At 45.7% G+C, this 133,212-nt stretch overlaps 1 protein-coding gene across 4 annotated transcripts; it reads left to right on the forward strand.

Annotated features, from left to right (window-relative positions):
* The first annotated feature begins 6,324 nt into the window (after positions 1-6,324).
* On the forward strand, positions 6,325-81,324 carry Map3k9 (mitogen-activated protein kinase kinase kinase 9). 4 transcript variants are annotated; one of them, XM_085697425.2, is made up of 12 exons: positions 6,325-7,068; positions 13,947-14,360; positions 50,285-50,465; positions 60,838-60,986; positions 61,615-61,790; positions 63,785-64,025; positions 65,520-65,651; positions 66,356-66,509; positions 68,905-68,973; positions 70,257-70,369; positions 71,246-72,058; positions 73,435-81,324. In XM_085697425.2, exons 1-12 carry the CDS (start codon positions 6,681-6,683, stop codon positions 73,917-73,919), a joined length of 3,315 nt encoding a protein of 1,104 aa, XP_085553551.1. In that variant the 5' UTR covers positions 6,325-6,680; the 3' UTR covers positions 73,920-81,324. The 4 variants fall into 4 exon arrangements, with proteins under 4 accessions (XP_085553551.1, XP_048305033.1, XP_048305031.1 ...); XM_048449076.3 differs by having other exon boundaries at positions 6,327-7,068; positions 65,520-65,642; XM_048449074.3 differs by lacking the exon at positions 68,905-68,973 and having other exon boundaries at positions 6,327-7,068.
* The last annotated feature ends 51,888 nt before the right edge of the window (positions 81,325-133,212 follow it).

Raw genomic sequence — 133,212 nt, forward strand, 5'->3', positions numbered from 1 at the left:
ATAAAGCTTACATATTTATGATGAACAATATGTTTGTAGAATTTGTGACAGGCTAAATCAGATTAGTAAATGTATGTTCCACCACATGTAAGGTGAAGACAGTTAACATATTCAATGATTTTCAAGTTTAAAATATATCGTTATTAATAGTCACCCTGCTTTACATTAGATTGCTTGTTTTTTTTCTAACAGAAATCTTCCATGCTTTGACCACTATCTCCCTGATTTTCCCAGTCCGGATCCTCCCAGCTCCCAGCTGATCCTCCCAGCCCCTAGCCTCTTATCATTTTACTGTCTCATGAATCGAACTATTTCAGGGTCCACATGTAATTGAGATCATATAGGTATGTGTCTTTCAGAATCTAACACTTTTATACTTAGAAAATCTGTACATTTTAATGTAGAAACTACTAAACAGATCAGGATGAGGAAAATAATTACTCCTAACCCGTTATCTAGATGAAGGTGGCTACCATTCACATTTGGGGGTGTTCCTTTCAATAACATCGATGAACATTATTTCCCATAAAACTAGGAATATATTTCTTCCAGATTTATTGAATTTAAAATTATGATAGTGTGATCATGTTTTCACTTTGTGTGATTATTTCCCCAGGCATTATATCTTCTTTATGATTTATTATAAGGGTGATTCCTTTACTGGTCTCTCCCTCCACTTCACTGAACCTATTTGACTGGAAGGCTGACATGAAGGTCTTCTAAGCCTAGTGTGTCATTTCACAGAGAGCTGGCTCTGTCGTGAGTCTGTTTTGATGAAAGGCTCTGATGACTGCTAAGATGGGACTCTCCAGGGAATGAACAAATGAGACAGCTCTTGTCACCTGTTCCTGTCCTGAACCCAGGTCTTCAAGGGAGAGAGAGAAGAAAGGAGGGGACACTTGCTATCATGCTGACGGCTGGAGCAGCATTAATCCTCGGCAGACAAGGATGAACACACTACCCACTGCAGTGAGATCTATAAGTACTGTCCAGAGAGCACTCACTCCATCTACAGCTGTGGTTCTCAGCCTTCCTAATGCTGCGACACTTTAATACGGTTCCTCATGTTGTGGTGCTGTAATTGTGCTGCGGCTATGATTCACAATGTAAATATCTGAAATACAGGATATCCGATAGGTAACCCCTGTGAAAGGATTGTTTAACTCCAAGGGGTCACAACCCATAGTTTGAGAACCACTGATCTACAGAAACCCAATTGTCCACACCTGCCTTTTGTGAATAGTGGAAAAAGTGGGGAAGTACCTCACTGGACTCGTCCCTCCTCAGCCAGGAATCTGAGCCAGGGGTGTCCGTGTGTCCCCAAACTTGTTTCATCGCCCTGCCGCACACTCTCCCAAAACATTTGCTTCGGGTTGCATTCCATACCAGTAGAGTTTCTGAATTCAGAGCTAGGCGCTCCTTCCCTGGGGTGACGACGTGTGGGGAGGGACATGCTGTTGAGTGTGTTAGAAATGATCAGTGTCTGCTTGAGGGATTTAAGAACCAAAGGACTCATTCAAGAAGTTCCCCCAGCACACACTGTGAGTGGGAATGTAAATTAGCTCAGAGCCTGTGAAAATCAGCTTGCAGCTTCCTTAGGAAACTGAAAGTAGAGCTAAGGCACGGCCCAGGCAGCTTGCACATCACGTTTATGGCAGCGTTATTCACTGGAGCCGATTATAAGTCAGCTACCTGTCCATCAACAGGGGGACGGACAAAGTGTGGACTACGCACACAACAGAGTTAAATTTGACCATAAACAAAATTAGGTCATTTTCAGGGCTGGTGAGATGGTTCAGTAGGCAAAGGCATTTGTTATGCAAATCTAAACCCACATAAAGGTGGAAGAGAAAACAGGTTTCATGAAATTGTCCTCTGACCTCCACATGTACACACACACACACACACAACACACACACACACACACACACACACACACACGTAAATACCTCTAAAAAATTTACATCATTTGCTGGAAAGCTTAGGCAAATATAGACATGTAGTGTTTTTTTTTTTAATTTGTGGAGATTACATTTTATATAGCTATGTCATAAAGTTATGTGTGGTAACATATACATTTAAACACACATGACATGAAGGCAGAAGGGTCATGGGGGAGGAAAACTAGAGAGGAGGGAAGACTGAAGAGAAGAGAGGGTGGGGATGGATATGGTTAAAAGTAGACGTTACACTTGAATACAGACGTCTATGAAGCCCATCACTATGAGCAATGAATATATGCCAATATAAATTAAAATAAGATGTTTCCTAAAAGAACTAAGGGGAGGTGGCATTCACTTGCTAAGCTGAATTTTAGGATGAAGGGTGATAATTCACTGGTTCTAGACTCTGTGCAAAGTATAAATGTCCCTTACTCAGTCTGGGAGGCCAGAGGTATCTTGTTACTAGCCTTGATTTTTCACACGAGGGATCTGGGATACAGTGGTTTAACGTGCCAACAAGCATCAATCAGAATTCAAATTCAAGGCCTCATTCTCTTATGGGTCCCCCTTTCCTCCCTCACTCTCTCCATCTCTTTCTTTTTTCCTACCTTCCTTATTCTTTTTAAAGATTTATTTATTTATTGGTACATTGGTGTATGTCTGCCTTCCTTATTTTTTAATTGTAATCTTTTTGAGACTGACTCTAGGTCAGCTCCAGTCAAGACCCACTACATTCTAAGGTGCTGCTAAAGGTGCTTCTGATGGTGGAAACCGAGGAAAAGAAATATGAGCACTGGGTGCTAAATAGCATGCTTTGTGCATCATGTCTTGTTTAACCCTACAACATCCATAAAAAGCATGTTCTGTTACTACATAAATGAGGAAAGAGCTTCAAAAATTTGTCTTGCCATTTCCTTCAGTGAGGTAGCCAGGAGAAAGGTGCCCATGATCCCGTAAGCAATTCTAATGAGGTTCAGTGAGACCCCCTGCGACACACACACTCACAGACATCACACACACACACACATACACACACACACACACAACTCACAAACATGAATGTAGACGAAGACAGGAGTGGTGGGAAGGGGATAAGAGAGAGTAATGGGGGATGGAAGATGAAAAAAATAGACAAGTGTGAAAGTATAATAAAAGACATTATGTATAATTATGTAATTAATAAAAACAACAATAAATCGTGTCTTGTACAAAGTCAGATGCTTTTCAGGATATAGTCAGGATATCCCACGATCCGATCTACCCAGTGCTGAGTGTGTCACTGAGTGACACTTGTCTTCTCCTGCTTGGTTCTATTCTTTCCAGTGTGGTGGAGAAAAGGTTGCTTTTCAATTTCAGGCTGAGGAACCTAAGGGTGCCAATAATCTGTCATTTTACCCCAAAGACTTGCTCTAAACTTCCCAGTGGTTCAGGAAGGTTGGCCAGCCCACGAGCTCCGCCATTTGCCAGTCTGTTCTTCAATGCTGGGGTTTTGGACACACACAGCCAAATCTAGCTTTTTCGTAAGGGATTGTTTGTGGAGCAAGCATTCCTACCCATTGGACCATTTCCTTGACCCTGTGATAACCCTGCTCTGCTAAACAAAACCCAGACTTCCTAGGCTTGTAGCCAAGTCAGCCATCAGGTGTGACTGCCTGCGTTCACTAGCTGTGAACCAGGTATTCTGAGATGCCAGAAAAGCTGTAAGGAACAAGTCAGACCGGTTCCTGTCCCTGATGGCAAACACCTTCGTCATTAAATAATTTCAAATGATCAATTAAATAATTATTAATGTGAATCAAATAATGACAAAGCCCTCTGCAATCCTGTCTCAATAGGTTTCGAGCGTTCTTTCTTATCCTTTCATACCATCACCATGGGCTCCCTGTCCCACGGTTTCCACCTCTCTCCATCCCTTCCCCCTCTCCTGCTCCACCCTACACCTCTCCGGGACCAGTTCTGTTTCTGCTCCTACCATTAATCTCCGCCAGGCAACTCTGGTCAGAAGCATCTCCCCTGGTTTGAATTCCTAGCACTTATCCATTCAACAAATATTTACAGGGTGACTTGTTGGAATGTTTGGTGAGAGGCTCTTCACGGGATCTTAAGCACATGCTGCAGCATTAAATATGTAAATTGTGCAGGGAGCAAGGATTGTTCTCATCTGCTTTCTTGGAAAAGAGCATGCATAATTAGAGGGACAAAATGACAATTAAAAGTCCCAATTACTCACAATCCTACTACTTGAAGACCCACAGCTAACATTTTTCTTTTTTGTGTTTCTTTCTTTTTAAAAATATTCTTTGAAAAAAAAACAAAAAACGACAGGGGTGGAGGTGCATGTCTTTAATCCCAGCACTAAGGAGGCAGCAAAGGTAGACAGACCTCTATGAGTTTGAGGTCAGACTACAAAGTGAGTTCCACGGTGGCCAAAGCTATTACACAAGAAAACACTGTCTTGAAAACCAAAACCAAACAAGAGTTCTATGGGTGTGTGTTGTCCGTAGGTGTGTATGCACATACTCCATGTGCATTCCTGGTGCCCACAGAGACCAGCAGAGTGTGTCAGTTCCCCTGATGCTGGAGTTGCAGATGTTTCTGCGCTGTCATGTGAGTGATGGGGATGCAACCTGGGTCTATGGAAAGAGCAGCCAACGCTCTTGACCACCGAGTCATCTCTCCAGTCCCTCTAAGTCATTCTTTCTGTTCTTTCATCGACTTTGTAAAGCTCCATTTTCACACACATGGGAAAAAAAATTAATATTTTTCTATCCCCCCCCCTTTTTTTTCAGGTGGAGTGGTTTCATCTTAACATTAGAAAATCTACCCAGGCTCATCCACATCTTTTCCAGTTTATTGACCCCCCCTTTAGTATCAACTTCAACATGTTAGGGAATTTCCTTCTGGGACTCCATCTTTGGGACCTCCTGGATGCTGTTTTGAACAGTACCATCTCACCTTTTCCTAAGACCTTAAATGTGCAGTGCGTATATTTACAGTGTAGTCACTAGTCTGGTGGAAGCTTCTCTCCAGTTCCTGTCCCCACCCCCCTACTCAAAGAGTCGGTAATGTTTGGGTGGACCCTCCACCTAAGACCCCTCCCCCATCTCTCTCCAAAACTGCTGCATCTCGAACTGCCCCTAGAAAACAAACACGTGGTTTTCGGTCTTCTCTTTTCTATATTCTCTCTGGGGGGCTGGAAAATCATCCGGGAACGTTTGCATCCTTTAAACCTAAAATTTAGAATTAAATTTTTCTAATTCGGTTTGATTTGGTCTGATTTGGATTGTTGCGTCAGGGGAGAAGCTTATCTGAGTATAGAAACTTCTCACCCACAGTCACCAGCAAAATCACCTGATGACCATCTTAAAACACAGGAGGCCTATCCCTCCGCTCCTCACTTGAGGGGTGAGAACGCAGCAGTGTTTAACAATTGCCCAAGGTCATGTAAGCTGTCTGGCTATTTTTCCAAATTGCTCCAGTTTGCCTAATAATAAACCTCAAACTAACATTAAAACAAAGTAATAGTCTGGCTGGGCATGGTGGCACATGCATGCAATCCCAGTACTCATGCAGATGAGGCAGCAAGATGGTGAGTGTGAGGCCAGCCTGGGCTACATAGTGAGACTTTGTCTCAAAAACACAAACACACACACAGTGAAGAACTAACTCTTGCTAAATAAATCACATCTATTCCTGCCTTGGAAAAGGTAATACGGTTTAGTAGATACCGGGCCGGATTTCTCAGTACTGGCTTGTTTTGAAATAGGGAAGCTTGAAAGCACGTAAGATGAGTAACAAAAGGTCGGCCCTTGCCCAAGACTCTGCTTTGGCCCTTGGTGTGATCTACATAGCCGTCACCAGGGTCCTAGATACAGCCAACTCCACAAGGCAAGCGCATACCAGTTGGTTCCGCACGACTTCCCCAGCCTGCGGTAGCCCCACTAGGTGACCTCCCTTTCGAAATTCTAACAACTTCTCACAGAGCTGTATGCAGTCTTCCGCAAGGCCAGCAACGCGATCCGAAGAGTCCTTCCGTCGCGAGCCATAAGGTTCCGGGGCGTGAGTGTGTGCGTGGAGGCGGGAGAGGACGAAAGCTGGTCCCCAGGGCCGACCAGGGCAGAAGCAGCTCCAAGACTTTGGCCACCTGAACCTGGAACTGGTGCAGCCCGTAGGACCAAGGCGTGCAGACAAAGACAGCAGGCTCCGCAGCCGGCTCCCACAGTCCGAGCGCACGGTCTGCCTCACCTTCGGGAGCCACCCAATGAGGCCTCAGCCTCTCCCAGGAAACGGACAGCAGCGGTGGGCCAATGGGATGACGGACTGGCGAAGGGGGCGGACCTGGCCCGGAGGCCCCGCCCCCGGGTCCGCAGGGTTGGGGCGGAGCCAGGCTCGCGTCAGGTGGTCCCGGGCGTGCGGGGAGGCGGGGCGTGCGGGGCGGGGCGGGGAGGGAGCGGCCAGCGGGCGGCGGGCACGGGCGGCACGAGCAGGTGGGAGCCGCGGAGGGGCGAGGCCGCCCGCGAGGGCGCCAGGCGGCGGGCACTGCGCCGCTCCCCTGTCCGCGGTGCGCGCTCGCGGTGCGCACCGGGCGTCCGCCGCTCTCACACGCCCCGCCTGCCCGGGCCCTACCTGCGGCGGCCGTCGGGGGCGCGGAGCCCCCAGCGCTGCCGAGCCGCATGAACAATAGGCGGCGGCGGCTCCTGCGGGCGGCCGCCCCGCACCCTATGGACCGGCCGCTCTATGGAGTCCTCCAGATCGCTTCTCGGCTGCCTGGCGAGCGCCGCTGCCGCCCCGCCGGGGGAGGATGCCACGGGCACAGGAGCCGAGGAGGAGGAGGACGAGGAGGAGGCGGCGGCCGCCGAGCTGGGCTCCCACGCCGCGCTGCCCTACTGGACGGCGGTATTCGAGTACGAGGCGGCGGGCGAGGACGAGCTGACCCTGCGGCTAGGCGATGTGGTAGAGGTGCTGTCCAAGGACTCGCAGGTGTCCGGGGACGAGGGCTGGTGGACCGGACAGCTGAACCAGCGGGTGGGCATCTTCCCCAGCAACTACGTGACTCCGCGCAGCGCCTTCTCCAGCCGCTGCCAGCCCGGCGCCGAGGACCCCAGTTGCTACCCGCCCATTCAGCGTAAGGAGAAGGCGGCACCGAAGCCCGGTGGGGAGGGGAGGGGTGGGTGAGGCCTGGGATGGGCGAGGAGAGGTCAGAGGTGGGGAGCGATTGGCCGGAGCGCGGGTGGGTGTGCGGGCTGCAGGGGTTTTAGCTGGTGCCATCGAGAAGCTCCAGAGCCGCAGGCCCTGCCTGGAACTTCTTCACCTTCACCTCACTCGTTCTAGTAGCAACTCCTGAAACCCCAATCCCCCCCCCCCCCGCCCTTGTGCCCCTCCAGATCTGGAAGGGTTTCTGGAGAGCAGGTGGTTACTAATGTCACCAGTAACCTTAGTCCCCCAACCAACGACCTGGCGGACCTCATCTGTCGCTTGTCCCCGCCTCTTAAAGGTATTTGTCCTGAGAGCAGTGGAGGTGTCTACCGCCTGCCTGGGCAGGCTCACAAGTCCCGGAAGCATGTAAGAAGGAACTCAAGAGTCAGGTGCCTTTGAAATCTCGTGTTGGTTTCTTGGGTTCTCGTACTGTATCTCAAAGTTGTTCCTTGAGAAGTCTCACCAAATAATATGTTAGAAAAGGTGTGTATGTGTGTGTGTGGGGGGGGGGAGGGCGCAAAGCCATGAGTGGAGAAATAATTAGAGAGAGAAAGTATGTCTCTCTCGTGGGAGTTCAGGATCACCAGGTACAGTGCCCAACTTCCTGTACCTTACAGCCATACCGTTCAACAACACATAATTTTTTCACCCAAGATCCTTGCCTGTATTTGGAATTGGCTAAATCTTGGGGGGCGGGGAGGGCCCAGAGTTCCTTCCCAGGGCCTTTCTCCCTGTGTCCTGGTTTTCATCAGTTTCCCAGGGACCCCCTGTTCCATGCACCTTACGAAATTTCCTTTGCTATTTTTCAAAGGAGTTAAATTGCCATTATAATTCCTTAATCACTTGTTTATACTTGGTTATTTTAGAAGAAGTGAATCTCTCCAAGTGCAATTTATAGTATTTGAAAGTTTCCATAGTTCCAATTAGAAGACGTTCTTACTACACACTTAGTAGTTAGTTCCTTGTTTTATGTACTTTGCAGCCAACTTATTTTTTTGTGTATGTCACTACAAAGGGCTAACGTTGATACTTAGTTTTAAATTTTCACCTGCAATAGTTAACCTTTCTGTTATGTTTACAGGAACAATTGCATTAAGATGAATTTTAAATATAATTGCAACTTTTTTTTTCCCTCTTTTCTTTTTGGCCCTTTGACTGTCAAATTGTTTAGCTCTCTAGTTTTTCCTTAGATCTGTCCCCCTTTCATTCTGAGTTTCTTGTTTTTTGAAATGTACATTGCCCAGAAATGGCAAGTCACTTTAGAATGTTTCTGGTTGCTAGGTATTTCTGGCATATTTGGTAACACTGGTGAGACAAAGGCCAATCAAAGGTGTTTGGAATTAGTGTTGGAGACAAACTTGGCCATACGTTGAAAGAGGTTTTGAGGTTTTGAGGCTCTTTGTGGGTGGAGTTCTGTGACATTGTTTTTAGGGACAGCTAACGTGAGAGTGTACAAGTTATGTGAGGTTCACAGGCAGCCACTCAGGTTCCTCAGCAGCTTGTGCTCCTGGCTGTCACAGCAGTCAGGAGCCAATATGACTTGGGTTAAAAGAACCTTTCCGCTGAGTGTCAGACATGTCAACAGCATGCTGCATTCAGAAACGATTCCCTATAATGTGGCCAGGACTCACCTTATTGGAATAGACGGTACCTTGGATAGAGTGGATTTCTAAGTCTGGAACCCAGATGGGAGGACCCTGTGCTTGGGGAAAGAATTCATTTGAGGAGACTGGCATTGGAAGTTGTGGCAAGTGCTCTAACTTGACCTTGCAGTATTCTTGATAGTTCACAAAGCTCCAGTCGAAAGCAGGTTCTTGAGTGTGTGGTGAGTGGTGGCTACTATGTTAAGAGTCAAGGGATGGAAGGATGAAGGAGGTGCTACTGAGCACACCAGGTAAACTGCAAAGTAAATGTGAAATTTCGGCCAGTGCTTTGAAAAGATAGGAATGTCTCGCCTGGGAGCTCTGTCCACCAGTTGAGTTAGTGTCACTCAGGAAATAAAGATGATTGACAAAACCTGTCCCCCAGGGCTTGAAATAGTAAAGCCACTGATGATTCTTCCCCAGAGTTACCCTTTTAAACCTCCCCTCTGGGGCTTATAGCATGTGATCTATTCAGGACTGCGAATGGAATACCTATGTCTAGTCAAGCAGTGAGAGCCAGGTTTAGTTTTACAGTGTTGTTTTCAAGTGAAACTTTTGCTTCAAACTTTATTCAGTACAGAAGGAGAAATTAATCTTTCACCAAAGGAAAATATGCTAGTGATAGTATAAGCCACTTTATACTCTGCTTTTATCCTGCCACTGTAGGTACCAGGGGTTGGCTCTCCATGGATGACAAATGTGTATAACCCCCGAGATCTCTCATCCTCTGTTTTGTAATAGGTGAAACATGTAAGCTGCAGTTGGTCACCTGGGAGATGCATAACTATTGCAGTGTTTCTTTACGGTAGTGTCAGGCTGTTTGCAGCACAGCCCTGAGAGCACTGCTAAGCGCCAGTTGTTTTCCCTGAATTCACTATTCACTACCATTGTAAGGATAGATTTTTAGATATGTTTAAGGTTTTTTTTTGTGTGTGTGTGTATGTGTGTGTATACATGTGTACATGTGTTTGTGCAGATACATGTACCCATGCACACTTGTACCCATGAATGGAGGATGCTGGGAGTCCTCTAAAGATCTCTGCCTTGAGACTGTCTCTTACTGAACCTGGAGCATTTTCAACTAGACTGGCGGCTATAAGTCCTAGCAAACCTCACATTTCTGTTCCCTGCCCTAGTATATTTTTTTAATTATTTATTTTTTTAACTTTTCTTTTTGAAACAGGATCTCACTATGTAGCCCAAACTACCCTTGAACTTATGATCCTCCTGCATCAACTTCCTGAGTGCTGGGATTACAGCTACGTATTACACACCTGGCTCTGTATAGAAGAATTTAAAATTAACAAAGTATACTATTCCCTCGTCGTCCCCCCCCACCAAGTCCACGAGGTAGTTTGACTGGTTCAGTCAGTCTCCAAGAATACAATTTAGAGGAAATAACATCCTGACTCCAACATGAAATAAGGTTCTGTTAATATTCCTAGAAATAGCCTCCCACAGAAAATTAAAAAAAAAAAAGTGTGCTGAATGCAAGTTGACCTGATTCTTGCTTAAAACCAGGTCTTGACTGGAGCAGAGAAGGAAAGGAGAGCCCGCAAACTCTGCAGGTGAAGGTTTAGTCCCTGGAAGCCCATTGGAGGGGACTTCTCTGCAGGGAAAGAAGAAAGTCCTTTGACTGTTGGGAAACTATCTTCTCTACTTTTCTTACAGGCTGGCTTCCTTATGTCTCTTGACTTAGTAGGGAAAAGCTGAGGTCTTAGCTTCTACCCCGAGAGAGGTCACTGCTTTCCCGTCCAGCCTTTGTCTGCACTGCTGCTGGAGGAGCTGTCCTTTCAGCACCCGAGACCAGAGTCCCATCTTTTGCACCCTCCGGTAAAGGTTGAGCACCTACTGTGTGTTGACAAGTATGCTTCAGAGCCCAGAGACAGGGTGTGCATAAGAGAAATAGTATAGTTCATTAGTTCAAAGACTTGGCTGAAGAAATAAGGCGATCAATACAATTCATTGAAGAGGCATGGAGCTTTTCTCTAGAGTAAGGACTGGTAGAAAAAAAATGAAAAGAATATTCCTTGCTGCCAAAGACCAAGTAGACATGTATCTTTCAAAAGGGTTTCTAATCTCTCTTGAATGTTGGCATGTTTTCTCATTCATGTGAATGACATCAGGCAAAAGTTAGTAATTAGTCAGGATTCATTTTTAGGACTCAGAAACAGAAGCTATTTTAAGCAAGAAATAGATTCAGCACAGGAAATTGGGTGCTTACAGAATTCTTGGGAGGGCTTGGAGAAGCCGCTCTTAAGGGGAACATTCTGGGCACTGCAGAGCTGACCCAGCAAGCAAGTTGGCACTGTTCTCACTGATGAAATTTAGCATCTGGAGCTGCTGTTGGAGATGGCAGCTTCCGGGGTATCCCGTTGTGTTTGCAGCCTGGAGACTAGGCAGCCACTTCACTAGGGAACATTCATTTGCACAGCTGTAGGGCTATTGACTGGACACTGGTATGCTGCTGCAGACAGCCATACCTGCCAGGAGAGGCAGCCAGAAGATGGTCTCCATTTCTAGGCTTTGCCAATCTTGTGTGTCCCTTAATTCACATCCAGAACCTTTGCCATAAGGAATCCTGGGATTTGTAGTTTTTTAGCTTTCTAGACCTGATACTAAGAGACAAGGTGCTAGAAGGATATTGGGATGGGTGTCAATTGCTAGCTTCTGCCGTGTCATTTGTTCTTCAGGGGGACCCTCCGTACCCCAAGACACAATAGCTTTCTCCTCTTTTCTTTATTTCATGGTATCAGGGACTAAACCCAGGACTATACAAATACTAAGAATGGACTTTGCCAGGGAACTGCGCTGCATCCCCAAGGGGTTATGTTAGCCTTATGGAACTTTGAGGGTCAAGACAGACTCTGCTTCTTGTGTACGTAAAGATCATTCACCTGGCTTTTCCTGTGAGTTGCCTTTGCACAGATTGACAGCTGCTTTGTAAACTACAAGTAGAGGAGAAAATGAGAAGAATTACAATTAAGTAAGAGCGAAAATTTGAGCCTCATCAGCTTCCAGATGAGCAGTGGAGTGTGACAGGGCAGGCCACATAAGGAAGAACAACCATTCAGTTTGCTTGCTGAACTCTAGAAATGCATCTTTGTCTTCCTGGGCTTGCTGGTTGGTTGGTTTATCTGTCTGTCTGCTTGTTTATTTTGGTGGAGTGTGGTTTTGCTCCCAAAAACCCTGCCTACCCCTTTTCCACCCCTTTCAAACAGATGTAAATTTGTTTGCTGGTCACCCACTAAATATTTGTCACGACGCACACAGTGGTGGCAGGCAGAACCTCTGCCCTATGGCTGTCATTGTGTCACAGGGATAAGAGTGAGCGAGTAATTAAATAACTCTTGATGAGTCTTGTGGAATGGAGTATGCTGCAAAGGTGATTAGTGGGAGCTTGCCCTCATTTGGTCTTGAGGTTAGAAGTTTCTCTGTGAAATGGATGTTTAAGTTCAAATGTGAGGAATGAATCAAAAGAGAACAGAAAACAGGTTTCAGGAGAGACGTGATACAGCGGTATGCTCAGTTCTTTTATTTTTTGCATTTTTAATTTTTTTTTATTTAAATAACATTTTCTCATTTACTTTACATACCAACCAATCTCCCCTCCCTCCTCTCCTGCTCAGTTAGTTTTTAATATTCTATCTAGCCCAAAATTTATAATCACTGGTGGCCACTGTTATCTGTATAATCAGATTCCTTAGGCTCAGATTCTAGATCTTGGAAGCACAAGGAATGGTTGAAGCGACTGTCGAGGATGGGCCTGAGGCACTGAGGTCCTCAGAAGTGAGATATTTCCCATGAGGCTCCTTTCCTGGACATCTCAGGAACCAGATCCTGATAGAACCCAGTCCTGGAAGTCTTTCACATGGACTCAGTTCTTCCATGTTCAGTTCCTCTGAGGAACAGCAGGTTTGCATCACTCACTGCCAGGGCCTCGTTAGTGGTTCTTCCTTTTTTTCTTTTTCTTTTTCTTAATATTTATTTATTATGTATACAATATTCTGTCTGTGTGTCTGCCTGCAGGCCAGAAGAAGGCATCAGATCTCATTTCAGATGGTTGTGAGCCACCGTGTGGTTGCTGGGAATTGAACTCAGGACCTTTGGAAGAGCGGGCAATGCTCTTAACCGCTGAGCCATCTCTCCAGCCCTGGTTCTTCCTTTTGAGAGAGGGTTTAGGGCAGGCTCACCTCAAACCTGCTAGGAGCTTAGGTTAACCTTGAACTCCTTATCCTCCTGTCTATCTCCTGAGTGTAGGGTTGTTGGCATGCGCCGCCACACTGTTTTATGCAGTGCTGTGGATTAAACCCTGAGCTTCATGCATGTCAGGTTCTACCCACTGAGCAGCATTTGAGTCCCTTAGTGGCTCTTTGCTCCAGACTTCCTTTCCCATTATGTTATCCATGGCTGTCAGAGTTGGTATCCTTTCTAAACCACAGAACTCCCTTTCTTAAGGGTACGTGAGTACCCTTAAGCCCTTCAGAATTGCTCGAAAGTTTATTGCCGCTTGGTTACCCCCAACAAGGCTTAGGTCTTATCTCTTATCCCAGCACAACCGTCCAGCTACTGCAGACTCCCTGATGGTCTCCAGGTGTCACATGTCTTGATGTCACCATGTCCTCCTCTCTGCCTAGATTATCCTTTGCCCCGTCTGTGATGAGAGTCCCTCTCTACTCTTCCTCTAGGCCTCTCTTCACATGTCCCTTTTCTGCTCACCCCTGCCCCCGTCCTGCTGTGGGAGTTAGTGCCCTTCTTTATCCGGTGATCCCGTTTCTCTAGATGTTGTTTACAAACTAAACTGTAGCCGCTGTATGTCTGCTTAGCCGTGGGTTGTGTGCCTCCCACCACCAAGAACAAGTGAACCTAAGCAATTTTCAAAAAAGGTCACCCCAGTATTTCTTTGAGTTAAAATGGGGTGGTCTTGGTACAAGAGTCTCCTGATTCTCCAAGTAGGATTTACGTTATAGTAAACACCTGTCAAATGTCTGCTATTTGGTAGTCACTAAGAATAATGCACATAGTTAACCACAGTCTTCACTGCTTACGTAGTTTACAGTGGGGAGACAGGGAGGTCCTGCCTTCCTACCGTGGCTGTGTTTGCCTATCCCGTGGAAGTATGATTCAAAGGATATGGTTGACTTCCTGTTTTCTTCTTTCTCAGTGTTAGAGATTGATTTTGCGGAGCTAACCCTGGAGGAGATCATCGGCATTGGGGGCTTTGGGAAAGTTTACCGTGCTTTCTGGGTAGGCGACGAGGTCGCCGTGAAAGCAGCTCGCCATGACCCCGATGAGGACATCAGCCAGACCATAGAGAATGTGCGCCAAGAGGCCAAACTCTTTGCCATGCTGAAGCACCCGAACATCATCGCCCTCAGAGGGGTGTGCTTGAAGGAACCCAACCTCTGCTTGGTCATGGAGTTTGCTCGTGGAGGGCCTTTGAACAGAGTGCTGTCTGGGAAGAGGATTCCCCCAGACATCCTGGTGAACTGGGCTGTGCAGATCGCTCGAGGGATGAACTACCTGCACGATGAGGCAATCGTCCCCATCATCCACCGAGACCTTAAGTCCAGCAACAGTGAGTATGGGGAACTGGGCTAGGTTGGGTGTGAAGAGCAGCCACCCCCTCGCTCTGTGGCTTTAGTAAATGTGGGTTCCATCGAGTGGCAGTGTTGGGGAAGAGGAATGGGGGCACCTGAGGGGTTTATGAGCTGATAATTAGCAGGCAGCGTTGTCAGTATTTGAGACTGATATATGCAGAAATAGATTTCTTTTCCTGTTTGTGGGAAATGTGTGTGTAATCCCCGGAAGGAGGATACCCCCTTTCTGGAGCAGCAGAAAAGGCAAACCTATATAGCATGTCTGCATCTCTACCTCCACTTCTCAGCTCACTGGAGAGGGAACCGTCAGAAGAAGAGGTGTGTGTTTAGCTGAGACCCAGTGCAGGTGGCCGTGTCAATTGGAGAGCATGACCTGACTGGTGGTTTTTTAGACCTCCTGTTAGCCCAGGGGTGCTATTAATTAATTCCATAACTAGTGTGTAATTGCAGGGAACTGGGAAGTAACTGTGTATTAAATACACAGACTCTATAAACTGGCTGTAAAGTCAGTGTTAGGTATAATTAAATGATAAGTTGGTGGAGACTTGAGTCTTGCACGTGGGCTGGCAGAACAGCTAGGAATAATTTCCCTGGCGCTCTCACTTGCTCAGACTGACTGCAGAGAGGATGCGTGTGATTAATGCTATTGCATTTATTTTGAGTAGCCTGTCCCTGGGAGGAGGGTATTTCTCTCCACATCTGTGTGCTCTGAGCCTAGAAGTAGTTCTTCAGAGTTGGCTTTTTGTTTGTTTGTTTGTTTGGTGTGTGTGTGTGTGTGTGTGTGTGTGTGTGTGTGTAGAGGGAGAGAGAGATTATACTTTGTGATTTTTTTTAAAATGATTTTTGTTTCCTTTATCCCTTCTGTCTGTACTCTCTGCTTCTTTAATAATAGATGACTTCCTCTTGGTGAGAATATGAACAATTAGGTATAACTTTAATGGTGGGTGTAAAAGATTCGTATTATATTAGATAAAATCTTACCTCCTCTATTCTCTTTGCTGAGCTTTTATGGTTTTCTCATCCCTTCTCCGAAACTCTGCTCTTTAAATAGATTAACTGAATTGAGACTTTGAGTTTCTGACTGTCAGCCCAGAGGCTGCTGGTGGTGGAGTAAGAGGCAGGTGAGTTGGTAGAAAATGTGAGGTAGAAGCTGAATTCTCTTTCTCTTATGTCCTTACTATTCTGAGAGAGCTAGGTAGCATGAAATAGCGTTATATAATTTAGCTCATTGAGAAATCTGGGCCAAGATAATGGAAGTGTAAAAGTTTCCAGTTTCCTTGATCAAGTTTAAACTTTGACCATAATCTGAAGCTACGTATAGAAAATTTTCCCTTCTGCCAGGTTACTGTTGGTGGGATCAAGGCTCTTGTAAAGGAGCTGTTGCCTTGCCAAGCTATGCTGCTGTAGAAGAAGGCGGAAGACTGCAGGTCTCTTTCCCAGGAGGTGGGGCTCTGGTTCCATCTGCCTTTGCAGCGGGGAGCTTTCCAGGAAGGAGTGGACGTCTCAAAGGACTTTGTCAGGATGTACGTGCTACCTACCACCCCACTGGTGCCGATGCTGGTATAGGCTGTAGATTTTTGCTTGTGAGTCGTAGTTTGTGGGTGAGTGTTTGCCTGGGATGGCATCTACCAGTAAGAGCCTCACTGAAGCCATTTCAGAAATCGTCTGCCACCACTTTGCTCATTGCTTCCATCTTGGCAATTGTGATTTCTTCGTGTTTTGTAAACTGGGGACACTCTTCTCTTTTGTTTTTATTAGGGGTTATGGAAGGTTGGATTTTTGGTCACTGTCATATGAGGGCAGAGTCCCAGAAAGTAAATGTCAGTTGAGTTTGAACTAGTCAAGAACACGGCTGTCTACATGGAAAAGAGAAAGTAGTGATGGGCATCAGCTGTTATGAAGTCTTAGTAAAAAGTGACTGATTCAAATGTTTTATTGTCTTGGTCACATGTTTTAGCCATTTGGTGTTTACCGGCAGTGGGATGTGTATGGGGTAGAGTAACCTTTAGTATGTAATTGGCATTAGGTGTCAGTTGGACTCAGTGTACAGTGACAGCAACCGAGAGATACCCTCCATCTACCTTTGAAATGAAGTCTGAGGATTTCAGGGCAGCTGCACAGTGTATTCAGAGATCCGTTTCTTATGCCATCATCCCAGCACTTGGCTTCCAGCCTCAGTCTCCTTCTGGTCCAGGATGGGCATGAAGGGTATCTATTGTTTGATCCAGGTACAGGCCTGAAGGAGGAGGGAAAGCAGAAGCACAGAATGCCTTTTTCCCTTGTTGGGGTCCAAACCCCAACATAAACTATTTCTCTGGACCTGTGTGGAGGTACGGGAATAAAGATACAACTCACATGGCTTTATCGGGAAGGAGAATTTTAGTGATCCCTCATGAAATCTTGAGTTTACATTTTGAAAATTTCTCCATGTTTATTTTCTAAACAGCCTTTATACCAAAATGTAAGCTGAGGGGGAAATTTATTAGCATTATGTTTTCTAGGTAACCAGAAATACGGGGCCTGTATAATAAAAGTCTTTGCCCAAGACAGGCATAATCTTATGACCTGTTGCAAAAACACAGGTTTTTATTTTAAAATTATTAAGAGAGAGTAAATTGTGGGGCAATATTATACAGGCCCCATATTTCTACATGGTATGGCGGCCAGGCTCTCAAGCCATAGCGCACCTGAGGTGGTGCAGGCTGTCCTACCCTAACAAAGGGTCAGGATGTTGTTTTGCTCCTTCTTTGTAATTTGGAGGATGCCTGGGATACAGATGCTAATTCAGGCCTATGTGAGAGAGCTGGCATACAGAGCAGGAAGACAGGGAGAGGAGACGTGACAAAATGGGCATAGAAAGGTGTGGTCAAAGGTGTGGACGTGACTAAAACCACTCACCTGGTTTCCTAGGAAACAACATACTAATAAATTTCCCCCTCAGTTTACGTTTTGGTATAAAGGATGTTTGGAGAATAAATGAGAGGAATTTTCAACATGTGAACTCAGGGTTTCATGAGGGATCAGTAAAAATCTCCCTCCCGATAAAGCCATGTGAGTTGTGTCTTTATTCCTGTGCCTCCACACTGGTCCAGAGAGAGATAGTTTATGTCGGGGCTGACACTCCCTCAGCTGAGTCCATGCCCAGTAACTTCCCAGAGACCCTGTCTAAACCCATGTTCTTACATTAATTGGACAGAATGTGCTAGCTGAAGAAGGGGCTTCCTAATAAAACATTTTAATCAGCCACTTTACTAAGACTTTGTAACAGCTTGATGTTAGTAATAATCAAGGTTTGTTACTACAGATGGGCATAGGTCATGGAATAAGCAGCCAGCAGTCTTGCTGTGGAGGTTTCATACAGGGGAAAACCCTTATGTCAGTTGTGTAGTATCCTATAGCTGAGGAAGTCAGCCAGGTCCTGAGATGGAAGACCTGGACCTCTTTTAAAACTAATGGCTTGCATTACTTTATGGTATTACATCAGTGACTTGAATATTACGTCTTAAAAGTACTTGTAAAAAACCACTGCCTATAAAAACGGATCTGTGTCAGCCTACTTCTTCCCACTGGGGAAGACCAGTTACTTGTTACTAGAGGCTCTGGAGAATGATGATCTGTTAAAGGAAATCTCATCTTTTGGGGGTAGTAGGTGTGTGGTGGCTTCAGGATATTGTGTGGTGGGTGGTTTGGTATGAAGGCATTCAGCAATATTGCAGTTGAATAGTTCCATGAAAAGCTACAAGGTATAGCTGGTGAGGTGGCCCAGCAGGCCAAAACTTGATGAGCTGAATTCAGTTCCTGGGACTCGCATGGTGAAGAGAAACTGACTCCCAGATGTTGTACACACATACACACACAGAAAGAGAGAGAGAGAATAAATAAGTAAATGTAGTAAGTTATTATTTTTTTAAATTATGAGGTTGGTGATATGTCTCTGGTATAGTGCTCACCTAGCATGTATATGCCTTGGGTTCAAGCCCCAGCCCTGCCCCCCCCAAAAGTAAAATGATCCAGGCAGTGGTGGCACACACCTGTAATCCCAGCACTTGGGAGGCAGAGGTAGGCGGAGCTCTGTGAGTTCGAGGCCAGCTTGGTCTACAGAGTGAATTCCAGGATTGTTACACAGAAAAACCCTGTCTTGAAAAACCAAAAAAAGTAACATAAGATGCTATGAAAAAAGCTTTGGAAAATATAAGGACTTACAAGAGAAGATACTGTTGCTACTTCAGTTTAATTTAATAACTTCTTTCCTTTTCTTAAAAAGGAACACAGGGTAAAATAATGTTTCTAGTTTTTTTTCTATATGCTTATGAATTTTAAAATGCCTACCTCTAGCATTCTGATAAACACACTGTGTTTCTGTGTGTGTGCTTTTCTTCCTGGTCCTGTCAATTTGCCTTTTATGGTCCTGGGCCCTAGACTGGTGCTTGCCAGCTGCTGTTGTACAGCAGGGTGTCTCACTGGTACTTCGTGGACAGCAGGGTATCTCACTATTACTTTGTATGCCCTTTTGTAAGGGTTTTAATTTTTTTATATTTATGAATAGTATTGACCTGTTTGTTGAGTCATATATCATCCAAATTGTGTTCAAGTTTGGTTTACCTCCTGCTTGTGCCTTCAGGAGGTCTCAGGTAGGTTGTTGATGTTTGTTTTCAAGCTTTTTTTTTATATTTATTTATTTATTATGTATACAATATTCTTTCTGCGTGTATGCCTGCAGGCCAGAAGAGGGCACCAGACCTCATTACAGATGGTTGTGAGCCACCATGTGGTTGCTGGGAATTGAACTCAGGACCTTTGGAAGAGCAGGCTCTGAGCCATCTCTCCAGCCCTGTTTTCAAGCTTTTGAGATAGAGTCTCCTATAATAGTCTAGACTGGCCTTGAACTAGCTCTGTAGGCAAGGCTAAGCAACTCATTCTTTAATCCTTGCAGAGGTAAATGGATGTGTACTTGATTTGGGGCTAGTTACACAATGCCCTCCTTTTATATGACAGCTTGGCATTCTCCTGAGGTCCTTGCCAGCCCATCTCTGTCTTCCTCCAGAGGGACTTTCTCCCTAGAGCAGGTCTGTGTCTCCAAGAACATACTGTCTTTTGCTACCAGCTTTGTTCCAGGGCCATGCCATGACCCTCAGTATGTGCATATATATGAATGGATGGATGGATGGATGGATGGATAGATGAGTGAATGAATGAGTGAATGGTTACATGAACTGAAATACTTATAGTTTCTTAAAATGTAAAAATTCATTTTATTTACGGACGTCATTCACATTTCACTTGCATAGAGTTTGTTTTTAATTCTCATTGGGATCCCCAGTGAGATCCTTGGCCCTTTCTGTTTGAGCCCACCAGCCTGCTCTGGATGCCTGAGTGTGGCATTAAGCAGTGTCTTTATTCCCATTCTCAAATGTCGCCTTCTGTCTCCATGTCTTCCTACGTGCCAACCTGGCTAACTTGCTGTCCAGTGTCTACATGGGAGTCAGCCACTGGCTGCCAGGACCTGTCCAGACTGCTACTACTGCATTGTCACTGGTCGAAGTACCAGTCTGCTCGGGCTGGCCTCTGCTCCTCAGGCCGACTTGGGACCCGCTAGCTTGCTCTTCCTGCCACCCTCTGTTTCTATTGCGTTACTTGACTGCAGGTTCTGCAGCTCAGAGTTCATGTTCGCCCACCACCACCTCCAGTCCTGTGCCACCTCACAAGCTCAGGAAGCCGAAGACAAGTTTTCTCACAGTTTACTTTCTTCAGCTGCCGTCTGCTCCTTGGCCTCACCTTGGCTTCCTCGAATCTTCTCACTCTGGAGTACGTGGGCCAGACATTAGTCAAAGGCTCTGCCTCAGTCTCTGTGTAGGATTTTCCATGGCTGTGAGTGTGCTGGTTCATAAACTTGATGGACGCTAGCATTTTGGTCCTGTACTCCTGATAGATCATATTCCTGCCTGTAGAATATGCCTGTAGAGCAGGTAAGGCATAGGCACCGTGTACGGGGGCATTGTGACCTCAGACGTGCCTGGAAGAGAATGAAGACTAGCCACAAAAACCTAAAAGTCTGTTGATGGTGGCATGTGCCTTTAATCTCAGCATTTGGGGAAGAGGCAGGTGGATCTCTGAGTTTGAGGTCAACCTGGTCTACAGAGCAAGTTCCAGGACAACCAGAACTATGGAGAGAAACCCTGACTCAAAAAGTACCAAAAAAAGAAAAAGGCAGATTTCCTATAGGTGACTAAAATAATATAGAATAAGAAACCACAAACTATCCCAGAATGGGTCTGGGATTCAGCAGGGGATCATCTGCAGGGATCAGCTCCTCATCTTCCTGGAGAGGTAGGCAGGTGACTTTGTATGTGCCTCAAGAATGAACCCCCATGCTGTCAAGACAGCTTGGCAGGTAAATGTGCTTGCCACCCAAGCCTGACCTGAGTTAGAAAAGACTAGATTTTTCAAATTTTGCTGGGGAAAAGTATGCCGATAGTAAAAACTTTGGACTTACCTTTTGTCACTGGAGGCTGTGTCTAAGTTTAGCTGGTGGCTACCAGGCATGTCCCAGAGCATTGTGCTCAGTTGATGGGAAGTACTTTCTGCAGCCAAAATACATACGTAATCGAATAAAGCCAGAGTGAAGCAAACAGCAAGCCAGCAGACATGACTCTGCAGAAGAAAACTGTGTGGCCAGTGACCGGTCTCGTGGGGCTGCTGACGGTCCCTTTCCCAGGTCCTTCCTGGCTCTCCTGCTTACCTATTAGCCCACCTAGCCTCCCTCCCTGTCCCCATCCACTTTTGCTTTGATGGGCTTGGAGACTGAATCTTGGACCTTGGGTAGTTTTTTACCACTGAGCAATAACCATAAGCCCTGGCTCTTTTTGGGTGTTAGGGCTATAACAGTAAGCTAGAACACAGGGTTAGGCCCTGCCCTCAAGGAGTTCCCTTGAGGGAACTCACACAGAAGCTTAAAGTCAAGACTAGTCAATGACAAGAAGGGTGGAGGGGACACTAGTACCATGAGAAAGATGATCAAGGCATATGTGCAACAGGGGCATTGTGGGATTTCCTAGGGATTTTTTTTTTTTTTGGTAGGAGACTGACCTGAGGAGGGAAGAACAGTTGATCACTAGAAAGTGGGGAGAAAAAAGGGATGAGAAGGTTCCAGAAAGGGGGACCTTTCACCTGTAGTTGGAGGCTGTTTGTTTCCCAACTTCCCAGACCTGAAATAATCACACAGAAACTATATTAATTACAAAACTGCTTGGCCTATTAGCTCAGGCTTCTAATGAACTAACTCTTATATCTTAAATGAACCCATTCCCATTATTTTGTATTTTATCACAAGGCTTGTGGTTTATCGGTAAGGTTCTAGGTCATCTGTCTCCTTCATCAGCTACATGGCATCTCCCTGACTCTGCCTTCTTTTCTCCTCTATCTCTGCTTAGAATTCTCGCCTTGCTCTGTTCTGCACTGCCATAGGCCCAAAGCAGCTTCTTTATTAGCCAATGGTAATAAAACATATTCACGGCATACAGAGGGGACTCTCACATCACCTCTCCTTTTCTGTCTAAATAAAAAGGAAGGTTTTAACTTTAATATAGCAAGATTTTATACAACAAAACATTTATCAAGCAAAAATTATAGTGACAATATTTAGTTCATTTACATTTGGCAAATTAAGGAACATACTCTATCATTTATCCTATCTTTGTGAGCCTAAAGTTTTATATTTAATCTATCTTTTTTAATTATAACTTTCTTCAACTCCATCAAAGACTCCAGAAGTATATAATATTGCCTAAGTAAATAGGAAGTGCATTGTAAACAACTTCCAAAACTCTAGAATTGGCAGAGACATCTTGCTTCCTGGACAGTCACCCAGAATTCTTCTTTATCATTGGAGCATCCATCTTCAGCCTACAGGTCCATAGTATCTGGTAGACTTTTCCATGAAACAGGAAAATTTAAAACCAGTTCCACCTATCATGGCAGTTTGTCAGTCACTTTCTTCTGTGTCCTGCAGAATGTCTGGCAGACTCTTTCATGAAGCAGGAACCAGAAGAACTGTCTCACCTTCTTTAGACAACTTTAGCAGTCAAGTTTCTGTGGGTCCTGCATGTCCAGTTTATACAGCATACATCAAACCATCTAGACAAGAATGGTTTCTTGCCCAAATAGCTTACAAACTCCATAAGGAGCCTTTTCAATACCCCTCTCCTCTTGAAGGAGATTGGTGCTGCTAAGAGCAGATATATCTCATTGTCATGAAAAGTCCTAGGTTCTTAAAACATTTTAAATGCCATATTCTGTTAATCTTTGAAATGTTTGAAGAATACCTATCCATATGAAATATATCTCTGTATACCTAGAAAAACCTAACAAGCTTGACTATTATAGATGATTATTTATTAACCTGTATTTCTTAATTATACATTATATTTTTAAACAAGCTGCACAAACACAATACCTTAAACAAGTGCAGAAATATACATATGATGAAATTGACCTTAAATTTGTATTAATAAACCAAGATCCATACCAATGCAAAGTATTCATCTCTATAGCATGCACCCATGTGAGATTGTGGCTTGGGAAGGCATTTCCTTTGGATTCTCTTACCTCAGTTCCTAACTGCCATCAGCAGATCTGAGGAACTATTGAGCATGAAAAGGGACAGTGAACCCTTGGGACCTTGCCACTGTTTCTCTAGAACCCTGCTTGGTTTCCTTTTCTGTTTCATCCTTCAGAGGCTTCTTTAGAGTTTTCACACTGGAGCAGGGAGTAGTTCTAGACCTTGGGCACCATTTAGGCACTAGCAAAGCTTGCGTTGAAGTTGGGGCAGAAGGTTGCTGACTTAGTTAGGGTTCTATTGGTGTGAAGAAACACTCTGACCATGGCGACTCTTATAAAGGAAAACATTTCATTGGGGCTGGTTTACAGTTTCAGAGGTTTAGTTCATTTTCATCGTAGCGGGAAACATGCAGGCAGACATGATGCTGGAGGAGGAACTGAGGGATTCTACATCCCGATCAGCAGACAGCAGGAAGAGAAAGGGAGTCATACTGGGCCTGGTTTGAGCATCTGAGATCCTCAAAGCTCACCCCCAGTGACACACTTCCTCTAACAAAGTCACACCTACTCCAGCAAGGCCACACCTCCTAATAGTGCCATTCCTTGTGAGACTGTAAGACCCAATTTCTTCCAAACCACCATAGTTGCCTTGTTTGGAGGAACATGGGAGGGATTTCCGGGCGGTGGTTGCGGACTCTGATTTCAGGTGAATCTTAAAACTCATTCTTTAAATTTAAGCCACCACTGCCCTGAGAGTTAAACATATTATTTTCCAGTCCCATCCCTATATCCTCTATACACAGAACAGGCAGTTGGTAATAGTGATCAGCATTTTCAGATGGTCTATGGTCTTGTCATTACTCTAGATCAAGATGTATAAGAAGACAAGAGCCTGCCCTTTTCTCGCCTTTCTTTCACATCTCTTGAACAATTTTTTTATCCTTAACTTGGTGGTTCACCTTATCCTCTCTGCGATGTAGCTTAGGGTTGCTTGTGAACACAAAGTCATGAGATCACAGACTGAAGGATACAGCCTCTTGCCTAGGCCCAGAGAACACAGCTCTTTACAGAGTCCCCTTTGTGACCCTGGAACCCTCTTGTAGAACCATACTCTGTTCCTCTCACTAAGTCAGGGTTATTAACATAGGGCCTGTGTACTCTGGAACCTCATGCAGGGTTAGCATGAGAGGGCTTAGTGTAGATGAAGGTTTCTGCCCACCTGATCCCACAGCCATTCAATCCCAAAAAAACATACAGAGGCTTATAACAATTATAAACTTTTTGGCCTGTTAGCTCAGGCTTATTATTAACTATCTCTTGCAACTTAAATTAACCCATAATTTTTATCTATATTTAGCCACGTGGCTTGGTACCTTTTCTCAGTGCAGCATTTTCATCTTGCTTTCTCTGCATCTGGGTGACGACTGCAGATTGAGCCTTTCCTCTTTCCAGAATTCTCCTAGTCTGGTCGCCCTGCCTATACGTCCTGCCTGGCTACTGGCCAGTCAGCATTTTATTAAGCCAGTATGAATGACAGATCTTTACAGGGTACAAGAGCATTATCCCACAGCAGCTTAGTTTTTATTAATACAAGTGTCAGAGATGGTCACAAGCAATCCTCATCAGAGAGACTTTGAATTGGACATCTGTTTCAGAGGTGGCCTGGGATAGTAGAAGGAATGTGAGTATCAACTGTATCCTTGACATCAACTGGCTAGGTATTGTTGGATGTACCTTGCAATGTCTCTAACGACCTCAGATTCTTCCTCTGTACAGTGAGAGGTTTGGACAAGATGTTGTCTGAGATCCTTCCCTGGATTAGAGCGAATGTCAGTGTTGTCAGGGGCAGGCAGTGACTACATGGTTTATCTGCATCCACACAACAGATTGCAGGATGCCCAGATTCCCCTGCTTCAGGGCTCCGTGAAGGGTCTAGGTCCCCTGAAAGTGCAGTGTACTTTAATGGAGAAACAGTTGACAGGAACCGTGCATGCTCCTCTGTCCCCATTGCTGCTCAGGCTGTGACAGATGGCCTTTCGGAGACAGAAAATGCTCCGGTCACATGAATCATGATGGGATTTACATCAGACCAAGGACAGTTGTCATCCTAAAAGTAGGACACAGTTAGGTGTTTGCCACTTCTGTCCTTGGAGCTAAGCAAGGGACATCAGTGGCTCAGCTTGCCTCTTGTACTCTGAATCCACATAGGCCTTCTTCTCATGGGGCTCCAGACCATATTTGTGGTTTTAATTGTGTCTTTCTGTAACCTCACCAACATAATTTCAGGAGGACCTGGGACCCTGTGTGGAGCCCTGTGAGAGTAACAGAAATTAGACATATTATAAGCTGAGTTGTGGGTTCCTTTCTTTTCTCCCCACTTCCCCAGGCTTTACCCTTTTTTTGGGAGATGTAGCGATTTTGGTGGAAAGAACAATGGCTTGGGAGTCAGACAGACTCTGAATAATCTTGGTTAGTTTTTTTTCAGCTTTATTTAAGCCAGGGATACCTAGGAAGAGGGAATGTCAATTGAGAAAATGCCTCTATCAGAATGGCCATTAGGCACATCTGTGGGACTTTTTTTTTACTGTGGGTGGTGCCACCACTGGACAGGAGGTCCTGGTTTATGTAAGAAAGCAGGCTGAGCAAGCTGTGGCTAGAACAAGCCTGTAAGCAGCGTTCCTCCATGACTCCTGCTTCAGTTCCCGCCTTGAGCCCCTTCCTACTTCAACTTCCCTGGGTGGTAGACTGTGACAAGGACACTGGAACCGATCAAAGCCCTTTTCTCCCCAAGTTGCTTTTGGCTATGGTGTTTGTCACAGCAACAGAAACCAAACAAGGATCAAATCTTTTCCCTTCTTAAGTACCTAATGCTGTCCGGGAACCCTACCTATAAAAGCTGTGGACATACATACAGCAGCAGTGACGTGGGATAATGTGGGCCGAATGAACCCCACCCAGGTACCATATTCATTAAATTGTTCTATTTTTTATATATTTCCAAGAAGTAGAACTTGGTGCCATCTCTGATCATTTTAGATAGACACAGGTGTAGTTGTTTTTGACTGTGAATTGCTTTGCTGAAGTCAGGTGCCTCCTGCCTCCTGAGCTGGCCTGGTATCATCGTTCACCTCCACACTGAGACAAGGAATTTGTCTCCTTGGGAGCTGGATAAAGTGCTAGATCTCACAACCTCCTGATGGTGGCGCAAGACCCTCTTGTGGAAGAGCCCCATGGTTCCTGTTTCTTCTGGACTCAGCCTTAACCCGGGGTACTTGACCCCCTGGAAAATGCTACCCGTCTTGTCTGTTAGGACCTTTGGTCTGATGGAGTGGGACATCTGGCCAGTTTTTGGCTCTGCTGGACGCAGTTGATAACTGACATACACTCTAGGACTAAGGCAGGATCTCTTCTCTGCTGCCCACTCCCTACCTTTCTTTTGCAGTCTGCTGCTGAGGTCAGAGTGAATACCTCTTTTCACATCTGGCTGTCCCGTGCAAGCCTGTTCTGCAATCTCACTTAAGACTTGGGGGTATTCAGGGTGAGCTGACGTTCTCTGCTTCTTTCATTATTTTTGTGGTCTTTTTCAGGAAGGGAAGTCTAGTATGTTTGCTTCTTTCCATGTCTGTGTAAAAGCTCTGTTTTATACAGTGCTCCCCAAGTCTGTGGTGAACAGTATCTGCTAGGTTTCCCCCAGAAATGTTTATGGTTGTAAGCACTGCAGAGCTTGTCCTGTGTGTTTCCCCATGCTCGCTCCACACAGGAGCAGCCTTTAAACTCACTCTTTCTTAGAGCCTCGTCTTAGGTGGTGAACTCCCTTTTCCTATGGAGATGACCCAGGTGAGCTGTAGCCATGCCTGGCTTGACTTCACCTCTGGCTCTGCTTGCTGAGGGCCTTGTGCAGAGGACCTAGTCTGTGTGCCTTCGGTTTTGCCAGTGTGAAATAGCAATAATTATGACAGCACCTGTCTGATTTTACAGGATGGAAGTGAGGATTGAACAGGTCTGCCTGATGAACTCGTAGCAGTCCCTGACACTCAGTGAGCTCTGGCTCCGTTGACTGTCAAGCGAGACCCTTGGCCGCTGCACTTGCTCCCTAGCCTTTAGATCACACTTCGTGCTGCTGCCTTTTGAATTTAGTCTTCTAGGTGCTTTCTGTGCTTTGGTGGGTTCTCTCCAGTTTCACTATAGATTTTAAAAATTCAAAGTGTAATGTAATCCACACATGGCTAAAAGACAGTAGAAAAAATGACACACAAAAGAAGTCCCTTGCCATCTTTCCTAAATAAACCCCAAGTTTATTCCTAAGAAATAAACTACAGTCAAGTTTTCTTTTCCTATGAAAATGTAAGAATCTCAGTGGGATTCTTTTTTATCATCTTTGTTAAAATTTTCTTCTTTTAAGAATTTTTGAAAATCAGAATTCTTGACACCAAAGGCGTTCTTGGCTTTCTCCCCCCCCCCCCCCCCCCCCCCCGTGTATTATGTAGCCACTGGCATGGGTCCTGGTGTTTAGCATCATCAGTTCCAGGGTCCTTAAGAATTTTTACTCTCACCTCTTGACCCTAGTTCCTTTCAGGGTAGATCCTGCTTCTGTCAAGGTGTATTGTTCTCTTTGAACCTTTGTCTGACTCTGCCCCCTCCCTCTTTCTCTCTCTTTTTACTCTATAGTCCTGGCTAGCCTAGAACTCGCTCTGTAGACCAGGCTAACCTTGAACTCACAGAGATCCACCTGCCTCTACCTCCTGAGTGTTGGGATTAAAGATGTGTGTTACTATGCCTGGCTTGAGCCTTTGCTTTTGGTTCTCTTTTCATAATCATTTGGGAACCTGGGACTCTGAGGATTTTCTTGGATTGCCTTATGTAATCATAAGCCTAGTGTTTGCCTCTCAGCAATACCATTCACATATCCCTCAGCCATTGGGGCAGCAGGGCACCATCAGTGACTAACTCTAATCGTCTTTGTCTATGAATCTTTGTGATGGCTTGGAAGTGAATGTGCCTGTAAAACAAGGTAACAGCCAAAAATGTTGATATAGTCCAGTGGGCAGACCCAACTGTCTGCATCTTTATACTCAGTTCTCCTGTTCTTGTCTGCGTGCCTCATATCCTGTTAAGTCATACTGTACTTGCGCACTGAATACTTAGAGTTTCTGGTTTCTGCATCCCATTAATCTTAGGAGGAAGAAAAAAACGGATCATGATAGGGAAAATAGTGATAAATTTTTAGTTTCCAGTCATTCCTAACTTTTTGTGTTTGCTGAAATGAGTAGAGTTCATAGAGCCTTTTAGCTGTGATTAGAAGCCAAGTGGCTTGCCAGGATCTTGCAGTTGGCATTCCTGAGTCCAGTGGTGATACTTTAACTATTTTTAAAATTATTGTGTGTGTGTGTGTGTGTGTGTGTGTGTGTGTGTGTGTGTGTGTGTGTTTTGCCTGCAGAGGTTGAGAGGTTGTTGGATTCTCTGGAACTGAGTTGCAGATGGTAGTGAGCCTCAGCTTGAGTGCTGGAAACTGAACCCGAATCCTCTGCAAGAGCAACTGTTGGGAGCAGAGCACAAAGGCTCTTGAGCCCATGGACCTCCAGAGAAACCAGGAATGTTAGGCACATAGGCTTTCCACTGGGAAAGAGTGATTAACAGCTTTGTGATCTGCAGTATCTGTTGGGCCAGGCCATATCAAACTCTTACAATGAAGACCCGAGGTGGCTAGTAATCTAAATGCCTCTGATAGCCAAAGGATCCCCCAAGCTCCCACGAACCAGGGCCAGAGCTGGCTAATACCCACATGACCTCTATGCTATCTGTATGACTGAGACCAAGCTAGAGACACTTAGGTCCTTAAGTTAGTACTAACAGCCCTCATGACCTCTGTGCTATCTGTATGACTGAGACCAGGCTAGAGACTATTAGACCCTTAAGTTAGTACGGGTAACCTATCTCTAGAACCCATCTTGGAAGAAATGGCCCGTACCTTCAGTTGAGTTTCAATGTAATTGCCCTTCCCCAGGCGGTGGGGATTCTATCACACCAGGAAACTCGTTTCCAAGTTATGCTGGCCGTAAATACGTTGGGAATAAACTGCCTGTTATTAGACTCCCCGAAGTCTGGTCCAGGTTCATGAAGTCAATCTGCACAGAGTTTTCATTCTTATCTGTAACATGAGGGCTGGCTTGTTGGGGTTTCTGTCCCGCCCAGATCTTTTCACATGGTTGGCTTCCTGGTGAAGGGACCTGGCCACCCTCTCCCACCCACCAAGCAACAAGTGCTCTTTGCCTGAGCCATCTCTTCAGCCCCATTCATGCGGCATCCCAGTCCTGTTACTTTGCCTGGAGCACAACTAATTCTGGAGTGTCGCAGATGATAGTGGAAAGAGGATCCAAGCCTGGTCCAAGGAATCAGGATGCATAAGGCCTCGTAAGGCAAGGTCAATGATCGGGACTGAAGTATTGTGTGTCCTTCTTGGTTACTAACACAGAATCATCATTTTCTTTCTTGTGGTCTATTGAAGGATCGAATGTTCATTGCTCTTGTGGGTAGTATAATTTTCATGAAAAAAAAATGTTATAATTGTTTGGGCAGTGAACTCCTGGCTACCTATACATAGGGACAGGAATACTAGGGCACAGACATCTTTTTCTTTCAGCTGTTGGCATGGTTGTGTAAAAGAAGAGTTCCCCTCTCAAGTGCCGTAGGAGACCTGCCCTTCTAATCACAGTTAATAAGGCGAGTTTACCTTTGCCCTGTGCAGCAGCTGGCAAAAAGGGAAGAGACCCAATCCAGAGGCTGTCAGTGGACTCCAAATACAGAGGCAGGCTTTCCCCATAGAATTTTCCTTTGGATGATGTGATTTTCCTTAGCTTATCCATCACTCAGACAACACGAAGTTGGATAGCCTGGAGATGGGGGTAAAGAATCATCGTCTTTTCTGTTTGGCTCTTTAGTACTTTACTTCAACAGCCAGGTGTACTGGCACGTGCATGCAGTCCCAGCACTCAGGAGGCTCTAGGTAGGAGTTCAAGGTCATCCGCAGCCATAGTGAATGCCAGGTCAGCCTGGGCTACATGAGACACCCATCTCAAAGCAACGGCAAAAATAAAACAAAAACTTTTTTATTTGAAACAGTACCTATCTGAAATACTTCACACTAAGGCAGATGGTAGTACCCCATTTTAGAGTAGAGAAAACTGAGTCTCAGGGTGCTTGACTGCTTTGCTTAAGAGCATACCTACAGCTACCAAATGGCAGGGCCTGAATACAAGTCCTGAGCTCTCAAATGCCTGGGTGGAGTTTCTCTACTCTGTGCTGCCGTGGGAGACCCTGTCAAGCACTTCACAGGACACATCTGTGATCCAGAATCTGGTATGATTTAGTTTGACCAAGTTTAAGCTTGGTCTTGGGGCCTTTGTGGGATTCGTTATTTCCATATAAGGAAGGGCAGGAGTCCTACCCAAGAACTCTGCCACCTTTAGACCTCATGGTCCTAAAATCCAACTCCCACATCCCCTTGCCCCAGGCCCCTTGCGCCAGGCCCCTCCAAAAGCACAAAATGAACCTCAATTTTATTTTTGTTCATATTTCTCCTAAACTAATATTGTTTCTACATACAGCTCTCCAAAACATGGTCCAACATACAATTCTCACTTTATTGGACTCTTGTTTTCACTTTAATTTGAGTTGTAGTTTTGTTTTTATTTAAACCAAGGAAGTATAAATCGATTTCCCAGAAAAATTCTTTATAAAATTAGAAAAAAACTTAGCCTGGAAACTACTGCAAACACAGAAAAGAGTTTGTTAGAGCCTTGGAGTCCGCCCTCCTGGGAGCAGGGCCCTTGCAGCTGAGTGTGTTGGCAGTGTGAGCAGTGTGACTGTCCCTCAGAGGGGAGCTGAGTGTGTTGGCAGGTGTGAGCAGTGTGACTGTCCCTCAGAGGGGAGCTGAGTGTGTTGGCAGGTGTGAGCAGTGTGACTGTCCCTCAGAGGGGAGCTGAGCGTGCCCTGCGGTGCCCGCTCATGTGGTGTTTGAAATAATCCTGTGAGAGAAAACTTTGACTTCACTACTCATTCCTAATGCTTCCATTTGGGTCTGCTGCTGGTGAGATAGCGCCCAGCTGGTCTGCAGCTGGTGAGATAGCGCCCAGCTGGTCTGCTGCTGGTGAGATAGCGCCCGGCTGGTCTGCTGCTGGTGAGATAGCGCCCGGCTGGTCTGCTGCTGGTGAGATACATATCCAGCCCCAGAGACCGTCTTTAGAAAGGAATTTGAGCACGCAGTGGAGGAGCTCCTTTAGGTGAAGAGTGGGATTGAAGGGAACATTTGAAGCTGTGCAGTTCTGGATGCTAAGGAAAAAATAAGAGTCAGGAAAACTTACTTTAAAATATTGTCTTCTGCCTTTCTTTTGATTGGACCCAGCTCTGCCCTGGGGTTCTTGCACGTAAGTTTTTAGCTTAGGTGTGCCTGGGCTATGTGAGCCAAGAATTATAGGTTCCTCATAAGCTTTTTTGGTGCTTTATTTGATATGTAGTGTGTTTGAGGAGAGTTGGAGGGGGGCAGGAAGGATAATGATAATGGCTTTCTGAAGAGTGAAGGTGGCCCTTCTTGGGGAAAAAGGAGACAGTCCTCCTCCTCTATTCAGTTAATTACATGTATTCATGCAGTTTTATACATGTATGTAATGCATGCTGATTTCTTTCTTTTCCCACACTCCTTTACCCCTCCCATTCCTATCCAGATTCATATCTTGTTTATTTTGTGACCCATTGAGTTTGACCGGGATAGTCTGTGCGGTCATCCACTTGTAGTTAATGCCTCACTGGTAGGTACAAGGCAGCAACCCCCCACATCCCAGAATCTGCCCTTAAGAGATAAACCCTTCCTGAACCCACACTTGACTGTCAGTGGGTCTATTCTTGGTTGGCAGTGGACTGGCTGCAGATCCAATGAGGCAACTGCAACTGATGTAAGTTCACGATTGCCATTGTGTCTTGCAATCCTATATACACTTCTATATATAAATAAGTAAATATTATATAGACATGTATAAATGTCTTATTTAGGAGTGAGCTGTCAGCTTTCACTGGTGAGCACCTTGAGCATCCAGCCATTTCTGCATTCGCTATAATACGCTGGAAAGAAGAGCTTACTGATTAATTCGGAGGGTGGCATTTGTCTGGGAGTATACACATACATATCTAATAGGCAGTTTTGTTTGTCTGTCTATTACTGGGTTCCCTCCTGTAGCCTCAGACCCAATCAGAGAGGAGTTGGTTACCCCCAGTAACAATTGTTGCCACTATTGCTCCATCGCATGTGTCCTGCTGTCAGTTTGCTGTTGTAGTCGGTAGGATTCACAGCTGGGTCAGACTGTTGACACCTTTTCTCCCTCTATATGTGTGTATATATGTGGGCACACCCATAAATATATAAATAAAGCCTGCTGAGTCTGTTTAGTGTTGTTTGTGTGTCTATTTCAGGGCTGACCACTTGGTACTGGATAACCGATTGGGGGGCCCATCCTGGGAAAGACTCATTCTCTCTCTGAGCGGTCACTAGTTGTCTGTAGTTCTTTTGTTTGAAATGGGACCCTGCGAGATTCTCTCTTCCACGTTAGCATCTCTGTTGGTGGTGTCCTTGTTCAGGTCTTGTTTAGGCAGCCATGCTTCAATATCATAGGTACAGCTTCCCTGTCGTTTCTGGGAGGTGCAGTCTCACAGCAGATGTCTTTCTTGTTCCTCTGGCCCTTACAGTCCTTCCACCCTGGATGCGCTGGGGCTGGACACCCCATCGCCTGCTGTTCTCTAAGCTTTGACCAATCGTGGTTTTCTGAAATACGCTCTCCATCTGCAGTAAAGGAAAGCGTGAGGAGCAGTGGGAGCTGTATTTACCCGTGAGTGTGAGGATAAGTATTTAGAGTATAGTTACAGACTGTGCAGGTTTAGTAAAGTGGTAGCAGCAGTTTCTCCTCAAAGATCCATAACCTCACTGGCCCCAAGTAGTTAACTATGTTTCCAGTACCAGGCATGCTTTCCCTTCTGTTGAGTGGGCCTTACGTCCAGTTAGCCTCTGTTCATTACCGCCAAGATGAGGGTGCCATGTTGTACCTTTAGGAATATCATGTTATGCTGTTGTTGTCCCTTGACTTTTTTTTAAATATATCTTTCTATTTGTTTTGTGCTCTCTGCTTGTAAATGGAGACTGCTTGTTCTTTTTCTTGCTGCCCAGGCCTGAATAATCACACAGAAACTATATTAATTACAACATGGTTTGGCCAGTAGCTTTGGCATATTCCTAGCTAGCTCTTATATCTTAAATTAACCCACTTTTATTAATCTATGTATCACCCCGAGGCTGTGGCCTACCTGTAAGGCTCCAGCATCTGCTCCTTCAGCAGCTACAAGATGTGTCTTTGACTCCGCCTACTCTCTTTTTGTCAGTTTTCCTGCCTGGCTTTGCTCTGCTAAGCCATTGGCCAAAATAGTTTTATTCCTTATCCAATAAAAGCAACACATATACAGGACGTCCCATGTCACCTCCTGCGTTATCGCTTTCCCCACAAAAGAAATATTTTAAAACCTTCTTATTTCACCTGGGGGTTCATTTTGGACAGGGAATAAAGCATTAGAACATTTCCTTGGCAAGTTTTGATTATGTTTCTTGTGTCTACCTGTGTTCCCGCATGGAAAAAAAATAGACTGTCCTTCTTCTGCCCTGGTTACTCCTTAGGATCAGTATGATTTTGAGTTTGCCCAACCATTCTAGTTGGACATGTTGGTTATGGCACCAATCAGAAAGCAGATTGCTCCTCTAGAACTGGGGCTAGGCCATAATACTCAAGGCCTACCTTCCTCCCATCCCCCCCCCCCCCCCGCTCCCGATGCCACTCCCAAGATACTGTCTCTTGGAGAAGAGGGCTTGTAGTTATGTTGAAGGGAGACTGGAATGCTGTATATATAAGCTTTATCTTCCTTCACAGTGGGCATGGAGGTGTGGGGGAAAAAAAAAACCAGGAAAGCCTCTGTAGCATAGTGTGAAGGACATCAAGTGAGCAAAGCTTGGGATTGGTTTTCCCACTCTTGGATGGAGAGGATGGGAATGATTCACAGGAAATTTTACTCTGTATGTCACAACTTTCCACAACTGTTAATGATACACTGTGGTTAAAATGGTACCTCCCAGCATTTCAAGAGTTTGGATCTGGGCCTCCTGGCCTGTGAGGTCTGTGGTATCTGTGGTATATGGCGCTGCTTCTTCAGCCCTCGGGTCCTTTCTCTTCTCCATATCCTGGGTGATGTGCAGGTGACAGCCTGAAGCATTTGCATTTTGTGTGAGCTGTGGTTCCTAACCAGTGTGATTACCTGGCAGGTCTTTGTGAAAATGGGGTGTGCTTGCTATTGTGTAGATGTTGTAGGACATGCAATGTGTCATCTGTCATCTGCATAGCATAGGCATTACTTCTAGCACGTTCTTTCTGTCCTCTGGAGGCATACTATGTAAACACACCCAGACAGCCAGAAAATGATGTGTGGCACAGAACAAAATAGTTAGCCAAAGATTTATTGCTGAGGAGTAGGCAGAAGGAGAACTCAGAGCAAGGCCTTGGTGGAAGAATTAGGTGTTTAAAAAAAAAAAACAGAGTGAGATTTAGGAGGTAATGGTGATAGGGTGGGTAGGGAACAGGGCAGAGGGTTTGCACCAACTGTGATGGGGCCATGTGTTCATTGAAAACATGAAATTCCCAAACATGAAATCCTGAACGTGCATATGATGCTTCCACATAGGTTAAATCTTTTATCTTCATGTGGCCTGTTTCAGTGCTGTGAGTTCTGAATCAAGCAGTCAGGCCTTGGGCAGAGTCCTCAACCTCTGAACTCATTTCCTTTTCTGTAATGAGGACAGCCCTACTATTAACTCAGTGTTGTAATGAGAATTAATGAAGTTATGAACGTAAGCTTTTAACTTAATACCTGACACGAAGCAAATGCTCCTCCATTGCAGGGTTTATTTCCAGGAGCAGCTGCTTCTCTAGTGGCTGCAGATAGGACTGCGCATGGTCATCACTGTTTTCATTACCATTGCTCCAGAATCTCCTGCCAGAATAAGAGCCTTTGATTATGCTCATGGGACCTTGGGTCAGGAGTTTGAAAAGGGTTTAGTAGGGTGTCTTATCCCTCCTACTTCTTGGTGTCCTGGGCTTTAGCTGTAGAAGATTCAGTGTGAGGCCACAGGAAGAGTCAGGGAGGATCTTAAGATTGTTTCCTTTATGTCTGGTGCCTGCACCAGGAGGCTTTGGCTAGGATCATGGGCTTGGCCCTTTCAAAGTCCTTCACCTTCGGTGACAGCTTAAGACTGCAAGCAAAAGTGTACCCATGAATGGGGTAGAAATGCACCGTCTCTTCTGTGGTCATTTAGAAGCTGTGTAGTACCACTCTGCATGCTCTGTAGTTACAGGGGGCCTCAAGCCTAAGCAGAGGCCAGTGGAGAAGACACACCCACCTCAGCAAAACTGTCCTGGTCACACTGGAGATAAAGCACAGGAGGTGGGAGATGCGTGTGAACACGAAATGCATTCCTCAGTGCTCACTAAGGGGGCCCGGCTTGGCGATCCTGGGGAGTCTCTGCAGCAGCCACATAGTGTGTTGTCATGCCAAAAAAGAGGAACATGTTGACAAAGCCATTGAGGGTCCAGTCTACTTCCTCTTTCTTGGTTATTCTTACCCTATTTATAGCTGGGTGTGTCCAGGCCTGAAGAGATGGGCTGCCCCTGGTCAATCTGAGCTGGTAAGGTGGGAGAAGGAAGCAGGAATGGAAGGTGTTTGACATGATTTTTTTCTCCCCTTTAAGACAGTGGCTGCCTGTAAAACCTGCTTCTGATTTTCTGCTTCTCTCTAGTGGTGTCTATGTCTCGCTGGTCTTAGGGCTGAAGCCCCAGCTGTATTATCTGGGCTTAATTCACACAAAATGGCCATGACTATCAATGTCTAAATTGACATCTTTTGAAGCAGTTATATTTTAGGATGTGTGAGAGAGGAGGTGCATGCTGGGAGGCTCAGCTGGAGCGCTGGCACCTATGTTTCTATTTGAACCACAAAGCAGCCTTTCTCAGCAGTATGGGAGCCATGGGAAGGGGTACAGTGGCCAAGGAAGAGATGAAAGTGAAGTCCCCATGGGAAGCTGGGGCTGGCCAACGTCACTTTTCAAGGCTGATGAATTGTGACCTATAAATATATCAGTTCCCTGTCTTGTCTCCTGCCGTCCAACTCAGAAAGGCCATAGATATCCACGTCATGCTGTTGAATCATGTGGCAAGCACAGGTGTGGAACACTATGAAGGTGGATGCTTTCTTTGTGCGCGCTCTCTCTCTCTCTCTCTCTCTCTCTCTCTCTCTCCCTCCCCCCCCCCCCAAGTACATCTGGTATATACCAGATTTGAGCTGGGAACGATGGAACCCTGAAACTCTCAAGTATTTGAACTGAAGCCCCAGCGTCTGGTCCTGTGAAGTAACTAGCCTTTCTGGATACCGTGAGTCCCAGATTGGGTCTTCCGGGGATCTTCTCAGCCTCGGGAAGCTTGGTCTCTGTATATGAATTAATTACTATCTCTTTCTCCTCTTAGCTCTATTCCCAACCAGTAGTTGGCATCAACCATTTTATTAGTTGTTTTTCTTATTGCTGAGACAAATAACTGACAGAAGCAATGGCAGGAAGGAAGGGAGGGACAGAGGGAAGGAGGGAGGAAGGACAGACTTCTTTTGGTTCACGTTGAGGAAGGTGTGACAGCAAGAGTTGCCTTCTGTCTAGTCTAGTACTCTCCAGCCTATGGAATGGTTCTGTCTTCCTCCTCAGTTGAACCTCTATAGAATTCAAACACCCTGATGTTTGTTTCCTAGGTGATTCTGAATCCGGTCAAAGCAACAATGAAGATATCCATTCCAGTAGTCTTCCATCTAGACAGTTGTTGGCTGTTTGCTGTGCCCTTCCTGCCCATCTATTGTTCTTCCAGTTGAAAGTGTCTCATTGCTGCCATGGTGGTTCCACTGAAACCCAGATCTTATCACATCTTCCCTGCCTAAAACCTCCCGCTGCTCTAGTGTGAGCTCCTTGGCCAGTCTGTAGTCCTGCTCCCGTCCTTCATTGCACTCCACCCCCTACTCTCCGGAAGGATCGAACCTAGGGCTTCGCACACTTAACCACTGAACTGTTTCCCCAGCTTGCTTTTCCCTTTCTATTTTGACACAGGCTAAGTTATCCCAGCTGGTCTTGAGTTTGTGAGTCTCCTACCCCAACCTCCTGAGTAGCTGGGATGACAGGTCTGCACCCCCTGGCTCGGCCTCTCTTCTCCATTAACTGTTTTGCTCCAGCTACAAGGGACTGTTTCCTGGATATCTTCACACTCACCTTACCCTTTGGGCTGGAATCACATGATTCTCTCTGAAAGCTGAGAGTGGCTTTCTCATGATTCTCCTCCCTGGAGCAAGCCCTGTCCTTATAGCTCCGAAAGGGGCTCTGTCTTCCTCCCAAGCACTTCTTCCTCTGTGTTTCAGTCTCCCCAGAACCTTGCATCGTTATGTTCAAACACGACGTGCAGATGAGGTAGAGAGATGTCTTGGGAGGAACAGATCACCCCACTTCACAACTTTCTCCTCATGAAACTTTGGGGATAACGGTCACTGCTTCACCTGCAAATAGAGCAGGAGGCATTTCTCTCTCGGTGTCCACAGGAGGACATTATGTAAAGATACTTGACATGGAGTCAGTGCTCAGTAAATAGCAGTGATGGCGGGGATGTAACTTACAGACAGGGTGAAGTGGGGGGTTGTGAGAATAGGGCGTTCCTTCCTGCGTAGATCACCTGTAGGTCCCTCTCACCTCCTCTCCCTGTGCTGACTGCTGACTTTTCAGTGACCAGGGCAGCTGGCTTTTGCTTGCCAAGGTCTGCGAATTCTCAGCTATGATGAGTACAGTCTGGGAGGAACCTTGATTTCTTGGAGTAACAGCCTGGATTTTTCTCTTGGTTCTAGTTCTGATATTGGACAGGGACTGTACTTTAGAGGCTTTAGCTAACCCCAGAGCCCTTCAAGCCCCAATTTTCTCATGGGTAAACTGGGGGTGCCATGCAGGTTGCAGGGTTGCTAAAAGGAGTGGGTGAGGCAGTGTGGATGTGAAGTTCTTAAACAGCACCTGGGATCTAAGAAGATGCAAGAAATAGCAACTGCTGCGGTTATTGTTGTGACTCTTGCCCAGAGAGCCAAGTGGACACTGCAGTTAGGCAGGGTGGGGCCTTGATGTTCTTTCTACTCATTGCTTTCCAAGGACAAAGCTCAGTGTGTTAAGGGTCAGTGTGCTAGGCAGGTGACTCCCTGGGCAGAGGGAGTGCCTTGTGCTTCAGGGCTCCACACAGCCAACCCGATCACTTCTGTTGTCATAAGAATGGGTGACTGAAATCATCCGCCTCCTCTAGTTCTTACAGTCTTCCTACCTCCTCAGCATGGATCCTAAGCATCCATCCTCAGCATGGATCCTAAGCCTTGAGGGGAGGGGTTTGATGAAGACATCTCAGAAGGCGGGCGGGGGGGAAGACATGATCAAAAAGTACTATATGACCAAAAACAAAAGTATAGGTGACTAAGACAACCTTGGGCTGGGATATGAATGAAAAAGTGAAATAAGAAGAAAGGATGTGGCTACTCCTAAAGAATGGAGAAGGTTTTTATTGTAGACATAAGGGAGAAAGCAGGCAGAAGAACCCAGCTGAACATGGCTGGCAGACTAAACTGGACCATGAGAAGAGAGATGGGGAGGGAGAGCAAGACAGGTAGCCCAGGGCTAAGAGGCCAAGAGAGGGCATAGCCAAAATGGCTGAGCTATACAGGGATCGAGCCGGGGGAAGGGAAGCAGAAGCCCAGGCCCTAGGAGGGAGAGGTTTAGGGTAGGGACTGGGAGAGCTTGCTAGTATCAGCTTTGATATATTAGTAGGTACATACCTCAGCCATTTGTCCTGGGTTTCTGTGACTAACAGGATGGAGTAAGGAGAGCCACTTCTTGTGAATGATGCATCGACTGATGACATGGTATGGCTAAAGGAAGGTTTTTATTGCAGAAATGAAAGAGAGAACAAAAAGAGAGAAGGGGGGAGAAGGAGAAAGAGGGAGTGAGGGTATATAGCCGAAATAGCAGGGTTGTAAAGAGAATGGGTAGCTGTGTGGAGAGAAGCCTGTGAGCTGGAGGGAGTGAGAAGGGCTAGGATGCTAGCATGGGCTTTGAAGTGTGGAATGGGTGCTTGTGATACTGAGGGAGCCTAGAGGTCAGCATGAGCTTTGCTGTACTCATAGGTACCACAGCTAGCCACATGTCCCTTCTGCCTTTTGGAGCTGACAGTCGGAACCTCTCTGGTGAGGGAGTGGGCAGTAGGTTTCACTCAGCACCTGAGGCTGCTGGTGCGCAGTGGGGCTGGAGTCCTGAAGTCTGAGCCGGATGCCTGCTCTTTGCCTTGTGCTGTGTGTGAGTCACCACTCTCTGAGGCCCTTCCTGCTGTCCTAGGGCAGAGTCACTGGGTAAGATAGGACAACTTAGAAAAGAACAGGTAATTTGAGGGTGACTTGTCACGGGTGAAGGGCAGTGGATCTTGCTGGGAACGGGTAGTGAGATAGGAATTGAGGAAGTCACAGGGCCTGAGAGGTTGGCAGGAAATGAGAGATGGGGTCAGTCTTGTCTGGTAGTTCTCATAGCCTAGGGTCTAAAGAGCTGGTGGGAGAAGGTTCTGGAAGTCAAGACAGAGGAGGTCCTGGGTTGTGTCGGGCCTGCAGGCTGCCCATTCCCATCACGAGAGTCACGTTCTCGTGGGGAAAGCAGGTCGTTCGTGTCCTCTGCTTTGCTCATTCTTATCCGTGCATTTGGCAGTCGTCACAACACTGCTGTTCTGAGGGTTTGCCTGGGTTTCCCAGGTAGAGCGTGTCATGTAGGGTTAGTTTGCAGGGTCTGGCCCCACCACTCACAGCAGAACTCAGGTCTTCTCTACTGACTGCACACCTGGTGTAAGAAGGTTGTTTGCCCTGCCTTTCGGCACTGGTATACCAACTCTCAAGCTAATGTATTGTCTCGAGCCTGGTGCTTTTGGCACATGTTTGTCCTGAGTTGTGCCTGGATAACTGGAGAAACGTCTGCCAGCAAGCTTTACCACCACATGTGGCTAGAGTGCCCTGGTTTGATCTTTCATGCTCCTGAGAGTCCCGGACACTTGCTTCTAACCTAGGTATACAGGGCTGCCACAGGATAGTACTCAGGTCGTTCACTTTTAGGCTAAGAGCCCACGGTTCCAGTGGGAAGTGCACTTGAGGGTTAGAATTAGACTTGGTAATGGCTTTGGTAGCGACTGTTAATTCTCTCCCCTTCTAAACACAGGCTTTCTTCCTTTGTCATGTCATTGAGAAACACCTGTCCCCTGGACAGTGCTATCCAGAAAACCACCTGCAGAGCTGGTGTGACCAGCAGAGATGTCAGCACTAGGCTGTTTAGAACAGCGGTTCTCAATCTGTGGGTTGTGACCCCCTTAGGGGTTGCATATCAGATATCCCACATATCAGATATTTACATTGCAATTCATAACAGTAGCAAAGTTGTAGTTATAAAATGGCAATGAATAATAATTTTATGGCTGGAGATCAACACAACATGAGGAACTGTATTAAAGGGCAGCAGCATTAGGAAGGTTGAGAACTCCTGATTTAGAGGAGGTTCCTGCCCAATTTTCTATAATCTAAGACTGTCCATGACAAAAAGTTGAGGTTCCAGTGCTGAGGAGAAACAGAGTATGTGAAGACATAACTGCTCGACATCTGGCCTGTGTGGGTTGCTAGGGGAGCTAGACAGAGAAGCCAGAGTGACATTCCAGGCCTGGCTCTTTGTCACTTAGCTTTGAGCCCCAGCTTTCTCGTGGGTAAAATGGGAATGGTGCACAGCTTACAAGGATGCCAGAAAGAGTGGGTCAGGTGGAATGTGTGTGGAATTTCCACACTACACCAGAGAAAGAAAAGGCATGCAAAAATTATAGCTGCTGCTATTAAGTGACTTAATTTTTTAAAATTCATCAATTTTTTTGCGTACCAATTCCAGTTTCCCCTCCGTTGTCTCCTCCCAAGTGACTTAAATTTTGATAATAATGTAACTCCATGTAGCAATGTGATGAGTTTGACAGTATGGATGAACATAAAGAAAACTTGTCACCTGGACTCCTGTTACACAGATTCCCCAGTGTTAGCATTTTGATACTTGTCTGTCAAGTGATTTTTCTATGTGGCAGAAGACAGAAGCCTTAAAATTTAAGTTGAACTATTTATTCTTGCATGCCGCTTTTTAATTATAATGTAGTTACAGATAGTATTAAATTGCCTACTGTATCTTGTGTATATGTAGAATGTGTGTGTATAAGTGTGTGTGTGTGTGTGTGTGTGTGTGTGTTGCATTTGTATGTGTGAATGATGCAGGCACATACATGTCATGGTGCACATGTATGTGTCAGAGGATAACCTCAGGTATCAGTCTTCACCGTCCACCTTTTTTGAGACAGGGTCTCTTGGTTGTTTTCCTGATGTGTGGGCCAGGTCAGCTGGCCTGTGAGCTTCTAGGAATCATCCTGGCTCTGCCTCCTGTCCTCCTGTAGGCTCACACCATATCTTTTGCCTTTGCTTGGGTTCTGGGCATTGAGACTCAGGCTCTCAGACTTTCATAGGAAGTGTGTTCACCCACTGAGCTGTCTCCCCAGCCCCTGCTATATCTTTTGAATGTAATCTTTGTTGTTGCTGTGTTTGGATGAACTCGGGGCCTTGTGCACACCAAACAGGTACATGTCTATCCCTGATAAAATAATTTTAAGTAACGCACAAATGATCCAGGTTAAAAAGATGAAACAGGTCTCTGTTGCTTAGGTATCTCTTTCACACTGCTAACACCATCTAATTAGATGTAAAGTTCAGTGCTACAAAATCTCTTTAGACCAAAACAGAAATGTGCCAGACACAGTGGCATGCACCTGTATTCCCATCTATTGGGAGTCTGAGGCAGGAGGATTTTATGGGCTGAGGCATTAAAGGCTAGCTAGTGTTCACTGGTTAACAGTGAATGGCCTTCTTTTAAAAAAAAAAAAAAAAGATGAGCGTAACTGAGCATAGCAATGCATGCCTGGAATCCCAGTGCTTCGGAGGCGGAGGCAGACATATGAGATCAAGGCCATCCTGGGCTACATAGTGAGTTAAAGGCCAGCCAGGGGTTCATGGGATCCTGCTTAAGCAAAAGCAGAGGGAAAGATGGAGGACAGAAGCATATGTGTGGCTTACAGTAGATGGCAAAGGTCTCTGACTTCTTCCTGTCTGGTTGAACATCTTTATGAGTCCTAGTTCAATTTCTTTTTTAACACCCAGTGCTTAGCGTGGTATCTGATTCATATGGGTTTTCAATGTACTGACTTTTTTCTGTATAGAAAGGTTCTTTTCAAAACTTATTATAGAATGTGACACAATACTTTAATAAATGCACAGCAGAAGCATGTGTTTCAGGTTGGTTCCTTTCACAGCAGCACAGAGGGGCTCTGCAGATCTCTCTACTGAGGTCTGGTTCCCTGGGATGTTCCCCTTGTGTAGACATGGGGTTTTAATCCATGTCTGTTGTGGTTTGAATGTGAAATGACCCTCGCAGGCTCATGCGTTTGCTCAGTTGGTCCTCAGCTGGTGGTGCTGTTTGGGGAGGCTGTGGATCCTTTTGGCCGGGGAGTTTAAATGGCAGATACTGGACTTTGGGTTTGGGGCTAGAGAGTTAAAGCCTACTCCTGGCTCCTGCCCCAGCTCTGCTCTTCCTGAGTGCTGATCCTATGTAACCCATGCCTTGTACTCCCATTGTGATGGACGTCATCTGCTGAGCCATGAGCCAGAGTAAACCTGCTCCTCTGAAGTTGTTTCTGTCCAGTGTTTTGACGCAGCAATGAGAAAAGTAATGACGCAGAAGATAGTCTTGAGAAATGGAGCTGTTGCCGTGATGAGCCCAACTGTTTGGAACTATGTGGGAGCAATGTGGCAGAGTTTGAAGCTGTAGGCTGTGGTGCCACATGCAGAACTTTATGGGATGTTCCGGTGGAAGCTCTGAAGACCAGAGTGGAGTTAGACATGTAGACAGCAGACCACGCTACTTTTGTGCCTAGCATTTTTGTCAACGTGACATGAGCTGTAGTCATTTTAAAAGAGGGAATGTCAACTGAGAAAACTCTTCCATTGGATTGGCCTGTAGAAGACCTGGCTTACTACGGGTGCTGCCACTGCTGGACTGGTGGTCCTGGGTTGTATAAGAAAGCAGGCTGAACAAGTCATGAGAATCGAGACAGTAAGGAGCACTCCTCCATGGCCTCAGCTTCAGTTTCCGCCTCTAGAAACTGACTTTCCTTATCAGGGACTGTGAGCTGTATGAGGAAACAAACTGTTTGCTCCCCGTGTTTATCACAACAGTAGAAAGCTAACAGGACTGGTACAACATCTCTGTTCCATTCACAACTCTGCCAGCTCGGGGTGTGATCCTGGCTTGATGGTCCTAGATGGTAGCTAGTGTAGGAATGGAGGAAGGTTGGGGCCAAAGGCCCTCAGCTGCATGCCATTCATTACTTAACCAGCTATCCTTGGGACAAGGAGACTGGGTTATGTTGTAAGTCGCCATGGCCTTCTGGAACTGTGTCTAGGTGGATCCTGTTACAGTGTGGGGAGAGAGAACAACTGACCAGCAATGGGTCACAGCTTTCAAGCTCTTCCTGTCATTAATCCCAGTCCTTCCATGACAGGCTGCCAGGATCGCTAGTGCCGCAGTCCGTTTCTGCTTTGTTTTCAGTTTGGCTTCTCTCACTGCTGATTCTAACCTTCTGCTTTAACCCTTACTTAGATCTCTCTCTCTCTCTCTCTCTCTCTCTCTCTCTCTCTCTCTCTCTCTCTCTCTCTCTCTCTCTCTCTCATTTATTAGCACCCCTGGAGTTGGAGGCCTAGGGATGGCTGCATGGGTGGGAAAAGGCACCAGGCAGGCATCTGTCTTAGAGGCTGGGATGTGCTGCCTTCTGTTTACCTAGTTTCTGGTTAAAACATTGAAATGAATGGTTTGCCCTGAAGGGAACAGCTTTATGGTTATATACAAAGGATGGCTATTTCTCCTTCTTGTTTTCAAATGTGCATAGGTGGTGGTGTATTGATGAAATGAAATTCCCTTTAAGTGTCCTCTTAGGGCTCCACACTATATATAGCACAGTAGTCTGGAGCCTTGATTGAGGACTTGGTGATGTCTGGCTTCTGCTTTTCTTTTGAACCAGCCTATTTGAATTCCAGGCTCCATATTTGAAAGTAGGCTTAGTAATACTCCTGCCTTCCTGTTGAGAAGATTAAGGATGATGATGGGTGTAAATCACTTAGTGCAGAACCGGGCACTGAGGCCTCCATAACCATCAGCTGTGCCTGTGTTTTCTCTTCTAAGTTAGTGGACACTAAGTAGCACTGTAAAGACATTTTCTAAAGCAGAAAGGACAAGTTTTACAAGTTAGAAATCATTAATATAGCTTCTGATAGGTGACTGAGGGAGGCCTAGAACAAGTACTTATAGTCCTGAAGAAAAGAAACTTAAGAGAAACATTCTGTGTTTGCTTGTTTGCTTGTTACACACACACACACACACACACACACACACACACACACACACGTTTATCGAGTACCTCATGGTCCATTCAGGAGAGGTGGTTCACCTTTGCTCTATCTGAGACCCAGAGAAAGGCCATTGCGCTAAGTTTTATTGGGTTTACACTTGTCTGTTCATTTTGATTTCTTCTTTTCTCCCAAAAGGGGCAGGGTCTTTAGTGCCCCAAGACTATTTTCTCCACCCCTTTGTAGGTTTGGATGCTTGTGGGGAAGCCCAGCTTTATTGGCTATGCAGGTGGAACTCAGTGAGACTCTGCTGACAGCGTGAACCCAGCCAGGGCCCCAGCGATTGCTGGCATCTCCCTGCCATGCTCAGGCAGCACCACACCTCTGCCGAAGCCTGGAGTCAGGGAGTCTAGGCAGTGAATCATTTGCCCAGTAAGCAAGTCTGCTCTCCCTTGGCCATGCCTAAAGGGATAGAGTGGGCAGAGGGCCAGGACTGGGAGAGGCTGGGGGACGTGCCCTGACTGTACTTTTGTGCCTGCTAGTGGTCGCTGGCCAGGCTCTCCCATTGGGCTCTTGCTGAGTCAGCACAGAGGGGCTGCTCCATGTCAGCAGCTGCTCTGTGGGCACTCGCAGCTTCTGGCTGTGGCTGGGGTTCTGGATCGTTCCTCTTCTTCCTTGGAGGCATTGTAGTGCGGGAATGAAATCTCTCAAATGTCACCGTGGACACCCCGAAGGCCGCAGTGGCAAGAGCATGGGCCTTTTAACTTTTCCTCTGGGGCAGAGTCATCCCCTAACTCCTCTTTAACTGTGGGTTTTACCCTTCTTATCTCCAGACAGTTGACAGAACTTGACTGAGTTCTGGGAAGACTGATGAAGCCTTCAGGGAAGTGCAGGCTTTGAGAGTGTCAGAGATAGAGAAATGGAGTCCTGGGGAGGATTTCACAGGGCTGGAGCTGGGACCTGCTACCCTTGGGTCCATGTTTGTTGCTGTTTTCTTTTCCTGTCTTGCTATGGCTCGGGGAAGTTCTCCTTTAGGTAAAAGTGATATTGACACTCTGATATGTCTCCCTCCTTCCTACCCTCTCTTCCTCTCTCCTCCCCCTCCCTATTTCTTCCTCTTCCTATAGAAGACTTGTGCCTTTATGCAGAGAATGGTACCGTGAGTCCTCTTGTATTCAGCATCAACATTTACAACATTTACCAACTCATAGCTCTTCTTCCATCTGTCACCGCGCTTATTCCCACCTATTATTATTTTGAAAGAAATCACCAACACCCTATCAGTTCCTGTGTAAATGTTTCAGTGTGTACGCCCTTTTGAAGACAAGCGCAACTATGTGCTGAGTCGCAGCAGAGAGCCCAGGATGAGTCTGACTCAGCAAAGTCCTCTAGAGACTAAAGCAGAGACTGAAAAAACCCTTCAAGAAACTACAGTGGTAGAAAACAAACAAAAAGGCAGAGACATGTTAGATCCATCACACAGAAGGAAGGAACGTTTGTACTTCTCATTCCAGAAACAAATGAGAAGATGAGAAAGAACTTTTCCGACTTAGAAACCATGGTGGGGAATAAAAGCTCAACTGAAGGGCCAGGAAGACAGCGCAATGTAGCTCAGAAGGAAAAGAGGAGCAACGAATAGTTTAAAAAGTAGATGAAGAAAGAGAAGGAAATTGGGCGGCTTAGAGTTTGAAGGGGCTTGCTACTAAGACCGACGACCTGAGTTTGATCCCTGCAGCAGACCTGCACCTTGTACTCGCATGCTATAGCATGAGTGTTTCTACACACACATACAAACACACACATGTGCGTGCATACACACACAAATAAATATAACTTTTTATTTTTAAGGCTGGAGAACTAGTCCATAAAGGCCATTACCAAACTAATAGGTAGTGGTTGAGCCTTTGGGACATGAAGGCCCGCTGTCAGAAGTAAGTCGCAAAGGGCAGGATTTGAAAAAGTTGTAGCTCAGACTGTGACATGGGAGCCCACTACCACTCAGTCCTCTGCAGTGAGCACCATGCCCTCACCACTGTGGTGGACTGAGGTCCTCTGAAACAGAGAACCTGAGTAAATTTTTCCTCCTTAGGCTGATTGTGTCAGGTGTCTTGGCCAGAGGGTGCTGAAGTAACTGGCACAGCCATTGCAGGCTGAATCTCCAAATTATCCCTTCTGCTGTAGCTCACAGCCCACATTGCATCAAGATATGCCGGTTACTGGGGGGCCCTGGCTGAGGCGTTACTTTCTCTGACTCTGCTCTCTTCTGCATAATCATCCCCCAATATGTTTCAACTTTTACATGGGTTAGCAATAGTCAGAGAAAATGCACAGGTACTTCTCAGTCAGTAACTGGCCAGGCAGGAGGGAGTTCTTGCCAAGAGCCTGGCCCTGTGGTTCCTGGAGCAGAATATCTAGAAGAGAATGAAGCTTTTACCCTCTGGGAGTCACATTCCATGGCATTCTAGAGAAAAAGATGATAGGCACTTACATGCCTCAGCAGGGGGTATTTAGCCATAGAAACTGTTGAATTGTGTGCAGTTGGTTTGACTGCTGAGGAAGTAACGAGATAGCAGAGGAGATGAGTTAGTCAACCATAGCATTGAGGAAATGAGTTAAACCTTAAAGACAGAATTTCTTTCTCGTCCCTGGATCACATGGCACAGAGGTGAAGAACAAGGCTATGAAGTGAGAGGTGTGAATTCTGCCCTGTCCCCAGCCCTTGTCAACTGGACACAGCTGGCCTAATCTTTTCACTTCTCTTTCAAAGGGATGAAACAGAGAGAGTCATCCCCTACGTCTTAGAGATGACTAGAGAACTCAGAAAGATGTTAGTAGGGAGCCATGTTCAGTTACACAGCACGTGTTCCCAAATGAGCAGCTGTCCTATTTACATATATCACAGGAATTTATTACAATGGAGTATTGTTAAACTATAATGTGACCAACCTTGAAAACAGTAAGTAAAATAAGACAGCATTCTATTTCATAAACTAGTCACAGTGGGTATGTCAAAAGCAGATCGGTGGTTTCTCATGGGAGGAGAGGCAAATGGGGAATATCTGCCTAGTGGTTGCAGGACTTCCATTGGGGCAGTGAAAATGGAACAGACAGAGGTGGCAGCAGTGCAGTGCTGAAGGTGAGTGGCGCCCTGCTGCATGGTTGGCTGTACTGTGCTTGATTTCATCTTTCATCTCAGCTAACAGGTGTCCATCAGCATGGGAGGTGTACAAGCGCTGGCACTGAGTTAACTAAGTGCCTTGGAAGTCAGTGGCCTGCTACTGCCTGCTAAGCAGCAGACTGGTCTCAGATTATAGTCCCTGTCTGTGAATGAGGGTAGGACCGTAGGTCATAGAGTCCAAACAGTGCGAGTGTGTGGGTCAGCTGAGTATGAGGTGCGTGGGCAGTGGTGAGTACGTGGGACTGACCTGTAGGTAGCTGGACTACTCCACGCAGACAGACAGTCCGTGGCTGATTCCTGCCCTGTCAATCTGACATCTCATTTAAGCCCTCAGATAGACTAAGATCAAATGTCATCTCTCTCCCTGTTGTACCCTATCCCAGCCACCTAGGGCTCTGGATAACTGGACCTCACTCAGTGTGTAGGGGAGGCACTCCCTCTGAGTTTCTTATATATAAGTTGCTCTGAGGACAGTTGGTGGCCAGTGGCCTCTGGAATGGGATTGGGAAATTCCCTTAGTGTCACTTGCCTGACTTTTGATTGTCTGCTTTCCTGTTGTTTCTGCCTGGGAAGATTCTGGAAGGTTTGTTTTGTCTTGTTTTGTTTTTGTTTTAATCACTAAATATGGAGAGGAAGGTTTTTTTTCTTCTCTTGTTTTGTATCTGCTCAAGCTCCTGGCTAGGGGAAGCTAGGGTGGGAAGGAATGTGTCTAGAGTAGAGAGGGTGTGGAGGAGGAGAGGGAGGCTTAGTCCATTAGGTCTAGGGTGGGGTTGTTTTCTTTTCAGCCTCCAGCTCTGCAGCTGCTGTAATCCCGCCGTACTGTTGCTTCCCTGGGAAGCACATAGGACCTGAAGCTCTTTGGCACACAGCCCTTCAAGATGTGACAGTTGAGTGGACTGGAGTAGGAGAAGAGGGGTGTGGCTGTCTTGAAGCACCTCCTCCTATCCTCAAAGTTGACCCAAGTACTGTCTTCCTAGACTCTGTTCTTTAGCTATGGAGGGGCCTTTTTGCTATAAGGGTCTGCAGTGAGAGTAAGACATCTCTGTACAGCCCACTTCAGAGGCCCTGTAGTTCATGGAGGAGAGTGGGAAACCGCTGGGTCAGTTTGGCACACTGGACCGAGAGCTAAGTTGTATCATTTTTACTGTTTTCCTCCCTTAAAAATCTAGTTGCTACACTGTCTCCAGCAGGTTTCTTCTTCACAGGGTGAAGAGAGAGAACCTTCCTTCTTGCTCTGAACTTCCACATAACACAGATTCAGGCAAGGCTGTGTCCAGCTAAAGAACTTGTACTGACACAAAAGCTTTTGAACTATGCCACTTGAGACAGGATGCTTGTCCTGCATGCACCGGCCCAGCTCCCTATCCCCCTACTGTGCAGAGTTTTACAGTGTGGCATCTTAGTCCATTATGTTTGGGGTGATTTTTAGCTAGCCTGTCTCTTGCTGGGTTACGTTTATGGCTGGGACCACATATGGGTGAGGTGGTTATTTCAGCTGCCGTCCTAGGAGAGCCTGGCTGCCTCCCACACTGCAGTTCTTTGGAGTCATCCCTGCACCAGCTCCTTTTCCCTGAGCATGCTCACTGAGGATAAAATGAGCGTGTGCATGTATGTGCCTCTGACCCTCCTCAGTTCTTCAGCCATTTCTCACTTGGTTGTGGGGAACCTGCTTGGATTATGAGAAAATCTCCAGGGTCCAATAGACAGGCTTTCTTAAGAATGTCAGGAGTGCCCCACTCACGGCATATGGGCCTCATGTGTCTAAGGTAGCTATGAATGTGGCCCAACATAAAATGGAAAACTTATTTAAAACACAGATTTTGGAGATGGGGTAGGGGATGGATTTTTTTTTTTTTTTGCAGTATTTATTTTGTAACTCGGTTGTATGGTTCTTGGACATGAACTTTGTGGGTGATGTAAGTGTCGCAGTGTCAGAAGATAGGTAAGATGTGCTTGTGGGGGGGGGGTCACAGATGCTGTCTAGACATTGTATCTCAAACATTGAAAGTCCAACATGCATCTCCAGTCCCGGGGCCTGTGAGTGGGTATAATCTAGATGTGCTTTGATGCGGGAAGCCCAGGAGGCTGCTCCTCAAAAGGGTTCATATGACTCACAGTTCTCCTGACACTCTGTGGCAGGAGGGCAGCCTCTCAAGACGGGCTGCCTGATCTCCAGCCCTGGCTTGTGGCACAAAGATGGCAGTTCAGGCTGAATACTCCTAAGCCCAAATGTATGTTTCAGAATTTGGGGTCCTTTTAGAGCTGGAAGAACCTTTGTAGATTTCACCTCTAAATAGTTTTTGAATAAGGGATGTTCAGCTTGGAATGCCTGCATTGTGGGGACTTGAGACAATACCAACAAAAATTGATGGTGCAGAATGAATGTGTTGTGGGTGGTTGTAAAATGGTGTTTCTGCCGCCAGGGTACCACGGCAGGACAGTGGAGCCTGCAGGAGGGGCAGGTGGATGGCAGAAACCCTGCGATTCAGGTTTATCCATTTTCTTTTGTGTTGCTGTTTTTGTCAGTTCTGATCCTGCAGAAAGTGGAGAATGGAGATCTGAGTAACAAGATTCTGAAGATAACTGACTTTGGGCTGGCTCGGGAATGGCACCGGACCACCAAGATGAGCGCGGCAGGGACATACGCTTGGATGGCACCCGAGGTCATCCGCGCTTCCATGTTTTCCAAAGGCAGTGACGTGTGGAGGTAAGATCCAGAGGTGCAGCCTCCAAGTTCCTAGGTCTGTGGGACCTCTCAGAGGGACCTCTACTGAATTCTGTGTTGCTAAGGGATGCTGTGGCAATTCCATCATCTCTGTAGGCACTTCCTGTGGTAGGTAACTCCTCAGGAAAGGTCAGCAGAGTCCAGGGGCACCATGTACTTCCGTCTCTGACCTGAAGGGTGGGAAATCACCCTACACCAAGCAGTAACTTTGGCTCTGTCACGTTACTGGGCTTCAGCGACTGCTACTGTGAGACTCTGGGTGGACTTAACCTGGTGTCCTCCCTGTTTGTTCCTGAGTCACTTGATAACTTGGAAATGGTCCTTTCTAGCTATCTAGTTATTCTTTTATACAGGGCTCTGTGTGTTGGACATTTATCTAGAAATGGAAATAGATTGGTCCCCAGCAGGCCCTAAGAGTTGTGGAGTTAACAATCTCTACTACCAAGTGTCAGTCCAAAAGGTCACAAGGACATAGAATTTTAAAAAATCATGTTGCCATTGAGGAAGGATAAGTTACCATAAGATAGACGTTGTCCTATCTGAAGGACAGTAGTGACACCTTCACCTATACCAGAAAAGACTGTGGGTGATCAGTGCAGCTCAATCTAGGATCAGTGCTTCCTGGCATGTGGTAGTGAGCATGTGTGCATGCATGTGTGCTTCTGTGTATGTGTGTTACCTTTAAAGTAACTGCCTTGAGATATTCAGAGATCATAAAGCACACCCTTTACGGTATGTAGGTCAGAACGTTTTAGCATTTATAAAGCTGACTTCAGGACCGGGATGCAATTCAGTAGGTAGACAAGTGTGCACCGTACCAGTGTGCTCAGGACCCTGGATTTGATCTCCAGCACCAGAGAACTGGAAGTGGTGGTGTGGGTATGTAATCCCAGTACTCCAGACACAGAGGCGGGTGGATCATAGGCGAGGCCAGCCTAGGATAGGCAAGACACTGTCTCATAAAAACAAAGACCCAACAAAACCTAAACAAGCTTAACTACTTGAGTGACTGAGTGTCACTCGCCACTGTTACCTGCTTCCTAAGTCGCTATACCATGTTCCACCCACCAGATGAGTTAAAGCCACAGAGATTTGCTCTTTCACAGCTCTGGAGGTCAAAAGTGTGAAATAAGTACAGCAGTGCCCCATCCTAAAGATCCTAGAGGAGACTCCTGTCCGTGTACGGATTCTAAGTTCTAGAACGTCAACAGATATTGTCAGGGCCACCGTCCCACCCACTGCCATTGCTGTTTCCCAAAGATTGTTCTAAACCTCAGAGAGACCCCATGCCTTCTGCCTGTCATACTTCTTCCCCGTCTCACCTGTTGCTGTCTCTGGATCACCATTTCCCATCAGTGGGAAATCTGCACTCACTTCTTACATTTAACGTGTTCACAAGTCCAGCCATGTTGTAGTTTCATTAGACATACATTCCTTTTATGGCTTTTTAGTATTCCATGATATAGGCAGTCCATGTTTATTTATTTGTTCATTCATTACGTGCTAGAGAGTGAGTTTTCTCTTTGGGGATGTTACGATTAAGACTGCCGTGGACGTGGACACACATTCTGTTGTGCCTGCATGCTTTCTGCTGACTTGGGCATGTGCCTTCATACTGTTAAGTATATGTGTGAACTTTTTGAGGGCCTAGCAAACTGTTTCATGCACAGATGCTCCGTTTAAATGCCATTGGTCCATTCCACTAACTCGTCTATCTCAAGCATCTACTCTTGGTGCTGTTGTTGTTTCGGTTGCAGCCGTCCTACTCTGTGAAGCAGGATTTTACTGTTTGTTTGTTTGTTTTTCGAGTCAGGGTTTTCCTGTGTAGCCCTGGCTGTCCTGGAACTCACTTTGTAGACCAGATTGCCCCTCTGCCTCCCATGTACTGGGATTAAAGGCATGTGCCACCACTGCCTGGCTCTTCACTGGATTTTTTAAAAATTTTATTGATTTTTATTGAGCTCTACATTTTTCTCTGCTCCCCTACCTGCCTCTCCTCTCCACTTCAACCCTCACCCATGGTCGCCATGCTCCCAATTTACTCAGGATATCTTGTCTTTTTCTACTTCCCATGTAGATTAGATCCATATATGTCTCTCTTAGAGTCTTCATTATTGTCTAGGTTCTCTGGGATTGTGATTTGTAGGCTTGTTTTCTTTGCTTTATGTTTAAAAACCATTTATGAGTGAGTACATGTGATAATTGTCTTTCTGGGCTGGGTTACCTCACTCAAAATAATGTTTTCTAGCTCCATCCATTTGCCTGCAAAATTCAAGATGTCATTTTTTTCTGCTGTGTAGTACTCCATTGTGTAAATGTACCACATTTTTCTTATCCATTCTTCGATCGAGGCATTTAGATTGTTTTCAGGTTTTGACTATGACAAACAGTGTTGCTAGGAACATAGTTGAGCACATGTCTTTGTGCCACGATTGAGCATCCTTTGGATATATACCCAAAAGTGGTATTACTGGGTCTTGAGGAAGGTTGTTTCCTAATTTTCTGAGAAATCACCACACTGATATCCAAAGGGACTGTACCAGCTTGCATTCCCACCAGCAATGCAGGAGTGTTCCCTTTACCCTACATCCTCTCCAGCATAAGTTGTCATCAGTGTTTTTGATTTTGGCCATTCTTACAGGTGTAAGATGGAATCTGAGTTGTTTTGATTTGCATTTCTCTGATAACTAAGGATGTTGAACATTTCCTTAAGTGCCTTTCAGCCATTTTAGATTCCTCTGTTGAGAGTTCTCTGTTTAGGTCTGTACTCCATTTTTATGTTATTATTATTGGACTATTTGTTCTTTTGATGACCAATTTCTTGAGTTCTTTGTTTATTTTGGAGATCAGACCTCTGTCTGATGTGGGGTTGGTGAAGCTCTTTTTCCATTCTGTAGGCTGTCATTTTGTCTTGTTGATCGTGTCCTTTGCTTTACAGAAGCTTTTCAGTTTCAGGAGGTCCCATTTGTTAATTGTTTCTCTCAGTCTTCACTGTATTTTTAATGTGCATTTCCTGAGTGACTTTCGAAGTTGAGTCTCACTTGTGTTCATTGGTCATTGTGTATCTTCTCTGGAGATGTGTCTGCTCAACTCTTTTGCCAATTAAAAACCAGCTTGTCTTCTGGATTTTTTCTTTTTTAGTTTTAAAATATTTTATTATTGCATGTATTTTAACACATGATTTAAGTTATTTTCCACTCTGTGTTTTTTGGATAATTGTTGGTAGTGTACTCTGAAACCCATGTGTTTCTTAGTTTTCTTTTACTGCCTGACTTTGTTGTTGTCCTAAGAAGCATTGCCTCATCCAAGGCTGTGAAGATTCTTAGCTCTGTTTTCTTCTGAGAATTTTATAATCTTGGTTCTTACCCTGGTGCTTCTGATCCATGTTGACTTGATTTTCATGTGGTGTGAGGCCAAACTTTACATCTTCTTACCTGCTCACTGTGCCAGGACCTTGCGTTGAAGAGACTTCCCTTCCCATTGAAATACTCTGTCATCTCTACCGGAAACACCCATGAGAACTGTGAGGGCTTGTTCCTGGGTCCACAGTTCTGTTAGTGTGTCTGTGTCTGCATGTTAATATGCAGCGTGGTAGTAAGTTTTGAAGTTTCGGATATGAAAGCCCTCCAATTTTGCCTTTTCAGAATTGTTTTTGGTCATTCTGCAATTTGAATCCACTGTAATTCTTTATAAATCTTAGCGTCATTTTGTTAATTTTGTAAAATAAGCAATTGTGATTTTTTTTTTTCTTGTTTGAAAGACTGGCCTCGTATAGCTTCCGCTGGCTTCAGATTAGATATCTAGGCAGAATGCTCTTGAATGCCTGCTCTTTCAGCTTTTGTATCCCCAAGGACTGGGATTTTAGGGGCCATCACCTCGGTTACCTAGGATTTCCAGAGGGGTTGTGTTTAGTCTGTGAGTTATTTGGGGGACTATAGACATAGTGTTTTTCAATCCATAAATGTGAGATTTCTGATGTGTTTAATTTCTTTCAGAGTTATTTTGTACTCTTTGTCCATTCTCATCTGGCCCTATGTTAGCTACAGAGTGAACTACCTACTTGGGAGTGGTTTTCCTCCTTTTAAAATATTTGACCTGGTAGTCAACTGCTATAGACCTCTTAAAAACAGCAGTCCCATTGCTGCTTAACACTTAGAGTGTCTCACCACACACTGGTAAGATTGATACTAATTAGTCCTCGTTGATGTATAATTAACCTAATACTACAAGGAGACCCATTGATATGGAAGCTTACATAAGCAAAGTATATTTCTGCTTCAAGGAGTAGTTTAGGCAGCCTAGGCTGGCAGGACAGCTATGCCCTGTGAGACCCAGGTCCTCCAGGTTCCCTTCCTGTCCTTGTCCCAATGGTTTGGCCTGAGCTGTGGTTCCTTCTGTATTATAGTCTATAGGAAAGGAGGCCAAGCTTATCCATGGCCAGAGACTTGTCTTTGGTGTGGAGATAGTCTGCGTGTTGTACACAGCCCCTCCATCTTTATCTCTTATCTGGCTGACTGTGAAGAGACCAAACGCACTTTTGGCTACTGTGTGTCCAGTTAAAGTTCACTCAGGAACTGGGACCCCCTCAGTCCCAGCCACTGGGCGTTCTCTCTTCAGAGAATAGCATGCTTATTCTCCTGTCTCACTTCTCTCGGGGTTTGTTCTTTACTCTGCTGCTTCTGCTGCTGTGATATGGACAGCCTCTCACCAGGTTCTGTGCCTGTTCTTAGTGGAAAGGGGGTGTGAACACCTAACTGAGGGTCTTCTAGTGGCAGTCAGTAAAGGACAGGGCTACCGCAGGGGCTTGTCTTCCATGGGGGAGTGGGCCAGACTCTTTCAGCTTTTACCCAAACCCCCTGTTACAGGATTTGAGCCGTGTTCCTAACATCACGGCTGTTGAAAGCCACTTGCAGGAGCTGTTGTGAGAGGCATCAGGTGAAACCGTTCAGTTTCCTAAGCTGTGAACTGCAGATGAGCGGAAAACATCTTCAGGGAAAACACCTTGAATGCTGTCACATGGTCTGCCAGTATCTCAGTTGGGGTTTCCGTTGCTGCGATGAAGCAAAGAGCAACTTGGAGAGGAAAGGGTTCATTCAGCTTCTGCTTCTTCAACACTATTCATTGTGGGAGGGAGCCAGGACAGGAACTCAAACAGGGCAGGAACCTGGAGGCAGGAACTGATGCAGAGGCCATGGAGCAGTGCTGCTTACTGACTTGTTCTTCATGGCTTTCTCAGTCTACTTTCTTATATATAGAACCCAGGACCACCTGCCCAGGGGTGGCACCACCCATAATGGACTGGGCCCTTCCCCATCAGTTACTAATTAAGAAATGCCCTATAGGCTTACCTATAATCTGATCTTATGGAGGCTTTTTCTCAATTGAGGTTTCTTCCTGTCTCATAATTCTAACTTGTGTCAAGCTGACATAAAACTAGCCAGCACAACCGTGGCTTTCTAGCTTAGATTGTTCTCAGGGAGGTTAGAGAAATGTCTCAGGAGTTAAGAGTACATACTGGCCAGGAATAGTGAAGCACACCTTTAGTCCGAGCATTTGAGAAGCAGAGGTAGATGGATCTCATCTCTGTGAGTTCGAGGCCAGCCTGGTCTACAGAGCTAGTTCCAGGATGGCCAGGTCTATACAGAGAAACCCTGTCTTGAAAAACTTAAAAACTTACAACTGCCAGTAACTCTACATGGAGAGGATCCAATGCTCTCTTGGACTCTGGAGGCACCTGCACTCACAAGTGTACCTATGCTTCCCCCATAATTAAAAATATTAGGTAAAAATTTTTAAAAATAATAATAAAATTGCATGTAGGATGTAAGCCCGTGTTCCAGTCTGGATGGCTGCAGCTTGAAAACATAGTGTGCCTGCGTCTTCCCAGCATTCTTTTATGCTGTGGAAGTTTCTTGAGGATATGGTCTACTGACTCCTTTATATGGGCCTTCACCCCTCTCCCCTCAAGCGTACTCTGAATGACTCCAGACGATCTTTCATATTTACCAGAGGAAATACCTGTTCATCACAATTCACACAACAACGCTTAGATACTGGGAGCATGTCACCATACAGCCACGCTTAGATACTGGGAGCATGTCACCATACTGGGAGCATGTCACCATACAGCCACGCTTAGATAGTGGGAGCATGTCACCATACAGCAATGCTTAGATACTAGGAGCATGTCACCATACAGCCACGCTTAGATACTGGAAACACATCACCATACAGTAACACTTAGATACTGGAAACACGTCACCATACAGTAACCCTTAGATACTCGAAGCATGTCAACATGCAGCAACGCTTAGATACTGAAGCATGTCACCAACCCAGCACTCTCGTTCCTGTGCTTTGGGCAGCCTCTTCCGTATTGATTGGCCTACCGCAGCTCAGATCCAGCAGGGGTCCCAGTGAGGATGGATGTGGAAGAACTTGTAGAAAGCTGGTTCTAAACTGACTTGTGATTCTTTTACAAGAGCCATTTATTGAATTTTTACTGTATGCCATCCTTCCTCTCCTCAGCTCTTAAGCCTCCAGGTGGAGCAGCTCACAGACAGGTGATAGCCCAGTAGGGTAGACTTCCCTCACTGATGCTGCGGAGGGTAGAACCCTGACTCCTCCCTCCCTCTTACAGGTGGCCTGACTTCTTCATAGGCTACCTAGAAGGCCTAGTGGGAAACCACCAGAGAAGGGGTGCCAGGACACAAACCAGGCATGCTTATGCCTTTGAAACACTCTGTATTTAGGGCTCAGGCACTAATCATCTTTGCCTGGATGGAGGATGGGGAACAATGGGTCTATGGATTTTGGTATTTGTTTAAAATTTGTGTTTTCATGTGTAGAAATGGGCATTTATACTAAAATGGGCATTTAAACTGAGGGTGGGAATAGCTCTAACCTAGGAATCTGGCCAGGGCTGCTGAGGGCTCTTTGAGGTTGCTTGCTAAAAGCTTCCAAGTGTGACTACAAGTCATAGTCAAGGTTTAGTAGAAGTTTAGTTTTTCTTTATTTCCCTCCCCATCCTGTTCCTCCTTCATTCCCTGTCTCCCTGCTAGGTCTGGAAGCTGTGGTCTATATACTAGACAAATACTTTACCACTGAATCACATTCTCAACTTTAATAGTATAATTCTTGATGGTATTCAGGAGTTATGGTAGCACACCCACCATGCTTGCACTCATTCCCACATCTACCTAACAACTCATATGTCTCTATTTTTGAGAATTTTATACATGAATACTATAAGTACATCATTTTCACTCCTCCCTCTCTCCCCTTTCAACTCCTCCCCCGTCCCTCCTACTCCCTCTCAAATTTATGACCTCTTTTAAAATTATTATTGTTTTATACACACACAGCCTCCTGAGTCCATTTAATGTTGCTTATATATACATGTTTTTAGGACTGACCACTTGGATAACCTGTCCGGGGGCTCGTCCCAGCAGAAAACCTATTCTCCCTTGTTCAGTGGACCTTGACTGTAGCTCTTCGTCTAGGAGTGGGGCCCCATGAGGTTTTCCCACCCACTTCGACACATCAACTGTATTATTATGTATGTCTTGTTTAGGCAACCATATTGCTGAGATTTCACAGCTTTGGCGTCCCTGCTATATCTAGAATGCACCACCTAGCAGCAGGTATCCTGGCCCTCTGACTTTAGAATTTTCTGCTTCTTCTTTCATAATTTCCTGTAAGTCTTAGGTGTGGGGGTTGTGCTGGAGATGGACCACTTGGGATTGGACACCCTATAGTCACTTACTCTGTGTTTTGACCAGCTGTAATAGTCACCATCTATTGCAAAAAGAAGATGCTTTCCTGAGAGGAGAGAGCTGCAGTTCTGTGTCTATAGACACCTATGCCTGAGCAAGAGGCCCTGCCTGAGCGAGAGGCCCTGAGAACTCAAGGATTAAAAGCTACTCAGAGTATTCCCACTCTTTAGGAATCGTAGACCAGCAAACAAAGAGCATGACGGTTAGAACACAGGATGCCGTGGTAGACTTGATAAGTATCTGATGTTCTCATTAGCTGCCAACTAAAATTTAACTCCCGTAGAGACAAGTCTTACAACTGGCCATTTCTTGTCGAGATTTGTAACGAGAGTGGCAGTATCTGGAAGTCTTAACAGAGTAAAGCCAGGATGGCTGGACCACCCCAAGGAGCCATTGGTAGGCCCTGGAACATAGGCTGCTGCGTTGCTGGAGTCATGCTAGACCATCTGGAGTGATTGTGAGCAAACTGCGCGCAGTTGTCTTCACGGCTGCCCCTTCTTATGCTCGGAGCACTGACTTTTCTTCCTTCACTTAGCCACCAGGAATTAGCTCAAAGGTCCTTTGCTTTTCCCACACTGATCTGGTGTAAGGGTTTCTTCTTTGTGCCCTCGTGTGTCTGTTGTGGCTTATCTCTGTCCTCCCCTATCCTGACTTTGTTTTTTTCTGTGCCTCTTACTCATTTCTGTGTGAAAGATCATTGTCTTTTACCCTGTTTTTTTAGTGTGTGGCGCTGGGCATTTGTGTATACCACTAAGCCTATCTAAGACTTCACTTCCTTCTCGTGTCAGGTAGTGTTCCTACTTGTCTGCTTCCTCGCACAGATTCAGGATGATGCTGTAAAATGCCATTCTACCTGCACATCCATAGTGTCATGAAAGGCACTGGGCACGGTGGCTCACACCCTTAATCCCAGCACTTGGGAGGCAGAGACAAGCGGCTCTCTGAGTTTGAGGCCAGCCTGGTCTATAGAGCAAGTTCCAGGAAAATTTGGGGCTACAGAGAAAAAAACAAGCAAAGAAGCAACAAACAAACAAACAAAAAACAAAGTATGATAGGTTTGGCTGGAGGGGCACAGTGTCAGAGTACTTGCCTAGCATGTGCATGAAAATGTGAAGGAAAATAAGAGTCTAGTGTGTTGGCACCCACCTGTAATCCTAGGACTCGGAAGACTGGGGCAGGATAGAAAGTGTGAAGCAGCCTTCCTAGCAAGGTCCTTTAAACAAACAAGGTGTCCTGATAAATGCATACTGGGTTGATAATTATCATCATCATTATCATTTCGCCTTTACAAAAATTTTAAATTAAATTTATTTTATATGTGTGAGTGTTTTGTACGTATGTATGTATGTGTGTGTACTATGTGCATGTCTGGTGCTATAGAATTGAGAAGGAGGTGTCGGATCCTCTGGAACTGGAGTTAGAGATGGTTATTAGCCACCATATAGGTGATGGAACTGAATCTGGATCCTGTGCAAGAGTAGCAAGAAATCCCTCTAGATCTATCATAATCATCATTGTTTAATTAATGCGGTCTTTGTGGCAGCTGCACACTACTGGGGAGCGTTATAATATGTGTGAGGTTGGAGTGGCAAGTGGAGCCTGCCTTCTGGGTGTCCATAGCCTTATTTTCTTGTCCTCACTTATTCTTGGAAGGATTGAGTGCTGCTGTGTGGTTTTGCCTGGTTTTGGTTAGGGATCTAGCCACTAATTCTTCCGTTGTGCCTGTGCGCCACATCCCCTGACTCATAGGTGGTGAAGAATTGTTCCTGTGAACTTACTAGGTCAGGAGACACTGAAGTTTGCACAGCTAGTGTGCTGCTCTGCCTTGCTGACCCAGTCTACCCTGTGGAACTTTATCCCCAGAACTAGACAGAGGCTTCCGTGAAGGTCCTACTTACACTGCTCTAGAGTCAGAAATGTGTAGAACCCAGTGGTTATAACATCTAAAGAAATGTTTTGCAGGAGCAAAAAATCCATGTTAAGTAGATGCTCATTGGTTTTCTAAAGCTTAAAAAATGTATCCTTGACAGAAGTTGTCTAAAAACAGAAAGGTTCTGTTTGGGAGAGTCTCTTCTATAGGCATATTTTATTAAACAGCCGGTCATAGTGGTGCATGCCTATAATCCTAGCCCTCAGGAGGCTGAGACAGGAGGATTAGGAGTTCCAGGCCAAGGCTAAGCTACATAGTGAGACCTTGTTTTAAAACAATAAAATTTCTGTAGCCATTGAGTATTTATTTAAGGTCTTAAAGACACATTTGATTTTATGACAACTTGTGAGACTAATAGTGTTATTTGATCTCTACAGAGGAGGATTAGAGGCTCAGAGTAATGTAGTGATTTGCCCGGTGGATTCATAGGCAGGGAGATGGAACAACACTTTAAACCAGGTATACCTGGCTCCAGAGTCTTTACTTCTACCTAGTAGACTTTGTGACTTCCCTTTATGTTAGTGTTTCTATTTCATTCATCTTCCTATGGGGTGAGGGTGACGTGGGATGCCTGCAAAAATCTTTGTAGCTATTTTGGTGAGCCTGTAGCTGTTATTTCTTATGTAGTTTTTGCCTTTTTTTTCCCCAGCTATGGAGTGCTGCTTTGGGAACTGCTGACTGGCGAGGTGCCCTTTCGAGGCATCGATGGCTTAGCAGTGGCCTATGGAGTGGCCATGAATAAACTCGCCCTTCCTATCCCTTCTACATGTCCAGAACCTTTTGCCAAACTCATGGAAGGTAAGTAACTCCTGGCCCGAGGAAAATCGGTGACTGTGTACCTTTCCATGGCTCTAAGATGATGTTTCCTAATGCCATGAGGTCTGCTGCAGGAGGAGATGAAATGTTAGCCACCCAGGGGGAAGGGGTGGGAGAGCTGTTTCTAGACAGCAGCCACACCCCGCCAAAGCAGGTTCATTTCTGCAGTGACTATAGAAATTAGTAACTCAAACCTGCTATCTTGCATTCCAGTATCTTATTATGTAATACAAAATAAGCTACAATGGCATTTGTTCCCAGACCCGAGTCTCTTGTGTGTAGACCGGAAGGTCATCTGGGAAGAAAGGGACTCTAAAATCACTGAGTTGGAAACATAACTCTGTGAGAAATGCAGAGCCAAGCAAACTGCAGAGGGAAAGGCCTACTGTGCTGGTGGCCAGGCAGCGCCTGGGTGGAGTTCACTCTTCTGACTCACCTTGATGCTTTCTTGGGGCTGATAGCTTGTGTGTGTGTGTGAGATTGGGGCATAGTCACCTCTGGTGCACTTGTAAGTGTCGGCACCAGAAGCTTTGTTCTGCTTTCCGTGTGCTTACTCAGCAGAGTGTACCACATAGAGCCTTTGACCTTCACTTTCCCCTCTTCCATTCAGACTGCTGGAATCCTGACCCCCACTCACGTCCATCTTTCACCAGTATCCTGGACCAGCTCACAACCATAGAAGAGTCTGGTTTCTTCGAGATGCCCAAAGACTCCTTCCACTGCCTGCAGGATGATTGGAAACAGGAGATTCAGGAAATGTTTGACCAACTCAGGGCCAAAGAAAAGGTAGAGAAGAGGAAAAGGCATGCCTTGTCTTAGCAGAGGTGCTTCCTGGGGATTCTGGACTCAGTCTATCCAACCACTAACACCAATACCTGCCTCCTCGGGGTCGGCTTGATTGTCCACAGCCCAGGAACAGCTGTGGGCAGCTGTCAGCAAGTGTTTCCTCCTGCTACCTCAAAATGGACAGTTCTGGAAGGGCATCCAGGTCCCACAGGGGACTTCTAGAGGGAGGACCGTTTCATAAAGGGGTACATCAGCACTGCAAGTCGCTAGCAGAACATCTTGCTTGCTGTTGTCTTTTGGAATCAGTCAGAAAGAGGATAGGAGCCTGAAACTAGAATTTTTTTGTGTTTTTATGGAAAGGGTTCCAAGCTGAAATGATCTAGCGGACTTTGGTACCTCTTGGCTTGCTGGTGTCTGCTTTTGGGTTTGGTGGTCATTCCTCCAGTGGCCCCTCTCTTTTCTTGTGGTGTGACCCTAGCAGTCAGTATCCACATGGCTGAGACTGGTTGTGTGCAATTGTATGCCCTGTGCTAAATCCAAGGCCTGAGAGTGGTTGTGTTATAGTCTTGGCTAATTTCCTTTTTTTTTTCCTACGCACTCTGTACTATGGAAATTTAGGGGAGTTAATAGCATTGTGATAAGTTGGCACACGCCTGTAATCTCAGCTCACAGGAGGCTGAGGAAGGAGGGTTGTAAATTTGAGACCAAACTGTAATACATTGTAAGTTCTAGACTAGCCAGGGCTATCAAGTGATTTCAAGACTAGCCTAGGCTAAAACCCGGTTTCAGGGACTAAATGAATAACTAAGTAGCAATGTGGTAATAATAGAATCTAGTTTTGTTTCTCACTTTCTTTTCGCTCGAGGTTTCATGAGACCTCTTTGTCCGGCTAGTGGGATGGTATGTGGGGCAGGTGTTTCCATCTCACAGCTGAGGGCCGGTGGCTTCCACCTTCATGGAGCTAGTAAGTGAGGAAGCAGGTCCTTGAACCTGGGCCATCTGACTCTAAGGCCTGTGTTCTTTGCAATACCATTGTATCCCCCTACGCAAATTACTGAAAAATAATTTCTGGATCTGATTCGAAGAGATTAGCTTTTGTTAGATTGCTGAATCACCGAGTCATAGCCACCTCTCTCAGTTTTTGGATTGATAAAATCATAACACAATTTATAAGTGACACGTGCCAATAGGAAAAATGAAAATTGCCAATAAGTAGTTACAATAATTCTCCCCACCCCACCCCACTTGTGGTTTTGCTTTCTGTGGCTTGATTTACCACTGTCAACCACTGTCTAAAAGTATTAAATAGAACATTCCAGAAGTAAACAGTTTCATGTTTTAAATTGCATTCTATTCTAAGCGTCATGATCCAGTCTTGCTCTGCCCTTCCTGGGAACGGTCATCCTCCTGACACTGCACACTGCCCGAGCTAGATAGCGTAGTGATCTTGGGTTTCTTGTCGGTTATTGTGATATGGCAGTTCTGAGTTCAGGCAGCCCTGATTTTGTTTAATAATGGTTCCAAAGGACAAGAGTAGTTACGCTGGTGATTCTAGTGTAATATATTGTTATCATTATACTCTGTTATTATTAGTTGCTAATCTCTTATGATACCTAATTTATAGGTTAAATTTCATGACGGAGGTATTACTGTTTTAGAGGAAGACACAAAGAACATACAGAGTTCAGAAGAATCTGTGGTTTCAAATGTTCCCTGTGGTCTTGGACATGCTCCTAGGGATAAGGAGGAACTACTGTTCAAGGATGGATCAGCCCGTCTCCAGGCTTGCTCTGGCATTAGCCTCTCTAGCTGTATTCACAGGGCTGTTCAGTGTATTCAGTATGGCTGTGCTGCATTTTCCTTTCACTAGGGCTTGCATGTGTTCCCTTACCAGCCAGCTGCTGAGCATCCTCTGTCTCCTGGGCACCACGGGAGAGCTCTCTGGTGTTTCTTTCCCTGAGACCACTCTTCTCTCTGCTGGTTCCCCTTGGTAGGAGCTCCGCACCTGGGAGGAGGAGCTGACCCGGGCTGCGCTCCAGCAGAAGAACCAGGAGGAGCTGCTGCGACGCAGGGAGCAGGAACTGGCTGAGCGGGAGATTGACATCCTGGAACGAGAGCTCAACATCATCATCCACCAGCTGTGCCAGGAAAAGCCCCGGGTGAAGAAACGCAAGGGCAAGTTCAGGAAGAGCCGACTGAAGCTCAAGGATGGAAACCGCATCAGCCTCCCCTCCGGTGGGTGGCAGCCAGAGAGTGGGGGTGGGGTGGGGGCTGTGTGGCAGGGGTTTGTGGGAGTTAGAAGTGCTTGAAGCACAGACCATGACTCTCAGTAAAGCCTGTTGGGACGGGTCATCTCACTCGGTGGAGGCCAGTGGAGTCTTCTGGGGAACTGTTCATTGTGAGTGACGGCAGAGCATATAGCGATGACAAACACACAGATCACAGAAGCACACTTCACTGTAGGTAAAAGCTGGAGAAGAAGGGACTTCTGGGTATGCACATATCTTAATCCTGCAAAGCTGCTTATCTCAAGTTTCTTTTCATAACTAGCCCTCAGTGCACTTAACATTAGGCTAAAATGTAAAAATGCATATCATAAGATTTATGTGTAGCTTCTCAGAAGTACATTGATTTCATAACGGTGTACTTTGGTACTGTTACCTGGGGGAAATGAAAAGAAATAGGAAATTGGATTAGAATCTTGGTGGAGTATAATGTGCCCAAGGGGGCAGGTGAGTATTTCTATAGATTAAAACAGTTCTTTGTGTGCTAAGTCTGTAAGGCCTTGGGTAGCAAGTTTATTAGAACTGTAGGGAAGCAAAAAAAAAAAAAATGGCATAGTCTGAGGGGCTCTGGTTGATGTTTAAGCTTTGGAATAATGACTTAAACACAGACTGAGGGAATTATGTCATCGGACTGAGAGAATATGCTCATGGGAGTGTACACTGCTGTCATTGTCATACATGATGTGTTTTTGTTTTGTTGTAGTTTTGTTTTGTTTTGTGTTTTGGTTTTGCAAGTAGTTAGATACCTCTGGAACCTCTAAGCTGTGCCAGGACACTGCTGTACACTAGTGATGCAGATATGAAGCTCTCGTTCCCATCCACAGGGAGAGTTTAGCCTAGTGGGTAGACCCCAGTGCTTCTCTGTTAGATGAAGAGGTTGAAATTCAGAACCTAAGAGCTGAAAGTTTCAAAGTTTCGTGTTCTTCAAAAGTATCAAAACTGCCTTTGAGGTGTGTGAGAATTAGAGTCATTTCCCCATTTCTCTTGAATTCCTACATTCTCACCATGGGCTGGTTCTTAATACCCTGCTCTGCCTGCACTTTGGGAGCAGCACCAAATGCTTCCTGTTTGGCACCTAAAAAGGACATGGATGGTGACTGATCATCTAAAACCTAATTTCAAATAACATTTGCTAGAATAATCCATAAGGTGACGTGCACTGAGAAGCAACTCTCAGTTTGCAATTGCTCCACCTGTATCCATTAATTAGAGAGCTTTACGAAGACTGCCATCTGTATGTTCATTTTGTCATGTGTTTATCTTGTGATGTATCCCTTTGCGGTGGGGGGGGGGGGAAGATGACTCTGAAGAAAACATTTCTCAGATAACAAAGCTTTTTAGAAAACCAAGGCCTACCCGTCAGGCCTGCCAGGAGACATCAGATCCTTGAATGAAACTGACTGTATGATGATCCTAATGCACACACTTGTCTCTTCCCAAGCAGATTTCCAGCACAAGTTCACGGTGCAAGCCTCCCCAACCATGGATAAAAGGAAGAGTCTCCTCAGCAGCCGATCGAGCCCTCCTGCTAGCCCCACCATCATCCCTCGCCTTCGAGCCATCCAGTGTGAGACAGGTTTTCAGAACACACCAGGGACACTTGTCCCCCGCTCTGCTCAGCCACTGACTAATTCAGGCTTGTTCCAGCCATAACTTCTGCCATCTTCCTCAACAGTGTGTACATACGTGCATGTGCATTGCAGACTTCCTGCTCCTTGTCCCCGGTTAACTTCACTGCTGTCTCCTCCACCTTCAACAGGGGCTTGTGGGTAGAGGAAGCTCTTTAGTGACTTGCAAAGCAGTGTGGAGACTGGAATGATGTAGATACAGATTGGTGCCCACCTTGAGGACCTCCATACTGCCTGCCCTGCTGGGCCTCCCTGTCTTTCTTCTGTCTGTATTTCCCAGGCCTTCTAAAGGACTTCTAGAGCCCAGGGCCTAAGAAAGCTTGCCATAGCTTCAGCATGTGCCAGACCCAGACTGTTTATATTTTTACTGTAGTATTTGCTTAAAAATAAGTGTGTGTATGTGTCTGTGTGTGTACCTGTGTATGTGTGTCTGTTGTGTGTGTGCCTGTGTGTGTGTCTGTGTGTATCTCTGTGTGTATATGTGTGTATATGTGTATGTCTGTGTGTGTGTCTGTGTGTATTTGTATGTGTGTGTCTGTGTCTGTGTCTGTGTGTATCTATGTATGTGTGTCTGTATGTGTGTGTGTCTGTATGTGTGGTCCATCTGCCAGTTTTGGAGAAACTTATCTTGCTCAACCTTTGTTATCCACAGTGACACCAGGTGAAAGCAGTAAAACCTGGGGCCGGAGCTCAGTTGTCCCAAAAGAGGAAGGGGAGGAGGAGGACAAGAGGCTCCCAAAGAAGAAGGGCCGGACATGGGGACCAGGAACACTTGGGCAGAAAGAGCTCACCTCAGGAGATGAAGGGTAAGAGCCAGCTGATGTGAAAATCTCTCCCTGAAAGACTGTCACAGCAGTTTAAACTATGATAGGAAACACTTTCGTTTCTCTTGTGTATATTTTACTATGTTCTGGGAAAATACAGGGTTTTTTGGTCTTGTTTTGCCATTTATTTATTTACTTACTTACTTACTTACTTATTTAAGGTAGGCTAGCCCCAGCTGTTCTCAAGCCCTCTATTCTCCTACCTTCCTGAGTGCTAGAATTACAAGTGTGCGTTACCACAAAGCTCTTCCTGACCTTTCTAGAGTTTTCCAGCCTCCTAGTTCCTGGGTTCCCTCGTAGCGCAGGACTTGTCAGGCTCTTTCCACAAAAGGCCAGATAACATTTTAGGCTTCTGGGTCTGCACAGTGACAGAGACATCTAAAAGCTGTCCTAGACTTTGGGTAACACGTAAGTGAATGAGAACACTTGGCTACCTTCCAGTCAGACTTTACAAAGACAAGCAGCAGGCAGGATTGGACTCAGTCTGCTGGTCTGCTGCCCCCTGCAGATGTTCTCAAAGCAGCAACTAGCCCAGATAGGAAGGAAATGTAGGAAGTTGGCCTAAGTGGTCAGCTCATGCCTGAATCTTCCCCGTAAGACATCTGTTGAAAGGAAAGGGAGGAAGAGCAGGGTTAGCAGGGCTTTCTCTTGTTAACCTGTTAGCGGAGGTGGGCGCCATAACATGGCCCTGACTGTGGGGCCCCTGACCTTCTTTCGTACCTTACCCCTAACCACATGTGTCAGTACCCCACCAAGCAAATGGTCTTGGTGTCTTGAATGAGCTGTGTCCTCACTTGTAGACTTGAGGCTGGGGTGCAGATTCTCTGCATCAGTTTCCCACAGGCCATGGAGACTTCTGGTCATGAGACTCAGCCCCATAACTAACCGTGGGAGCGCACGTTGTCTCCCCTACAGTGTGGGCATAAGACTAGCCCCTGTTTGTGGCATGGATGTTAGAGTTCTTTGTGAAATGCATCACTTTACCTGGCTCATGGTGAATGTACATAGTTATCTGTCAGGATGACTGTTCTCTGCCTGTCATGCCATTTACTCAATACTCACAGTGTGGACATCATCGTTTCTTCTAGAAGACCCCTGGCTATTCTATGTGTGACGATAGTAGTCCTATCGGTTTTCAGTGACCTCCCATTAGCCACTGGGTGGAGCCTCTAAACCTGACAAACTGACTTTGGTAATCTTTTGAATACTAACATTTCATGTTCAAACTCTTCCTGTGTCTGAGCTCAAGGGAAAAAATAGCAATTTGATTTATAAAGAACTAACTCTGTCAAGTAAGGCTTTGAAACCACCATGAGCTCCTTTGAATAGAAGAGGGACACTGGTGGGGCAAGCCATCTGTGTGTTGTGTGTGAATGTAGAACTTAAGGCCAGCAAATCTGCAGAACTCAGGAGAGCAGAGGTGGGGCAAGAACCTTGCAGTCTGTCCTTTATGGCTTGGCTCAGAGAAATTCAGTCACCCTGAATCATTTGCTATTTCTGACATTAGTATAACTCTCAGGTTAGCCGTGCCAGCTATGGATTCTGGTAATTGAATTTTTTCAACTAATTTTTCAGTGAACATACAAAGTGATGGGTTCTATTGTAGCATTTTCATATAGATAGATCATTATAGTTTTTCTTACTACCTCATCACTTTCCCCCTCTCCCTTCCCACTTGACCCTTTCTTGTAAGACCCTTCCTCTTATCAGATAGGATTCTAGTGAATTTTCTGGTTCTGCTTCACTTAAAGTTTTTGTTCTTATTGTTGTTTGATTTTTGTTTTGGTTTTGTCTTAATAGTAAATCAATCTTCTTTATACACTACTAAATGCTAATTTTACACTTTTCTTTCTCATTACATAGATTTGTCCTTGCAGACTTTTGAGACAATTAGGGAGCAGGTGCCTTGATTTTTCATTATTCTCAATTCTTACTGAAGAAATGAAAGTGTATTCTAACACACCCGAGTCCAGATCTCTTTGGTATCAGAAATGTTAGCGATCTCTCCATAATAATATTTCTAATTTTAGTGCCTGTTGACTGAAGAAAATTTATAATGACAAACCTTGAGTTCAGTAAAGAAGATTCCTGTCTCCCCTACAGTGTATATCTGTAGGAAAGTAGTTCACTGTAGGTAGCTGGGGTAATTTCTGATTCACAGCCCCCAACAGTTGCCCTCTGACCATCGGGGACCTTTGTCCCTTACATTGGAAGGGCGTGGACCTGAAACAGCTCCAATATGGCAATCCTTTCCTGGGGTGGGTTTGCTGATTGGACAGGCCACCTAGCTGGTCCAGCCTGGGCAGTCTGAGGGTGGGAGAGGGTGAGCTGACGGTGGTCTGCACTGTCTGTTGCTGATTGTCTTTATTCATTGAAGATCCCCTCAGAGACGGGAGAAAGCTAATGGCTTAAGTACCCCGTCAGAGTCTGCACATTTCCACTTGGGGTGAGTCTGGTCTCCACCACAAGCTGTGCTGGCAGCAGCTGCCCTTCCCTTCCCTTGTTCTCATTTCTCATCACTGCAAGGGAGGAGCTGATTATGTTCTTAAGAGCAGTACCTTTGTGCACCTTGGGACAGTTCCTCTGTTGACCCACCCCAGTTGCTCTTTCTAGAGAAGGGCCACTTGGCTATATATCCTTGAGTACCGGCTTTTATTTGCTAATCTGGGCTTCTTTGGGCCCCAATTGCTAGAGGAAATGTTATAACCCTGCAGACAGGAGTCCCAAGCTGTGGGTTTAGCAGCTTGTTTCTCTCCAGCCCTGTGTTCTATCTGAAACCAGCCGAGTCTGGGGTGTGTCTTATTTGACCACCTTTCTGATAGCACTTAAAACAGAGTTCTGAGACTGGGGCAAAAATGAATCCTTCTCCCTCCCTTTGATGGCTTGGGACTCTAGAGACAGGCTTCAGGTGGACGGGTAGAGTCCCCAGTGATTGATATGCTAGGCTTTCAATGCCACCATAGCATTCAAGCGTCCTCAGTGCTCCCTTTTGTTGCCCTCTAGGGCAAAGACCAGTGCTTCCAGACCTCAGATCCCTCTTTGTAAGGGAGCTGCTGGGGATCCATTCTGTCTCTGAAGGTTTACCAGGCTTGCCCAATGAGCTGATGGCAGGGATTCTTTGTCTCCATGCCCAGACGGATGACTGGCTTGAATGCCACATAGTGTCCTTCCTGTGTAGTTCTGTCCCAAGTCACTGGGTTGGTGCCGCTTTGTTGCTTGATTTTTTTTTTTCCTTTTGAAGAGTGAATGGCTTTGGAAGCTTAAGCATGCGAGATAGAAGCGTGGAAGGAGAACCTGAGAAACATTATGAGTGGAGTGGCCCGGGCCATTTCTGCTGGTTCATCTGCCCCATGCTTGCCTTGCACTGCAGGTGTTTGCATTAAAATACTTGTAATGTTATGAGTGTATTGTGTTCAGAGCCTAAGGGTTGAATGCTTTTCCCTTAAGAATGGCTCAGACAAGATCTTCCACAAGTTCAGTCCCTACTCTGTCTGCTTGCCCGCCTGCTCACTCGGTCTTTCCGTGGCTCCACAGCATGTGAGGGACTGGGCTGAACCACCGCTTATCATCTCCGAGAGCATGCGCACTTGTTTGTGAAATAGGTGGACAAGTTGTCTGGTCCCCATGGCTTTTCAGTGTGATTAAGTAGATAGACATTTCCCAAACGCCCATGGAGGCTAGAGTAAGAGAAATAGCCAGTGTTGACATGTCTCCTCCTCATCCCTCCAGCCTCAAGTCCCTGGTAGATGGTTACAAACAGTGGTCATCCAGTGCCCCCAACTTGGGGAAGGGCCCAAGGAATAGCCCTGCTCTACCTGGGTTCACCAGTCTTATGGAAATAGGTAAGTATAACTTTTGTTTTGGTTTTCTCCCTGTTTTCTTAGAGAATTCATGGTCAGACTTCCAGGATTGTTTAAGGATTCCTAGTATTATCTGTAGGGTTTGTCTTATTTTTGTTTCTTGCCTCCGATCCCCTACTCTGTCGGTCGCTTCCATTTTACTAGGTCTTCCTAAACCACTTCCCTTGTATGATAGCCATGGAACCTATCTTTGGCTTCCTGCCCCAAGAGTCCAGCAATCATTTCCCCAGGGCAGTGTGTAAGGTTGAGGACTTGAATCAGACATTTCGCTTTTCCAAGCCTTTCCAGTGATGCTCTCTGGCTGTGGATGGTGGCTGAGTTCTCTAGAAGCTCCTCTACTTTTCTTTTCTCTGTTGATTTCCAAGTCATAGTAGGCCCATCCATTGAACAGATTGCCCTTCACCCATGTAGAGGATTCTGACATCTTGTGCACACCAACTTTAAGACACGTTGCTAAGCATTGTGCTAGAAATTCAAAGCCCTTCCAGTTTTATGATACAATAATATTAGAAATGTTTCTTTTATCTAGTGTTCTGGGAATGCATACTGCATGTTCTTGTAAGAGTGTAGCCCCATGGTAGCATACTTGCCTAACATATGTGAGATAGTCTCTGGCATGTCCGCACTCAAAGGAGGAGTCCCTATGATTGAGGTAACAAATTAGCAGATCTACTTTTCTGCAAATAGAGAAATGGGCTCTGGAATGCAGGTGAGTGTCCCACGTTGGTCTCAGTTGAGTGGCAGAAAACAGTTCCCGTTGGCTCCATGCTCAGTCTCATTGCCCTATATCTCTGCCAGAGCTGGGAGAAGGACCAGACTCTTCATTCTGTATTTCTCTGCTGTTTCTCTTGTCTTCAGAGGATGAAGATGGTGAAGGCCCGGGAAATGGAGAGAGTCATCTCCAGCATTCGCCCAACCAGTCCTACCTCTGTATCCCTTTTCCTCGTGGAGAGGAAGGGGACGGCCCTTCCAGTGATGGAGTTCATGAGGAGCTCACCCCAGTCAACTCAGCCACCAGTACCCCTCAGCTGACGCCAACCAACAGCCTCAAACGCAGTGGGACCCACCACCGGCGCTGTGAGATGGCTCTGCTTGGCTGTGGAGCTGTTCTGGCAGCCACAGGCCTAGGGTTTGACTTGTTGGAAGCTGGCAAGTGTCAATTGCTTCCCCCAGAGGAGCCTGAGCCACCAGCCCGAGAAGAGAAGAAAAGGCGAGAGGGTCTTTTCCAAAGGGCCAGCCGCCCTCGTCGGAGTACCAGCCCCCCTTCTCGAAAGCTCTTCAAAAAGGAGGAGCCAATGATGTTGCTAGGAGACCCGTCTGCCTCCTTGACACTGCTCTCTCTCTCCTCCATCTCCGAATGCAACTCTACCCGCTCCTTGCTGCGCTCTGACAGTGATGAGATCGTTGTGTATGAAATGCCAGTCAGTCCAGTTGAAGCTCCACCCCTCACCTCGTGCACCCACAACCCTCTCGTTAATGTCCGAGTGGAGCGCTTCAAGCGAGACCCTAATCAGTCCCTGACTCCCACCCATGTCACCCTCACAGCCCCTACACAGCCAAGTAGTCACAGGCGGACTCCTTCTGATGGGGCGCTTAAGCCAACAGGAGCCCCCCCAGCACTAGCGAGTTGGAGCCCCTCCAGCAATGGAATGAGCCCCAGTCCTGGAACAGGTGAGTTCTGGCCGCTTCCTCTTTTCTCCCTGCTTCTTTTGCGGCTCCCCGGGGAGTAAAGTTGTTTATAGGTGACTCATTTCCTCTTTCTACTTCTGGATTTGGATAACCCCAAAGAAATTTGAATTTCTTCTCTTGCTCAACCATGCAAGAGATATGACCTTGGATTGGCAGGGTGTCCAGAGCTGGCTGACTTCTCTTTTCCCTGTACCATGGGCATCTTCTCCTGATCTTGAAAGGAGACAGGCCGGTTGTAGAAAGAGCCAGATGTGGGCCCGGGGCATGCTGAGAATCCGCTCTGGCACAGGGCAGGGATTCCATCATCCAGGAACAGCAGGCAAGCTTATTGTTCCCAGAAGAGTCTCAGCTACAAGGAAGGGATCTTTGCCACACCTACGAAGGGTGTTTTCTGCTGCATACTTGGGCCTGTGCCATTTCAGCATTAGTTCAGACACACACCTAAGGTCAGCTGCCACCCACCCATTATGTTCTCCATCACTAATCCTTGAGTCATGCCTGCCTCTTCAGGCCTGGAGACATATCCAGTGGGTGGCACACGCTTGCCTTGCATCTGACCCCCAGACTTGTATGAATTCATACTTTCAACCAAGGACTTTGCTACCCCCATTTCTTGCTCCCTGAAACACCCGAGTCTGTCTTGGAAGCAGCCCCTAGTCCAGTGAGAGAAGCAAAGGTGGTCATGTCCTTTTGGTGAGACTTAAGTGTGCACGACAGTCGTATCCTACCATGTGTCTGACTCTTCCTCCTTGGGTCTGTTGTACCCGGGTGTGTGACCCCTTTAGAAATAAGGACAGCGTAAATCATCTTTACGTTTTTGCTAGCTCTTATCCTGTCATATGATTATTACATACATGAACATGGAACAACAGGCATTCTCTTAAATCGGGGGCCCCCAAACTATTTTGGAAAAGGACCAGATGGTAAATATTTTGGGTTTTGTGGATTGGGATACGTTTCTTTAAAAGTTAAGTAGTTTAAAAAAAAAACAAACAAACAAACTACTCAGCCATACTACTGTAAATGGAAAGCAGCTAGAGTACATCCAAAATATGTCCCAATAAAACTTTATTTACAAACACAGGGGATGCTCTTAAGAGTCCTTCCCAACACCTGTCTTAAGTTAGTTCATTATACGTGTGACCCCCTATGTTATTAGTACTTGAGTCAAGACAAGGTAGTTTCTAGTTCACTACCATACCCCTAGCACCTCGCAGTACACTGCTCGGCACACAGTAGGTGTTCTTTAAACATTTAATTCCTGTGACCCACGGGCCTAGACGTATGGGGGAGGTGCACATCTTGCCTGGAAATACATTGCCATCATCTGATGTCTTTCCCGTTGTCTCCCTGACCAGGAATGTTGAAAACTCCCAGTCCCAGCCGAGACCCAAGTGAATTCCCCCGTCTCCCTGACCCCAATGTGGTCTTCCCCCCGACTCCAAGGCGCTGGAACACACAACGGGACTCCACATTAGAGAGACCCAAGACCCTGGAGTTTCTGCCTCGGCCACGTCCTTCTGCCAACCGGCAGCGGCTGGACCCTTGGTGGTTTGTGTCCCCCAGCCATGCCCGCAGCGCCTCCCCAGCCAACAGCTCCAGCACAGAGACGCCCAGCAACCTGGACTCCTGCTTTGCCAGCAGCAGCAGCACCGTAGAAGAGCGGCCTGTACTCCCAGCTCTGCTCCCTTCACAAGCAGGGACACTGCCCCCTGCTGAGCGGACGCTTCTGGACCTGGATGCAGAGGGGCAGAGCCAGGATAGCACGGTGCCCCTGTGCAGAGCTGAGCTAAACACACGTGGGCCTTCCCCCTATGAGATCCAGCAGGAGTTCTGGTCTTAGTGTCTGAAGGGTCAGGGTGGGCAAGGGGGAAGCCGGAGGAGATGGAGGGAGCTGGCTGGCACAGCCCTGTCTCAGTTAGGCCCCCTGGGATCCAGACCTCCTCCTTGCACTGAGAATGCACTTTGAAGATGGAAGGGATGGAGACAGGGCCAGCCACTGCAGAGGGTCTCCTGCCCTGCAGGATCTTTTTCCCCATGTTCACTGGAGGGGCTGTGTCAGCTCTGGCTGTGTAGGAGAGGGAGGGCTTGTCCCCACCCTCCAGTCTTCCTCACCTTTCGGGTAACACTACAGTCATTCAACCAAGTCTGTCCACTGCCTCTTCTCCCCAGCCAGAGCTGTCCTGGAGTCCCTTTGTCAGTCATGAGTTCTACCGTCCACACACTGGTACTGATGCGCTATGATTGATTCATTTGGCTTGTCTTCCGCTCTTCCCATGACTCGGTGTCTCCTTTGGTATCGATGAGTGTCTTGTGTCCTAAGTCCTTTTGTGCCAGCTGATGGGGACTGGTTGGCCTCACGAGGGCCAGAGAGCTTGACAGACCTGGAACTGCCTACCTGTGCAAATCTCAGTGAGAGCCGAGAGTGAGGGGTGGGAGGAGCAAGGAGGCAGCCAGGGGAAGCAGTCAGGGTGGGTAGAAAGGTGCTCGAATCACTCCTTGGTTTGGGTTGGATTTGGGTTTTAGAAACAAAGGCAGAAATCAACACTTATTGAATGGCTCTGTCTAACCCCTTGGGTTCAGGCCATGGCTACACCAGGTTTGAATATAAGCATATTCATCTCAGGAATAGCTCTTTGGGAGACACACTCACTGATGCCAGGTCTGAGGTCAGACACAGTGCCTACATGTACCTGTCTAGTTGAGACTCTGTTCCTTCCTCTAGTTCCGGAATCAGTGACCTCTAGGTCATAGGTGATTCACAGACACAGCTGAAGTGTGTCAGGATAACATATGGGGGTGGGTCCTGGACCTTGGGATGTGGAACTGTAGGGATTTCGTTATTGGACTTGTGTGTCTTGTGATGCCCTTGAAGTAAACGGGAACCTTAGTAATAACATTTGGGTGTTTGGAGGCAGTAGCATGATACAGTTCTTCAGGCGCTCAGTGGTCCATTGATGGGCACCTGATTGAGGCCACCTCTGTCTCAGCACAGACAGCCCTTGTGCTGGGCGCTGCACTGTGAGCTAGACAGCAGAGACCAGCCAGATGAGGCTAGTGCTGACTTGTTTAGTATTTGTTTCTTGAACTTGAATGCTAAGCTTCATCTAAAGATTTCTCACGTATTTTCTTCACTGTTCACTTCCTCTGAACCCCTTTGTTGTATGTGCACTATGGCCCTTAGGTGACAGTAACAGCCAGTCCCCAGTGGTGTTGTAGACAGTCTGCAGGCTCCCTGTCTTTGCTGCCTGGATGTCCAGAAGGATTAGGTGCACATGGGACAGGTGACAGATTTTATCACTGCTCTTCTCTGTAACTGATAGAAATTCTGCCCTGGGGAGCACCTAAGAGAGGGCATTGGTTTCCACAATTTCTTTATGAGCCCTTTTGCTCTTTGGCCTGACCCTGTAGCCCCCTAGTCTCTGACAAGGAAGCGGTGCTGGTGGTGTCAGCCGGTGTTTTACTGTAGTATCTCCTCTTTCCTCTTGGTTCTGTGGAATGAGAATGTAGGCAATTCCCCTTACCCCTGTGCTCTGACTCCTCAGGAGAGGAGAGCTTGTGAACTCTCCCAGTAGTGCCACCCAACCTAGTGATGATGCTTCATTCTTGAGGACTAGATAGTCTGTTGTGTGCCCTTTTGGATCTTTCAAAACCCCTATTCCTAAGCTACAAACACATCTACCCATCTTGGATGCTCTAAGGCTTTGAGGCAGACTGCAGCTGGCTCCAGCCCATGTTCCAGCCCCTGGCAGGGTTTTTCCTGTCCGTGTTTGATTGTGGCCAGCTTTCTGGGAAAGACATAGTGTTACAGAGGCAGTCTACACTGCATGACAATGACCTGCCATTGGGTGGCAGGTGGACTCTAGTTCTTACTTGTCCACCCAGCATTCAGACAGAGGAAGGCCTTACTAAAGAAGTGATTGTACCTGAGAGAAGAGAAAGCAGGGCTTTGCATTAAGATGTGTGCGTGGCAAGGGTGATTTCCTGTTCAGCTCCGTGCGAGCCTAGAGATGGGATGCACGTTAAGGAAGTCACACTTATGTGACTTAGGTTCCCTCCATCTGTGGTCATGGTTAGGAACAGGCCTGGTAGCTATGAATAAACCCACTTGCGTGACATTAGCCAGCTTCTCACTTTTCTTTTACCACCCTTTCCTCAAAGACTTGCCTTCTGCTTAGAGCAGAATCGTTGTCTTGGGGCTGCTAACAGCATCGGGGACTGTTCTTTGCTGTGTCTCCTCCTCAGGTCTTCAATTCCCAGCGCTTACTCTTGGGGAATCTCTATGGCTAAGAACTGAGTAGATGCCTGCATTACCCTTACAGCTATTTCTAGGAAGCGGTAGTGGATGCTCTTGACGTCCCTGTGAATGGGTAGGCATCATAGTGACAACAGCCTGCATTTGGACAGCTCAGAACAAGGCTAGCTTTTCCTTCTGACATTTACAGAATGACATCATTTTCCTTCACATTCGATACATTTGTCTCAAAAACAGAAAGACAGACAGACTCTGACTGACTGAGTCTGGCCCCCAGGCCCTGGGGACAGCACAAGTTGGCCCTACTCCCCTGTTCTGCTTTTCTTGCATGACTACAGTTCAGTGTCTTGACCCCTCTCAGGTTTCCTTGTAAAACCCTTCACCATATCCTTCCCTTGTGAGGGTGTGATGCTCTGTGGCTTCCTGCCAACAGCTTCTTCCCTTGCCAGATGAATGCGCTGAAGCCGGCAGTGTGGTTCTCACCACCTTTGCCTCAGGGCATCTTCCCTTAGCTTTATCCTTTGGCTTCTGGAAGAGAAGTGTTTTGGGGTTGGCTTAACATAACTGATGGACACGGCGTATGCTCTTCCACCAGATTGTGTAGCCCAGGTAACAATAGCATCATTTATTTTCTAATTCCCTCCCCCTCCTAACCTGCATCTAGGTGTCCTTACTGTTGTGTCTTCTTGAGGAGATGGAGCTGGGTGGCAGCTGGCTGTCTCTGCTTTTTTAGGTTCATCTCTAGGGTCAGATTTGCTAAGAGTCTGAAATCAAACCAGTTCTGGAAGAACCTTTGGGAAAGTGGCTCCTAGCCCATGGGACATCATGTGCCAAAGTATTATGCTCCTCACAAAGCCCCTTGACCCTCAGACTGTTGCTCAGGGACACAGACATTGCTGGCTGTCTAGACTTGACCCTTTCTCCAAGCTTTTGCCTCCGCCAACCCTCCCATGTTGTAGACACTAATTGCCCCATGAGAAGGGCCATTCTTTTCTTTTTTTCTTTCTTTTGTTTTTGTTTTTCTGAGGCAGGGTTTCTCTGTAGCTTTTTTTCTCTGACAGCTTTGGAGGCTGTCTTGGAACTTACTCTGTAGACCAGGTTGGCCTTGGACTCACAGAGATCCACCTGTCTCTGCCTCTTGAGTGCTGAGATTAAAGACATGTGCCATTCCTGCCCGGCTGAGAAGGGTCATTTTTAATTCATGAAATTCATCTCTTCTGTTCTTCTTTCCTCTGCTACACACCCACCCCCATAACTGGGTCTCCCATATGCTAGGCAAAGACCAACCAATATCAAGCTTACTTTTAGCAGAGAAAAAAACAGTGGGCCCTGAAGCCTGAGTGGCTGTGAGTGGACACCTGAGGGTGTAAGTGTCCACCTGTGGACATGGATGCAGAACCCTGACCGTTTTTGATCATGTGTTTATTTGATCATGTGCCTTTGGATTGGTTTGGGGAATGGTACAGTGTGACAGTTCAGAAGCACACATCTCATTGCTTTTAGAAGGCCTGGGAAGAGAGGCAGGTCCAACTTGTTGGTAAAGTACTGGACTTTGTCTTAAGGACGCGTCCAGACTGGATTCAGGGGCAGAGGTAAGAGTGGCCCTCAGGGAGTTATGGGTGGCAAGAACCTGTCCATTTTTAAGTTGCAAATTTGCCAATATCTGGCCCTCAGAAGCCCTCCAGCGAGCTGCGGGTGATGCTCACTATCCTATTAAAAACCCTTCTAACTTTAAAAGCTAGGTTCAGCTAGTGATGCATCTTGGGAAACCCAGCTACTCGAGACCGAGGCAGGACACCTGCTTCACCCTCGGGTGTGATGCCAGTCTGGGGCAGCACAGCAAGAGCCGGTCCCTTCAGTGTGTGGTGTCAGAGCTCCAAGTCCAGCGTGGATAGCTCCACCATGCAAGATTGCTTTCCTTGGTGGAGAAAAGTGTGAATGGACGTTTGATTGGAGGTCAAAGGCCAACACTGGCCATATGGCTCAATCATGTATCACTTGTCATTGTCCTCGACTTGACCTGAGAATGACTTCTTGTCAAGATACAGTTGTTGGAAGCATTTCCCAATGGCAATACAATATTTTCCTAGTTCACAAATTATAATAAAATCTGCACATAAAAGGAGAAGCGCCCTTCTCCTTGGACTCTTCCTGGCATTGCTGCATGGAGGTTCAGCATCTCTGGTATTGAGTTGGAGGACAGGAACCAGGAGTTGGAATCTTGTTTGATTAGGGCTAATTAATATGGGTCTAACTAGTCTAACCCAGACCTGGGTTCCTGGTTGGCTCTACAGACCAGGTAGGTGAGTTTCCTTTACTTTTTCATGAACTGTTTCTGGGCATTCCTTTCCATTGCCTTCTCTGGCCGTTTCTACCCAGGTTGCCTTAAGCTCCTGGGAAGCTTAAGGCTGCCTGGGAAGCTATAGACTGCCTTTTTAGGATACTGGGTTCTCTTGAGCTTTGCCCTGGGACTGATTGCTCCTTCTTGATTTCTTACATCCTTGGTCCCTGTTGCTGCATTCCCTTGAGTCTTGTGTTGGAAAGAGAAGACCCTGGGGGTTGAATGAAGTTGTCTGAGTGGGAGCTCCACACTGCTCTAGTTTCCTTGCCCCTGAATTCCCTTCTGATTGCTCTGACATTTGATTGTCAGGTGTGAACATGACAGCTAGGTGGTGTCTCCGGGTGGGAAATCCAAATACAAATCAGGCCTTCAGAGACCAGCCTTTCTCTCTGGGACAGGACAGGTGGAAGCCCTGACATGTGAAGACCCCATGGAAGGAGTGCAGTGTGCTTTGTAGTCACTCAAGACCAGGCAGGTTTCAAAAGTTTCTTGTTACCCTCATTCCCGAACTCCTTAATACCTTGCTACCTACACAGGCAGCCTTTAGGCTGAGCACTGATCTCATCATGGATGCTTTTTATTAATTTTGGCATTTTGGAAAATTGAGTTACATTGAAGTATGGTTTAGTCTTTGTCGATTTTTTTAATTTTTATTTTATTTTTTTAACATGCCCTTGGAGTTTGTATCCAATACAAGTGCCTCACTCACCTCTACCTGGGATGGGCCCTGCCTGCCCCTCCTGGATCTCCAGATAAGACTGTGGCATTTGACGTAGGCTTTATGTTTATTCTCATTGCCTCCCCACACAGCATGTTCTGAGTGCAGCCCGCCACCCCCAGGAGCACTTGCCTTCAAATACAAGAGTGAAGCCCCCAGTTCTCAACATTGACACTGTAGCTGGGGGTCTTTTCCTTCCTTCATGTTCTCTGGCTAGCTTTCAGGCTCTCAGAAGCCACTTTCTGGGTGTCTGTGTATTCCAGGAGAGGGAAAGTGGTCAGGGAAAGAGAAGCCTGTGAATTCTCTACTTCAGCGTCTCTGGGAATTCTAGAAGTGAATAGACCTCATTCATCCAAGATCTCAGAAGCGAGTGAACGGGCGCTTTCCTGTCGTCATTGCCCCTCCCCACCACATGTTAATCTCTATCCCTACCCAGCCAGCCTTCTAAATACCTTCACAGCCCCACCAGTGTCAGGTTCACAGCCATTGTTCCCCTCCTCCATTGTCATTTCACTCAATCATTTACTCTACCTCCACTGAAGGCCATGTCTGCTATGGCTTTTTTTATTATTATTAGTATTATTAATATTACTTCAGACAAGGTCTCGTGTAGCCCAGACAGGCTTCAAACTTGCTGCATAGCCCGGGATGACCTTGTACTTCTGACCCTTCTGCCTCCACTTCCCGATTGCTGATAGGACAGGCGTATGCCTTTGTTTTCTTCTTTACTGTCAGAGACACGGATTTATCTTGGCCAGATCTGGAGTTGAATGGCAAATCTTAAGCACTAAATCTTCCACGCAGGAGGCTCTAGACGCATGCACAGACGTTTTGTGTCTTCTTGCAGTGTGCCCCACAGTTGGTGGATATTACCCGCATCCATGGATGTGTGAACAGACACGGGGACATGGGCTGTTCATCCTGGAGTCACAGAGCTGGGAAGCAAGTTGCTGATCTGCTCTGTTTAAGACATGACTAGCCTGTGGGCACATTTCTAGGCCACTGTTGAAAAGCCTTGAGTTGGAATTCGCCCAGCTTGGACCCGTGTAGCTTCTGAAGTCACCCTCTTCCTAAGGAATTGTGTTCCCTGGCTGACCTGTGATCTCCTCAGAGCTCAGCAAACTTCATTTTTGCTGATGGTGGCTCTTTCTTCCTTCACCTTTCTCTCAGTTCTGCGGGGATTCTGAGCTCATTGGGATATCCAGCTCGCTTCCCTCCCAGTACAACCTAAGACTCGGTTTCTCTCTCCTGTTTTCAGTTCATAGCTTCCCTGATGTTGCTCCTCATTGTAACTCCACTTTCCTTTGTTCCCAGAGCCTGTTCCAGCTCCTGTCTTGTAGGGAAATGATGCTGCTGCCCATTTGTCACCTTGAGCCTTGCTATCCAGAGAGGTGAACTCACTAACGTTCTGCTCCCCCGTCCCATGTTCTCCTTTGTCCACAGCCACAACTCCACACTCACAGGTCTGAGACTCTGTTCAAAGTCTCAGGGGAGACACTGGTTGGGTTCTGGTTTTCTGAAAAAGCTTTCTCAGGGCTTTCTCCCCTTAGGGCCCTTGAATCTAGAAAGTAAAGTGAAAGTTCTGTTTGTTTCGTCCTCTAGTATCTTAACTACAAGTCTCCTGTGTCGGTCTTCCCCATCTCTGTGTACCGAGAGTCCCTCCTTGAGCCCCCATTTCCTTTGGAATTTAAATTATTGTGTGTTGCCAGAAATATTTAAAGATGGAAATGTCCTGAAGGAAGCTTATTATCAGGTTCTTTCCTCTGTCTTTTTCTTTTCATTTCTTTCGAGGTACTGTACATTGCTGATGAGGGATGCCAAGCAGGCTTGGTTCAGTGGCCAAGCCTCCCGCTGTATCACAGTGTGATGCTGATCTCAGCCTGGTCCCAACACCAGGGCTCTCAGAGACTTGAATAAAACTGTCATAGTGGTTACTCCTGGTTTGCTGGTCCTGTGTAACTTGTTGTAACCTACTCTCTCTTTAATTAAACCACATGTCCAAGTAACCAGGCTGTTCCCAGGGAAATGTTACCCATAAGAAAAGAGTATGGAGAGATAGGAAGGTGCTGGAAAAAAAAAAGGCATGGGTGAGAGGCCTCTGTGGGTCCTTGAGACTCCAGACTGACCACAGGAGCCTGAAAGAGGGATGCTGATGGGGGGCAGGGGCAGGGGAAGAGGCTGCGAAGCTCACATTGCAGGGGAACAGAAAAGCCTCCATCTGCTCCTTCTATCAGGTTCTGGGGAAGCAAACTTAGGTCATCAGGTTTGGCAGCAAGTGCCCTTATTATCTGAGCCATCTTGCCAGTCCAAAGAAATCTACTTAATAAAATATAGTTAGCGGGATGGTGGGATGCTGTGGGGGTACTGCAGACGGGATGGAACCTGAACTTGTGCCTCACAGACCATTTCATAGAGATGTCCTTAAGAGTCCTGAAGGATGGAAGGGAGGCTGACAAAATAGCTCAGCTGGTGCCTTGCAAGCATTAGACCTTAGTTTGATCCCCAGAACCCACATAAGAAAAGGTGAGCATGGTGGTGTGTGCATGTAATGCCAGGGGTACAAAGGCAGGGGTCGGCAGGGCTCCCTGGGCAGTCAGGCTAGCCTACAGTGAGAGCCACAGATCCAACCAGTGAGAAAGTCTGTCTCAAAAGGGAGCGGGCAGATGGCATTGGCACCTGGAAAATAATACCCAGGGTCCTCTGACCTCCGCATACGTATGTGTTCATGGACGCACACACATGAAGGGGGAAGGGAGGGAGAGAAAGGTGAGGATGGGGGGAAGAAAGGAGGGAGGAAATGATGAAATGACTCCCTCTCATATTAATCTCTGTTTCTTTTGGTTTTTTGAAACAGTCTCCTGTGTGGTCCAGGCTGCCTCAGACTCCGCCCCAGCCTCTTACGTAATAGGATTATATTCATTATACAGCACCCTGCTCATGCCACCCTTTGTTCTGAAAGCAACCCCTGCTTCACCCCTGGCTCATAAGTCTAGTTTATCCTTAACTGGATTGTTAGAGAACCACTAAGAGTGTTCAAGAGTAATTGAGGAAACAGGAAAGTGCTCATGGGAAGTTAAAAGGCAAGGCATAAAAACTGTCAAGGACAAAAGCCAGTGTGGCAGTGCCTGGCTGTACCCCAGCAAAGGGGGCTTAGGCAGGAGGCTAACCTCAGCTGCACAATAAAACTCTGCCTCAAATAATTGAAACGGAAACAATTGTTTTTAAAAAAAATGGCCCCGCAGAGCAGTAATAGGGCACACCTTTAATCCCAGCACTCGGAGGCAGAGGCAGGTGGATCTCTGAGTTCAAGACCAGCCTGATCTGCAAAGTGAGTTCCAGGGCAGCCAGGGCTACACAGAGAAATCATTGTCTTGAAAAAAAGAAAAAGATGCCTCTCTCTCTCTCTCTCTATATATATATATATATATATATATATATATATATATATATATATATATATATATATACATGCCACACACACACATGTTCAGATCTTTTTTTAAAACACACTTTTATAGGCATACCAGAAAAACTGGGAAATAACCAAGTCTGATGTTTGTGGAAACATAACATGGATAATCTTAGAATGCTCTTAGAATTTTCTAAACTTATTTTTTGCAATAAATATGGGTTATTTTTATATTTAGTAGAGCAGTTACAAAGAAAGTAGCTTGGAGATAATTTCTCTGATACTAACTTCTCCAGATATTTCAGAGACCCAGACTTCTTGATTCGAAGCTTCCTCTTGCCCTAAATAGTAGCTGGTGACTGATAAAGCCAACTCATGGGAGGTAGAGCTGGAGCTTTGCAAGAGTGCCCTCAATCCTAGCGGAAGCTCTTCCCACCCCTCTGCTTTATTCCTTCCTCCCAGAGGAGGGGTGACCAGAATGTGAGTCACCCACACACTACAAGCAGGAATTAGAGAGGATACATGAGCAGAGAAAGTTCTCGGAAGAGAGGTGCTGGGCCAGTCTAGAGGCCTCTGCTGGGTAGGAATGTCAGGGACTGGATGGTAGACAGCAAATTCTTACAACAGAGCTCAGTACCTCCGGAAAGAAGCTGGACTGGCTCCACCTCTACCACACCCTCCCTGTTTACCTGACTAAGGAATGTGTTTCACTCCAGAGTGACGTCTAATCTTACGAGCCCTCTGTCCCCACCCAATCTAGTCCAACTAGCTGAAGTTGGAGAACACGTTTTTAGCACAGGGGAGTGATGTTAGGAACGTGTTTTGACACAGGGGACTGAAGTGGCATGCACGGTAGGTATCTGCTGCTCTGCCCAGAGCATCCTCTGCCATCCAACCAGGATGACCTGTTGTGGAAGGCATTGGGTACTTCTTTGGAAGAGAGGGGTGGGACATGAGATCAGCCCTAGGAGATACGGAACAGGTCATATCTGTTGCAGGAGACTTGTTTGTATTGTCGCTCTGAGACCACCAATGGAGTTGGGTCTTAAATCAGAGGGTAGAAAGTGTCCACATTCAGCTGACTAGAATGAAACAGAGTTTTCTGGAGGACTCAGTGGAAGATACATAGACTCAGGGAGGCATAAGAAGGGACTTGGAAAGATTCGTGGTCTTTTTCAGTCTGAGGTGGAGAAAAAGGCACCTGATCCTTTTCTCCATTGCTCTGTGGATCTGTCAGGTTAGTACCTTAATATTTAATCTCCAAGCTTTATTTATTAGTAAAACAAGAAAAGAATCCACAGTATCTGGCATCCAAAACCTGGTCTTAGATAATGCCAAAGTGGTGCAGAGCCACCACTACCACTGGCTCTCCCAATCACTCCATGCAGCAACTTTAAATGCTTGGGACAAGGTTGAAGAATCAGGGAAGAAGTTTGATTCATTTATTAAAATTATACAAGGCCAAAAAGAAGCCTTCACTGACCTTGTTGTTGGTAATGGTGGTGGGTTTTGTTGTTGTTGTTTTGGAACAGGGTCTCTCTGTGCAACAGCCCTAGCTGTCCTAGAACTAGATCTGTAGACCAGTCTGGCCTCGAACTCACAGAGATCTGTCTGTCTCTGCCTCCCGATTGCTGGGACTGAAGTTGTATACCACCCCTACCTGGCCACTGACTTTTTTTTTCAAAGCTACAAATAAAATAGTATCAGATCCAGAATTCAGATGAATATTAATTGAATCTCTGGCTTTTAAAGATGCTAATTCAGAATTTAAAAGGATGACTAGGTTTTTAAAGGCAAGATTAGCACCCATAGGTAGATTAGAAACATGACTGATATTAGGTCTCACGTTTATGATGCTAATTTAATAGGAGAAATAATTTCTAAAGGTTTCAAGACAAATGAAAATGTCAGATGTTTTAATTGTGGTAATCAAGGTCATCTGAAAAGGGATTGTAGGCAGGCATTCCTAGAAACAATGTTTATTCTAGAGATGATCCAAACAGAAGGCCCAGCAAAGGCCAGCATTGAGCTAATGAATGCAGAACAAGGAACAGGCAAGGTAGCATTTTGCCACTGAGAAATATCTTAGGGGGATTCTCTCACAGACCCCAATATCAAATTTGGTTCAATCATTACCTATTGACATTGGGGAAACTCCTCTACAGAGCAATTCAAAGACCTAATGCCTGTTGTTAAAAACCATACTGCTCTGGATGATAGAAAAGCTTCAATAAATAAAGCAAAAATTTCAGGAGAGGCCATAAAATAAGTGTTTTTGGCAAACATCTATAAATGATCAAAGACCAAAACTAAAGATATGAATAAATGGCATTGTAATTAAAGATTTGTTAGACACAGGTATGGATGTAACAATAATTTCACCAAAACCTTGGCATCCAGATTGGCATCTTCAGAAGGTAAATATTCAGTTTCTAAGAGTTGGAACTTAATCTCAGGTAAAACAAAGTACAAGGTGGGTGAATTGTACAGGGCCAGAAGGACAGACAGGGAAAGTAACACCATATGTGGCTAACATAATAAGTAATTTATGGGGGTGTGAGTTGTTACAACAATGAAAAAAATTAACATTCCTCCAGTCTCAGAAACAAGCTATAAAATAAAAAATGCTTCTGAGAAAATATGAAAAGGTATTATCAAGAACAGCCACAGACTGTTCAGATTGTACATAAAAAGAAGACAGAAGCTGGTGATCTTTCCAAGGTACCAATATCCCTACCTTTGAAATAGTTAACTGACAAACCTGTCTGGGTGGAACAATGGTCTTTGATATCAGAGAAATTACAGACACTAGAACAGCTGGTACAGGAGCAGCTAAATGCTCAACATATTGAAGAATCAATCACTCCTTAGAATTCTCCTATAATCGTCATTGAAAAGAAATCTGGAAAATGGAGAATGGTAACAAATGTAACAACTATTAACAAGGTGATACTGCCAGTGGGCTCCTTACAGTCTGGAATTCCTCCATCTTATTGCCTAAAGGATGATCTAGTGTAGTGACTGACTTAAAAGACTGCTTTTTTACTATAACTTTTTAAGAACAGGATAGAGAAATATTTGTCTTCACAGTGCCCACAGTGCCTGTAATTCTCAGCCTGTTAAAAGGTATTAGTGGAAAGTTCTTCCACAAAGGTGTTTAAATATCCCTACCTTGTGTCGACATTTTGTACAATAGCCATTAGAAATAATCCATAAACTTCCTTAATCTATAATTTACCATTATATGAATGATATTTTACTAGCTGATTCAGATGCAGATACCTTAGTAAAAAAATGTTTGAAGAAGTAAAGAAAATTGTGCCTTGTTGGGGATTACAAATTGCTCCTGAAAATTTACAAAGCAGAGATTCTATTAATTACCTAGAATATAAGATAGCTTTACAAAACATTCAGTCACAGAAAGCACAAAAATTATGAACTCTTAATGATTTTCAAAAGCTGCTGGGAGATATTTAAGTCCTTACCATCTTGTAAGGTTTAAAATAAATTAAGAACTAATTTATTTCAAACTTTACAAGATAATAACTTAGATAGCCCTAGAAAATTATCAGCTAAGGCTAGAGATAGTTGGCTTTGGTAAAAAAAAAAAAAGTAATTACAAGATGCACATGTGGATTGCTTGAATTCAGAGCTTGATTGTATTCTAGTTATTTTACCTTCTACTCATTCTCCCAAAGGAATTCTATGCAGAGAGAAGATAATATTTTAGAATGGGAAATTTTTGCCACAAAAGCAGAGTGAAACGATTAAAGATCTATGTAAGAAAGGGTTCTAAATCAATTCTAAAAGGATAATTGGGTCTTCGTCAATTAATGGGAATAGAACCAGCAAGAATTTGGTACCTTTTACTAATGTTGAAATTTCCTTATTATGGAAAAAATGAACACTCACAAAGAATTTATAGTAAATTTTGGGGAGAGATTAACAACAAACATCCCAAAAGCAAGAGACTTCACTTTATAAAAAAGAACTAATTGAATTTTACTTTACATCGTAATGAGAACATCAACTTCTGGAACCCCTACACTCTTTACTGAAAATAAATCAGAAAGCAGGTTGTGTGAGAGAAAATAAGTAAAGTGACTCAATGCCCTTATGATGCTTTCTGTTCAAAAGTCAAAATAATCACATGACACTGAAAGTCTGTAAGAGTGGATCTGTGTTCCTTAGCATGACCTATGGGGCTCTCCCAGCTTACCTTCCCCAACTCCCGTCACAATTTCTCTAGCCCTTTCCTCAGGTTGAAAATTGTATTTATGTATTTATGTTTCTTATAACTTGATTTTCTTGCTTGAGAATATCTGATGTGTGAGCATGTGTGTGTGTTTGGGTGCCTATGGAGTCTAGAGAACAGCCTTGGTCAGGAGTCATCCTCAAAGATCTACAGCCATATCCTCTCACCGAAAACTTCCACCATGGGTGGTGAGGAAATAATGAAAGGACAGACTCAACCACAGACAATCTGGGATTGGTAGTCTGTGCCCTGATATGGTGAAGCCCCAGCACTCTAGAAACTCACTGTGCTTTTCATATATAGTCGAGCCGGGATGTGAGGTCATTGCGTACAGCAGAACAAGGAGGCAAGGCTATTGCACATAGATAAACAGGAAGGTGGAGTTTTTGTATACAGCTGAAGGAGGAGGCAGGTTTAGGTAATCTCTGTAGCAGTTTCTATAGGGGAGCAATCTTCAGACCATGAACATGGCGGAAGGAATGGTGAACATTTTCTTCATTCACTGTCAACATTCAAACTCAGACCAGAGAAACATTTTGAGGGGGGAGGGTCCCTCTGATCCTCCTGTGGAAGTGAGTCTTAGCCATCCCCATACGTCTGAGGCATTGTATCCTTGGCCAAGTCAGCAATACACATTCACTCAGGACTTCACTCTCTCCACATTGTCCACCTCCTTTGAGACAGGGTCTCTCAGTGAATCCAGAGCTCATCAATTAGAAGAGACTGACTATACAACAAGCCCCAGCAACCCTCCTGTCTCTGCTTCCCTAACCCTGGGATTGCAAAGCATGTACTACTTTTGTGAGTGCTTGCTTGACTATTTTGTGCATAGGTGCTGGGAATTGAACTCAGTCCCCTGTGCTTGCAAAGCAAGAGCTTCACTTCTCCAACTCCCTGATACCCAAAAGTGTCTACCTATCTACCTAGGTGTCTGAGCAGACTAGAGCCCAGTTAAACAGTCCCGAAATTAAGTGGTGGGATTTGTTGGGTGGGGAGGAGGCCAGAAATTGCTATACAAGAGAAAGAAGGAAGAAAAACCCAGACTGATGTTTACCAAACACCCTGGGACAGTCTCAAGGGTCATAATTAGAGAAAGGTAGGTGGTTAAGAAATAGAGTTCCAGCCAGGAGGTGGTGGCTAGTAGTATGTATTATTTGCTTTTCTTGATGCTGAGACATAAAATATCTCGGTGTAACTCTAACCAAACAAGTGGAAGACCTGTATGGCAAGAACTTTAAATCTTTGAATCTTTAAATCTTTGAAGAAAGAAATTAAAGAAGACACCAGAAAGTGGAAAGATCTCCCAAGCTCTTAGGTAGGCAGAATTAACATAGTAAAAATGGCAGTCATACCAAAAGCAGATTCAATGCAATGCCCATCAAAATCCCAGCAAAATTCTTCACAGACCTCGAAAGAACAGTACTCAACTTCATATGAAAAAGCAAAACACCCAGGATAGCCAAAACAATCTGTACAATAAAAGAACTTCTGGAGGAATCACAATCCCTAAGTTCAAACTACTACAGAGCTACAGTACTGAAAACAGCCTGGTATTGGCATAAAAACAGACAGGAGGACCAATGGATTTTTGCTTCTCCATACGAAGTTGAGTAGGTTAGCAGGTGAAGCATTCAGGATAAGCAGCCCCCACAAAGACTGTGCTGAGTGGAGACGCAGACCCCCATCGACGAGCATTTGCCCGAAAACTTCTACTTCTAGACAGGGCATCTCTGTTTACAGACTTTGGAGAGCTGGGAGAGTGAAGGAGACAGAAAAAGCACTGCCTTTTAGGAGCTGGAAATAAGGTCAGGCAATAATGACAGTGCTACGAGAATCTGAACCCAAATTTCTCTCTTTGCATATATTTATATCTTTACAATTTCTGTGAAGAGGGAGAAGTTGAGCTGGTGAAAAAGAAGACTCTCAGCGCTGGAAGCCGCTCTATAAATGGGTTTGAAATCTGTGCAGCTGGAGAGAGAGAGAGAGGGAGAGAGAGAGAGAGAGAGAGAGAGAGAGAGAGAGAGAGAGAGCGAGCTATCTCAGTGGTGAAGAACATATGCTGCTGCTCTTCTCGAAGGCCCGAGTTTGATTCCCAGCTCACAAACCCTGGAACTCCAGCTCCAGAGGACCCAATACCCTCTTCTGGCCTGCATGGGCCCCCATACTCACATGGCATACACATACACAATAATAAAATCTTCAGCAACTTCTGCCTTCTTGTTATCTTCAATTCTTCATACCGCAGGGGTTTTGTTGTTGTTGTTTTTTGTTGTTTGCTTTTGTTATTGTTGTTGTTCTGCCAGTCTTTCCTTCAGCATGAAGATTTGAGTTGGGCAAGACTGGGTGAGAAAAACACATATAAATATACATATATGTGTATACACACACACATACAGTACAGGTGGAGATGGAGCAGATGCTAGGCTCCACCGAGGGCTCATGTGTGCTGGGCAGTCTGACCTGAAGAAAAAAAAAATGACCTCTATGGGGAATCATGGGAAAATGTGTGCAGTGAGGGGCTTAGGAAATCAAATCCAGACACAGGGAATCTTTTACTTGGTCCCCTCTCTGAGCAGTTATTTAAAGCCAGAGCACAGCTCCTCCTTCCCATTACTCCCACCACCCATCTTAGGAGCTCACCTTTCAGCAACAGCTTTGGGCTTCCAGTCCCTGGAATCTATGGGGTGGAACCTGTCTTCACAGCCCGGCGTGGCGGCGCATGCTCACAGCCCCAGTCTTCAGGAGGCTGAGACAAGGTTGCTATAACGTTGAGGCTATTTTAGGCTACACAGTGGATTGAATTCCAAGGCCCCCTGGACTAATTAATATGACCCTGGGTCATCCTCGAAAACTATTTTCCCGATCGCACTTGATAGTGGTTTGCCTTTTTCAGTGTATGTAAAATCCTTAGCACACGTCACAGCTCCAAACTGGGGCAGCATTCCGTGTGCTTCACCACAGGCTCACCAGGTAACAAGGAAGTCAGTCGTGCCCAAAAACATCCTTGACAAAGCAGGAATCGGGTCCTAAACTACTAAGTTGCATCATGACCCGCCAAGGATACCTTTTAAACCTTCTGTGGGATGGCCGTCCACATCACACTCGGGCTGTATAGTGGAATGTGAGGGTACGCACATGGACTGGCGGAGCTGCCTCGGAACTGAAGGCTGCATGTCATGCAATGCTGTTTTCACTTGGAAGAATGATTGTCAATCAGACTATGTCAATCAGATGGAGTTTTCAGACTCCATCATTTGTTACATATTTTCTTGGGAAAAAAAAATGAACAAAGCAAGGTTGCCAATTCAAGCAAAACAGCTTTTTACTGATGGTAGGAGAAGTTACGCCTTTCACGAAAATAAGAATTTTGGAAAACGTGTAATAAGCCTGACAGTTAATGTTTCTTGACACTTGGGATTTTTTTTTCTTTTTTTTCTTTTGGTTGAGACTGATAGTCACATTAATGAATGTGAGCTTTTGATGACATGTAATGTAAGGTTTCAGTATTTAGAATATTTGCATGAATCAATAAGCCAGTATTATCCACATGACAGTGAATAAAGTCACAAAATTAGCCATTAAAATCTCACCTCCAGAGGGGCCTAGGGGAGTCAATTGGCAGTTAGAGTGCTTGCCATGGACAAGTGGGAGGATGTGAGTGTGGATCTCCAGAATATGCACATAAATCCCACGGAAATGCTGAGTGCATGTAGCAGCCTGCCTGTAAATCCTACCTGGGGACATGGGATCCCACAGAGCAAGCTAGCAAGACTAGCCATATCAGCAAACTCTGGGTTCGATTGGGAGAACCTGACTCAGGGAATATGATGGAAGAATTATCAAGGATGATTTCCAAAATCAGCCTTGGGCCTCCACATGCATGTATGTGTACATATGTGCTTGCATACTCTCACATATATGCAAAAGCATGCTGGGTGGTGGTGGTACACACTTTTAATTCCAGCACTATGGAGTCAGAGGCAGGCAGATCTCTGTGAGTTCAAGGCCAACCTGGTCTACAGAGCCCAGGACTAACTCCATAGTTACTGAGAAGCCCAGTCTTGAAAAACCACCACCACCAACAACAAAAAAATCAAAAAACATGCAATAACATATCTACACATCCCCAACACACTGTGGAAAATTCCCTTATAGTTTAAGATAGACCAGTGGCTTTTAACATAGCACAGTAAAAGAAGTTCAAAGACATGGTTTCAAAGTCTGCATTTCAACTAAATTTATGAATGAAGCCATAACTTCCTGAGTCTGGATGTAACATGAGAAAAATTCACACAAATATCTGAAAAGGCATTAAAATACTTCTGCCTTCCCCAGCTTTATGTTTGTGTTGGCCAAACAGAAGTTCTAACCAGAACAAGAGACTGAAAGAGACTGAATCTAGAAATGGATATGAAAATTAAGGTATTTTCTTGTGAAGCCAAGCACTAAGAGACATGCAAAAGTTCAAATGAGGCAAGGGTTTTTTTTTTTATAAGGTTTTGAAGTTTTCGTTTTGGTTTGGAAAATATTTTTTTCATTAAAATATGTTAAATGGCTAGGTAATGGTAGAGCGTCTCTTTAATCCCAGCACTTGGGAGGCAGCAGCAGGTGGATCTCTGAGTTCAAGGACAGTCTGATCTACAGAGCAAGTTCTAAGACAGCAAGGGCTACACAGAGAAACCTTGTTTCAAAAAACCAACAATGATAATTGCCAGTGTTGCAGCTCTGGAGGGAAAGATATCCTGACTTGTCTGTCTGGAAGTTAGGCTATACCTGAAGATGCCAATGGACCGCTCTGGAGAGAGAACTATCCTGACTCATTAAGAAGTCAGGTGATATCTGAAACCACAAGGGGACTTCACCGAAGGGAAATGTATCCTGTCTCATCGGGAAATCAGGCAATACCTGAAGCTCTAAAGGGACAGCTCTGGAGGGAAAATTATCCCGACTTGTCAGGAAGTCAGACTACACCTGAAGTTGGGGTGCAGTGAGTGATGGTCTCCCCGTAGGAGGTAGCAATCCTGCTCCTCTTCTACAGCTGAGCTCTGCTCTGTTCCCCAGAGGCAAGGTCCTAGCAGGGCTAACCATTTCTTCTGCTGTGCTCCGGCCCAAAATGTTACTTCAGCTTCACTCTGCTAAAGGGGGAACCCCTGTAGAAATGTAGCGATCTTCTCTGGCTACAATGAAAATTTACTTTTTCTGCTCCACTCCCAAGGGAGTTTCCCAGCAGATGTAACTGTTTCTTCTTCTTCTTCTTCTTCTTCTTCTTCTTCTTCTTCTTCTTCTTCTTCTTCTTCTTCTTCTTCTTCTTCTTCTTCTTCTTCTTCTTCTTCTTCTTCTTCCTCCTCCTCCTCCTCCTCCTCCTCCTCCTCCTCCTCCTCTTTCTTCTTTTTTTTTCTGCTCAGCCCCCTTAAAGGGAAGTCTCAGCAAAGGTTCTGCACTGATGAAAGAAGATCTTCACCTAAGATTTATTTGGGAAGGAGTCCAGGAGAGTGGCTGCCTCTGTTAGCATGGGAGAGGACACCCCACCACTGAACAGGTAGAGGGGCTTGTATAGGGCTTCGTAGGGGAGCACTTTTCCCAGGGAGAAGATTTTCCCCTCAGGGATTGGTTAGTTTTCCTGCTCAGGGATTAACCGGTTGGGTTGGTTTAGTTGGTCAGGGGTAGAGTTGGCTCTGGTTTCAGGGCCAAACTGTGTTTCTTTCAGTGGCCCTTTTTAGCTTTTTGACTCTGGTTTTAGGGCCAGGGCATATGTCTTTCACTGACTCTGGTTCTAGGGCCAAAGTATGTTTCTTTGGCTCTGGTTTCAGAGTCAGGGTGTGTTTCTTTGGTTCTGGGTGTTTGGTTGGAAGCTCCACCCCAAGTCCCCCACCCCCACCCCTGGGAGTTGCCTCAGTCCATACTCCACCTCTGAGAAAGTCCGCGAAATGGTGACCCCTCCCCAGAGAGGATCAAGACCACTATTAAACTGGCTATTTAAACTGCCCCCCAGAGACCGAGCATGTAATCTTTCCTCCGTGTTTTCCCAGAGGCCCTCCCGGGAGCGCTGACATCCATTAAACCTGGGCTTTTTCTAATTCGGTTTGATTTGGTCTGATTTGGATTATTGCCTAGGCTGATAGGCTTATTGGACCCCAAATCCTTTTACCCTACAATAATAATAATAATAATAATAATAATAATAATAATAATAATAATAAATATTTTAAACGTTTAATGGGCATACTATCATAATTTTGAGATGAATTGGAAAGTATTTTTATTTATTTTATAATAGGCTAGATAAATATGATCAACGCAGGTACATTTGATTTTTGGAAGTAGTAAAATATGCGACGTGCCACTAGGTGGAGCTGACGGGACTAAAGAGCAGATGGGGGACAGAGAAGAGGGAAGGTGGAGTAAGGGAGAGGGGGATTTGAAGCAGTACATTCATAGTCGATTTCTTAATAGCAATGTTATTTGTAGATTCCATAGGGAACAAAAAACTCATAAACGTGAGACTTACTCAATAGCATTTTCACAACCTAGAGAAGTTAGGTGATTTATGCCAAGTGGTGTATTAGATTTGGGACTCTCTTCTTAATTTCTTCTGTCAAACGCTATGCATATTCCACAAAGACGCTTCCTGCAACCCAAGCAACTAAGCAGATTAAGCGGAAGGTGCCGGAAAGAGCCCCATCCACCTGTGTTCTAATAAGAGAATATGGACGTCTGGGGCTTAAAGGCAAACAGTGAGCAACCATTCCTGGAAGGAGTGCATTTTAGCAGTCCCGCGGCTGCAGCCCAAAGCTCCGCAGCAGTAAGCTGGGAGCCCTAGGAAGTAGCTGGGTGGTTAACTTTGAGAGAGTTGGCTAGGCCTTCAGGGGACAGGCTAGCAGAGATACCTTCAGTTTTGTGTGAGGAACCGAGAGCTGAAACTGGGGACTGGCTGAATAAATGGGTTTCTAGGCTGCCAGAGAAGTGAGCATCGTGTACCCCTGCACCCGCAAGCTGGAGTTTGTGTTCTCTGATATTTACACACCCATTCACAACCACTTTTGCTAGGCACTATGCAAGATGCTGAGGGAACTGGGTGAAGAGTCATGAAAATCTCTCTCTGACCGAGTATTAGGGGCATGAGGAAGGCCTGTTTGTTAGTGTTTTTTTTTTTAATTGCCTAGAACATGGCTGCCAGGATTTTAAATTGTAGGTCTGTGAGCGTGTGATTAAATGAGAGGGCTCCATAGGACCAGCTGGGACAACAAGCTGTTGATGCAGCTTGTGATAGCAGCCTTCCGGTATTAACCTTCAGGTGCTGAGCTGTCTCTGACCCTAACTCTACTTATGTATTTTACCTCCAGAGCTCCAAGTTCCAGGCACAATAACTGGCCCCTTAGAGTGGTGGTTTTTTTTTTTTTTTTCCTTTTTTTGATGTCTGTGGGAGCAACCCTGTCTGGGGTTCAAAGTTTAAGAGCATTTTCTTGATGCCAGACACAGGCCCCTCAGCTCAGCTCCATCACCAGTGCCCCCCCCATCTCTCCTGAGGCCCCTGCAAACTCTTTTATTTAAAGTCCTAGCATTCTAACCCCAAACGTGGATACAGTAACTGTGTTCTTCTCTCTGTAAAAGACCTGCTGAGGACAAGCTGGGAGTGGTGGCTCATACCTGTGGAGAACTCAAGGCCAGCTTGAGCTACGCTGTGAGTTTGAGATCAGCCTGGACTGCATAGCAAGACCCTGACTCAAACAAGACAAGAGTACCCGGGGACAGGTGTCATCAACTGAGCTTCCCCAGGTACTCGGCTGCTGGGCAGTGTTGAGATAGGAGAGGCACTAGAAGCCAGGGCCATAACTCTTTCTGGAACAACCCCAGCCCCCTTATTTGGCTTCTTCTCTAGCTCCACACTTGTACCCCACCCCCCTTCAACAAAGCGCTCCAAGCTCTTAGGACCCTGGGCTGTTTTTCCCCAGCCTTTCTCTCAGAACTGTGACCCTGCTTTGCATGTCTCATGGACTGGGGAGGCGGGGGGATGGAGTACTGTAGCCCAGGTAACCGAATGCCTTGTGAAGGGAAGTGACAGTTCACTTTTCAAGTCATAGGGAAAGCATTTTTACCTTGGCAAGGACACCCAGTGAACTCTAATACCCTGGAAGGGTTCTGCCCCTCCTGAAAAGTGAGCAATTTCCTCCTTCAGCTCTGCCTGCACAGGCCCGTGACATCATAACGACCCTGTGTGTTTACCTTGTAATTATCCGGCGTAGCAGCCAGCCCTTTCAAGAGGTTTTTTTTTTTTTTTCTTTGATCCAGTCCTAGGACACCCTCAAGGGTGGACGACCAGATGGAGGGTCTCTTCCCAGAGGACGGAAGCCAAGACAGACAGTCTTGAGACACACAGCAGGTGACAAAATTGGCCTGAAAGGAGGACTCATCTCTGGAGCTCCCTGGCCACCTCCTGACCCTGTGTTCTGTCAAGTTGGACTTTGTTGCTGCCCTAGCAGGTAGAGAATTTTCAAGAAGACCAATTTCTCCCCCCACACCTGCCCTAGGCCAGTGAAGGGACCTATCAGAGTCAGTTAAACATACACTTGTCTCTGGCTTGGGGGATCAAGAAGTATTTACCCTGGCAACCTCAGGTGCCTTGGTTTCAAATACTCTATTTGCCAGTACTGCCCCCCCTCCTTCTGTTTTGTATGGAATTAGTCTTGTTATGTAACCCAGGCTGGCTGGGGATTTAACAGTCTCTTGTGTCTACTTCCACAGTTCTGGGATTGCAGATGTGTCACACATCTGTCTCTTAGTCCACTTTATTTGACATGTCCTTGAGTTTGTTTTAAATTGCATTTTATTTACTCTCTCTCTCTCTCTCTCCCTTTTTCTCTTTACCTCTCTCCTCTCTCTGTGTCTCTCTCCATCCCTCTGTCTGTACATGAGAGGAAGCTGCAGGAGCTGGTTCTCTCCTTCCACCAAGTGAGTCCTGGGGCTTGAACTCGGGGTTGTAACGCTTGAGGGCAAGCGTCCTCCCTCACCGCGTCATCTCGTCCACCTGATCCTATACTTTCCAAGCTTACATTCTGACTTGGGGTCTGAAATAAGCCCTATCGTAATTATTCACAAGTGGAATTCTCTGGCCCCTTCCTGGTATCTAAGTTTGGGTCCTTCAAAGCCCTTCTTAGATGGTCCATGCAGACACTGGAACCTGTCGGCTGGGTGTCTGTGATGAAGCAGAACCGGAGTCAAAGCGCAGATTTTGGTTGTTTGTTTGTTTGTTTGTTTTTCCAATATAAAGTTTCTGTGTGTAGCACTGGCTGTCCTGGAACTCGCTCTGTAGAGCAGGCTGGCCTCGAACTCACAGAGATCCGCTTGCTTCTGCCTCCCCAGTGCTAGGATTAAAGGCATGTGCCACCACGCCCAGCTCAGATCACAGCTTTAACACCACAATGTGCAGTGTTACTCTCCTTCCTTGGCCCTCCCTGTGCTCTTCATCTGGCAGGGCTGTCTTCTGACTCTGTCCTGGCACGGTCATACCTCTGTATGACAAGAGACCATTCTAAGAGTCCTAAACCTGCAGATGTTCGAGTCCCATCATCCAGTGGTGCAGCGTTTGCACACAGCCTTCAGCATCCTCCTGTATGTTAAAACACCTTGCTCGTTTATAATACCTAATGCAGGGAAGATGCTATGTAGATAGCTGTTAACCTATGCTGCAGAGGGAATATGAAGAGAAAACAATTCTATACAAGTCACATTTTCCCCCTCATGTAATTTTGATTTGAGCTTGTTGGAATCCACAGTTGAGGGTGCAGAACCCTCCCTCTCCAACGTGGAGATTAACTGCACTTGGTGCATGCCTCCGGGCCTTTGCACTTCTGCCTCTCTTTCTCTAGAAGGTTTATGTGCTGGTGCCATAGCCTTTCTGGGCCTCGGCTCAGTCTTCTTGTGACCATTTTTCCTTGGACTGCAGGCACCCCCTATCAAAGCATCCTCTCCGTTGCCTATGGCTCTCTGAGGCTCTCTCAAGATAGTTTTTCCTAGTATCTCATGATTCCTTAGTCTTTCTGTTCATCGCCTGACTCCCCCAAATTTGGTGTAAGCTGCACAAGGGCAGGGTTTTTTTTTTTTAATGATTTATTTATTTTTATTTCATATGCATTGGTGTTTTGCCTGCATGTATGTCTACATGAAGGCATCAGATCCCCTGGAATTGGAATTATAGACAGTTGTGAGCCCATATGGGTGCTGGGAATTGAACCTGGGTCCTTTGAAAGAGCAGTCAGTGCTCTTAACTGCTGAGTCATCTCTCCAGTCCCCCTGCACCCGTTTCTTTCTTTCTATTTTTTTTAAGTTTTTTATTTTTACTTTTAGTTATGTGTTGCATACAATGCCCATGGTGGCCAGAATAGGCTATCAGATCCCCTGGAGCTTTTGCAGGAGTTATGTGCTGCCAGGTGTGGGTGCTGGGAACCAAACTCAGGTCCCTTATAAGAACAGCATGTGCTGTTAACCTCTCTCCAGCCCCGAGAGCAGAGGTTTTTTTGATTTTATTTGCTGTGGTATCCCCAGAGTTCAGAACAGTGATGGGATCCTTGGAAGGAGATGATCAAATGTGAATGGAAATAGATTTGAGCAAATAACTGAGTTTATATCGTTCCTTGCTTAAAAAGGAGGCATGAACGTTAGCCAGGAAAGCTGCTGTAGAGAAAAAATGATCGCTCACATAAACCCAGGGCTTTCTCGGTGTCTGTTTTGAAATGTAGTGGGTGCTTCGAATGGATTACTTTATTCCTTGGCCTTTTTATCGCCATTTTGCGAACAAAGAAGTTAAGGATTCGAAAACTGGAGTCGCCTCCCAAGGTCACACAGGATTCAGGTCCATTTTTGTTTGAATTCAAACCCAGGTCTCTGAATCCTCAAAACATACAGCTTAACCCATGGAAACTAGCCTCTTTAAATCATCTCCTGTAATAGATCTGCAGGGTCTGCGCCCCTCCTCCATTTTGAGCCCATCCCTCCACCGAAAACATCTTGGAAGCATCCCTTGCTTCAGGAGGCAGTGTGCGGTGCCGAAGAGATGCGAAGCTTGTTAGGAAGGCTTTTCTTGCCCGAATTGTTATCTGGACAATTGTTCCCCCTCCCACAGTCCTCTGTGTTACTCAGCACTGAGCTATCCGCCAAGGCTCCAACACTCTGCCACAGGACGCCTCACAGCGGACGCTGGCTGTGGTTTGACCACTCCGCTCTGTCCTACAGTCCAGCCTGATTGGAGACAGTCCAACCTGATTGGAGGGCTGCCGGGCTTTCCCCTCCCACACCTCTTGAGCTCGACTTTCCGGCTGTGGCTACGAGTGGGAGGGTGAAGGAGGCGTGTCTAATCTCCTCTAAGGTGGCATCGAGGGAGTGGAATAAGATAGGGAACCTTTCCCACCCTTCCAGAAGGAAACCCAGTCTCCCAAGGGCCTTAGGGGTCTATGTTAGAAGGGCCCGTGCCCACTGGTCCCTTTTCAATTCCTGTGATGAGCCTTCTGTTAAGAGTCCCAATGACCCACTTATCTGTTAGCCCTGGAATCGACTCACTTCAATTGCACGTTCTACACTGGAAGGCCCTTTTCCTCCTTGAAAAAAACCAAACGAGCCTAGAGGCTTAGGGAGTTATCCTCCGTTCATGTATTCATTCATCCGTCTATTCAACATTTATGACTAGACTCTGCCATAATTAGCTAGGTCCCGACAGTTTAAAATGAGCGATTGGTAGTGTGAGGAGAGCTTATTTATTTTTTAAAGCTTGAGAACAATTATAGTAGAATCTTAAAGAAAAGCCACAGTCCAGGGCAGGCAATCCATAGCACCTGGCAGCTCCCTGGAGGGAAGTGGAGGAAAGGAAGAGAAACGTAGGCCTTTTGGAGACAGGTATGGAGGACCAGCAAGCAGTCAAATGGTAACTGGGAAGCAGCTTCGGAGAGAGGGTGAAAGAGCCCAAACCAGAGGAAGCAGAATGAGGCTCTGGCTAGCATCTGTAAGAAACAGAAACTGAGGAAAAAGAAAAGTCCTGACTCAGAAATGTGGGCAGAGTCTGCTGGGGAAGAAAAGTTTGTGAGCTCAGGAAAATGATATTTGTAAACAGAGTCTTTAAGAGATCACTCTCCACAGCTAGGGCAGAGTGTAGGAAAACAGGGATGAGTGCAGAATCCTAGGGCAAGAGACCTGGGCAACAGCCCCAAACTTGGCTGAAGCCATCATGGGAGATTCCCAGAATCCAGAAGCAAAGACTCAGGTGAGCACCGGCTGCAGTTGTACATGGGTCATGATGGAAGGAACTTTGTGTCATGATTCTAGCCAACCAACATGGCTGGCACTTCTGGGTTCCAGGGCCACGCATGTGCAGACAATCCCTAAGGCAAAAATACCTAGCTGACCCGGGGATCTTAAAAGGTTCTGTGTGACCCATGTGCGGCTTGGTTGCGTCACCTACATATGACACAGCTATGTAAGCCCTTGCACGCATGCGTGAGCTCCATCATCTGCTTATGATGTAGCTACGTCATTCCCTGTGCGCATGTGCTAGGCAGCCTTTAAAAACTGGACGGGCAATCTTCAGCCCTCTCTCTCTGCACACTGACTTCACCAGGCCTGTACACGTCTCCTCTAACGAACTCCTAAGCAGGTTTGTTGCGTGTTTCGTGCTTCCTTCCCACACACACCAGGTAATTTCACTGGTGCCGTGGGACAGCCTTTTCTACCTCAGCAGACCCCACCACTTAACTATGGTTTTAAGGGTATTTATCTCACTCATTCATTTTTAGTCATGCCCAGTACCTCTTATGGGAAGAGATTTTTGAGCAAAAGTAGGAGCTTCCATCTTTTGCTTCTTCCATTCACCTTACCCCAGATTTGTCAGCAGCTCCCCTTCTCCTCCTCTAGCCTCCCAAAATCCCAGCCCCAATGTGTCTTTTCCTCTACCAGCCTCTCAGGTGGACCCCCAAGTCTGGGACACCCAAAACCCCTCTGTTGCTAAACATCATTCCCCCATTGTTATCCAATTAAAAGACTCTACTAAGTACATTATCCAAGCTCAGTAGCCCCTCTCTCCAGAGCCTTAGGGGACTTAAGCCTGCTACCTTTGACCTTCTAAGAAAAAAGCTACTTCGCCACACCTGTCTTCCTTTAACACCCCTACACTTGCTGTTAAAAAACCTAACAGAACCTATTGCCTGGTTCAAGACCTCTGGCTCATTAACTCTGCAGTGGTCCCTCTTCATCCTGTAGTGCCTCCCACTGCCAATTAAAATAGGAGACCAGGTGCTATTCCCCCACCCCCAACCAACGTCCCTCACTCCTTTCCCCTAAATGGCAGGGCATCTTTAAAGTAATTCTTGTAACTCCCACAGCCACCAAGCTCGAGAGACCTTCTATTCTTCTAACTCAAGATATCCCCTCGTATATGATAACTCAAACAAGGCCCTTCTGCTTGATCAAGATCAGCCACTTTTTCTTCAGTTCCAGAAGAATAAAAGTCTCATCACCATACTCTCCTGTGCCAAATTTACTCTCTTCCCTCTTCCTCTTTCTCCTATCTGCTTTACCAACTTCTCTAGATCTCCAATGTCATACTTAAATTTCCAGTTAACCACTCAGCTGTTATTGCAGGGACCATCATTAAACACAGAGCCAGAGTCAGAGGTACAAGGATTGCCAAGAGCCCAGGTGGTTAAGAAACAATAACGAGTTTGGGGACATTCACAGCCCCAGACTCCAAAAACTCACAAAACAGACTTTCACATAACAGGTTTATCGCTGACTGCAGCAGTGTCTCCTGGATGTTAAGGTAATACCATGATGCTAAAGAGAACAAGCGCCTTAAGATTTGCTTCAGGTAAAACATTGAGGGGTCTAATAATTCCCCTTTCTAATAATTCCCCCTTTTTTCTTCCCTCCTCCCCACCGTCTACCATTCCAACACTATACTATCGTAATCATAGGCTTTTAATATGTCTAAAATGTATTCCTTTTCAAACATTTTTCCATAGGCTCCAGGGAGCTAATTGGACCTATCTATCTAAATGGACCAGACTCACCAGAATAAGTATCATTTAATTCTTTCCTTATCATTCCTGGTCTCGGGAACCCCTGGGAAATTCCCTCCACCACTCCCCAAAAAACCCTCCATCTTCCATCTTGGAACTCTCCTCCCTTAATCACCGGGATCTAAAATTTTTCCAGACATAATTTTCTGCTTTTCCAGTGTCTTGCGAGGTCCAAGCTGCCAGCCAGCCAGTTCCACAGAGCCCGAGAAAACACAAAACTAAACAACCACCCCAGGACGTGGTCAAGCACCTCAACTCTCTGATGCCCACAAAATCACCAAAAAGCAGTCTCGAGAGACCTGACGATGACCACAAAATTAGCAGGAAGCAGTCACGAGAGACCTGACAACGCCCCATTCCCACCCATTAAATACCCCAAACTCCTCAAATTTTTATAATAAACAAAAGGGTGGAATGTTATGATTTTAGCCAACCAATATGGCTGGCACTTCCAGGTTCCAGGGCCATGCATGTGCAGACAAGTCCTCAGGCAAAAATACATAGCTGCCCCGAGACCTTAAAAGGCCCTGCCTGACCCACGTGCGGCATGGTTGCATCACCTATGTATGACACTGCTACCTGGCATGCATGCATGAGCTCTATCATCTGCATATGATAAAGCTACATTATCCCCCTGTGCGCATGCACTAAGCAGCCTTTAAAAGCTGGATGCGCCATCTTCAGCCCTCTCTCTCTGCACACCGACTTCACCAGGCCTGTCCACGTCTGCTTTAACGAACTCCTAAGAGGGTTTGTTGTGTGTTTCATGCTTCCTTCTCACTTGCACCAGGTAATTTCACTTTGACTAAGGAACTCATTGAGGAATGCTGACTTTTTTTTTTTTTTCTGAATGGCCATAGGTAGAGGGAGAGAGGAGTGTCCTCAGAACAGAAAACAGAACTAAAGGAGAATGGAGTCATAGAAGCTATTGTGGTTTAGATAAGAAGTGCAGACACACATACACCACCACCACCACCACCACCACTGCCCCAGGCACATATATTTGAATATTTGGTCCCAAGTCAGTGGTGCTGTTTTGGGGAGTTATGGAAACTTCAGGAGGTAGAGTCTTTTGGTTTGTTTTTCTAGACAGGATTTCTCTGTGTAGCTCTAGCTGTCCTGGAACTAGCTCTGTAGACAAGGCTGGCCTCAAACTCACAGAGATCCACCTGCCTCTGCCTGGGATTAAAGGCATGAGGAGGTGGAGTCTTGCTGGAGGAAGTACTTCAATGGAAGCAAGTTTTGGGTATAGCCTCACCCTGCTGTTTGCTCTCTCTGTTTCCTGTATATGTGAGAAAAAATAAAACAAAACAAAACAACAAAAACATGATCAGTCAGCTTCCTCCCTCCTGTCTCCACACCTTGCCTCCCCCACCCCCACCCACCCCATGATGGACTCATCCCTCTGGAACCATAAGCCAAAATAAATTATTTCTTTCTTAAGTTGCTTCTGGTCAACAAAAAAAAGTACCTAGTATAGAACCCAAAGAACTAAAGAGGCAAGAGGAATATGTGTGTCAGAATGTTCCCGAAAGGTAATGTTCCCAGCAGTAAGTTCAGTGTGGCTATTCTATCTCTTTCTGTGTCTTTCACATAAATGTTTTCTGAGTATTTCCACCGTGCTTATTATGAACAGGTTATAACCTGGTATGAACAGGTTACAGTCAGAAGGTCAGATGAAGCCCTCTATGATTTGAATGTCCCTCCTCAAAGCACCCATTGAAGTTTAATTGTCCTTGTGATAAGAAGTCAACTGTTGACAGATGATAAGCCTGGGAGTGTCCCAGCCCCCAGAATAGATTCATGTCATTGCTGGGGAAGTGAATTCTTGAAAAAAAAAAAAAAGCTCAGTACTGTCTAGTTTCCTATAACTGGATGTCTCTGTTTCCCTTTGGTAAGCCCTAGCTTATCAATGCACCATTATTTTATCTCTTATACTAACGCATAGACAGATGTTGTTAGGAATACACCCAGGGTGAGGTGACTTTGTGGTGGAGCCTCTGGTTTGTACCACACAAAGTCAGAGTGACCAAGGCCTTTGGATGAAAGAATAGAGCAGAAAGAGTAGTAAGTATTGTTCCGGGTGTGGTGGGTGGAGGCAAGGTGGAACCCTGAAACTCAGGAGGAGGAGGTAGAAGGATTTCAAGTTCAAGGTCAGCAGGGCTATACATGAGAGTCTGTCTGAGGGGAAAAATGAACAAAAAGATATGATATGTTTGTTTTCCTGGGTTTGGTATTGGGTTATTTATTCTATACTTTGTTCATTCTAATAGTTTTCTGTACCCCAATAAAAGGTTTCTCTGCCAACACAGTAAGCCAGATCAAGGCAAACTGAAAAAGTAAAAGAACAGGTTTATTTGAGCAAAGCAACTCCCAAGTGAGTTCTCCAGTCCCAAAGACTGAGACAGGAGAAGTTACATGCCCCAACTAAAGCAGGGAGCTTAAATACCCTGTAGGGAGTGATGATGTGTCCTCCGCAAGCTGGGTTTGTGCCCAAGGATGGTCAGAACCTGACTGCCCTGGGTGACTGGCAACTTCAGGGAAGGAGCTGCTGCAGCTGCTGAGAAAGCAGAACTGGGCTGCTTTTTGGTGCCTTTTCTTTGCTGGAGATTCTTTGAGAGGGCAGGATTTGGAGAGAGGGGAATGGGGCTTTCCGAATCAAGCCGGAGTGAGCTGGAGATTCCAGCCAAACACATTCATCCATTCATTCATCCTGTATGTGTTAGACTCTGGCAGGGCCTGAGTCACCGTAAGCAAAGCCGAGGAAGCATGGATTTTTTTTTCCATGTTGTGTTTGATGATTTATCACAAGATAGGGATTCTTTTATATATATATATATATATATATATATATAATTTATTTAATTATTTAGGAATTCTTTGATTCATTTCCTACAATGGTTCCTAAGGTAGGTGTTATTTAACCTTGCATTAATCGGAAAGAAATGAAAGCTCAGGGAACTTATATCATGTACCTAAGGGAAATCAGTAAGTGACAGAGCTGCAATTTGTGCCCCTAGGAGACATTTGCCAATGTCTAGAGGAATTTGGGTTTGTGACAGTGTAAGTGGTGGGGAGGGATAAAGGCTCCTAAGCACGGGGGTGATGCTAACTAATCTGTGTGTGCTATCCTAGACAAAGTCTACAGCCTTGTAGACCTCGTATCTACCTCCAGTATCAGTTTTTCTGAGGTACTGAGCTCTAGTCTCTTAAGAGTTTGAAAAGTTTCTGCACCCCGATAAGCCTCTCCACCAACACAACAAAATCCAAATCAAACCAAATCAAACCAAATTAGAAAAAGCCCAGGTTTAATGGATACCAATGCTCCCGGGTGGCTTTCCAGATCCCCAGAGAGGAGCCAGGGAAGGAAGACCCGAAAACCATGTGTTTGTTTTATGGGGTGCAGTTTAAAAACCCCGTGGGAGTGGTCTTGAGCATCTCTGGGGAGGGTGTCATCATTTGGTGGGCTTTCTTAGGGGTAGAGTCTAGACTGAGGCAACTCCCAGGGGAGGGGGCTTAGGATAGAACTTCCACTGGAACATTCCAGGCTCCTATGGATACCAGGGGCTGGGGTGAAGCCTGAACCCAAACATTGCAGACTCTTTGGGTATATGGATGCCAGGGACTGGGGTGACGCTTCCTCCACCCAAACAGTGTTCATCTCTTTTTATTACACCAAAGAAAACAGTGGAGCTAAGCAGGGTCTTCTAGGAGGCTGGATTACAAGTGCCGAGAAAGGTGAGCTGGAGAAGGAGAAACCGAAGCTACAAAGACCATCGTAATCTTAGCTGTGAATCATGGGCTCCGGAGAAGCAGGAAGGATTCGGAATGCAGGTGGTGGTGGGGACTCAGTAAATGGAGAGATCGGAAGTGTGATGGGGAAGAACTTGCTGACTAGGAGCTTGCAGAGGAAGGGAGAGGCAGAGGGAAGTGCAGACAAGTCAGGATGACTCCAATTTTCCGAGTTCCTCCTCCTCCCTTCCCTTCCCACTCTCCCAGAGGGAGACAGGGCTCCAGGCTTTTGGTCCAAGCTCCCACATCCATCAAATGCAACACGGAAAAATCTGCGTTTCCTTTACTTTGTCTACAGTGTCATAAACCAGACCCCCTTCCCCTCCCCAGACCCCAGCAACAACAGACATTCACACATCTTTTTCAGACTTGCTTCCCTCTTTATTTCCTGTTTACAGTTTAAGAATTTAGACCAGTGCCTAGGATGGTAAAGACAGACCCAAGGCTCCTGAGAGGATCCCAGGGGAATTGGTAATGTGAGGGAGGGGGAAGGAAACCCTTTGTTTCTGTTTTCTCTGGAGCGGTTTCTAAAGGACACTGCCTGTTGACAAGGCTCTCCTTCCCTGAGCCTTCCCCAGTGCCAGTTCCGTCATCTGCCAGAGAACCAGCACTGTAGTCAGGCCTGAGTCCTGTTGGCAGGAGCGTGGGCCCCCTTGCAAATCCCAGGGCATGGGTAGCCTTGTTGAGAGGGCACTGATGTCTCAAGCCTTTAGGAAAAAACGGGTCAGGAAGAAGCCAGTGGGACTGCGGAAGTAGCCCAGTTGGTAGAGTGCTTGCCTAGCATGCAAGAAGCCTTGTGTTTGATCTCAGCACCAAATAAACCAGGTGTGATGGAACACCCCAGTAATCCCAGCACCCTAGAGGACAAGGCAGGAAGATCAACAACTCAAGGTCTTCGCAACATCGTGAGTTCGAGGCCAGCCTGGGATCCGTGAGACCCTATGTTAAAATAATAATAACAAAAATCAACGAAGAAGGCTGCAAACATGAGCCAATTGCTACTGTAATTTATAGCTTAACCTGCGGCTGTCACAGTGGGTCTGAACAGCCACCGTTGGGAGGTGTGCACCTCTGAACCACCTGCCAGCCCTGCAGCCAGCCCCTCCCATCCAGCTCCCCCGCAGACCCATTCCTCCTCTTCTCTCCTTTCGGTGTTCCTTTCCTCCAACTCACATGCCTCACCTCCTTTCCTTCACACACACACACACACACACACACACGCACACGCACACACACATGCCTGCACGCACACTTGGCACATGACCTGTTCTTGGCTGTTTTGAGGGAAAGATTGAACATCAGTCCTGTGTACCTGTGGTGGCCTAGTGACATAATATTTTGGGAGACAAAGCACTCCAGGACTTCAGCAGTCTGACCTGGAATCTGGACCTTCCTCCCTACATGTACATCTGGCTTCATTCATCCTTAACCTCCTTCAAACTCAAGTTTCCTCTGCCTATACATTGGCACTAAAAGTCTACTTCACAGAATGGAGCACTAGGCGCTACTGAGAGGAGGATGTGAATAAAGCAAATAAAGAGTTTGGACAAGGACTAGACCAGCTGCTCACAATCTGTGGGCCACGACCCCTTTGGGGTCGAATGACCCCTTCACGGGATCACATATCAGATATCCTGCCTATCAGATGTTTACATCACAATTCATAACAGTAGCGAAATTACAATTATGAAGTAGCAATGAAAATAATTTTATGGCTGGGGCTCGCCACGACACGAGGAACTGTATTAAAGGGTTGCAGCATTAGGAAGGTTGAGAATCACTGGCCTAGCCCTTGAGAAGTTTTGGGAATCGTTATCGACGTGAAAATTAGTTAGTCTGCTGTAGCTCTAGAAGAGGTGGAAAAGAAGAAAGGGGAGATGTCCTGACGTAGGAATACGGCCAGACTTCTCAACAGATCCATAGTGACTACACTTCATGGGGCGTTCAAGTATGCTGCAACAGGCTGAGTCAGCAGCCGTCGGACAGTGGTGGGTGGTGACCAGGAAGGAAGGCTGACCAGATGGCCTCCTAAGCACAGTGGCTGGTACTTGGCGGCACTGTCAGGATGGGAGCAGTGCTTAGGTAGGAAGTCCTGTCTAGATGGAGCTGCAGGATGAGCTGCAGGCTAATAATCTAGGGGAGCCGAGAGCTTGTGCAACTGTTGGGGGACGCGAAGGAAATGTGTACAAGGGTAGGGACCTGGAACCCGTGTGAGGGTGTGCAGGTAGAATCGGAACCTATATGAAGGGGATACAATGCCTTTGTCTGACCTCTGAGGGCACCAAGCACTCACAGGGTGCGCAAACCTACGTGCAGGCAAAACATTTGTGCATGAAATAAAATGAGAAAGTCTAATTTTAAAAGTAATTTGAAAAGGAAATATTATCTTCACCCTGCACGTGAGCCAATTTGTAGATCCAGACATCCTTCCTGGGTCCTGTCTCAAGAGTAGGACTGTCTCTCCAAGGGTGGAGTACTAGATGGTACCCAGGGCCCACACCTAAGGGTTCATGAGCGCCATTCATCCTGGGGCATCTCTCGTGTTTGTAGTCTCCAGAGTCACACAGGTGCAGAGTGGCTGTGGGCCCTGCTCTCCTCAGAGATACTGCTCTGTCTTGGGGACCCTTCCCTCCCTGCTTTTGGTTCTCTTTTGTGAAGGGTGGGCTGGAGGAGGTAAAGGGGGACTGGGAGCCAAGTTCAACTGTAGGGTTGATGAAGTCTGTTGCTTAGAACAGAAAGTTACGTATAGCGGAGGCTAGAGCAGGCCCGAAGCACCCTCTCTATCAGCTGGTCTGAACTCATGCTCAAGGGCACTATGCTGAGAAGAGTGGAGGTACCAGGAGGTATGCCTGAGAAAAAGCTTCCCTGTGTTCTGGCATCTTCTACAGTATTGTCAAGCCAATGACAAGAACAGGTCCATCAGATGCCAGGGGCCACAGAAAAACGAGGAACTCAGAACAGTCAGATGTGTGCCTAAAGTGGTGGGCAATGTCCATGTCCCATTATAGACCCTGGAGGGAAACAGACTCCATGCAACAAGTCAGTCACACGTGGCCAGCAGACTGCAGCCCCAGTGACTAAGCAGGAAGAGAGTTGTTGGCAGGGAGCTCAGCCAAGCACTAGCCAAGGCTGGTGTGTACTGGCTGACTCGTCACTCTGTTTGCTTTTCCATGTTCATCAGCAACGCCCTACCTGCTCCGCCCCCCATTCATGTTTTCACTCTTGAGTAAAATACTAGCAAAAGTACCATTATCATTAATTAAAAGTATCATTAATAGTGCCAGACATTAATCAGTTCATGGCAGGCTGTCAAGAAGGTCCTGTAGTCAGAGCAAGAGGCCTCACGTGGCTCAAGGAAGTGCCATTTACTAGCCTGGAAAAAAAAAAAACCTCTTTAGTATTTTTAACCATTTGCAGTTTATACAAGAGTCGGCTGCGTGGTGGTCTTGCTTAGTCTCCACCCTCAATACCCAGTTGCGTAAGAACTCAGGGCCTTGCCCTCCACTGAGTATTAAATAAATCCCATTCATTGTCTACCTGTCCCTCCTTCTTCCTGCAGCTAAAGTTCCAGAAGACTTACAACTGAGAGAAATATCCATGCCTTGACCCAACGTGTCAAGCCTTTGTTTATTAATGTAGCGCTGACTTCTTCTTCACTATTTCCTTTCACCTGCCACACTGGAGCCAAAACGAAATTTCTAAGCACACCCTAAGCATTCCTGTCTGCATACCTCTGCTCATGAAATTTTTTTTCTCTCTCTAGGGCTCTTTTCTTGCTGAGTCTAACTCCCATCCATTCTTTCAATCTATTCAAATGCTACTGTCCCTATGAAAGTCTCCACCTATTCCTCTGTTTAAGAAGGAACCCTTTCGAGCCCAGTGTGGCGGCGCATACCTGCAATCCCAGCACTTCTGAGTCTGCACCAGAGAGCGAGCCCCTGTCTATGCACACAATAAAGAACTCCTTTCCGTCTTCTGGCCTCCTAACATTTTTTTGAACTTCAATATGACAATCTTTTATCACCATCATTGCCGCCGCCACCGCGGCCGCTACCACTGTCATCATTGTCATGGCTGTTCTGTCTTCCTCCTCCTCCTCATCTTCATCATCACCGCCTGGTACTTTGCCGAGCATCTGTTTTGTGCGGTGAGAATGTCCCGTGCTTTGCAGTCCTCGTTGCTTCTCTAGCTTGGGAGAGAATTACTGATGCTTGTTTTCATTTTTCCCAGGTTGCAACGTAAAACAAAAGAGAATGGAATCCAACAGTCTTGAGTTGGTAGAGTGGGTTTCATTATCTCATTATCATCTGCAGAACTTTGGGTAAATGAACCTACGAATCAACCTTTTTGCTGGCGGGACACAGATTGTAATACCTGATACGGGACAATTGTATTACATTAAATAATAATATCGCCATCGTTTATCGAATGCATATTATGTGCTGGGCAGTACTTCAAATATCTTTTCCCCATTATCTTATTGAATAATTTAAATCCCCAAGCAACCCTATGAGGTAAGGGCATCTTTACAAAGGACCACTTAAGGCAGAGAAGCCAGGGAGAGAGCCACAAGAAGCACTTGGACTTTAGAATTGGCAGTTGTAGTTCGACCAACAGCTGCCTCATTAGTGTGGGCCATGTCCAACACGGCCTGCATACTCTCTGTCCAATATTAGCCAGGTACCTGGAGAGCACTCTGTAAGTGGCTTCTGCTATTCTTACTTGCATTTTTATCGCTGAGGACCAGAGTCTGTCCAGCACGTCTTCGCTTCCCCAAGGCAGCTCAGCGTAGTAATAGCTTGCAGTAGTTAAGCCTTTTGCCCGTGACATCCTAAGCGAAGTCTCCATCCTAGCAACTGAACAAACGCATGATTGAATTAATGAGTGGATGAGAAGAAAGAGGGGGAAATCCTGGAACAGAAAGAGAAGATGAACAGAAATGAGGCTTATTAGCTAGACTAGAGGATGAAGGGGCGGAGAGGAGGCCCCAGGGACCTGACTTCTACTCAGCATTCAGTATTTTCATTAATGACTCCAAAGATTGATTATAAAATGTGCTAATTGAATTGGTGAAGGCTGTGAGGTGAAACAGAAGCTGAGCACTTAGGAGGCAGGCTGGAGTAAGCAGACAGTCCTTGACAAATGAGAGAAATAAACAGACTCAGTAGCCAGAGCTTCGGGAACTGCAGCCTGCAAGTGGTTCCAAGGGAGCAGCTGCTGTGAATGGAGCCGCACAGAGAAACCTTTGACCCAGCTTTCTATGGGCTTCACCCTGGCTGGATGGTATTGTTGGACCAAGCCTGAGCATAGTGTCCTTGCTTAGAACATGATGTGGATCTGGGAATCTTGTGAATAAAACCCTGCTTAAAAAACTAAGCTATTCACTCACCCCTTTACCTGTCTGTCACTACTTGTCTCCGTGTTACTATGGAGACAGCAGTAAAAATTTGCATTCACCCGTGATGCTTCATTCTGACACTCTGAACCGCGGTGTCAGCCTCTCTCGGCTTACCTCTCATCCTCATCCTTAACTTCCCAGCTGCTGTGAATGTTAGCAAGACCTCGTTTTCCTTAGGAAAATGTCCTGTGTACAAAAAAATGGAAGTGAGCCCAGTGGTATGGTGGGGAAAGAAAAGCCCAGGTGAGATGGCACCCACAGAAATGAAGGAGCCCCAGCTTCAGGCTTCTCAGCCTGCCTGTCTTAGGTTAGAACCTCTGAGTCAAGCTCCTTCGGTTACAAGTAATTGAAAGCAATTGAATTGACTTTTCTTATTCAAAACAGGCTGGGGATATAGCTCAGCGGTAAAACACACACTTTAGCAGGTTTGGGACTGATCTGTTGCATGCAAAAGAGAATCAGAATCAGAATGGAACATCTCATTGGAGGAATAAGAGATGACCACGTAAAACCTGGGAGCCTTAAGGGATAATTTCTGGGGTGTGTGTGTGCTGTGAGCCACAGTTGTGTCTTCTCTGGCATTGTGAGGTGATGCTTCTGGTCTTCCCAGCAACTGGAGAATTTCTTACCCGTTGGCTCGGGGTACCTGTGGCCAGATATTGGGGCTCCTGTCCCACCTTGTGGAGAGGACACATATCTCATGAGACTGGGCACGTTCAGGGTGATATGGTCGTAGACAAGGACACGTATCTGCATTCAGATCTGTCTTTCTAGTGAAAAGGAACAGACCAAATCCACTAGGTCCAGTTTTTGCCTTGGCCTGACCAATCAGAAGTGGGCTGCTGAGTGGAGGGTGAGATAGACATCCCAAGTACCTGCATTCCAGCAGAGCCCTCCTTAAGAAGTGAAAAGGGACACTTGAATGTTCAATGTGGTCTCTAGGTTCACGTGATCATGTAAAAACAGGATAATGTAGCGACCGGGGGATGGCTCAGTGGGAGAGGCTTTGCTGTGCAAATGTGAGGATCTGAGTTCCGATCCCAGCACCCACGTCCAAACCTGTGTATGATAGCTCCCTGTCACTCCAGTTCTGGTAAGTAGAGATAGCAAGAATCCAGGGGCTCTCTGGGCCAGCCAGCCTGGCCTAAATGGTGAGGGAGAGTCCAAGTTCCGGGAGAGACCCTGTCTCAAAAAACAAGGTAGAAAATAGATGACTGAGAAAGATATCCCGATATTACCTCTGTGGTGGGCATCTGCACATATATGAACTGTACACATACACATTACATAGCTCATATTGAACAAATCAAAACTCTACATAAAGCACAGAGGCTGCTATGTAGCAAGCGCTGCCATTTGATGAACGATTGCTGTATTCAAAACAAGTTTCACTGGGTTACAGCAAGGCATTATGGGGAAGGAATTGTCTCAGAAGGGATAGGCCAAAGGGAAGTGAGTAATGGGAAGGGCTCTGCTCATGGTTCATTTGGGGTGACAGAGATGTCACTGACTGGGGTCTGAACCCCAATTCCCAGCTAGGAGCAAGTCAGGGGTACTGTGTTATAGGCGTAAGCACCTAAGTGGTCTTTCTATTTATTCTTTCTTTGAACACATGTCTGTTGAGTATCTACTGGACACACACTGTCCTGGCGCTTATGTTGAACACTTTAGTAGTTGAAATTGTAGGGAACTCGGCTTTTGCTCTGAGAGAGGAGGACGTCATTGGAAGGTTTATGAAGAGGGACATGATCTGAATTGAGATTTTTTTTTTTTTTGGTTTTTCAAGACAAGGCTTCTTTGTGTAGCCTTGGCTGTCTTAGAACTAGCTCTATAGACCAGGCTGGCTTTGAACTCACAGAGATCCACCTGCCTCTGCCTCCCAAGTGCTGGGATTAAAGGTGTGCACCATCACCGCCTGGCCTGAATTGAGTTTTAATGGGTTCACTTTGGAAAACAGTGCAGGAGTCAAGGAGTCTGCCTAGTGGTCAGATTTTTGATAAATTTTGAAAGTAGAACTGATAGAATTTGTCCCTGGCCTGTTGGCATTGACATCAATTTTGACGCCGGGCGCAGAGATACGACTTCCCGAACACACTGGCTTCCTCCTGCTACCCCCACCCCAGAGCATGCCTTTGTCCATTTGCTCAGGGGCCATCCTGTGTCTGTGGAGAGGACTTGCTTGGAGTCATAGCCTTAGCTACTGAGGTCAGGAGGCTCTGTGACCGGTTCTGTAAGGAACAGACAGAACTCTGTAAGGAGGGATGTGGTTGCAGGTCCCACGGGACTGACCCAGACAGGGAAGCCCCAAAGTCTCTTCCCTCCTTAGAGACAAACACAAGGGTCCCAGGATGGAACTGTCCCACTGAGAAGTGTGCTTCTGACCCAGAGGTAGGCACTGAACTTGGATTCCCAGCCCTGCCCTCGGGGACCTCACTGGGTTTACAAGGGGATGTGGGCATGTGACAGTCAGTCCTAACCTGCTGGCATTGTGCTTTTACCTGCCCAGAAATGAGCAGCTCTATCCCAGTCAGTAGAGTGCTCAGACCCAAGTAATCATTTACACAGGTCCATGATGGCTGAAGAGACTTAATATGGAGCCAGGCATCCCTGAAGGGTAATTGACCTTTTGCTCTAAAAAGCCTGGAGGTCCTAGTAGCCTGCAGGTGAGCTAAGAATAGGATAAAGGGCTGTGAGGTATTGACAGTTGCCTTTGGTTCTGTAAAACCTGCTTGTAGCTATGAAAAAGGGGTGAAATGGCCTCTTTGTTACTCTATAGTGGGAAACAGCTGAGGGGAGTAAAACGCTGTTCCTGCCGGCTGAGGGTTCCATGGACATCTGGAATGCGCGTCTTTCTGATGTCCGCCTTAAAACCTCTCACGGTAACTGCCTTCCACATGGCAAGCTGTATCGGCTCGAAGGATGTTGCCCTTCTGCCAGCAGTAAGAATAAATTTATTTGGCAGGGTGCTGGGGGCGTACACCTCTAATCCCAGCACTTGGGAGGCAGAGGCAGGTGGATCTCTGTGAGTCTGAGGTCAGTCTGGTCTACAGAGTGAGTTTCAGGAATGTCAGAGCTGCACAGAGAAACCCTGTCTTGAAAAATGGACATACATCCGTACACATACAAAAAATCGTTAAGAAATAAACAAATGCTTACTCCTAACTGATGAGAGCCCCGTGGGTTTTACTGACTTATCACCAGATGCAAAAGTAAGCAAGACACAACTTCGGCCTTTGAGGGCACAGACGTGTACTAACAGCTGCATATTCAACACAGCACCGAATAGCTGGAGATTATGTTAAATAAAGAGTCCTAGATTGTATCCAGGTCACTTTTAAAATGTTCTGTGAATAAGAACCTCTTTTTATAGCATGATTCCATATTGTGTTTTACTTGAGACAGCTACCCCAGACTGGCCTCAGTCCCACTACAGGGTCACAGATAATCCTGAACTGCTTATATGCTCTTGTCTCTACCCCCCAAATGCTGGGACTGTGGGTGTGTGGCACCAGGCTCAGTCTGTGTAGTGCCAGGGATTAAAGCCCAGGTGCATATTGGCAAGCACGCTACCAGCTGGCTACATCTCTGGCCCATGATGCTCTATGGGTTAAATGACTGGGCTCGAACACTTCCCATACTTATTCCACATTTTATTGTATGAAAGCTCAAACATTTCCTACTACACACCCATGCTAGCTCCTCTCTCTTGCTCTTTCTGTGTGCATCCAGACACTTCATAGTCAAGAAGCTCTGGTTCCCACTCCAAGAGATACAGAGATGTTTCAATGGATGAGAAAGAATTGCCTACTTGGCCCCATTCACTGACTTTGCAAGGAGTTCTCCTACATTCTATTCTATTCTATTCTATTCTATTCTATTCTATTCTATTCTATTCTATTCTATTCTATTCTATTCTATTCAATTCTATTTTCACTTCTGTTCAGAGGTGCAGTTACTAGACAAATTAGACTTTCCCAGGGTATGAAAAGCTCCTTTGCTATTACCTTGCTCGCTCACGTTTAGAAGAGCAAGTCATAGTTCCCATAATCCAGCCCAGTGAAGACCTTCAGAGTAGAGACAGGAAAATGAGCTACACAGGCAACTGTGGGCACATTATGGCACACATAAAGTCGTGCACCCCACCATCAAAAATTCTAGGTATTTCTGAGCATGGTGGCACATACCTGTCATCCCAGCATTTGAGGAGACCTTGGGATATGCAGAGGGGCTTTGTCTCAAAATATAAGTTATCTGGGTCCTAGCTCCCCTTCCTGTTTGTGCTCCAGGAATCAGAGGCCAGATCCCAAGGATGGCACAGTAGTGCCAGAAGTATGAACTCTGAACTCTGTGCAAGTCTGAATAAGCAAGTCAGCCATGTTACTTCAACCATAAGTTTCTTCTTTCCATTCTTCCTCTCGCTCTCTGTCTCTCCTTCCTTCCTTTCTTTCTTTCTTCTCCTCTCTTCTCTCTCTCTTTTTCTTGAGATAAGGTTTCTCTGTACAGCCCTAACTGTTGCTGAAACCCACTCTGTAGGCGAGGCGGGCCTTGAACTCAGAGATCCACCTGCTGGCTCCTGAGTGCTGAGATTAAAGGTGTGTGCCACCACCGCCCTATAGATTTCTTCGTTAAGTGGTTGAGTGAGTATTTTGGTTGTTTTAAAATATCTAACCAAAGGCAAAACCAACCCATCTGGCTAAGAGAGGAAGGACGACACTCTAAATGAATCATTTATTTAAAAAAATAAAAGCTTCAAATGTCTTTTCTTAGAGTTGCGTGAAAGGCAGGAGAATAGGCCAGGTCTTCTGCGGGAGCTCTCTCCCGGCCCCCAGTGGACTCCTATGTATCGTTCTGTCATTGGCTCATCAGCAAACATTTACTGAGTAACTCTGATATTCTTTCCGACTATCAGAACACCCCCATCCCCCACCTCCACCCCCATCCCTGCTGCTTCCTTTCCCAAACAGCCATTTATCTTTCAGGCCACAGCTCCTGAGATAAAGTGTACAATGCCAACTTCCTAAAGCCCCTTGTGCATGGGAAGACACTAGTAAACGGTTTCATAGCGTTCTCTGAAAAATACCTTTTGATGCTGAAGGCAAGAGTTTTAGAGAGCAAAGGAAGGCCACGGATGGGAGGAAGTGGCAAGGCAACCCCGAGGGGTTTGCCTGGAAGTTTTGGGAAGAAGAGGGTGGGGATCTCAGAGACCGGTGTGGTCAACTCCTCAAGTGCCAAGGATGTTCAAAGTAAAAGTCTTACATGTTATACAGATGTCTGAGGTTTAATGCAGTTTTAGTCTAGGTTAAGGGGAGAGAAAAGCAGCCAGAGTGAGTTAGGAGCAGGCCTAATTAGGTTGAGGAGAGGAAGGGAGCTTTGGAGAGAGAGAGAGAGAGAGAGAGAGAGAGAGAGAGAGAGAGAGAGAGAGAACTCTAGGACCCAACTTCTTATATCGCAATGGGCCAAGAACTTAGACTTTGGAGTAGAACAGCCCGGATTCACCTCTTGGCAGTTTTGCTTTATCACATAGCTTTAGGCAATACATTTAGCCCATTGGGTCTCAATTCCTTGTCAGTAACATGGAGACTAAAATAATAACTACTTCATACATCGGTATTTACAAGCCTACTGAGAAGGGCAAACCACAGGCTGGCACATGACAGCTGCAGCTGTTTCCTATGCAAGGATTGGATTACCCTGGAGGGACGGAAAGGAAGAACTAAATGATAGGTTGGGGGTACGGATTACAAGGAATGGGTTGGAGTTGTACAAAGAAGAATTTAGTTAACAAGAGGGTCGAGCTGGAGAGGAGTCCTTATTCTGTTTCCCAGGATGTTTAGAAGGATGGAAATCCCAAAGTCTCCCTACCACTTAAGAGTCCTGTAGGCTGTTGGGAAACAATCATAGATAAGGATGCGGACAAAGGAGTAATTAGGTATAAGGCTGGAAACTCTCTGATTTTGCGGAATATCTGCTTCCGCTCAGGAGGCAGCCACTCCATACCCTCCTAGTTACAGGGCAGGCCACAGACCAGCTGGGATCATGGTAGGCAGAACCCTGGGCCTCGCTCCAGATGGACTGAATCAAAATCTACATTTTCATAAGATCATCAGATGATTCATGGCACATGGAAGTTGGGGTGGGAGAGGAAGCGCTGAGGAGTGTTAAGTGATTCCCCACAGGGCAGAATGCCATCAGGGGCTGTTAAGAAGCTGATCACTGGGCTCAGTGAAGAGACACTTGCTGTCTAGCTCGCTGCCCTGAGTTCAAATTCCTGGGACCCAAACAGTAGGTGGAGAGAACCAGTTCTGCAAGCTGTCCTGTGAACTACACACACACACACACACACACACACACACACACACACACACACACACTGAATATATGAATAAACTAAAAGAATCTAATTATAAACCAGGCATGGTGACACATGCCTGTAATCCCAGCACTTACAGTTCAAGGTTGTCCTTGGCTACACAGTGAGTTCCAGGTCACCAGCCTGGACTCTTGTTGAACTTGAGAATTGTGAGGAGAAAAGACAGATCCACAGTTGTCCAGTTAAAACAAGCTGTATTTTGGGGGTACACCAGGACTGGCCAACCAACTCTCTCACCCTGAAGCCCTTGATGGTTTCTTGAGGTCCCTTTTATAGGAGAGTTAAGGTGTTCCCGGGGGAGAAAGCTGGCTGTTATACATTGTTAGGAAGTTACAATGAAAAGCAAGGAACAAAGGTAAGGATATCTATCATGTGAATGGGGTTGCAAGCGGTTTACATCAGATCTAAGAAACAGGAACTTGTTCTTAACTACAAATAGAAACCTTACCTTGCAAGGACTTAGCACAGGACAAATAGACACTTACTCTTGAACTACAAACAGAAGCCTCAACCTGCACAGGACAAACAGGAACTTCTTAATTCCCAATAGAAACCTTAACTTGCAAGGACTTAACATAGGACAGTCAGAAACTTATTCTTAGCTATATTAACTGCAACCTGAACCCTTGACCTGCAAGGTATATTGTTCCTGTTTTGGTCTGAGACAAAGCAAGATCTGATTGCATTATAATTTTAAATGAAGTTTATACTTTAGTAGGCTTATTATCTTAAATCCTTTCCCACATCTTTCCCTTAGGTTTAGAGACAGGGTCTCAATATGGAGCCAGGGCTGGACTCCAGAGGGCTAAGATGGCAGGGATGTGGCTCTAGGGAGCTTATTTTCTAATAATTGAGTCTTTGAATATAGAACAATGCTGTGGAAAGGCATATTACCAAGATGCCCTCGACACATCAAAAGTTGCTGGCGTTCCATATATGTAGACACACACACACACACACACACACACATATGAGAGAGAGAGGGAGCCATAGTCAGCGGAAGTTATGATCATTGGACAATATCTATATTTGTTGATTTACTAGACATTCCCTAATGCATAACTTCTATTAATAGTCTTATTAGAAATTCCTCTTTTGTCACCTGCCAGGGAATGCAGGAAACCAACAACCTGTCAGCTTCAGCAGCTCTCTTGAGACCTAAGGTTTCTGTACAGTGAACCTGAGAAGGTCTGTGGACGAAGTCCATGCTGTGTCTGTGGCCAGTGTTTCCTCCTCAACTCTGTGCCTTAGATGCTCAGCTGCGAAGTGAGCCACACATGGGTGGTTTCAGTTTGCTGAACGTGCTTAGCTCTCTTTCCTCTTCTCTTTCTCTCTCTCTCTCTCTCTCTCTCTCTCTCTCTCTTTCTTTCTTCCTTCCTTCCTTCCTTTTCCTCTCTTCCTTCTTTTTCTATGATATTGGGGATAGAACCCAGGGCCTGGGGCACTGTTATGTAAATGAGCTAAATCTCCAGTCCTGCTCTTCCTTTTTTTAAAAGAGCCTCGGGTTGCTTTGAAACTCCTATCCATGCAGCAAGGATTTTTCTTTCGGCTGCCAGCTCACAAAAAATGACATGGAGACTTACTTTTAATGATGAAAACTCAGCCTATAGCTTAGGCTTGTCTTACTAGCTCTTATAACTTAAATTAACCCATTTATATTAATATATGTTTTGCCTCATGGCTTTTTACCCCTCTTCCATCTTGCACTTCCTGTTTCCTCTCCAAGTCCTCTGGTGTCTCTCTTGCCTCATTTCACCTCCTCTTCCTCTCTCCCTGCCCTGAAGTCCCACCTAGCCTGTCTAGCTATTGGCCTTTCGTCTTGTCATTAAACCAATCAGAATGTGCGTTGGCAAAGACACATCCTCACAGTATACAAAAATCTTATTCCACAACATGCAGGGTTTGTCTCAAGGCTAGGACAGCAGGGTTTAGGGATTCAAAAGGTAGTTGTGGTTGCAAAAAGTAGACGGGGAATGAAGAAAGTCAGAGAATCCAGTCCTTGTGCGATTTAGGCCAAACTTGGAGGGGCTTAGTGTCCCAGGTTACCCCATGCTTCACTACAAGCAAGTCAATACCTCACTTACACCAAATCTGTGACCAAAGGCACCACTGGCATGCCCTTTAAAGTCCCTTCCTGTCCTTATTATAGAACTTTCTATTAAGTATCTGTCTTCTATGAACTGGAGACTATGCCTGACCTCGGAGTCTCTGTCCATTACCACTGCCTCCACCAGTATTCCTTCAGGTGCTCTCAAATCTCTAGGCCAAGAAAGAAGTCTGTTCCTACCTTAGGAACAAACCAATGTTCTGATGCATATTAATGTACGCAAATAGACGCACAGCCTGGAAAGGACTAATTTGCAAGCTAGCATACTGTACCCGGAATTTATAGATGGTAAAACCATAAACGTCTTATAGTTCAGTGTTGGAGAATATTACTTTAAGGCGTGTGCTTTCTGTTTATGCTGCATTGTTTAACTCTGTGAAGCTGTGTTTCTGTGCCTGTCTAAAACAGCTGATGGTCTAATAAAAAGCAGAATGGCCAATAGCGAGGCAGGAGCAAGGATAGGCGGGGCTGGCAGGCAGAGAGAATAAACAGGAGGAGAAATCTGGGGGAGAAAAAAGGAGCAAGAGAACAAGGAGAGGAGGATGTCAGGGGCCAGCCATAGAGTAAGAAGAAAGTAAGATACACAGAAGTAAGAAAAGGACAAAGTCCAGAGGCAAAAGGTGGATGGGATAATTTAAGAAAAGCTAACTAGAAAGAAACCAAGCTAAGGCCAAGCATTTCTAACTAAGAATAAGCCTCTCTGTATGATTTCTTTGGGAGCTGGGTGTTGGGCCCCTCAAAAATCCAAAAGAGTAAGAGCAAAAACATCACATAACAGTTCAGTAATTCCCCACATACCAGTCATAACTTTTTCTCTTAGGAGGTGAGGCTAGGGCCCTGCTATGTTGCCCAGGCTGGTCTTGAACTGCTGGACTATAGTTTCAATTTCTTCTGCTTAAACTCCCTAAAAATCGGATATAATAGGCCCATAAAATTGTGTGTAAATTTTGACTTTTAAAGCAGTTATTAGGCTTGAGGATTCAGCTCAGGGTGAACCATTTTCTTAGCAGATATGAGGTCCTTGGTTCCATCCCAGGCAACAGCAAAACAGAACAGAACAGCCCTCACCTGATCTGTATTTTTTAAATATTCATTGGCTAATTCTGACATCTTAATAGATTTATAATTCTTGTTTATCTTTGGATGAAATGAAAACAAAGGAAGTCTGCTACAAGCTTAAAGTCCAACCCAAACATGGCAGTTCCAGATTTATGCTTTCTGTCACAAGACACATACACTTTCTTTTTCTTTCTTTCTTTCTTTATTTCTCTCTCTCTTTCTTTCTTTCTTTCTTTCTTTCTCTCTCTCTCTCTCTCTCTCTCTCTCTCTCTCTCTCTCTCTCTCCCTTTCTTCCTTCCTCCCTCCCTCTCTCTCTTTCTTCCTCCCTTCCCCCCCCCCCTTTCATTTTTTCGGTTTTTCAAGACAGGATTTCTCTGTATTGCCCTAGCTGTCCTGGAACTTGCTCTGTAGACCAAACTGGCCTCAAACTCACAGAAATCCACCTGCCTCTGTCTCCTGAGTGCTGGGATTAAAGGTGTGTACCAGCACCGCCCGGCTACACCTGCATTTGTAAGTCTGCCTGTATTTCAAAGAAATATAGTTTCTATACTATGCATTCATGTAATCAAAAAGAAAACATTTCAGGAGCATTTTTACAAGGTGACCTTTGCTAGAGTGTTTGCCTGAAGATGAGAGAACCAAGTTCACAGTATTCTGCCCCTCCCCCTCGCCTGTTCTCAGTGCTTTGTGGTTGAGAACTGGGAAGAAACTAAGTATTTTACATCGTTTCATGGTCCCAGCAGCTTCTAAATCTAGGAAAATTGTTTTTCCTTACGAGCTGCCAGACTCTATTTAGGACTTAGCAAAACAAACGAAATGAAACAAAGCATAGCATTAAATTCAAACAATAGCTTCAGCTCAGGATCCCTCAGGGAGGGGACCCTGGAAACCGCAGGGCCTTCCCTGTGAGTGGCTGGTGTGCTCCTTTGGAACCACAGGTGTGGCTCAGTCCCTCTCCTGAGCTCGGTCCTCTCCCAGCACACATCCCACTGCTGGGGTCCTGTCCCCACTTCCGTCCTCCAATATGCTGTCTCTCAAGAAATAGGACCACAAGAGAGCAGGCTGTGTCACCCCAGAACACACATCTCTAGCAAAGTGGTTATTAAATGGTTATTTTGAGAAACCACATATACAAGGTATCTCTGAGAATTTGTCTTTAAAGCTTTTTGCTGGTAAAGATAGCTCAGCAGGTAAAAGGCCTTGTCTGGCAACCTGGATTTGATGTCTGGGCTCCACATGACAGAAGGAGAGAATTAGCTTCCAAAAGTTGTTTCACACACACACACACACACACACACACACACACACACACACACACACTGAAATAAAAATTTCTTAAAAAGAGATTTCATCTAACTCTTCACTAGCTAAAGTTGTGCACTGAGGGCTCAAGAGATGGCACAGTCGTAGACAGCACCTGCTACTCTTCTAGAGGACCTGAGTTCAGCTCCCAGCACCTGCTGTTGGCAGCGCACGACTGACTGTAACCCTATCTCCAAGGGATCTGATGCTCTCTTCTGGTCTCATGGGCACTATATTGTGTGTAGAAACCCACACATATACACATTATATGATTATGATTATTTTTAAAAGGTCAGGTATGGTGTCACAAGCCTTTAATCTCAACACTTGGAAGACAAATCTATGAGAGTTCTGTGAATTTGAGGCCAACCTGGTCTACATAGAGACACTCTCTCAAAAATAATTTTATAGATCATAAAATGGATGTTCCTAGATGACATTAGTCACCTGAGGGAACTTCCTTCCTTCCTTCCTTCCTTCCTTCCTTCCTTCCTTCCTTCCTTCCTTCCTTTCTTTCTTCCTTCCTTCCTTTTTTTCAAGACAGGATTTCTGGGTAGCCCTGAATGCTCTGGAACTTGCTTTGTAGACCAGGCTGGCCTCCAATTCAGAGATCTGCCTCCCCAGTCCTGGGATTAAAGGTGTGTGCCACCACCACCCATCCCTGAGAGACTCTTACTTACATAACAAGGCATTTTTTTTAAACCAAGTTTCTTCTTTCCATCTTCTCAGTCAGTCCCGCAGCCCCCAGAAGCTCCGATCTCTATTCCTTTCTGTGTGGTCTAATCATCCAGCTCTCCTGGAGTCTCATATTCTTTGGAGGCCTTTAGTGCATAATTAAAATGAACTTTCTCCCGTTAGTCAATATGGTTTTTGTCAGCTTAATTCCTAGCTCAGCCAAAGAACCTGAGAGAGTGGAAGAAAGCCATTTTCTTTTCAGAGTCATTTAATCCGAATAGATCTGGATCCTGTCAATCAAGGAGGATTATCTTCCTGTGCCACCTCCAGCCAGGGCGTCTCAGTTGCTAAACTGCAGACTACAGACTGTCTAATTAAGTACTGTGGGCTTGTTGGTGGTTCCTGTCTGCTGTTAGGTTAAGGACAGATGACCAGACCTGAAGGTAGCACAGAGCAGAGGCAATCAGCAGCTAGGCATGGTTTGGGGAAGTGAAACCAAATGACTTTAATAGACCATGAAGAAGGACTGAAATCCATAGGATTAATTTATTAACACTAACGTGGTGAACTAAGATCTACTGATGTGTTACTCTACTCATAGGAATTTCTGATTTTGCAAAGGAATCTGTGAGGTTAGAAATCAGAATGGCGCTTACTCTCTGGAAGCTTCAGGAAAATGGCCTAAGGAGGCAGCATGAGGGTGTCCTAGAGTAAGGATGATGTTCCACTGGTTTGTGAGTGCTGGCCGGAATTCCTTTACACCTGAGATCTGGCTATTTGGGAGTACTACAGTCTTCCTTATTCTCAGGGAATGTGGCTTAAGACCCTGAAGAATGCCTGATGTTGAAATTATGTATAGTTGAACTCTATACATGCTTTTATCCCCATGTACAGATAACTAAAATAAGCTCTAATTTACAAATTAGGCAAAGGAAGAGATTTTCAACGTTAACCAATAGCAACAGTCATAACAAGCAATACATTTACTATTACATACTGCAGTGGAAGTTTCATGGCTTGTCTCTGTTCATCTGTTTCGAGATCTCATGTTGTGCTTTGAACTTTTCCATTCAGAGTGTGGGACCCTGGAGTCCAATTACCGAGAGGGAGTTGCCCCAAGAAAACACTCTCACACCACAGCTGATGTAAAAGCAAGAGGCTTTAATTAATTCTGTTGCGACAGGGTCTTTCAGCATTCGGGAAGCCAAAAGACCCCGAATAGCTGGTACAGGCTACTTTTAAAGCAAAAAGCCACAGAAACAAATGGGGTGGGGTACATCTGTGAGTCATCCTAATCATATCTGAGGAACTGAGTCAATATTTGTGGGTTATCTTGCCCCAATTTCAATAACTGAGTTTTATCTGGAGAACATCCACAAGGACACAGGGAGATGGAAAAATCCCCAACATTCCAGTATGTGCATGTGTAGTTGTTAGGTCCTTGGTTCCCAGGGGAGGGGGGAGCACTGCTGCTGAGAGGCCTCAGAAATGGCCTCAGAGTTGTCAGAAATGGCTTTAGAGTTATCCTAGAGTTTTACAAGAGGAAGCATCTTAAAGCTTCTCCTGGGTATATCCAAATTGCCAGCCCACTGGTCCCTCACCTTGGGCCATTATTAAGTACAATGATGGCCACTTGATCACAAGCGCTGTGACACCTGACAACTGGTAACTGAGATAGCCGTTAACGACTATTGGGCGGGTAGCGTATGCAGCGTGGCTATGTTGACTAATGGATGATGCATGCCCTATGCAGGTTGGTACAGGATAATGTGAAATTTTATCATGCTTTTCAGAACATTACAATATTTAGAATTTATGGATTTTTTTTTACTTTTTTTGGTTTTAAGAGACAGGGTTTCTTTGCATAGCCCTGGCTGTTCTGGAACTCACTCTGTAGACCAGGTTGGCCTCGAACTCAGAGATCCTCCTGTCTCTGCCTCCCGATATCAGGAATTAAAATTATGCACCATTTATGGAATTTTTTAAAGGGACTTTTCCATTTCATATTTTCAGGCACAGTGACCATGGGTAACCGAAATAACACGAGGTGAAAACAAGGAAAGTGGTAGGGAGGCTGTCCACATAATTAGAACAATGATGAAAAGCCAGTGATATCTTGTATGATAGAGCATGAACATACTGTGAACTGTACGAGATGACATGATCACAAAGCCAGGCACATAAGCAGTCCGGATGTCAGGAAGTCTCTTTCCAGTTCAGTGTGTTGCATTTTCAGAGGACTGAAAAATAAAACTTAAGCTGGAAAGCATGTGAAGTGGAGAAGAGTAGAGGAGACCCAGGGTATACCAGCTAAGGAAACGGGGGACCGCGAGAGGGCTCAGAAACTGTCTAACTATTTGGAATGATGCCACAGGTAGACTGGGAGTGGAAGCTCCTGAGAGTGCCTGGCAGGCGTAAGAGGGTGAGTTCCAACCAGTGGAGTTAGGGTTTAGGAATCAGCTCAGGCACAAGGTTCCCTCATGGAAAAGTGTATTTCCCAAAAATCTGCTATGGGCCAGGCTCTCTGTTAAAAGCAAGAGACAGCATAATGATGCATTGTTTATGATTAGCTAATCCTAAAGCGTGCTGGCTTCATACTCTCTGCGTGGCATTCTGTATGCTTTACCACACGCAATCCTCACAGAGATTCTGTGTGAATGGGATGATGATGAACACCATTTTCTTAAACAACACATGCACCTGGTAAGTTTGGGAGCCTGAAATGGCACGGTATAAAGACTATGAAGCTGGCCAGGGAGGCTCATGGAGCAGAGCCTCTTCTCCTGTGCAGCAAGCAATCTTGCTCCTCCTTGGCTCTGCAGAAGCTTGCAGAGTCTGGGAATGACAGTGTTGGGAAATCCCTGAAGGATCAGGATTAAAACCACCAGGAAGGTCCCTGAGATCTGGTGACTGCTTCATCTTTGAAGAAATTTTGATGAACTGGTAACATTTTAGATCTATTGGACTAGATAAACTTCTTAGTAGTTTTTGTTTGTTTGTTTTTTGTTTTGATACAGGGTTTCTCTGTGTAACAGTCCTAGCTATCCTGGAACATGCTCTGTAGACCAGGCTGGCCTTGCACTCACAGAGATCTTCCTGCCTCTGCCTCCCGAGTGCTGAGATTAAAGGCACCCACCACCACCACCTGGCCTATTTTAGTAGTCTTATCAAGATAAAATGTGCTGTTGGGCATGGAGGTGCACGCCTTTAGTCCTAGCACTTGCAAGGCAGAAGAAGGCAGATCTCTGTAGTTCAAGAGCTAGCCTAGTCTACATAGCAAATTCCAGACCAGCAGGAACTACATAGTGAAACTCTGTCTCAAAAACAATAACCACAGAAATGGAAAGTACCCATTCAAAGTACCATTTCAATGGCTAATAATGTATTTGCCAAGTTGTGTATCCATCAACACAATCAATTGTAGGACATTTTTCATTACCTCAACACAAAGTCCCACACCCCTCAGATGTCAATCCTGTTCCCTCCATTCCTTTATCTCTGTCCTCTAAGAAATTGCTATTTCCTTTTTTATCTTTGTCGTTTACCTCTTCTGGAAATTACATGTAAATTTGAAATCTTGTAATATGAGGTGTGTTGTGACCAGGTTCTTTCTGTAGCCGGACTCTCTTTGGACTGCCAGCTCCCAAATAATGACATGGAGACTCGTTATTAATAATGAATACTCATTATTACCATAATTATTGATAATTGTCATAACCAATAAGAATTATGAAAGCCTGGCCTTTGTTTAGGCTTCTTCTCAACTAGTTCTTAAAACTTAATTCAACCCATTTATACATATACATTCTGCCACGTGGCTCATTACCTCTGCTCAGTATTGTGCGTCCTACTTCCTCAGTGTCTGGTTAGTGAATCCCACCTCTCTTCTTCCCAGAGTTCCTATCTCTGTCCGGAAGTCCCGCCTATCCTCTCCTGCCTAGCGATTGTCTATTCAGATTTATTAAACCAATCAGAAGGTGCCTTGGCAGAGACACATCTTCACAGTGTATGAAAGGCACCCGCAGCACCTTAGTTCATTCCGTAGCATGTCAGTACTGCATTGCTTTGTGCTCTTTGGATCATGTGTGACTTGACCACATTTTATTGATCATTGGCAAATTTATGGGCATTTGGGTTGTTTTCATGTTTTGGCCCCTATAGATAACATTGCTCTGGTTATTGTGTATAGACTTTTATGTGGACATTTACATCCAGGTATCTTGGATATAAACTTTGGGAAGACCTGCTTGCTGGGTATTATCGTTTCCATGCTGTGGTGATCTGAACAAGAATGATCTCATATGTTAAAATGTTTGGTCCCCAGTGAGACTCTTTAAGAAGGATTAGGAGGTGTGGCCTTGTTGGAAGAGGTATGTCACTGGGGAATTTGAGATTTCAAATTCCTGAGATTTCAAATTCCTGAGTCAGTCCTGTTCTCTCTCTGCCTGCAACTTTCCTATCAGATGTGAGCAGTCAGCTACTGCTCCAGCTGTATGCCTGCCTACCAGTTTCCACACTCCCTGCCCTGAGGCTCATGGCCAGACCCCTGAAACTGTAACCAAGCCCTAAATGTAATGCTTTATTTTGTAAGTTGTCATGGTCATTGTGTCTCCTCACAGCAATAGAACAGTGATTAAGACACCAGGCAAATGTCCCTCATAGGCTCATGTTTTGAACACTTGGACATCAGTGAGTTGTGCTGGAAGAATCCAGGATCACAGATCTTGCTGGTCCTCTGATTGCATTCAGAGACTATTCCAGTTGTCAGTCACCTGAGGGACTTAACCAGACACAACTTAAGTCTCCACTGTAATTGCTCAACTCTTGGGCTTACTGAGGTAACAGGCATGGCTATGTTTGAGTCCGGGCTTGAGAAACTGCGGGGATGATTTGAACGCAGCTTTTAACCATCTCACATCTTTTGAGGGGTGTGGTGGTTTGAAAGAAAATGACCCCTACCAGCAGTAGTGGTGCATGCCTTTAATCCCAGAACTCGGGATTAAAGGCCTCAGATTGAGGTCAGCCTGGTTTACAGAGAGAGTTCCAGAACAGGTTTCAAAGTTACGGAGAAACCTTGTCTTGGAAAAACAAAGCAAAACCAAGAAAGAAAGAAAGAAAGAAAGAAAGAAAGAAAGAAAGAAAGAAAGAAAGAAAGGAAGGAAGGAAGAAAGAAAGAAAGGAAGAAAGAAAGAAAGGAAAAGAAATGAAAAGAAAGAGAAAAAGAGAAAAAATGGCTCCCATAAACTCATAGGGAGTGGTATTTTTGGTAGGTTTGGCCTTGGAGGAGGTGTGGCCTTGTTGGAGAAAGTGTGTCACTGGGGGTGGACTTGAGGTTTCAAAAGCCCAAGCCCGGCCTAGTGGCCCACTCTCTCTTCTTATTGCTTGTGGATCCAGAGGTAGAGCTCTTGGCTACTTCTCCAGAATCATGTCTGCCTACACCCTGACAAACTTCCCTCCATGATGATAATGACTAAATCTCCGAAACTGTAAACCAGCTCCAATGAAAAAAATTTTATTTATGAGCATTGGTCATGGTGTCTCTTCACAGCAATAGAAACACTAACTAAGTAAGGCAGGGGAGATTACAGAAAGGTTTGGATGGGGAGCCTAGGTGGCAGGTGCAGAGCCATAGGGATGGACTTTGAGAGCAGAGATTGGTCTAGCTCTGTTTCCTGATCTTCGGAGATGCAATAATGCACTCCTAAAGCTCCTGGTGCCAGAGACAGAAGCCAGCCCTGCCACCGTGTGTTTCTTGTCATGATGGATTGACTGTACCCTCTAAACTGGAGATCAAAATAAGCCCATCTTCCTTAAGTAAATGGATACAACCGGTCATAGGGTGAATCTGTTTGCTCTAGTGCCTTTTGCTGACCATCTGATGACCCAGTTCTAAGGACACAAAGTGGTCGCTCACTGTGGTTTTCAAATGCACTTTGCTCGTGCTATTGATCATCCGCTAATGTGGGTATTGGCATTTGTCTGTTTCCTTTGGAGTGTCGTGTATCCAGATCTCGTATCCCTTCTTAAAGTCAGGCTGTTTTTCCATTGTCGAGGTGGAATAGTTCTTTATACATGCCAGATACAGGTTCTTTGTTAGACACACTAATTGCAGCATCCTCCACCCCACACCTGCGGGCTGTCAATTCTGGAACGCGTCCTTTGAAGTACATTTTCAACTCTCAGTGAAGTTGGTTTATCATTGTTTTTTTTTTTTTTCATGTGTTGCTTGTGTTTTGGAGCCATCATCTAACCTGAGTCACCAAGGGTTTTAGAATGCTGGCACTGACATTCAAGGCTGCAGTCCATGTCGAGTGGATTTCTGTATGTAGCGTGAGGCAGATGGTCTCACCTGGCACTGGGCATCTTGTCAGCTCAGCCCTATTTGTAGAGAAGACATTTTTTACCCCTCACTCAATGGTCTTGGTACCCTTGTACAAAACCAATCTACTGTCAATGTCAGGGCTTATTTAGGATCCTCATTACGTTCTGCTGATCTGTTGATCCATTGACCCTCATTATGTTAGCTTCACATTGTCTTAATTGTCACATGAAGCTTTGAAAGCAAGTGTGGATCCTGTATTCCTTTTAGTAATATTTAGCTTATTTAGGAGAGGGTGTCTGTGTGGTATATGTGCATGTGTCTTCAGAGGCCAGAAGAAGGTCCTGGATCTCCTGGAACTGAAGTCATAGGAGGTGGTGAACCATCTAATGTGGGTGCTTGTAAAAAGCTGAAAGTAAAAAAAAAACATGAAAAAAACAAACAAAAACAACAACAACAACAACAAAAAACCCTGAAAGTTCTGTAGCACCTGTGCCACTATAAAAGCACACAAGCTGGGAACTAAGTTGGAGACTTAAAAACACATAGACAGAGACACAGAGAGAGACACGGACACAGGACATCCTTGATACAAGAATGCCAACTTTATTTGTGCTCAGGGTCAGCTTGTATGGTGCTCTGGCCACGCCCAGCTCTCGGGATCTTTCAGCTGCAGCCTCATCAGAACCCACTCCCCTGCCGTCAGGGTCTCGTGCTCAGAGCAGCTGCAGGCTGCTCAGAGCAGGGGAAAATAAGCTGTTTACAAGAAATTCAGAGTCTGGGGGTCCACAGCCCCCAACAGCTCCCAACAGGTGTTGGGAACCACAATTATATCCCCAGGAAGAGCAAGGAGTGCTCTTAACCATTGGAGTCAGCTCTCCAGTCCTTGTTCCTTTTTCGTTTTTGTTTTTAGATTGGTTGTTGTAGATTCTTTGACTCTCTATATGAAATTTGGGATTATTTTGTCAATCATAGGAAGAGTGTTGAATCTCCAGATCAGCCTGGAAGTACTGACATCAGAAAATTTTAAGTCTTCCATTTCATCAAAACGAGATATATATTTCTACTTATTCAGGCATCTTCTCTTTTCTTCCAGCAATGTTTGGCGGTATTTGGAGTATTAATTCTGTACTTCTTTAGCGAAATGTATTTTTGAATATTTTTGGCAGTTTTCTTAACTTTGTTTCTTTTTTTTTACTCTAATGATATTTTGTTTGTGTTTTAACAAATAAAGCTTGCCTGAATATCAGAGTGCAGAGCTAAGGCACTATAGAGGCCAGGGAGAGGTGGCACACACCTTTAATCCCAGGACTCGGGAGACAGACAGATCTCTGGGCCACACAAAATTGATCCAGTCTAAAAGAGAAAGAGAGTTCATACTTGGGATCCCACGCCTTTAATCCCAGCACTAGGGAGGTGAGTACAGGAGTGGTACGGCTGGCCAGAGAAAGGAAAATAAAGTTGGAGGCGACAGGCACTTATTGTAGTCTGAGGTTGCAGTCAGAGGACAGTCTGAGGACAGGGTTGCCCTTTTGGTCTGAGGATTCAGCAGAGGTAGAGGTCTCTCTAGTGGCTGCCTGCTCTGCTTCTCTGATCTCTCAACTTTCATCCTCTGATAACTGACTCCAGGTTTTTATTAAGAACAATTAGAATTTGTGCTACATTGTTATTATTATTATTAAAGGTTATTATTAAATAATTATCATCATTATCATTATTAAAGATTGTTTCCCCTGTTTCTTTTGACTTTTGGATCTGGGACTACTAGAAATAAGATGATCCATACTATGTTTCTAATCCACAGTGCCATTCTAGACAGAATGAAGAGGCTGAGATGGGAGAACTGACAATACCAGACTCCATCTATGGTGCTTAGGACCTCATGTTTGGGAGCAACGGTGTATGAAACCTGTTATAGAATTTCTCTCTCAGAGAAATCACGTCTTTAAAAAAGCTTTGTGTTTGTGGTGTCTGTGTATATGTTCACGTGGACACATGTGTGTACATGTGCACGTGGAGGCCAGAGGTCAACACTGGGTGACTTTTAACACGGACTACCTTATTTTTTGAGATAGGCTCTCTCGCTGAGCCAGGACTTAACTGGAAAGCAAACACCTGGACTTTCCAGGGTCTCTTGGATACTGGTTCTGAATTGACGCTGGTTCCAGGAGATCCCAAGAAACATTGTGTCCCTCCAGTTAAAATATGGGCTTATGGAGGCCAGGTGCTTAATGAAGTATTGGCTGAAGTCTGATTCACAGTAGGTTCAGTGGGTCCCCAAACTCACCCTGTGGTTCTTTCCCCAGTTTCAGAGTGTATGATTGGGTTGGAAATGCTTAGAAGTTGCCGTAATTCTCACACTGGTTCTCTGACCTGTGGAGTGAGGGTTATTGTGGTTGGAAAGGCTAACTGGAAACCTTTAGAGTTGCTGTGGTCATGGTGTCTCATCACAGAAACTCTTGTAAAGGAAAGCATTCAACTGGACTGGCATACAGTTCAGAGGTCTAGTCCATTATCAGAATGATGGGGAGCATGGGGACACACAGGCAGATACGGTGTTAGAGAGGTAGCTGGGAGTTCTACATCCGGATCTGCATGCAGTAGGAAGAGAAAAAGACAAGGGGACTGGCTTTTGAAACCTCAAAGGCCACCCCAGGCCACCTCCAGTGACGTACTTTCTCTAACAAGGCCACACCTCCTCCAATAAAGCCACACTTCCTAATAGCACCACTCCCTATGAGCCTATGAGGGCCTTTTCATCCAAATGACCATAGTCACCAATTTAGCTAGACTGACTAGTCAGTAAGCCCCAGGATCTTTTTGTCTCTATCCCCCCACCCTGTACTGGAATTACAGTTATGCTCCTGAGGATTTGAACTCAGGTCCTTGAACTCAGCACTTTTATCGACTGAGTCATCTTCCTAGCTGTAGGGAGCACTAGTCTTAATTTCTGACTATATTCAAACAACACAAACAGCTGCTTGAGGAACCCGAACAGATAAAACTGTAGAGTCTTCTGTGTCTTATTTTCTCTCAGGCCTTGGCCCTAAAAAGGTAGCAAAGAACCAGGATGAGAACTCCCTGACATCTCTTTAGTGTTATAGGCAGGGGAGGAGAAACGAGATTGTCGTTGAGCCTGGTCTAAACTTCACACATCTCTCCTTTACCATCCAGGCTGTCCCGGGATATCTCCCTGCTCCCTCAGGATTGGTATAGTTGTTCCTTTCTTTGTGTGCCCCAGTGTCTTCAGTGACACTGGTTGGTGATGCTATCTTTCCCCTTTGCTGGTGTCCTGCGAGTCTTGCAGGCAGAGGCATGGCTGTTCTAACCACCGGACCTTCTTCTGAGGAGCACACGGCGGCAAATACCGCGTGGAGGGGCAAACGAGTGAGTACAGTGCCTCTACTTTCTTCAGAACAAAACAATTCACAGCATTGAGATGCACATTCCCAGATTAGGGGCTTTGCGAGCACGTTTTGGTTTAGGGGAAAGAGTGCTGTTTGTCAGCAGGAAACAGGCCCGAGTTCCAGTTCTGACTGAACTGCTTACACGCTGTGTGACCTTGGATAGGTCATCAGACTGAATTTGACCGGTCGTGTCTATAAGAGGGTACAGCTATTTCACTTCACGCTCCCTTCCACTTCTAACCTTCCTTGAGACTTCAAAAACAGGCCAGTGTAGGCCTCCTTCCAGAGGCGCTATCATCAGCAGCTGCATCCCAACCTTCTTCAGAGGCCTCCTCCCTCCTCTCCCTCTCCGATGTCTTAGCAAATATTAATAGCCGAAGGCATCGCTGCCTGCGGTTTTTAATAGAATCTAATTTCAGTCCATTTAGAGTGGGACTTTTCATGCTGACTCGGTAATTTGAACTATGCCATGCCTGATGGACAGAGTGCATTCTCCCTGCCTCCACCACCTGCCCCGGGGTGCCTGGTGCTGGAAACAGAGGCTGGAACATCTTACTCAAAGCAGCTGCCCCATTAGTAGTTTGTCTGGACAATGGTCTTGTGATGGGGATGCTAAGGGCGCTGCAAGGAGAGTGGGCAGTTTCCCTTCTGTTCCCTAGCAGTGGCTTCTTCCTTGCAGCGTGGTGCCGGTGCCTGACTGCTTGTCCTCTCGGGTGAGTTGTCAGGAAGAAAACTGTGCTCTTTGGGTATGACCAGAGGACATCAAGTTCTGAAAATCATCCAGTGTTTCCCATCAGTTGCTATGGAGAGCCCCTGAAGACTCCATATGGGGCTTGCTCTGTTTCCTACCACCCCTCCCAAGAACTTAGCCCATTTGGCCAGACTTACACAAGAGTGCTGAGTGGACGAATAGGGAGGGCAGGCATAGAGGTGCTGTCACACTACGAATGAGGAAAACTGAGGCTGAAGAGGGTGGGGAAGGAAATGACTGTTTATTCTTTGCTCACTCTGTTGCGGACACTAGTGGGAGCCAGTTTCTTAATCCCCACAACACCCTTCTATGTGGGTTAAAAAAATGAGAGCCAGAAAGGTAAGTAACTACCTGTGATAATGCTTCACCTGTCTCCTGTAAGATGTCACGTGGTTTGAAGTGATGGAATGAGTCTGCTGGCCTTTATCAGTGCTGGCTGGCCCTTTACTGTGCCCAGTCATCAGAACTTTGTACACACTCTAATGCCCTGGGCATTAATTCTGTAATTCTGATCCATTGGGTCTGAAGCTGAACCCGAGAGCTTGTACTTTTAAAAAGCTTAAGTGATTACGATGTTTGGGAAAGCAAGGGTTGGAGTGCACGGCTTCCTTGCCAGCCCAAGTCTTCCGGGAAGTTCTCATTTCTCAGAAGCACAGATCTAGTCTAGCCCCGCATTATACCACAAGCAGTATCGGTCGCCGAATCCACCAGTCATCCACCGCAGGTCCTGTGCTCCGCAGCTTCAGAACACCTACAATGTCAGACATTCTGATTCCAAAGAAACCCGAGCACCTGCTTTGGGGAACACACACCCAGGCAAGGAGAGAGGTGAATGTAAAGAGGACATTCTGACCAGTGGTGGCAGACACCGCACAGTGGTAGGGAGGCTTTGCTTTATGAATGTACACTAGGGTTTGG

The sequence above is a fragment of the Myodes glareolus genome, chromosome 11 (assembly GCF_982192425.1).
Source record: "Myodes glareolus chromosome 11, mMyoGla1.1, whole genome shotgun sequence".
Taxonomy (NCBI): domain Eukaryota; kingdom Metazoa; phylum Chordata; class Mammalia; order Rodentia; family Cricetidae; genus Myodes; species Myodes glareolus.

Bases quoted from the DNA above. Each gene is read 5' to 3' on its own strand.
- Map3k9 (XM_085697425.2), top strand. From the start codon at position 6,681: ATGGAGTCCTCCAGATCGCTTCTCGGCTGCCTGGCGAGCGCCGCTGCC. The intron at 7,069-13,946 runs GTAAGGAGAAGG...CTTCTTTCTCAG, and splicing joins TTGCTACCCGCCCATTCAGC to TGTTAGAGATTGATTTTGCG. The intron at 66,510-68,904 runs GTAAGAGCCAGC...TATTCATTGAAG, and splicing joins CTCACCTCAGGAGATGAAGG to ATCCCCTCAGAGACGGGAGA.